Source organism: Natator depressus, chromosome 6 (assembly GCF_965152275.1).
Source record: "Natator depressus isolate rNatDep1 chromosome 6, rNatDep2.hap1, whole genome shotgun sequence".
Classification (NCBI taxonomy): Eukaryota; Metazoa; Chordata; order Testudines; family Cheloniidae; genus Natator; species Natator depressus.
The window spans coordinates 13100208-13234896 of record NC_134239.1 but is presented as its reverse complement, the minus strand read 5'-3'; the positions used below and the strand labels follow the sequence as shown (position 1 = coordinate 13234896).

The window sequence follows — 134689 nt, the reverse complement described above, 5'->3', positions numbered from 1 at the left end:
TTAACAAACACTACTTGTCCTCTTCACTTAAGGATTCAATATAAATGCCTTCATTAGTCAACTTCTGGACTGAAGTCTTTGCTTCTTCCAGACTTACAAGAGAGAGAATGGCGATAGTCTTCTCTGAACATAGTAGTAAAAGTAAATCACCGGCCTCATGACTTAGATCCATCCCATCTTGGTAGATACTTTCCAAAGCCAGTTATAATGGCTGGAGTAATTTTAAGACGACAGCCAAGGATCGCTCATGAGAAAGCCAGAGGGTTTTCCCAGGTTGGACTAATTTGAACTTCAGTCCCAGTGTATCTTCTATATTTTCCAAGATATTCAGTCTTTTTGGACTCTTGATGAAAAAAGAATATAATGAAGACATTAAATTTATAGCTTTTTAAATGCCTTTTGAAGAGTCTGCAGCTCGTACTAGCGCTAGTTGGAGAAGATGGCCTCTGCAGTGTGTATAGGAGAGACGAGGGTTACACTTTTCTCTGAGCAAAGCTTGTGCTCCACCATGTCTTCCAGAGAAGTTTGCAGCTCCATCAAATGCACAAGCAGCCATCTGTTTGGGGTCCAATTGACAAGCATTTAACTCTACTAAGATGTGGGTTGTCACCGATGCAGCCAATCTGTCTTCTATAACTTGACCATCTAGAAATGCATCGACTGGCCTACCACTGACATCAAGATAACGTACACAATGCCTTAGTACTTGATGACCATTTGCATTGGTGCATTCATCAGCCATGTATGCAAATTTTTTTGATTGTGGTGAGAGAGTTCTTCACTTTTTCAACCGTTGACTCTTTCACTGTTGCACCACATGCATCTAGCCAGTCTGTTGAGTTTCTTGCAGAAAGATAGTGAGCATTTGCTGGTCTTGTTTGGAACCAGTGTTCAACTTCAGGATGAACAAGTGACAATGCCCTGAACATTGGCCTCCAGTTTGCAGTGTGTGGTATCTCCTGCTTAAATAGAAAGTACGATGCCACGGCCATGTTTGTTCGCATGAACTGTGTTGTGTAACAGCCCAATTAACACTCACCGGTGTTGTCCTTGGTCAGTGGAGACTCAGAGTTCAGAGGTGCCTTCACATGAGTTCACCTCCCAGGTGTGGGGCAAGAAGGCACCTTGCTTGTTCCTCCAGCTACTCACTGTTCGCTCTGGCCACTGTTGTTCGTTGTGCCACCGTTCACTCCATCGCTCTGTTGCCAGTGGCCCTGCGCCGTCACCTTCTGCTGCCACCTGCCACTGTGACCTCTGCGACTCAGTCTCTTGGAGGTTCCAACCAGCTCTCAGTGATTTCAGCTGAGCTCTCAGTGAGGGAACCTTGCGGCTAGTGCAGACTGGGCCGTCTCTTCCACAGAAACACTGTCCCACAGCAGCTCTAAGCACTTAGACCTGATTATCAGGGATGTCAGCTGTAGCGGTCACTTAACACAACAACAGACTCTCTATGGAGCATAATCAGCTCTGTCTTTAAACAGTGGAGAGGGGCAGGTCAAATCGTACTTGTGACTCAGGCAGACCATCAAGCAAAACACCTGCCCCCTCCCTCTCTCGTGATGCCCTCAGTCGGCACAGGGTAAGTACAGTTCTACTGCCCTTTACTCATACAATAAGAACAACAACATTTCTTTACCCCCTCCCCTCCCCCCGCATTCAAGTGATTTGTAACCCAACCCCAGCCAAAATCTATCACTTGGGCAACACAGCTCTATTTGCTGGATACCTAGGTAGATTAGGTGTGAATGTAAATGCAATCTGATCCTGAAGCCTTTCCCCCCAGCTCATCACTATCTGTCAGGGAGAGCTCATTTAGACTTTGCTTATAAATCATAATTTTACTGAAATTTACCTAACCAATGCTAACATATTGTAACATGATTAGCTAACCAATTATATCCCACCACCTTAATTAGTTTACACCCAGAAAAATTAATTATACAGCAGACAGAAACAATCACAGAACCAGACAGAGATCATGCAAATAAACAATAGCAAAGTGGGAACTATAATGACAAAACAAAACAGAAGTGAGGATTTTACAACTACATCTATAAAGACATAGTCATCTATAAAGTCATCTATAAAGACTGAGTCATCTATCTGCCATTCTGACCAGGAAAGCCGAGAAGTGTGCTGCTTGCCAGGAGCTAGGATCCGCGATGTGGCGGAGATACTGCCAAGACTCATCAAGCCCTCGGATCGCTACCCATTCCTGCTTCTCCACGGGGGCACCCATGATACTGCCAAGAATGATCTTGAGTGGATCACTGCAGACCACTTGGCTCTGGGAAGAAGGATAAAGGAGTTTGAGGTGCAAGTGGTAGTCTTGTCCATCCTCCCTGTGGAAGGAAAAGGCCCGGGTAGAGACCGTCAAATCGTGGAAGTCAACGAATGGCTACACAGGTGGTGTCAGAGAGAAGGCTTTGGATTCTTTGACCATGGGATGGTGTTCCAAGAAGGAGGAGTGCTAGCCAGAGACGGGCTCCACCTAATGAAGAGAGGGAAGAGCATCTTCGCAAGCAGGCTGGCTAACCTAGTGAGAAGGACTTTAAACTAGGTTCACTGCGGGAAGGAGACCAAAACCCTGAAAGGTAAGTGGGGAAGTGGGATAGCAGGAGGAAGCACGAGCAGGAGAGTGCAAGAGGGGAGGACTCCTGCCTCATACTGAGTAAGCAGGACGGTCAGCAAGTTATCTTAAGTGCCTATAAACAAATGCAAGAAGCCTGGGAAACAAGCAGGGAGAACTGGAAGTCCTGGCACAGTCAAGGAATTTTGATGTGGTTGGAATAACAGAGACTTGGTGGGATAACTCACATGACTGGAGTACTGTCATGGATGGATAGAAACTGTTCAGGAAGGACAGGCAGGGCAGAAAAGGTGGGGGAGTTGCATTGTATGTAAGAGAGCAGTATGACTGCTCAGAGCTCCAGTATGAAACTGCAGAAAAACCTGAGCGTCTCTGGTTAAGTTTAGAAGTGTGAGCAACAAGGGTGATGTCGTGGTGGGAGTCTGCTATAGACCACCAGACCAGGGGGATGAGGTGGACGAGGCTTTCTTCCAGCAACAAACAGAAGTTACTAGATTGCAGGCCCTGGTTCTCATGGGGGACTTCAATCACCCCGATATCTGCTGGGAGAGCAATACAGCTGTGCACAGACAATCCAGGAAGTTTTTGGAAAGTGTAGGGAACAATTTCTTGGTGCAAGTGCTGGAGGAACCAACTGGGGCAGAGCTCTTCTTGACCTGCTGCTCACAAACAGGGAAGAATTAGTAGGGGAAGCAAAAGTGGATGGGAACCTGGGAGGCAGTGACCATGAGATGGTCGAATTCAGGATCCTGACACAAGGAAGAAAGGAGAGAAGCAGAATACAGACCCTGGACTTCAGAAAGGCAGACTTTGACTCCCTCAGGGAACTGATGGGCAGGATCCCCTGGAAGAATAACATGAAGGGGAAAGGAGTCCAGGAGAGCTGGCTGTATTTTAAAGAATCCTTATTGAGGTTACAGGGACAAACCATCCCGATGTGTAGAAAGACTAGTAAATATGGCAGGCGACCAGCTTGGCTTAAAAGTGAAGTCCTTGCTGATCTTAAACACAAAAAAGAAGCTTACAAGAAGTGGAAGATTGGTCAAATGACCAGGGAGGAGTATAAAAATATTGCTCGGGCATGCAGGAGTGAAATCAGGAAGGCCAAATCACACTTGGAGTTGCAGCTAGCAAGGGATGTTAAGAGAAACATGAAGGGTTTCTTCGGGTATGTTAGCAACAAGAAGAAAGTCAAGGAAAGTGTGGGCCCCTTACTGAATGAGGGAGGCAACCTAGTGACAGAGGAGGTGGAAAAAGCTAATGTACTCAATGTTTTTTTTGCCTCTGTCTTCACGAACAAGGTCAGCTACCAGATTTCTGCACTGGGCAGCACAGCATGGGGTGGAGATGACCAGCCTTCTGTGGAGAAAGAAGTGGTTCGGGACTATTTAGAAAAGCTGGACGAGCACAAGTCCATGGGGCCAGATGCGCTGCATCCGAGGGTGCTAAAGTAGTTGGCGGATGTGATTGCAGAGCCATTGGCCATTATCTTTGAAAACTCATGGCGATCGGGGGAGGTCCCAGATTATTGGAATAAGGCTAATGTAGTGCCCATCTTTAAAAAAGGGAAGGAGGAGTATCCAGGGAACTACAGGCCAGTCAGCCTCACCTCAGTCCCTGGAAAAATCATGGAGCAGGTCCTCAAGGAATCAATTCTGAAGCACTTAGAGGAGAGGAAAGTGATCAGGAACAGTCAGCATGGATTCAACAAGGGCAAGTCATGCCTGACTAACCTAATTGTCTTCTATGACAACATAACTGGCTCTGTGGATGAGGGGAAAGCAGTGGACGTGTTGTTCCTTGACTTGAGCAAAGCTTTTGACACGGTCTCCCACAGTATTCTTACCAGCAAGTTAAAGAAGTATGGGCTGGATGAATGGACTATAAGGTGGTGTGACAAAGCTCTGTCCTTGCCTCCGTGGGTCCCACATTTCCTGGTGGATTTCGCTAGCCTCAGAGGATCACTGTGATCCTCCACGTAACCCTTCTCTCTCTAGAGACAAGGGTCACAGTCTACTGAGCCATTTTCATCATAAGCCAGCGAAGCAGGTGAGGAGAAGTTATCCTTCCTTGCACAGTCTCTGTTGTCTCCCAGTCTCAGTGATTAATCAGGGGGAAAAGGTGGGCGGGGCGGAGCCCGGGCCCACCAGGGACCCTAATAGTATCAGCTATTGTAGCTGACCTTTTAGAAACATGACATGTACAATTCCTTGGGCTACTTCCCTCACAGCAGCCCTCACTTCCTCAAGCTCCGCTTCACCCTTACCTCAGGGCCTCCTTCCTTGTGCGTGATATGGTGTGTACTACTCAGTCTCTCCAACAGCGCAACTTCCTCCCACAGCTCCGGACATTCACACCCACCTGACTGACTGGGAGGCTTTTAACTAGTTTCAGCCAGCCCCTGATTGGCTTCAGGTGTCCCAATCAACCTAGCATTCTCCCTGCCTTCTGGAAAGCTCTTAATTGGCCCCAGGTGTCTTAACTGACCTGGAGCAGCTGCCATTTCACTTATCCTAGTACCAGGGATTTGTTTAGGCTGGAGCTAATATATCTATCTCCCACTACTTTTCTATAGCCATCTGGCCTTGCCCTGTCAGAGTGGATAGAAAGCTGACTAGATCATTGGGCTCAACGGGTAGTGATCAATGGCTCCATGTCTAGTTGGCAGCCAGTATCAAGCAGGGTGCCCCAAGGGTTGGTCCTGGGACCGGTTTTGTTCAATATCTTCATTAACAATCTGGAGGATGGCGTGGATTACACTCTCAGCAAGTTTGCAGATTACACTACACTGGGGGGAGTGGTAAATATGCTGGAAGGTAGGGATAGGATACAGAAGGACCTAGACAAATTAAAGGATTGGGCCAAAAGAAATCTGATGAGGTTCAGCAAGGACAAGTGCAGAGACCTGCACTTAGGATGGAAGAATCCCATGCACTGCTACAGAATAGGGACCAAGTGGCTAAGCAGCAGTTCTGCAGAAAAGGACCTAGGGGTTACAGTGGACAAGAAGCTGGATATGAGTCAACAGTGTGCCCTTGTTGCCAAGAAGGCTAACAGCATTTTGGGCTTTATAAGTAGGAGCATTGCCAGCATATCGAGGGATGTGATCATTTCCCTCTATTTGACATTGGTGAGGCCTCATTTGGAGTACTGTGTCCAGTTTTGGGCCCCACACTACAAGAAGGATGTGGAAAAATTGGAAAGAGTCCAGAAGAGGGAAACAAAAATGATTAGGAAAGGCTGTGGGAACTGGGCTCATTTAGTCTGCAAAAGAGAAGAATGAGAGGGGATTTGATAGCTGTTTTCAACTACCTGAAAGGGGGTTCCAAAGAGGATGGATCTAGACTGTTCTCAGTGGTAGCAGATGACAGAACAAGGAGTAATGGTCTCAAGTTTCAGTGGGGGAGGTTTAGGTTGGATATTAGGAAAAATTTTTTCACTAGGAGGGTGGTGAAGCACTGGAATGGGTTACTAGGGAGGTGGTAGAATCTCCTTCCTTTGAGGTTTTTAAGGTCAGGCTTGACAAAGCCCTGACGGGGATGATTTAGTTGGGGATTGGTCCTGCTTTGAGGAGGGGGTTGGACTAGATGACCTCCTGAGGTCCCTTCCAACCCTGATATTCTATGATTCTGTTTTAAGGGTTTATTGATAAGTGAGTTCTTACCAAACAGAAAACTATCAAACTTAATTTCCTTTTACATCTTCTAGGATCTTCCCTTTATCTGGAGATGATAGATCGGATCACCTTGCTAACAGCCCCAGATTGCCTTATTTCAATATGACTGGTTTGAAATGTGTGAGGACGTGACCGTACGCTTCCCAGCTTATGGCTGCTCCCACTGCTTAGCCAAAGGCCTTATCTTAAGAACAGGACCTCAGACTGGCACAGTGAGAGAAGGCCCTTATACAGGCAGACAGTGATTTTGATTCTTTCTTTTATACCTCTATAACTAGCTAAATGATAAACATATACCTACATTCTTAAAGTATAGGCCTTTACAGACAGGCCTGAATATCTATATCCTAACATGGGGCACATGACTTATGAGAAGAGGCTGAGAGAACTGGAAAAATTTGGATTTCCTATGAGCAAGGAGACACTGAAATCTATCTCCCCAGCCGCTAGGAGGAAGGCTGGCCACCAGAACCCTGCTGCTGAATCACTCAACGCCATCTCAGACTTTGGTTAACTATAGCTTGGGGTGCTCTAGATTATTGCTATTTTTCATGTGTGCTTCATATTCAATAAAAAGAAGGATTTTTGGGTGAAAGCACTCTTGTATATACCAATCATTTATCAGATGGAGGAGCTGTGTCCCCCACTGATATTTTCTGACACTGCCTGGAAAACTAGAGACTAGTTACCATAGCTTTGGGTTCAGATAACTCTGGGCAATGGTACTGACCACTGTGGGCAGTTTAACTTTATCACAGTGTAACCCTTCTGCCAGGTGGAGTCGGCAGCAACCAGGGCCGGGTTCAATATCTAGGGGTTCCTTTTCAACAATACAGCACAGAACTGGTACAAGCCGCCACCCAGTGACCTGGGAAAATTACATACCACCCCTGGTGCCTCTAGGAGGCAATACTTCTCCTCTCACAAGCACAGAGTTAGAGTGTAGAAAAGAAACTTAATGAAGGGAGGGAAGCAACCCAACATTATTTAGGAAAAATGCCGCAAGCAGGATTCATAAACATAAAACCGTGAGCAAAACACCCACCCCAGAGTGCGTGGAGTAGTGTCTTCTGCCTCATGCTCTGGAATTCTACAAACTAAAGTTCCTTTATTGTGCCCCTCTCTGCTCCCTCACCAGACCCCACTCACAGTGATTGTTCAATGAGGACCCAGAGGTGTATCTGTGTGAGCCCACCACCCAGACCTCTGCTATCTGAGCACTTGCCCTGGCTGGCCGCCTTGCCAGCTGCCATTCCCTCCACTCGCCATCCCGCCAAGCCGCTCGCTGCTCCACTGGCCGCCCCGCCAGCTGCCATTCCCTCCACTGGCTGTCTCACCAGCTGCCATTCCCTCCACTGGCCACCCCACCAGCTGGCATTCCCTCCACTCGCCGCCCCGCCCAGCCGCTCGCTGCTCCACTGGCCATCCTGCCAGCTACCATTCCCTCCACTGGCTGTCTCGCCAGCTGCCATTCCCTCCACTGGCCACCCCACCAGCTGGCATTCCCTCCACTCGCCGCCCCGCCCAGCCGCTCGCTGCTCCACTGGCCACCCAGCCCTGCCACTCGCTGCTCCACTGGCCGCCCCGCCAGCTGCCATTCCCTCCACTGGCCGCCCCGCCAGCCGCTCGCTGCTCCACTGGCCACCCTGCCAGCTACCATTCCCTCCACTGGCCACCCCGGCAGCCGCTCGCTGCTCCACTGGTCACCTCGCCAGCTGCCGTTCCCTCCACTGGCCACCCCACCAGCTGTCGATCCGCTGGCCACCCTTGCTGGCCAGCCCACCCGTCTGTCACCTTCTGCTCCCACCTCTCTGCTGTGACCTCTGCAATATTTTGAGGTTTTACCCAGCTCCTAGCGATGGTCATCTCTTAGTGGGAGAACTGCCTTGCTGACGCAGGCTGGACAGAAATGCTGTCCCACAACAAGTGATTCCAGCTCTAGTGATCACTTTACAAAACAAAAAGCTCGTGAAGCCTTAATTAGCTCCATCTTTGGGAGGGGCAGGTTAAACCATGCCTGGGGCTCTGAGATAGAGCCCACACCTCCTGGCAGGGACATCTGTCCCCACCCTTTCTTACCTTTACAGGGGTCTGGCGTTGGAGCCCTGGCTTAGCAAGTTAATTTCAGTTGAAGATGACTCGCTCAGTCAGGACAGGCTAAGCACAGTTCTGCTTCCCTTTACTCATACAACAAAGATAACACTGATAACATTTCACTACCCCTGCATTCAGTACTTACATGATTTGTAACCCAACATCAGCCAGAGCTGACCACTTTGGCAGCACAGCTCTGTCTGCTGGATACTGGTCCTGAAGCCTTTCCCCTTCCCAGCTAGCTGTCAGGGGAGAGCTCATTCAGACCCTGCTTACATTAGAATCGTAGGACTGGAAGGGACCTCAAGAGGTCATCTAATTCCGCCCCCCGCACTCATGCCAGGACTATGTATCATTTAGACCATCCTTGACAGGTGTTTATCTAACCTGCTTTTAAAAATCTCCAATGACAGAGATCCACAACCTCCCTAGGCAATTTATTCCAGTGCTAAACTACCCTGACAAGTAGGTAGTTTTTCCTAATATCCAACCTAAACCACCCTTGTTTTAATGTAAGCCCATTACTTCTTGTCCTATCCTCAGAAGTTAACAAGAACAATTTACCTCCCTCTCCCTAAATGTTTCTTCATTTTATTGTTCCCGGTCAGTAGGAGGAGCAGCGCATACTATTTATTCTATTTATTGCATTTTAATAGGGAATGCACTTTGCATTACCTGAACTAGCCACTGGGTGTCAGGGTAGCACCACAAGAAAGACCAGGATCTCAGAAAAATGCTTTCCTGATTTTACTCCCTCTTCACGCTGAGCTGTGTGTACAATTTGCTGCAATAGGGACGAATAGATAATGAGCTGAGACTGTGGATAAGAAAGGGGCATGAGGGAATGTCAAATTCATGACTTTTGTAACCGAATTCTGCCCTGAAGCCAATTCTGCTCTGAAACCAAATTCTGCCCTGAAGCTCAAACATCACCCCAACTCTCAGTGTGACTTTATTAAATGTTTCTCAAATTTATCTAGTCATTTTACATTAAACCTGGAGCTTAAGCCTCCACCCTCGAAGGCCCTGGTCCCCTCCAATACAATGCTAGAGTGCTTGCTGAATCAGTACTCCAAACCCCAAGCTCTAGGGCCAAAGGCACGCCTAATCCTAGACCCTGGGTCCCCCAAGATCAAGGTCACTCCCAATCTAGTGTCATGACCATCCTTACCTGAGATCTAGTGCTAGAGTCATCCACAACTCCGTACAACAACCCAGCAACCCCCTCAAAACCCAATGCATGAATGGTTCATTAAAGCACAATCAGCGCTCCTCGTTCCCAGATCAAATGCTACCCAATCCCCTGCTCTAAACTTTTCACCCCAGTCTAAAGCAATGAGTTTCTCTCCCCCATGAGATCCCAGGCCTGAGCTCCTAATCAAGTTCCCAGCCAGGGAAAGAACAGGGTTTTAGGTGGGGGAAAGGTAATCCCTTAAGATGCACAGCAACCAGGGGCTGAATGGGGAGGAGAAAATTGAACTTAGAGCAGAGAACTGTGCATTCCCCTCACAAACTATTCAGCCTCACCACAGCCTCAGACCCCAGCATTCCATTCCCACCCCTGCTCAGCTGTCACTCTCTGGCTGCTATGGAATCTCCACCCCACTCCTGGGACAGCTCCACCCTTCACAACTGCCATCCCCAACTGCCATGGAACCGAGTCTCTCTACCATTCCATGGCTGCTCATGTCATAGCTCCATGCAGCTGTCGTCCCCAATGGTACAAGGCCCAGCAGGACTCCAACCCAGGCCTACAAAGCTACCAGGCAGTGGACACCTCCACACTGCCACCCAACAGCTGCTGTAATCAACTTCACCACCCATTGAGGACACAGACCCCAGGAAGCCCCATCTCAAGGAGTCCGACAGGCTGCAGCCTCCTGGCTCTTGACCCTGCTCTATATAAACCCAAGGGTTGTTCCACGCAGTGTCCAGGCAACAGCGGGGATCTTCTGTAGCTGCCATGACCATTCCTGCTTTCGGCTCCTGAAATCTTCGCTTCAACCTCGGCTTGATTTCGACCTCACCTCCTGACCTTGACTCAGAAACCAGACTCAGACTCTGATCCTTTGTATTAACCCCAGCCTGGAACTTAACTATTAATTTCTCCGCTATTCTTGACCTCAGGTTTGACCCTGTTCCGACCTTTGGTCCTGACTGTCCTTGTAAGGATCTTGACAGTTTGTCTGGACCAACCTAGCCCATGACAAAGGTCTATCCTGGGGGAGCATGGAGGCAGCATGGCACTCCCTTTCTGGCATACTCCAGAGAGTACTGAAGACTCCTTAATGGGTTGACTACTCCCAGAAAGCAGTTTCCATGCTGCAAGCCCAAGTATCACAGGTCGCAACAGAGAACCAAGCTCTGTGCAGGCAATCCACCCAGCTCCATGATGAAAATGTGGCAGTGTGTGGCCAACTGGCACAGCTTGCTGCAGATAACCAGATGCTACACAGGAAGTATGGCTGTGGGACAAGAACACTACACTCCAGGCATGTGCTGTGGCTACGTGCCTGGACCCAGGACCCCAGCCTCCCTCCCAGAATATTTTAACGGTGAAGATCAAAAATTCAGGGGGTTTATTAGCCAGTGCTGCCTGCTGTTTCTGCTCCACCCCTGGTCCTACCCCACTGACCAAGCAACTTATTAGCCTTCTGATGGGAGATGTGCTGGACTGAGCCTCACCCCTGTTCAAATGAGCAAGCCCTACTCTGCTTGATGGGGATGCGTTCCTCATGCATTTTCTGCCATATTTGATGATCCCCATCATGCCCACTTGGTGGAGGCAGCCCTGTGCAAACCCCAGGAGGGGCAGGGATTGGTCTTCTCCTATACAGGTCTCTTTCAGCAACTAGTCTTCAACACTGAGTGGAACAAAGCAACCCAGCTCTACCAGTTCTGGTGGGGACTATGCAAGGAGATTAAGGATGAGCTAGCTCATGTGGAGGTTTCAATCAACCTAGATGCCTTATGAGGAAATGAAAGGAGCTGGGCTGTCACCCCCCCGGCATCCCTTTTACTTGTCTCTGACCTAGACCCCAAACCCATGCAACTGGATAACACCTGCTGCCATGTGACCTCTGAGGAAAAGAGAGTGCTGTCACCAACACAGGCTGTGTTTCTACTGTGAAGGATCTGGCCACACTCTTGTCAACAGCCCATCGCAAGCTCTAGCATGACTTAGTTTGGGAAATGACCATGCTCAGGCCCAGTAGAAGGGGCTGACCTGGGCAAGCCCTGAGATAATGCCCTCCTACTCCTCACCAAGGCACGCCCCAGACACAGTGAACATTTCCCGCGCCTCAAAGTCCAGGTCTGCCTCCATGTTCCACGGGAGCATTACTGAATTCCCCCACGGTGGGCACTGATGGATTCTGGTGCAGCAGACAACTTCACAGATGCCAATACAGTCCAAGCTTTGGATAGTCTGGTACAACAAAACATGGTCCCCAACCTAGTGGAAACTATAGATGGTTCACTCCTGTCAATGAGGCCAGTGACACAGAAGACAGTTCCTCTGGAAGTTGCCATTTGGGACCATTGGGAAACTCTTCAGTTTGGGATGATTCACTTGCCACACTTTCCCATAATCCTTGGTATTTTGTGGCAGGCAGCTCATGATCTGCACATCCTTCAGTGTGAACGCCAGGTTAGCTCCTGCTCCAAGTTCTGCCAGCAAGTCTGCCTACATGCACCACCTAACAAACCCCAGAACCAAGACACTACACACCAGGCCCTGGACATGGGAAAGATGAGACCAGAGTAGACTTTGACACTGTCCCCAAGTACAGTGAGTCTGACATCTTCGAGAAGAAGAATGCTGACACCCTACCATCACACTGACATTATGACTGCCAAGGTGCCATTTGGCTGTATTTACACAATGATGGAACCTGAGCTGACAGCCCTGTGTTCCTATCTCCAGGAGAACCTGGCCAAGGGTTTCATCCAGCCATCTTCCTCTCTGGGTAGGGCTCTGATTCTTTTTGTCAAAAAGAAGGATGGAACCTTGCGCCTATATGTGGATTACTGGGCCCTCAATCAGGCAACAATCAGGAATTGGTACCCCCTTCCACTTATCCTGGAACTACTGGACTGTGTACGAATGGACCAGGTTCACAAAACTTGACCTGTGGGGAGCTTACAACCTGGTTTGGATTCTAACTGGGGATGAGTGGAAGACAGCTTTTTGAACCCAGTATAGCCACTACAATTACCTGGCAATGCCTTTTGTCCTCACAAACGTCCCTGCAATGTTCTAGCACTTTGTGAATGAGGTCTTCCCTGACATCCTAGACCAGGGATCGGCAACCTTTGGCACGTGGCCCATCAGGGAAATCCACTGGTGGGCCGGGATGGTTTGTTTACCTGCAGCGTCTGCAGGTTTGGCCGATCGCAGCTCCCAATGGCCGTGGTTCACCATTCCAGGCCAATGGGGGCTGCAGGAAGTGGTGTGGGCCGAGGGATGTGCTGACCACTGCTTCCTGCAGCCCCCATTAGTCTGGAATGGTGAACCACGGCCAGTGGGAGCTGCAATCGGCCGAACCTGCAGATACTGCAGGTAAACAAACTGGCCCAGCCCACCAGCAGATTTCTCTGACGGGTCGTGTGCCAAAGGTTGCCGATCCCTGTCATAGACCAATACATTGTAGTCTATCTAGATGATATCCTCATCTTTTCCGAGGATCCCAAGCAACACACCTAGCACATCTGGTTGGTCTTGGAATAGCTCAGCCAACATAGCCTATATGCAAAGCTGAGAAAAGTGCAGCTTCAACCAGTTTTCCATGAAGTTCCTGGGCTACATTCTGTCCTCTGAGGGACTCCAAATGAACCCCTAGAAGATGGAGGCGGAACAGACCTGGGTACGCCACCCACCCCCAAACATCAAGCAGCTACAATGCTTTCTTGGGTTTGCTAACTTTTATAGGCAATTCATCTGTATGTTTTCAGGCCAAATTGTCCCACTGACAGCACTTTTTTGCAAAAATACCACCTTCACCTGGTCTCGGGAGGTACAATGAGCATCTGAACAACTCAAGATGATCTTTACCAGTACAGGTTTCAGAGTTGCAGCTGTGTTAGTCTGTATCCGCAAAAAGATGCATCCGATGAAGTGAGCTGTAGCTCACGAAAGCTTATGATCAAATAAATTTGTTAGTCTCTAAGGTGCCACAAGTCCTCCTTTTCTCTTTACCAGTACCTCTGGGCACCAGTACCAAGGTGCTGATCCAGAGGAAGCTACACTGGGCCTTACTCTTTACATACTTCAGTTGCACCATCATGTAACAATTGGGGGCCCAGAACAAAATCACTAATGCCTTGTCCCAAGAAGAGGAATATCTCACCAGCCAAGGCACCCCTCTCCTCTTCCCCAAGCTGAGCCCCACACATTCTTAAACCCTGGAACTTCCTGGATGCTGTGATTCCCCAAGATGTCATGTCACTGATCCACTCAGCTGCAGGGAAGAAGCCCCCTCCCAAGGAACTTGAGGCAGCAAACCATGGGCAACACCAGGTCCAGGATGTCAAGGGCCACTTGTATGTTCTGCTGGGACCCACTCAGTTAGAGGCACTATGGTTGTCACATGATTCACTGTTAGCCGTCATCTGGGTCACCTCAAGACCTTCCATTTGGCCAACTACTCCTTCTGGTGGCCCCAAATGAACATGACCCACTCATATGTTGATTCTTGTCAGAGATGCCACACCAAGATGCCACACTCAAAACTGCTCAGTGCCCTAATGTCTTCTGAAACCTCATCCAGACTGTTATGCTGCCTGATATGGGACACATCTAAGAGCACCAATCTCAGGTCAGACTGCCAGAAAACAGAGCATGTACCCAAAACTGGTGGTATACTCTACCATAAGATTTCACCAAGCCAGTAACAAATGTGTGCTTCCAAAATACTGCACTAGTTATGCAGTCACAGACAGTCCCCTTCAGGCCCTTTAGCCCTTCATGCACCACCCAGACAAACCAGATTTCTGTGATAAATTATTATTAAAACAAGAAATTACATATATTAGGTTCTTCCAGTTCCAAAGAACCAGACATTCACCCCAGATCAATATGTACTTCTGGATCTCACCCCAAAACATGCTAGTCATTAATCCTTTAGTAAACTAAACTAAAGTTTTATTATTATAAGAGAGAAGAAAGTTATTAAATGAATCATATCAGGTGATCTCACATTACAGGTGATCTCAGAATTTGTGGATCAGGGTAATAGCAGTGCTGTTAAATCTGCTAGCTTGCAGTAAGTTTCTCTTGATCACCCAAAAGACTGGGGGTCCTCAGTTCACTGTTCAAATCTTCCCTTTGTTAGAAATCATAGTCCAGAGTTGTGGAGCAATAAAGAGGTTAGGGGATGATCTCACCATTTATATCCTCAGCCCATGTGCATGAAAAGTTCCTGTCTCAAACATGGAGTCAAGGATCCCAACATCAATGTGCCCTGCTGAGTCACTGAGCCTCCATTATCCATATGCTCTTTGGTGTGTTCTCAGGAGGCGTCCATTGGAAGAGTTGATTCACCTTAATGGCCCATCAGCCATGGCTGGCTGGTCTTGATGTAAATCTGTCTTGTGGGTGTTACCCACGAACACAACATGTTTGAGATACAAACACACAGCAAAGATTTATAACTTCATGTACAATGATAATACATACATATAAACAGAATAACATTGTTCAACAGATTACAACTTTTCCAATGTTACCTTACAAGGCATACTTCCTATGAGATTTATCACAACGTGCAACAGTGTTGATACATCATGTTTGCAACAGTGTTGATACATCAGTGGTGATACCTTAGTGCAGGGATTGGCAACATTTGGCACGCGGCCCATCAGGGAAATCCGCTGGCAGGCCAGAATGGTTTGTTTACCTGCAGCGTCCACAGGTTCAGCCGATCGCAGCTCCCAATAGCCACGGTTCGCCATTCCAGGCCAATGGGGGCTGCAGGAAGCAGCGGCCAGCACATCCCTCGGCCCATGCCGCAGCATGGTCATCTTTCTTTTTCCACAGTGTCGTACAGACCCTGGGAAGCCTTTAAAGTCAAGCTCCCTGTATCTAATGGACATATTGTAGTCCTTACCATGATTGACCAATTGCCAAAAATGGCCACTTCATTCCCATTGCACACCCGTAGAAGAAACGGCCCAGCTCCTGGTGACTCAGGTCATCCATCTCCATGGACTCATGGAGCAAGTCACAGCTGATTGGGGTCCACAGTTTTTGTCATGATTTTGGAGCAAAACCCTATGTTAACTCCGGGTTCATGCTTATATATCCATCGCCTATCACCCATAAACTGATGGTCAGTCCAAGCCAGGAAATCTAGGCAAAAAGAAAAGGAGTACTAGTGGCACCTTAGAGACTAACCAATTTATTTGAGCATAAGCTTTCGTGAGCTACAGCTCACTCACGAAAGCTTATGCTCAAATAAATTGGTTAGTCTCTAAGGTGCCACTAGTACTCCTTTTCTTTTTGCGAATACAGACTAACACGGCTGCTACTCTGAAATCTAGGCAGTATGTGTTCTATGCAAACTGTGGCTTCCACCCCCATCTCCCCCTGCCATACATGTCACCTTCGCCAATCCTGTGGCTGCCGACTGGGTATGCCAGATCAACCAGGTCCAAGAAGAAATGAGGGCATATCTGAACAGGACCAAGGAAGATTACAAGCCATACATTGATACACTGGGAAGGCCTGGCATTCCCCAGCAGGGAAAAAGTGTGGCTCCCAGCCCAACACCTCCACAAACACAGGCCATGTCATAAACTGGATTACTGATACCTTGAGCCATAGATAATCAAACCAGTGATCCTGCGGCTTCAATTACGAAGATCCCTCAAAATACACTCAATGTTCCATGAATCCTTGCTAAAACCCTACGTGGACAACCCCTTCACACACCAGGCCCAACTACCACCCCCTCCAGCGTGGATCCAAGGAGTATGAGAGCCACAAGATGTTGGACTCGAAAAATCAAACACAGGTACCACTGGGGTACCTTGTAAATTAGGAGGGCTATGGCCCAGAGGAGCGATTCTGTGAACCAGTGTCTCAAGTCCATTCCCCTAACTTCATGGCAGGTTTCTACGCAGCCCATCTGAACAAAGCCAGGCTGGCAGAGGGCACCCCTTGAAGGTGGGGGGAGGTGTAAATGTAAGGCCCAGATGTGACACTCTGTACCTCAGAATAGCATCCTGGCACCCCCATATTCATATGTTTTGTAAAAAGTACGCCATGAGAGGTATCATTTAAAAAGTCTTGATCTGTTGAACATTACTGTCCTGTTGGATTGTCTGTACTATCATTGTATGTGAAGTTATGAAGTATTGCTATATGTTTGTTACTGAAATATGTGGTAAGTGGGAAATGCCCACAGCCAGACTTTCAGTGGCAACAAAGGAGAAACTAACATTGACAAGACTATCGAGGAGTCATTGTGACACCTTAGAGACGAACAAATTTATTTGGACATAACCTTTTGTGGGCTAAAACCCACGTCATCAGATGCATCTGATGACGTGGGTTATAGCCCATGAAAGCTTATGCCCAAATAAATTTGTTAGTCTTTAAGGTGCCACAAGGACTCCTCATTGTTTTTGCTGATACAGACTAACACAGCTACCCCTCTGAAAACTGACAAGACTGATTTACATCAGTACCCACCAGACATGTCTTGATCAAGAAGAATCCACTCTCCCAGAGACTCCTCCAAGAGGACACATACACAATGGGCGCTACCTAACCCCTACGTCACAGCAAGGATCTTTCTAGCAGAGAGAAAGTATAAATGAGGGTCAATGACATCACCACTTGGACTCTCTCCTCTCCCATCTCTACATCTGGAAGATCATTTGGAAAACAAAGACTTTGAACTGGAGAGATTGGTCCCAGGCTGAGAGGGAAATTCAGCCTGTGTATTAAGAACTGTAAACTGCCTGGAACATCCAGTGGGGTGAGAAAAGCTGTTTGATTCAAATTTTGCTTAGTCTGTTAAAGTTAGAATTTACACTGTGATTCTATTTTTATTTCTTATGTAACCAATTTTGACCTCTGCGCCTAACACTTATACTCATATAAAATCTATCTTTCTGTAGTTAATAAACTTATTTTAATGTTTTATCCTTACCAGTGAGTTTGTCTAAAGTGCTTGGGGAATCTGCTCAGGTCCACACCTCCTTGAGGCTCCCAACTATCTATTGGTCTATGCAGAGCCTTCCCCAGAGGAAACACAACTTGGGGAAGGGGCGGATTTACTTTATAGTCCTGCTTTTCTCAAAGAATCCCATTTCTAGGTTTCAGCTCCCTAGTAGGAGACTGATGGAATGGCCCAGCTCTTCATTTCTTCTGGTCCCAAAAGAGAGCATTAGAGGCTAGCAACATGAGACACAACCCCTGGTCTTGCACCCACCCAGTCCCTGGCTGCTGAATTTTGACCCTTTCCGGCTGTTTCTGATTGAGCAGGAAAGCACTGACTCTCCTCAAAATAAATCAACCACAATATTTAATTTAACTAAGAAAATATATAAGACAAGTTAACCCAGGGGGCCTGGGTAGAAAACGAAGAGTCAGAAGCCTCCACCTCTTAAATCCAAGGGGAGGTGGCTGGGAGTGAGATTCATGCAATAGCAGGGCTTGATTTGAGCTACTACCATTCCAAACCATTTTGCCTCATTCCTTGCCCTGACCTTCCTGCCAAAGGTACCAAATTTGAAACAGCAGTGCTGAACTTCTGCCTAGTGACCTCAGTTTCAGGAAGTTGCATACAGCACGGGATCATCAGATGTGCTGAAAGACCCAAAGACGCTAGATGGCAGGATAATTGGGCCTGCCCTATTTTGCACCCCAGTTCTGAAGGGAGTAGAGGACCATGTGCAATTCCTACTAGAGGACAAATCCAAGCAACAGTGCTTTGTACGAATATGAAAAAAGGCCTGTGGGGCTACTTCGAATACATCTATTTCTGAATCATCTTTGAGTCTTGATATGTCCCTTTAACTTCAAGCCAGGTCACAGCAGTGCCAAATGCAATCAGTCATTTAGTCATTGTCTTCTTAGTGAGAAGGATGACAAGGGAACTGATGTGAAAATAAGCAAAAAGCTAGGCTATGGCCTTTAGAAGAGTCCTAATGGAATCTGCCACAGAAGGCCCTTTTAAACAGCAGGTAGGAGAAGACAACCCTCATTGGTTTTAAAGGCATGGAGAGAATGGCAGGATGATGACTGTCTCATTAAGGCACAGTTTAGCCATATATTGTCCATATGAAGTGAGATCACCTTTTGGCATCTCTGAAAGCCCTTAATGCCTGTCTCCAAAACACTATCATGTAGACTTTCTTCCTACAGAGATTGAGTTTTCTTGGCAGGCATAGGCTCCGCCTCTCAGCTTTGATGAATACATGGTCACTACAGTTTGAACGTCAGGAGTTTGAAAGACCTTCCTGATTAAGCAATGGGCCTAGACCCCCACCAGGCCAGAGAGGCCCGGAGACAGTCCATCACCTGGATGTGATATGAAAGTCCACATTCAACTGGGATCTCAGGGTCCGCTGAAGTGTTCTTACATGGACATGTACCATGGGCACTACAATATTGTTGCAGCCACAAAACTCAATATTTGTTGCATGGTTCAAGTGACACCAGCCCTTGCATGTGATTGGAATAACAGAGACTTGGTGGGATAACTCACATGACTGGAGTACCGTCATGGATGGATAGAAACTGTTCAGGAAGGACAGGCAGGGCAGAAAAGGTGGGGGAGTTGCATTGTATGTAAGAGAGCAGTATGATTGCTCAGAGCTCCGATAGGAAACTGAAGAAAAACCTGAGAGTCTCTGGATTAAGTTTAGAAGTGTGAGCAACAAGGGTGATGTTGTGGTGGGAGTCTGCTATAGACCACCAGACCAGGGGGATGAGGTGGACGAGGCTTTCTTCCAGCAACTAACGGAAGTTACTAGATCGCAGGCCCTGGTTCTCATGGAGGAACCAACTAGGGGCAGAGCTCTTCTTGACCTGCTGCTCACAAACAGGGAAGAATTAGTAGGGGAAGCAAAAGTGGATGGGAACCGGGGAGGCAGTGACCATGAGATGGTCGAGTTCAGGATCCTGACACAAGGAAGAAAGGAGAGCAGCAGAATACGGACCCTGGACTTCAGAAAAGCAGACTAACTCCTTCAGGGAACTGATGGGCAGGTTCCCCTGGGAGAATAACATGAAGGGGAAGGAAAGGAGTCCAGGGGAGCTGGCTGTATTTTAAAGAATCCTTATTGAGGTTGCAGGAACAAACCATCCTGATGTGTAGAAAGACTAGTAAATATGGCAGGCGACCAGCTTGGCTTAACAGTGAAATCCTTGCTGACCTTAAACACAAAAAAGAAGCTTACAAGAAGTGGAAGATTGGACAAATGACCAGGGAGGACTATAAAAATATTGCTCAGGCATGCAGGAGTGAAATCAGGAAGGCCAAATCACACTTGGAGTTGCAGCTAGCAAGAGATGTTAAGAGTAATGTGGAAGTATAACATTGTATAAGTATAACGTTGTATAAGGGGACATGCTGGATACATTGTATATGAGAGGGCATGCCAGAACATGTTACAAAGTATCTGAGGGAGCACACGTAGGGACAGTTAGCTTTTGAATGGAGAAGCAATTAAGATAGAGCCAGCACGTCTAAGAAGCAGGCATCAGAATGGAAGGTGTGAAGGGCAATTAGTTAAGTTAACTGGAAGCTGTTAAAGGAGATTGTTAAGGGTGGCAGGTAATTGAAGATACGTGACTGGTCTCAGGGATCTCGAAGGGTGGTGACTAAAATCTTTTTCTTCTTTTGTCTGTAACTTCTCTGTAACTTGTTCTCCAGCAAGCTGTATAAATTAAGAGACACAAGCCCCACTCGGGGGGCTCACTTCTAAATGTATTAGCAGAGCAGCTTTGCTAATAAAACAGAGTGGTCTGATAAATTGTGAGTCTGAGTCAAACTCTGACAATTTGGAGGTTCCACCGAGATGGCAAGCGGCTTCACTGAGGCTGTGTGATCCCTGACTGCCTTGCAGGACGATCGTGGCAGCCGGCGCCTGGACGCTTAGTCCAAGCGATCCTCCACAAGACAGAAAGGTACACAGCAGCAGCGCAGTCTATGCCGTTGAACTTGTTGGTTCCCACTCTGTTCGGGTAGGGGTCTTTGGATCCAGCTTCTGGAATCAGATGTCTCAGGTAATTATTATTTTTGTGCTTTAACCGGTTTGAGGACTGTCTTGTCTTTGTGTCTATCCATCTTCCCCGTGGTGTGTGTGTGAATCTGGGAGCCATCTCTGTCCGGAGACTGGCTGACCAAGGGGTCCCCGTCCCCACGGTCTGAATAAGTGGAATCTGCACAGCTGCAGCCGCACCACGCCTTGGGTATAACCCCTGGTGTGAAAGCAAGGGCAGTTGAGGCAGTAGCCTGTGGGCTCCTTTCTGTGTGTTGCACCGGGTACCGCTCTGCTGAGCCCGAATTTCCTTCTTGTGTGAGTGCTGTGTGAAGTCCTCCTGGATGGGTAATCAGAAGTCTAAGGTAGAACAGTTCCCTAAGGGAACTCCAGCTTATTTTATGTATTTTAGGAGGGGTCCGGACTCTTGTAGGTTTCTTGAAAAATGGTCCAAATTAGCTCTAGAGAACCCCAAATTACAGTGGCCACTGTTAGGTTCTTGGGACAAGGATCGAGTGGACGCTTTAAAAAGCAAACTCGTCCTCCCAAAAACCAAATTGGAGAGAGGAGAAGTAGACTGCTTCATGCAGTGGTGGGAAGAGGCAAATCGTAGATGGACTGAGTCAAAACTCACCTCTCTTAAAAATTCTATCAAAAAACTAACAGTTCAATTGGATGCAGTCTCTCCCACCACTAGTCCGAGCGCTCCCCTTTGCCCAGTCCTGTGCAATGATCCGGATCAAACCCGACCCCCACCATACTCCTGCGCAAATAAGAAAGCAGAAAAGGAAAAATCTTCAGTGACTACAGATAATGAAAGTGAAGAAGATACCCTCATTGGCCTCGCAGCTCTGCAAAATATTATGAAGAAGAAATCCAAAGCAGACTGCAAAGATTCTCTTGACATCTCTTCTTGGAAAAGAGAACCTGATAGGAGGTTAATGAGAGACTCTGATCAAACTGTTGTGGCACCCTTATGAGTCCTTAAGATGGGAGAAAGTGAGTCCATATGGGATTATAAGCCCTGGCCTCTTACGGAACTTTTATCTATAGTTAAAAGTTTTCCCAAACCACAGGAAAACTCTGTCAAATTTGCTGAGGAGTTTCTGTTAATCTGTGAAACCTATGAACCCTCTGAGACAGATCTCCTCCAACTGTGTAAATTGTTAGCTCCTGCCAGTTATTATGAAAAATGGTTGGCTGCCGCAGCGTGGCCAGCTGAGGCACGCCACTCAACCATAAAAAGTACTGGCCCAGATTTGGCATACAGAGACCGGTGTATGGCTCTTTGGAAGCGCCTGCATCAAGCCATTCCCAAAGTGTGGTCTCCTAAAACAAACTGGACAGCAATACGTTGCTGTAAGCAAGGGCAAGGAGAAAGCCCAGGCGACTATAGGTCCCGGCTAACTGATATTTTCCTACAACATTCAGGAATACAAGAGCCCGATGTAAATGGGCAGGGGGCCTTGGCACATGCATTTGTTGATGGTCTTCTCCCTGCCACAGGCAGCATGTTAAAACGAATAAGTGTGGGATGGGAGACTGAAACCATGGGCAAATTGCTGGCAGTGGAAGAGCATTGCCACCGCACTTTAAAAGGAAAGGAGGAACAGTCCTCCCAAAAGTTAATGGCTCTGCAGATACAGCATTATTCAGGACTAAGCAAACCACACCGGGGACAGGGACGGGGTTGCGGAAGGGGGCGGGGGGCTGGATTAACTGGGGTTTGTAACTACTGTAAACAGCCTGGACACTGGAAAAAAGAAAGTGTCCAAGACGACCTAATAATTGTATGGGAAATCAAGTGAACCCCCCGCTGGTTCCTCCAGCTGATCCCCAACCCTATTTTTCACCCCAACGATGACGGGATGCTGGGGAACCTCACAAAGTTTTAGCTCCCTTATTACCTTTGTCCCCTACTGGAGAATGTGTCCTGACTGTAAATGATCTCTCTCTCCCTTTCCTTGTTGATACTGGAGCTTCTCTTTCTACAATCCGCACCACTGACTTGCCTAAGGTTCCCCGATCTGGAAAATCTGTGTCTGCTGTTGGCATTACAGGGATCCCTACCTCTTTTCCCCTCTCAAAACCTTTGTCTGTTCAGGTCGGTCCCCTCTCTGAGGAGCATGCATTCTTCCTCTCTGATTCCACCCCTGCAAACCTTCTGGGACGGGACTTGCTATGCAAACTTGGCTGTTCTATTTACTGCTCCCCAGATGGTGTCTATCTGCAAATCCCTCAGTCTTCCTTATGTGATTCTGTAGCCTCCCTGCTGTCTGAAACTTCCTTCTCCACTCCGGTCCCTTGCTGTCCCTTAACTCCGTCCCTAGAGCACCTAATCTCTCAGGTTCCTTCCTCCCTATGGCCATCTCACCCATCTGAAGTGGGCCGATTAAATACTGACCCAGTTCGGATTACTGTAGACAATTCCAAACCTCTGCCTCGCCTGTCTCAGTATCCTTTGAATCCTGAGGCAGAGGCTGGGATTGCTCCAGTTATATCTGCATTAAAAGAAGAAGGAATTATTGTCCCTTGTTCCAGCCCCTGTAACACCCCTATCCTCCCAGTTCAAAAGGCTGATGGCAAATCGTGGCGATTTGTTCAAGACCTTCGAGCTATTAACCGTATTGTCATACCTTCTTTTCCAGTGGTTCCTAACTCTGCTACAATACTAGCGTCTATTCCTCCAAATGCAACCCACTTTACTGTTGTAGATTTGTGCTCTGCTTTCTTCTCTGTCCCAGTTCACTCTGAATCCCAGTATCTCTTTGCTTTCTCCTACAAGGGTCAGCAATATACATGGACTACCCTTCCCCAGGGGTATACAGAGAGTCCATCCTGTTCTTCTCAAGCCCTAGCCAGGGATCTCGCTGATCTGGTTTTCCCATCAGGATCCACACTGATCCAATATGACTTACTCCTGTGCTCCCCCTCTCTGTCTGCCTCAGAAACTGATTCACTAACACTTCTCACAGCTTTAGCGAACAAGGGTCATAAGGCTTCTCGCACAAAATTGCAGCTCTGCCAAACCTCTGTCACATACCTAGGCTTCCTTCTCTCCCAGGGCTCCCGTACACTCTCTCCAGCCCGGGTACAAGCCATCCTTAGCTTTCCCCAGCCTTGCTCTCCACACCAGGTCAGAAAATTCTTAGGCATGACAGGGTTCTGTAGGCAATGGATTCCCCAATATGCTTCTCTGGCTAAACCACTCCAAGAACTCACTCGATCCTCTGTACCTAACCCCATGCCATGGCCACTTGAAGCAAATGCTGCTTTCATCTCCCTTAAGCAGAATTTAGCCTCTGCCCCTGCCTTAGGGTTACCTATGACAAGCCTTTTACCCTTTTCTGTCACAAACAAACAATCTGCTTGTGCCTTCGGGGTTCTTACTCAGGAGCACGGTGACAGAAATCGCCCGGTGGCTTATTTTTCTGCAACCTTGGACCCTGTAGCCCAGGGTTTACCCCTTGCCTACGCGCTGTAGCTGCTGCGGCGCGCCTGGTCGAGATGTCTGAGTCCCTTGTCCTCCACTCTCCTCTCACTCTCATGGTTCCCCATTCTGTGGAAACTCTCCTTCTGCAATGCAACACTGCTCACCTCTCCTCTGCTTGCCTCACTAGGTATGAACTTTTGCTGCTTTCAGCCTCACATATCACTATTAAGCGCTGCTCCCGGTTAAACCCTGCTACCCTCCTTCCTTTACCTAGTGATGGTGAACCCCATGACTGCCTTGCAACTGTCTCCGCTATCACTGTCCCACGCCCCGACCTTTCAGATGTACCTCTCCCTAACTCTGACCTGGTATTATTCACTGATGGGTCCTGTTATGACCTGAAATGACCAAGGCCACCTTCTTGCAGGGTACGCTGTGGTCTCTCTCTCTGAGACCATAGAAGCTGCGCCCTTACCCTCTGTGACCTCTGCCCAGGTGGCTGAACTGATTGCTCTAACCCGTGCCTGCTTTCTAGCCGAGGGGCTCTCTGCCACTATTTTTACTGATTCTCGGTATGCCTTTGGGGTTGTGCATGACTTTGGCACCCTCTGGCAGGCTCGAGCTTTTCTTACCTCTACTGGTACCCCTATCAAGAATGGCCCCTACATTGCCGCCCTCCTGTATGCAGTTTTACTACCGTCTGCCTTGGCAATTGTTAAGTGTACTGGCCACTCAGCGGCAGACACCGAGGTGGCAAAAGGTAATGCACTTGCTGGTGCTGCTGCAAAACATGCCGCCACTATAAAACCTTCACCAGAAGCGTTTCTTGGTCCCCTCTCTGTCTCTGTAACGCCACCATCCCTGTCTCATCTTGCTCAGCTCCAGGATTCTGCCCCAGAAACAGAGAAAGACTCCTGGAGTGCTTTGGGTTGCTCTTTGCATTCTGATTCCCTTTGGCGATCGCCCACCGGTACCTTTGTAGCCCCCCTCTCACTCTACCCGTCTCTAGCCGCCCTGCTACATGGTTTTTCACATGTCGGCAAGGAGGGGATGGTCTCTGCTATGTGTAAGGCGGGGTGGTGGGCTCCCCATTTCAGCTCCTTTGCAACCCGCCACTGTGCCGCTTGTGTTACTTGTCAAAGCCACAATGTAGGCAAATCTGTAAAAGTAACACAAGGGTTCCGGGGTTTGCCTCAAGCACCTTTCCTACACTGGCAACTTGATTTTGTACAAATGCCAAAGTGTCAGAAATATGAATTCATTTTAGTTATAATATGTCTGTTTTCGGGTTGGATTGAAGCCTTTCCCTGTCGCAAAGCTGATTCATTGTCCATTGCAAAATGTCTGTTAAACCACATTATCCCTACCAAGGGAATTCCTGCCACTTTGTCTAGTGACCAGGGAACACATTTTACTGGAAAAATTGTTCAACATCTAAACCAGGTATTACATGTCACCCACCTGTTGCACTGCCCTTACCATCCACAGAGTGCAGGGGCAGTTGAAAGGTGAAATGGTGTGCTTAAAAATAAGCTGGTAAAAATCTGTAGTTCCATAGGGTTAAACTGGCCAGCTGCTTTACCACTGGCCCTTATGGAAATTCGGTCATCCCCATCCCAGAGACACAAATTGAGTCCATTTGAAATCATCATGGGATGCCCTATGCGAACAATGGCTACTATTACCCCAGCCCCAGACCTAAACCTAACTCACAGCACGCTCCTCCAGTACTGCAAAGGGTTAATGCAAGCTGTGAGCTCCTTCCATTCACAGGTGCGAGCAGCTTGGCCGACGGAACCCACCTCTGCTGCCTGTCACACTCTTGAGCCTGGTGATTGGGTCTACCTGCGGCACCACCTTCGGAAGCACGCCTTAGAACCCCGGTGGAAGGGTCCATACCAAGTACTGCTCACCACCCAGACAGCAGTGAAATTATCCGGCATCGCTGCATGGATCCACGCCTCACAGTGTAAGCCAGCGCCTCCTCAAGGGGACCAAGCACCTCTGCAAGACCACGCAGAACCAGCTTCAACCCCAGAAGATAAAGAGGAACAGCCTGCAATACCTTACAATCTGCGCTCCCGTAAGGGTTGCCAGAAGCAGAGGGTAAGCAGACAGCAGGACCCAACAAACAAGAAGCAGTAGTGAGCCTAGCGCCTGCTGCCTGGTGGACGTAAAACCGTGACTGCGGTTCCCTCGAAAGGGGTTGTCGGAACCAGAAAGTGTCCTGCTTCCAACATGTGTCCTTTGAGAAGCTTAATCCTCAGCTACTGTGTCCTGAGGGTCTGGGGAATCCAGAGTGACAGTGACAATTCTTTCATCCAACAACAGGTGCAGATAGCCCAGATCCTGAATATTTCTAATTGCTGGGTCTGCAGCCACATCCCAGCTCACTCACAAGCTAGTATCCCCACCATGGCAATCCCTTTGAATTCCTCAGAGCTTGCTGGAGAACCCTATCCACTTAAAAGGACATGGAAGGAAAATGACACTTGGGGGCTGGGAAAAACATATGTTCCTAAACTTATAAGTGTGGTGAAAGGAAAGGGCCACTGGTGCTGGGTGTGTAATGGGACAGGGCTGAATCTAGGGAGGAGCAGCTGTCTCCAATACATCGTGTCCCATGGTGTATGGGACTATTCAAACAAGGTTGGAGAATGGCGAACCGGGTATGGAAAGATAAACTTCCTCTCAACCTGGGATCAAACCAAAGATTCAATCTCCTGCTCCCCCTACAGCCTCCCTGAGAAAAACAGCACCATCTACAAATGTCATGTGAATGCTACCTCTTCTCCCAGTGAAAATCATCCCGTGCCCTTTGGGGGATACTATTCCTCCTTTGTAAATTCTTACATGTCAAAGGGTTGCAGTCAACCCTTCCCAGCTTTAATGGGACATCATTGGGTTTGTGGGGAAAATGCTTACACTGTGTTACCAGCAAATTGGTCAGGTATCTGTTATCCTGCTCAGCTTTTCCCACAATTCCGGGTGCTTCAATCCCTCCCACGAAATCGCCTCCGTAATTTCAGGTGAAAAAGGAGGGACTTGCCAGATGCTAAATGGTATGTGGATAACATAAGCCCCCTAACTTGGGAAGAAGCTGTTGGCATTTCTTTAGTCCCAGTACGGGGGGTAATCCACCATGCAAAAAGGCTTTTAAGGTTATAAGCGGTGGTTGAGATCATGGCCAATGAAACAGGAGAGAGCTTAAAAGCTCTAGCCAAAGAAGCAGGAGCGGTCCGACAAGTGGCCCTCCAAAACCGTCGGGCATTAGATATAATACTGGCAGCCAAAGGAGGGACCTGTGCTCTAATTGGAACAGAATGCTGTGTATACATACCTGATAATACTAATGAGGTAATAAATCATGCTAGCCATCTGGAGCAAATTGCATACCTTCCCCACGAAGAACCAAGTTCCTTGTGGAAATGGAAAAGTAACTTACTCAATTTCTCTAGTCTGGGAAACTGGTTGTTTCAAGGAATCCTGACTATCCTATTTGGAATTCTAATAATCTTTGTGTGTTTTCAATTGATTTCTTGTTGTATCCAAAACTGCACAAGACACACCATCCATCAGGTTACCCCTAACCAGAGTGCTAATCTAATGTTGTTAAATGTCACCAGTGAAAGTAATGAAAAAGAACGATTGATGTATGGAATCCAGTAGGTCATTGGTCATGGGCGTAGCCTTGACCAAAAGGGGGGATTGTGGAAGTATAACATTGTATAAGTATAATGTTGTATAAGGGGACATGCTGGATACATTGTATATGAGAGGGCATGCCAAAACATGTTACAAAGTATCTGAGGGAGCACACGTAGGGACAGTTAGCCTTTGAATGGAGAAGCAATTAAGATAGAGCCAGCACGTCTAAGAAGCAGGCATCAGAATGGAAGGTGTGAAGGGCAATTAGTTAAGTTAACTGGAAGCTGTTAAAGGAGATTGTTAAGGGTGGCAGGTAATTGAAGATACGTGACTGGTCTCAGGGATCTCGAAGGGTGGCGACTAAAATCTTTTTCTTCTTTTGTCTGTAACTTCTCTGTAACTTGTTCTCCAAAAAACTGTATAAATTAAGAGACACAAGCCCCACTCGGGGGGCTCACTTCTAAATGTATTAGCAGAGCAGCTTTGCTAATAAAACAGAGTGGTCTGATAAATTGTGAGTCTGAGTCAAACTTTGACAGTAACAAGAAGGGTTTCTTCAGGTATGTTAGCAACAAGAAGGTCAAGGAAAGTGTGGGCTCCTTACTGAATGAGGGAGGCAACCTAGTAACAGACGAGGTGGAAAAAGCTAATGTACTTAATGCTTTTTTTGTCTCTGTCTTCACGAACCGTACTGGGCAGCACAGCATGGGGAGGTGACCAGCCCTCTGTGGAGAAAGAAGTGGTTCAGGACTATTTAGAAAAGCTGGATGAGCACAAGTCCATGGGGCTGGATGCGCTGCATCCGAGAGTCCTAAAGGAGTTGTTTTGTTCAATATCTTCATTAATGTTCTGGAGGATGGCGTGGACTGCACCCTCAGCAAGTTTGCCGATGACACTAAACTGGTAGTGTACACTGGAGGGTAGGGATAGGATACAGAGGGACCTAGACAAATTAGAGGATTGGGCCAAAAGAAATCTGATGAGGTTCAACAAGGAGAAGTGCAGAGTCCTGCACTTAGGACGGAAGAATCCCATGCACCGCTACAGACTAGGGACCGAATGGCTAGGCAGCAGTTCTGCAGAAAAGGACCTAGTGGACGAGAAGCTGGATATGAGTGAACAGTGTGCCCTTGTTGCCAAGAAGGCTAATGGCGTTTTGGGATGTATAAGTAGGGGCATTGCCAGCAGATCGAGGGACATGATCGTTTCCCTCTATTCAACATTGGTGAGGCCTCATCTGGAGTAATGTGTCAAGGTTTGGGCCCCACAGTATAAGAAGGATGTGGAAAAATTGGGAAGCGTCCAGCGGAGGGCAAGAAAAATGATTAGGGGACTGGAACACATGACTTATGAGGAGAGGCTGAGGGAACTGGGATTGTTTAATCTGCAGCAGAGAAGAATGAGGGGGGATTTGATAGCTGCTTTCAACTACCTGAAAGGGGGCTCCAAAGAGGATTGATCTAGACTGTTCTCAGTGGTGGCACATGACAGAACAAGGAGTAATGGTCTCAAGTTTCAGTGGGGGAGGTTTAGGTTGGAAATTAGGAAAAACTTTTTCATTAGGAGGGTGGTGAAGCACTGGAATGTGTTACCTAGGGAGGTGGTGGAATCTCCTTCCTTTGAGGTTTTTAAGGTCAGGCTTGACAAAGCCCTGGCTGGGATGATTTTGTTGGTGATTGGTCCTTCTTTGAGCAGGGGGTTGGACTAGAGGACCTCCTGAGGTCCCTTCCAACCCTGATATTCTATGATATCCTCTCCCCTAGGCTGCTACTGCCTTTGATTCTGTCCTGGGGTGGGAAGGTTTTGGGTAGGTTCCTGTTGGGGATGAGTTGGTACCCCAGGGTTTGTGTTAAACTATCTAGTGTCTCTAACAGTGGTTTTATCTTTTGATTCTTTCCAGAATGGTGACCTTGACCAGCCAATTGTCTAAACAGAAGAACACACGCATTCCCCCTCTGCGCAGACAGGCTACAACTACTCAAGCATTCATGTCAACACATTAGGTGCTAACAAACACCAGACATGAAATTGGTTGTGTTGTTTTCCTACCATGAATCTGGAGAAACATCCATTGGCTGAGAAGTATCCCTGTGTGTAAGTAAGGCCCTGTTTATACTAGGGATATTTTCTAAAAATGTCCCTATTGGGTCTAACTGACGTTAGAAATTTTGGGAGCTGTAGTGTAGATCAGATGCTGCAGGCATTTATAAACACCATGTTATGAAACCATAGGTAGGTTTAATTGACATTCAAAACAGTGTAAAAGGTGACACACAAAGCTCTTTGGAATGTTTCTAACTCATACATTAGCCTGTCTTAAAGTCCTAATACATTAAAAACAAGGCAAAAAGAAGTTTAGTCTGTCTTTTATTCTTCCTTGAAGTTTGCCTTTTGATACCCCCTTTTGCCCTCAGCAGCTCAAGCAACTTGGTTTACTGCAGAATAAAGACATCACAGATCCTATGGACATGTGAATTACTGAGCTGCAATTTGAATCTTTTTTCCACCCCCAATCTGCTGAGAGGCAGCATTGTAACAGCTTTAAGCAGGACAATGTAGCTGTGTGTTAAGTAGAAAGTGTGTTCCTAGATCTTATCTAGGTAGGGGAAATTGATCGGCAGAGCTAGTCCAGTATAGTTTAGCTATTCTGGAATAACATCCCTTTGTAGACACTCTATTCTCAAATGAGTGATTTTATTCTGGAATAATTACTCTGCAACCAGAACAGAGTAATTATTCTAGAAGTCACTTATTTCGGTATAGAGAGTATTCGCATGGGGGAGTTATTCCAGAACAGCTATAGCAGAATATTATTTTAAAATAGCTGTACTGGTCAATTTTCCCCACAAACCTTTAGAGAAAGACATGTTATTTGTATCTGCTTGGAAAACAGCAGTGATGCCAGAGATAACTGTAACTTAAGTGCTTCTCACTTAAGATTTTCCTTGAGAGGGAGAAAATTTTTGAATTTCAAAATGTGTGACAGGAAGGATTTTGTTAAAAAAATGAGGACAGAAGTGGATCTTTATGGACCACGAGTCTCAAACTGAAAACATAAACAAACTAAGAAAAAACTTTGCAGATTACTTATAAAAATGCCAGTGATCCATCCTCTAAATTAGGGCTCCCAACATTGCTGACATAAATGGAGCCAGAAAACTGCCCTGGCACAGACAGAGCCAGAGCTTCTGCAAGGTCCTGATCATCTAACAGAAGGTAACTGCTTGTAAGTAGTGGGATGGTTTCCAGGATGACTATCTTAAAGTCTTTTGGCCCGATACAGATTTGGGTCCTCAGATGTACTTTTTGATATTTAGGGATCACAAGAAATAAAGCCCCTTCCCTCTTTCATACAATGGCATGGCCTCGAGCGCTCTCTTTTCCAGGAGGGACTGGATTTTATGCAGCAGCTCTTCATAATAAGACGGTACCCCAGAGCATTCTCAAGGGCAGGAAGCTGGAGGGTTTTTGAAAACCTGACAAAGTAGCTTCACCAAACAATGCTCAGGACATAAGAACAACCATACTGGGTCAGACCAGTGGTCCAGCTAGCCCAGTATCATGTCAGGTGCTTCAGGGAGAATGAACAGAACAGGATCTATGCATCCAAAGTGACCAGAGACCTTTGGGAATAAAAGGCTATCAACTCTGCTACCACCAAACAAAGATCCTGCCAGGCTATTGAAAGTGGTTAGCTGGCTAAATGCTCTGGAATTCTTCAAATTCCCTTTGGTTTTTGATGTCTGTAGAAAGGGGATGCTGTACCTTACAAATTCTGCTTCTGAGGTTAGGCACCCTGCATAGAGGGGTACTGCACACCCTTGAAACCAAATGTGGAAGTAAAAACTGGCTTACAAAGAGGAGCCTCCCCTTTCTGACCCCCATGGAGCGGGGCGTGGGGGCCCTCAGGAGCCGTACACAAACCTAAGAAGCTGCAGGGTGGCCTGCCTCTCCTTTGACTTTTGTAAAGTGACCTCCACTTGTTCCCCAAAAAAGTTCTCTCCTGTGTAGGGTAGGTTCTCATGATTTTTCTGGATCTCGTGGTGGAAGCCAGAGGCCTGGAGCCAAGCAGATTGATGAGTGGCCACTCCAGAGGCAGCAGCTCTTGCTATTGTATTGCCTGTATCAAATGTTGCTCAGACCTGATGCCAAGTCAGGTCCATGCCCTCATTTTGAAACTCCTGGTGTTGATCCTGGAGAAGGGACTTAGCCAGGGTAGAAGCCTTTTTCCAAAGCTCAACTTGCTCTTTGGCCATGTTTATCTGGTAATTCATAATACAAAGAGTTGTGGCTGCAGAATGGTACATGCTTTATCCAAATGGATCCAAGCATCAAAGTGCAGGGTTCTGAGTCATGGCACCATGCATTTGATCAATCGTCTCTCTAACCATCACTGCCCCAACTACCATGTGCTCATGTGGGAGCTGAGAGTTGTAACCAACAGTGTCCTCAAAGAGTAAGTATTTTCTCTCACTGTTTGAGACAGGGGCTGCAGTGTGAGATGTCTGTCACACTCTCTTCACCAGCTTGTCCAAGATAGCGGGCAAGGGCATGGCAACAATGTTGGTGGGAGGCTTGTGATCCAGGTACCTATCAGTGATGCTCCTTGTAGATTCCTGCAGCAGAATCAAATCAAAATCAGCTAGTTTAGCCAGATTTTTCAAAAACTGGGGGAACGTCAGATTTTTCTAATGCAAAATAACTGTCCTGCTGTTTCTCTGCACTAGAGAAGTACTTAATATCAGATGAATCATCTATTGCAGATGTGTCACAGCAACAGCCACCAACCCCCAGAATGTCACCTGGCTTCCAGTCAGTTGACTGAGCATGCTACACTGATGAGGAAGTTGGGATAGTTGACACTGCCTTAAAGGATGTTGATAATGATTGCACTGGAGGCACTAGCATCTAACCCAATGCTTCATGTGATGAGTGAGCTGGCTTTTGGGGTGCAGAAGTCAAATTTGGTCCAAAAAGTGTCCCAAGCACACTGGAGTTCAACAAAGAGTCTGAAGACAAAGGATGGTTCTCAATGCAGCCTTAGCAATTAACCGAAGGTCCGAGAGCATACGCTGCCATTGAGACTCTTTGGATTGGTCTTCCTGTCCTGAACCTACACGGAAGGAAGACAGTGGAGACTTTGGCACAAAGCTGCCTGGAGTTGGGTCTTCAGCAGAAATAGGTCTGAAGGCTGCTAACTGTCTCTTGTGCTCACCTAACACCGCTTCAAGGGAAGTGATGCCTTGTCACACAACCCAGAGCTTGGTTCCATTTACTGCAAGAGCTGAGACCTGGAAAGCGTTGAGGTTGTGCTGAGGTCTGAGCCTTGAAAGATATTGCCAAGGGGCACTTCCATGGAGCTGCCATGCTGGGCCTAGTTGGAAGCCAAGTCTGTGCCAGTGTAACCCACACACCTCCTGGGAGTGGTGTTCTGTCCCATCTAATGGCACTGAGACCACTTAGAGAGAGAGATTAATGAGTTTGCTCTACAGCCTTAGATAACAGTCAGTTGGCATTTAGCTCCAGAGGTCCCAGGTTCGATCCCGCCCATCAATGACTGGGGTCTGTCGGTGCTACATCAGCATGGGTAGTATTGCTGACACACAGTGCTAGTGCTCAGTGGCAGAGGCCAGCTCAAGCCTGTGCTTGGTGGGTTTCCCCTTCATGGCCCCATTAGCCAGCTTCTGAGGAGAGTCTCTCTCTGAGAGCAGCTGTTGGAGGGCTTGAAGGTTCTCTCTGTGGAGCTGGCTGCCCAAGGGCACCATTGTGCAAGTGTTGTGCCCCATGCCCTGGGCCAGGCCACAGCAGTTGTGCTCATTTGTCACCAAGATATTCCCGTCGCACAGGCACTGCCAGGGGAAGCTGCCTCCCCCGCCCACATGAACCCTGTGCCCAGGACGATACCAGGTGGGAGGCCCCGGGGACTGCAGCCAAAGGAGGTTAGACACGCTCTGGGAGTTACCACTGCCCCCAGGGGTCAGACCTTGAGCAAGGATGACCTCAGGAGGAGCATTTCCCAGCAGCCTTCGGAGCAGCTTCCCGGTTAATTTCTCCTACGCACCGACTCCCACCCTTTGAATTCTTAGACTACAACTCCCACAATGCCCTACCTTGGAGCCAGGGTGCATGCGCGAGCGGGAGCGGAAGTGGACAAACGTTCAGCAAGCCGCGCCCCCCTGCGCCGGCCGCCATTTTGTAACCGACTTTCACCCGCCGCCCGACAAGGCTTTTTTTTTTTTTTCTTAAAGGAGAAGCGACAGCCAAAAAAACTCCTCCCCCGCTCCGGCACCGCGAGTGGCGGGGACGGTGCGGGAGCCAGAGAGGGAGGGTCTCGGGGGCAACCGGCTCCCTCGCGGCCTCTCCCACGGACCAGGGACTCGGGGGGACCAGAGGGGCCCAGGCTGCGGCGGGGGCGGTAGGAACCACGATCGTAACAGCAGAGACTGGGCGAAGCGATTACGCCTGCGCGGTGCGCGCGCGCCCACCCTCCCCCGAGCCGCGCGCGACAGGGGCTCCCGGGCAGAGTGGGTGAAAAGGTCACCGAGTTGGGCGCGAGACGCGACTGTTAATCGGCTGGGGGGAGGGGCGCGCGCCACGGTTGGGCACACCGACAGCGCGCGCGTTCCCGGGGAGCTGTGCTCGCCGATTGGTAAAGGGAGCGGCGCGCGGACTAAGCTAGGTGAGGCTGCTGATTGGCCGGCTCTGGAGAGGGGTGTGGCGTGCCCCAGCCCTTGCTGCTTGATTGGTGGGTGGAGGGGAAAGGGTGGAGTCTTGTTTCCAGCCTGAAGCCGACGGTGCCTCCTAATTGGCTGCAGTTGAGCGGGCGCGGCTGCGTAGGGTGGGGAGGGGCGGTGCGCCGTCGGGGAGGAGCAAGGAGGAGCAACCGCCGCGGCCCCCTCCGCTCGCCGCCCCGATGCCGGGGGGGACTGAGCTGCCGGGGGGCGCAGCGGAGCAGGTGGAGACCCAGGGGCCACCCTCCGCTGCGGTCGGCCGCCGACGCGCCCCCGCCCCCGCCCCCGAGCAGGGGGAGGAGTCTGGGGGCAGCCGAGTGCTGAGGGGAGGCCGAGAGCGGAGCCGGGCCGCCGCCGGGGAGGCTGTGGGGGGAGCCGCCGCCGCCGCCGCTTCCCGCCGCAGGAAGGCTGAGTACCCCCGCCGCCGGAGGAGCAGCCCCGGCGCCCGCCCGCCCGAGCTGCCGCCGGCAGCTGCCGCCCCGCAGGGAGCCGGGGGCAAGAAGGGGACCTCGCGCCCCGTGTGAGTACCGGGCCCGGAGGAGAAACCGGGACATCGTCTCCCTCTCACACTGACGCGGGTGTGGGGGTGGGAAGACTTTGGACCGTCACACACACACACTCGGGCGGGGGGGGAAGGCGGGGCTCTGGGTCTCCCCGTCTCTCTCTCACACATACTGGGGGGGGGCGGCTGTGGGTCTCCCCTTCACTCTCGCGCACACACTGGGGGAGACGGGGAGACTGCTCTTTAGCCTTCTCATAATTTACTTGTACTTCACTTTTCTGTGTTCATGTGCACTCACAGTACAAGAGGGTCTTCTTGGAAGAGTGCAGCCTTTTCCATTCTTCGAAAACTGCATTGCTAGTCAAAGGCATTGAATGAAGATGGTGATAATTTGGCAGATACTTGAGTAGTGCTGGGGAGGAGGGGTACGCTGGCTTGAAAGATGCATGAAGACTCTTGGGCCTTGTCTTTGTGAGAAAATTGCACTGGTTGAGGTTTCAGTTCATGCCTTGGATAGAAGTGTATGACTTTTTCATGTAGACCAGCCTTTATAGCTGTAAGAGTTCTCTTGTTAGGATGGATTTCAAAAAGCATTTTTGTATCACCCTAAGAAAGCCATAGATGTTATTCAGTGGGGGAGGGATGCCATGGAGCTTTATTTGAAAGTGGTTAAAAACCAGCATTTCAAGATAAGGGAACTTTTTTTTTTTCTAGGAACTGCCCACACAGTTTGGAAATTGAGCTCACCTTCCAATTTAATGGGGTTAAATGTTAGTTTGTGTAATATGGCAGCAGAAATCTGTCACTTATATTTACTTTTAATTTCTTTCAGATGTGTGCATAAAGTAGCTGGTAAAGGTAAGATCTGAATGCCTCCTTCATTCTGATTTGTTCCTTATGATTAACCTGTGGCGTCAGAGAAAGGGAGACTTTTCCTAAGGCAGCCTTCCATCTGATGCATCTTCCATTTTAAAATAACATTTCTTGTTTGTTTGGTGTTTAATATTGCAATTAATTGAGTTCCATTCAAGATTGGGGTCCCATTTTGGTAGGCTCCATATAAACATAGTCCTGGACCTGAAGAGCTACAAGGCCCTGGTTCTCAACAGTCTTTGTGAACATCATATTACAGGATCAGGCCCTAGTGCGACACATGAAAGGGAGATGGATGCATTCCAATATATATATTTGTATATGCATATGTATTTGCCTTCTATTGTAAATGTTGTCATCTAGCCTCATCTGCCTCTCCATGGATGACAGTAGGTTTCTTCTAGGTTCTGCAGCAGTAATGACTGAGGAGAGATTTGGAGGAGAAGGTAGTGGCCTAGTGGATCAAATCATGGAGAGCATTCAGTGTGTAAGGGGCAGCATGGGAGGAGTAGAAACATTATGTGCAACAAGCTGACAAATGGATACACAGGGCTGACAGTGGTGAGGCAGGGGTATGATAGAGGCTTACTCCTTCTTCCTCTTGAAGCAGTTTATAAAACAAAGTATTGTGTAGTGTTTGGCAGGCTGAAATGGACAGAGCCTCACAGAATGGAAAATCTCCCAGCAAACTCAGACTGCAGAGACTGTATACATGCACAAACAGCTCAGTTTTCTCTGCTGCAGCGTTCATTTGACTAGAGATGCCCCAAGGTTCTTTGGGCACGAATGCCTACAAATCAAAATTAAACTGATGTGCTGCAACTTTCTATTGGCAGTAGTCTGTGTTGCCATTTGTAGACAGACAAATAAATAGCCAAGGAGGAAAAGGAAGGATTGTAAGATGCAATGTTTTTAACAAGCAATTTGAGCCTTAGATCCCAGGCGTATGGTGAGACCTTAAGAAGGGAGAAACCAGGGGCCTCTTCAGAGTTCAGTCCAGCTGGGTGTTAAAATAAGTCACTCTTCTACCTACCATGCAGTAAATTAATTCTGTGCTGATTTGCAGTGTGTTCTTATGAATTCATTTAGCGTATACACCACTAATACATGTTCACATTTTACTATGTAAAGAACATAATTAGTGATGTGCTTTGAGTTAGTGCCTTCTAGGTCAGAGTTAAGGTTGCTGGAATGTGTAACGGGAATATCATTGCTGTTTTCTGAATGTATGAAGCATAATTGAACATTTATGTAAATTATTTTATCTAGTCACTCCCAATCTATTAAATGTTTAGGCTTTTTTAAGTGATCATGCTGCTAAGTTGGCCTAAAGATTCCACTTTTTTTCAGTTCCTTAAAACTTTCTGAAACTTTTCCATGTTTCAGATAGAAATTTCCCAAGTTTAGTCTCTTTCTAAAGTTTATGTTTTTAAACTTCGTGCGATGAATGCTTTAGCTGCCCTGGAATGTGAAAACGGGGGGAAAATTCTCCATATTGAAATTCTTGTGTTTTTTCTTTATGAACCAGCCCTAAAGCCAAAATGGATAGCTCTATTTCCATGCCAAATTTCAAGCTAACTGAAGAGCTGTGCCTAGCTTTGTTTGATAGGAAAACTTGCTTTGAGTTTTTCGCCTCTTAAAATCCTTTTGTAGCTCAAAGCATGCATGAAAGTAACTATGTTCAGTGATTGAACAGCACCTAGCATAATGGGTTTCTACTGCAGGGCTGGGACCCCAGACCCTATGATAGTACAAATATTATACACTTGCATGTTTCTACTGAGTGAACCTGGGAGTACATGGAAATGTCCAGTCAGCTATATTACTGTGCATTGACAGGGATGCTTGGGGCTGGGGAAATTACCATAGTCTATTTCACCTTAGCTTTATAGTATAGGAAGATGCCAGCATCCTTCTCAGCCACACAGTGTGCAGGAGAGAGGCTCCCACCTAAGATGTGTTGACTAGAATATTTAGGTGACATCTATTCAAATAGTATCAGATTGTGTAACTTACATGGTGTAGTGGCAGTTTTTGCTAGCCAGCAGACCTCTGAAGTCCTGGAGAGCGAAGCTGTTGCATGTTTAAAGATTTAAATCAATAAATGCTAACATTAAGTTTATATGTGGAATTTAACTGTGCGTCCTTATGTACTTGCATTATGGTGGTATTTAATTATCACATACTATTAAATACAATACTGTATATAGCTTTTTTTTATTTAGATCAGTTGTTTTCTACCATTTTTCATTTGCGGACCCCTAAAAAATTTCAAATAGAGGTGCAGACCCCTTTGGAAATCTTAGACATAGTCTGTATCCCCAGGGGTCTGCGGGCCACAGGTTGAAAACTGCTGATTTAGATAAATGTGTACAGCATCTTGTAATGACTGCTTGTCTGCCATACACAGACAAACAGTTCATGAAAATCACTTAGTTGAAAAGTACATAGTAAACCATATGTATACAACAAGCATCTTAGGTATTCAACTGAGCAGAAGTGTAAATTTTCTGCAGTGTATAGGTCATCAAAATGTGTAGCTCAAAAAGCTCTTTATATTTGGAATTGTACTTAGAGGTGCAAGCATCTGTGCTGCAGCTTGCCAAGAAAATGTATAGTTAATGGGTTCAGACAGAATTATTATTATTATTTAATATGTTTCTATCAATAGTGCCTCCAGACCAACCAAGATAAGGGCCTCATTTGTGCTAGGCATTGCACAAACATAGAGGAGTAGCTAACTGCTATCTTGCAGAGTTTACAAAGGGTGGGAGAAGGGATATCACACGCCAGCAGGGTGAACCATGGGATGGCAGAATTATTAAAATAAAACAAGTGAACTTACACTATCAATAAAAAACATAAGGAATTGCTGTGCCAGTAAAACTAGTATTGGGTAAAAGAATAAAAAACGTTAGTGTAATGTGTATCTATGGGCTCATTTACTTCAGTGCGTAGGCACAAAGGTCTGCCTATGTGCACTTGATAGCAAGATTGTGAAGGTTAAGGTTGAAGAAGGTGTGTATTGTATTTCATGATTGATATCAGTCACACATACAAAACTAGCACATAAGAAGGCAGTTAAAGTTACAAAGTCAGCCTTAATTGTTGTATTTCCTGGCTTGTGTGCTTTATCATGCAACTGTAATAGAATCCTAATATATTTTATGGGATGATAGTATTTTCAGATGTTCTTTCACAAGTACTACTTTAGTTTTATTAACTGTTTTTTTCAGTATAATTAGTAAGTCCTTTTTATATAGCTGTTAAATCCTGTCAGTTTTCATAAACCTAATATCCATAAAGTTCTAGACAAACTGTGTACTATAGTTCATGTGCAGTTTCACACGGGTTTAGATATTCTTCTCATGAAAAAATGTTAAAACTGCAGTTCTAACTAAAATGCTACTGGGTTGTAGATTTAATGGTTAAATTTTGATTCTTGCTTTTCCATAATCTCTGAATTGAAAATTGACCTCATACATTGAACCTGTCAGTCATGCAGGTAGTGACCTCTTTAAAGCTACAAAGTAGCTTTCTTTCTAAACCCTGTCTCACCATTGATCTGGCATGAGTAATTGATATATTTTCAGCTAAAATTTTACCTCTAGTTTCTGCCAGAAGCTGAATGTTTTGGAAAGTTTAAGTAAAAGCCTTTCACCAGTAAGAATCATAGAATCATAGAATATCAGGGTTGCAAGGGACCTCAGGAGGTCATCTAGTCCAACCCCCTGCTCAAAGCAGGACCAATCCCCAATCAAATCATCCCAGCCAGGGCTTTGTCAAGCCTGACCTTAAAAACTTCCAAGGAAGGAGATTCTACCACCTCCCTAGGTAACGCATTCCAGTGTTTCACCACCCTCCTAGTGAAAAAGTTTTTCCTAATATCCAACCTAAACCTCCCCCACTGCAACTTGAGACCATTACTCCTTGTCCTGTCCACTTCTACCACTGAGAATAGTCTAGAACCATCCTCTCTGGAACCACCTCTCAGGTAGCTATCAAATCCCCCCTCATTCTTCTCTTCCGTAGACTAAACATTCCCAGTTCCCTCAGCCTCTCCTCATAAGTCATGTGTTCCAGACCCCTAATCATTTTTGTTGCCCTTCGCTGGACTCTCTCCAATTTATCCACATCCTTCTTGTAGTGTGGGGCCCAAAACTGGACACAGTACTCCAGATGAGGCCTCACCAGTGTCGAATAGAGGGGAACGATCACGTCCCTCGATCTGCTCTCTATGCCCCTACTTATACATCCCAAAATGCCATTGGCCTTCTTGGCAACAAGGGCACACTGCTGACTCATATCCAGCTTCTCGTCCACTGTCACCCCTGGGTCCTTTTCTGCAGAACTGCTGCCTAACCATTCGGTCCCTAGTCTGTAACGGTGCATTGGGTTCTTCCGTCCTAAGTGCAGGACCCTGCACTTATCCTTATTGAACCTCATCAGGTTTCTTTTGGCCCAAGCCTCCAATTTGTCTAGGTCCCTCTGTATCCTATCCCTGCCCTCCAGCGTATCTACTACTCCTCCCAGTTTAGTATCATCCGCAAATTTGCTGAGAGTGCAATCCACACCATCCTCCAGATCATTTATGAAGATATTGAACAAAACCGCCCCAGGACCGACCCCTGGGGCACTCCACTTGACACCGGCTGCCAACTAGACATGGAGCCATTGATCACTACCCGTTGAGCCCGACAATCTAGCCAACTTTCTACCCACCTTATAGTGCATTCATCCAGCCCATACTTCTTTAACTTGCTGACAAGAATACTGTGGGAGACCGTGTCAAAAGCTTTGCTAAAGTCAAGAAACAATACATCCACTGCTTTCCCTTCATCCACAGAATCAGTAATCTCATCATAGAAGGCGATTAGATTAGTCAGGCATGACCTACCCTTGGTGAATCCATGCTGACTGTTCCTGATCACTTTCCTCTCGTGTAAGTGCTTCAGGATTGATTCCTTGAGGACCTGCTCCATGATTTTTCCGGGACTGAGGTGAGGCTGACTGGCCTGTAGTTCCCAGGATCCTCCTTCTTCCCTTTTTTAAAGATTGGCACTACATTAGCCTTTTTCCAGTCATCTGGGACTTCCCCCGTTCGCCACGAGTTTTCAAAGATAATGGCCAAGGGCTCTGCAATCACATCTGCCAATTCCTTTAGCACTCTCGGATGCAACTCGTCCGGCCCCATGGACTTGTGCACGTCCAGCTTTTCTAAATAGTCCCTAACCACCTCTTTCTCCACAGAGGGCTGGCCATCTACTCCCCATGTTGTGATGCCCAGCGCAGCAGTCTGGGAGCTGACCTTGTTCGTGAAGACAGAGGCAAAAAAAGCATTGAGTACATTAACTTTTTCCACCTCCTCTGTCACGAGGTTGCCTCCCTCATTCAGTAAGGGGCCCACACTTTCCTTGGCTTTCTTCTTGTTGCCAACATACCTGAAGAAACCCTTCTTGTTACTCTTGACATCTCTTGCTAGCTGCAGCTCCAGGTGCGATTTGGCCCTCCTGATTTCATTCCTACATGCCCGAGCAATATTTTTATACTCATCCCTGGTCATATGTCCAACCTTCCACTTCTTGTAAGCTTCTTTTTTATGTTTAAGATCCGCTAGGATTTCACCGTTAAGCCAAGCTGGTCGCCTGCCATATTTACTATTCTTTCGACTCATCAGGATGGTTTGTCCCTGTAACCTCAACAGGGATTCCTTGAAATACAGCCAGCTCTCCTGGACTCCTTTCCCCTTCATGTTAGTCCCACAGGGGATCCTACCCATCTGTTCCCTGAGGGAGTCGAAGTCTGCTTTCCTGAAGTCCAGGGTCCATATCCTGGTGCTTACCTTTCTTCCCTGTGTCAGGATCCTGAACTCGACCAACTCATGGTCACTGCCCCCCAGATTCCCATCCACTTTTGCTTCCCCCACTAATTCTTCCCAGTTTGTGAGCAGCAGGTCAAGAAAAGCTCCCCCCCAGTTGGCTCCTCTAGCACTTGCACCAGGAAATTGTCCCCTACGCTTTCCAAAAACTTCCTGGATTGTCTATGCACCACTGTATTGCTCTCCCAGCAGATATCAGGAAAATTAAAGTCACCCATGAGAACCAGGGCGTGCGATCTAGTAGCTTCTGCGAGTTGCTGGAAGAAAGTTCTGAAAGGTGTTCGTTTTGTTTTTTTTAAGTCCTTTTCTTATCCTAAAAGAGAGATTCTTCTGTGTGGGCTAATTTGGGTGGGGGAGGGAGATAGCAGCTGAACTTTAAAACTTGATGTGTAAATAAGGCCTTAAATGAGCAGGAAGTGCTTTGCTAAGTTTGGGGGGAAAAGACATGAATATCTGAAACTTCAAGACGAAGTGCTTGTAGTGGAAATGTGTGACGATGGTAACTTCGCATTTAATGATTGATTCTCTGCATTTGTATGTAGCCTAAGGTCTCAGTTACTGGTTCACAAAATACATATGCTTTGCCTTCAGTCATTAGTGCTTGTAAACTGTACAAGAAGCCTACTTTTCTTTTTGCCTTTGGAAAAAGAAACTAGCATTTATGCAATATTAAGTTTGGAAGATCAGACACTTGAGTCACAAAATCCCCAAAGTTAATGTTGCTCTGCCAGTGTTATCACAACCACATTCAATGTTTGTACAGTTTTCTATTCTTTCCCTTATTCATTGCACCACCGCCCCCGCAAAGATAGCATTCTTAAGGTATACCATGAAATATATAAGATGTTTAATATGACAGTTAACTTTTCCAGAGTGTGACTTGAGTGCCCTGATATTGCAACTTTAATTTCGCATTGTTACTTTTTTGCATTTAATACAGAAATTACTTTGTGTACAGATACTTCCTAATTGTATTACTACAGTACACAGTACTACAACTTGCTACATCTGTTTTTCTAAAGTTGCACAGAGAAGACTTATTCTGTTTGAGAAATAGAGTGGGGCTACAAAAGACAGTATTATAATGCTAGAAACAAGAGGGAATAGTTAAAGGTGACCTGTAGGATATTTTTAAAAACTGGGTTTGTCCTTTTTTACTTATGATCAAGGCTGTGTGTCTGTCACAGATTCCGTGACTTCTGCAGGGTGTTGGTGTGTGGGGTGGCATTTACCTCGGGCAGGGGCGGGCCTTCTGGGCTCCCACCAGCATGTCCCTGCAGCTCCTATTAATGAAATTAATAGGCAGCAGGTTTAAAACAAACAAAAGGAAGTATTTTTCACACATTGCACAGTCAACCTGTGGAACTCCTTGCCAGAGGATGTTGTGAAGTTCAAGGCTATAACAGGGTTCAAAAAAGAACAAGATAAGTTCATGGAGGATAGGTTCATCAATGGCTATTAGCCAGGATGGACAGGGATGGTGTCCTTAGTGTCTGTTTGCCAGAAGCCGGGAATGGACAACAGGGGATGGATCACTTGATGATTACCTGTTCTGTTCGTTCCCTCTGGGGCACCTAGCATTGACCCCTGTCGGAAGACAGGATACTGGGATAGATGGACCTTTGGTCTGACCCAGTATGGCCGTTCTTATGTTTTAGGGACCAGGGGCTTAGCATGCTAACTGTGCCCACAGGCGCCACTCCCATTGGCTGCGGTTCCTGGCCAATGGGAGCTGCAGAGCCAGTGCATGTGGCGGGAGCAGCATGCAGCGCTCTCTGGTCCCTCTGCCTAGGAGCTGCAGGGACATGCTGGTTGGAGCTGGGTAGGGAGCCTGCCAGCCCCACCAACCCTCCCCCCCGACCCTAGCGCCAGTGGGGGTCCCAGGCCACACGCTGCTGCCTGGCACCCACGCCTCCCCCCAGCACTAGCAGGGGGTCCCAGGTCACATGCCTCCATTCTTCCCCCCCCCCCCCCCCCCCGTGCCAGCAGTGGTTGGGGAGCCGGGCCTGGGCCATCACCTGCGGTGCCCCCGGTGCCAAATATCAAGTCTGGTCTCTGTGTTTTGCTGGAGGCTCTCAGATATATATTATATGCTTATGTCTTAGTTGGAGTGGTGAGTATAGTGCTAGGGGGGTGGGGACCTAGGCCTAGAATTAAGGTGTTAATGAGATTCTTGTTTACTACCACTGAAGAATGGCAAATCTTATTACAAATGTATCTTTTCTCCCAAGTGTTCATTACATATTGGAGTTAAAGGGATGATAAATTTTAAAACAACCTGACTAAAAATCCCTTCCTATCTCAGTTCTCCTGTGGTGTCATAGTTCTCTAGTTACTATGGTCTGTCAGTGTGGACAAGATCTAAATTTCTAACTGAAAAAACAAGACAAAGTCTTCTTGGGAAACCTTTTGAGTCTTTGTACATTACAAAAAGAAGAAAAAAGGGGCTTCAGACCACTTTATTTCCTTTGCAGGTCACCTTTATGGTTGAGTATGTAATTTAACTCTGCATTTTCTATATCTTTGTGTTTAACTCTGCAGCCTTCACATTGCATTAATGCAATGGTTCTCAATCTATTTATCATTCTGGGTCACATATGCAGCTCACTATGTTTTATGTGGGTCCCATCCACACAATATATATACTACCTTTATGGCCCTGAGGATGTCACATGGGCTATAGCTGTATGCAGATTGGGCTGCAAGGGGCCCACAGGCTGAGAACCACTGCATTAATGGGATTTCCTTGGATTTTTCAGTCAAAAATGAAAAAGGACACGTGAAGTACATGTATGGACATTGTATGAGGATTTGACCTGTTAGAGGTGGGGTGTAGTAATTTTTGTTCTCAGAAGGGGGTTGCGGTTGCAATGAAGCTTAAGGACCACTGGAATATTCAGATGCTTATAACTTACTTACAAATGATGGCTGGTCTCATTAGGAGTTAGTCATCACAGATTTGAAAACTGAAATTTAAACTGAGTTAAGCTGAAAAAGTGTATTGGACTTGAATAACTCCAGTAGCCAGACTCATTCTTGAATTTCCCTAAAATACACTTTATGTTGCATCCAAAAAAGTAAAGTTTCTAAAGTGTTTGACACACTTGCAAACCAGAGGAAATAGGGGCTTACACTAGACTCATTTTCAGCCTCATTTCCTAGCTGTGCCACAGCAGTACAGTGAAATCGTATTTAATGCAACTACATAGTCAGGTGATTGTACTAATTAAAAGTCTAAACGTACATCCCAGAAAGCTAACTTATGTTAATATGTTTTTGTCTTCAGATTAATATCTCACTTGAAACTCTAAAGCACAAGTGAGTCATTTTTCATTTACACTTAATTGTCCATGGTTAATTTCTGATTGTCTACTGTGTATGCATAGAATGTCACTTTCAAACACTCATAATATAAAGATGAAATTTTCAAAATTTAACAAAGGTCCTGCCCCTCACTTAAAAACCAAGTTTAGTTGGTTTGGGTTTTTTGTACCTGGGGAGGTGGGAAACAAATAGGTAAATGGCATATTTGTTATACTGTTGCAACTTTAAAAAAAAAAAAAAGAAAGAAAAATGGATTTTTGCAACAAAACCACCTTTGGGCTGAGGTGGAGCATAAAATGCTCCTATCCTAAATAGGAGTCATAAATAAAAGTTCATGAACATCTGAAAATGGGTCTAGAATGGGAAGACCTGCAAACTTTATATAGCTTCCACTGGCAGTGAAATCAGCAATTCAAGATTAAAAAATAACACTGTTGTAAAAAGTAAATATAGCAAATTAAACAATTGCCATTTTAGTTCTTACAGTGATAGTGGTTGAAAGGGTCCCCAAACTGCTGCTGAAAAGGTACCATGCCACACTGAGGGAAAGGAGCAACTTAAAACTCACTTTCTTCGTTCCTTTTTCTTCCCCGTCTGCCTGTTTCTTTAACCCCTCCCCCTTCCACTGACTCTTGTCATCCTTCTGTTTAATGGGAGGATTGGAATTTTTGTTTTTAATTGATGGAATCTCAACTGTGCACTCTTGGGAGCTGGTGCATGGGGATGACACCATCAAAATAGCCCACCAAGCTAAGCAGAAAGTGACTTCGCATGTTTGTCCTCAGCCAGTTCTAATGTGCAAATATCCCTTGAATCAGTCACTTGTAAAATACTGTTTTAGACTCTTCCCTCATCACATGATTCATTGAACCTGCTTATTGTCACTGGCTAACAGCAGCTGAAAAGTTTTAGCAATGATACATTTCTGGTGCACTTTGGAAGTCAAGCTAAAGCTTCAGTTGCAGATTCCACAGGAGACTGTGACTCTTAACAATGGAGCAAGTTACATTGGCTTTTCAGAAGACAAATGTAATAAAGGTTTTGACCCATTTTTGGTCTTTATGATGAATTATGTGTTTTTCCTGTCCAGTATCTGATACCTCTCCAGAATTTCACTTTCCTTTTCCTCAATGTTCTGGTGCATTCACTTCAAGGAGCACTTGTCTATGGAGAGTCTTTCTCTTCTGTTGGGACTCTTTGGTCAGTCAGCATGCTAAAATACAGATGCACTATGGTACTCTTACATAACTCATTTGGTTGAAGAGATCAAGAAAGTAGATAGACCAAGCTCCTGGAAAACTCCTCTTAAGGAAAAAGCTGGTATCGGACAATGGTATGCTACTGATGGATAAGAGAGTGTACTAAACTTGTGGAAATTTCACTGTTGCCTTCCAGTGAATTGTCATGAGAGCTGTGGGAATTAGATTTTTTTTTTTTTTTTTTGCCATGCTGCAGAAAGCTGAAGTTCAGAAGGAAAAAGTTGTCTCAAGCAGTAACAGAGTAGAGGGCTGCCAGAAGTACATCAGCATTTAACCCTTTTGATATCTGGCTGCTTCAGCTATCCTTACATACATTTAAAATAAACTGAATAACTCTATGATCTGGGGTTTGAAGGAGAGGACTTCCTGATCTCTGTGGAAAAATGCCCCAAAATCAGAACTTGCACAGTGAAGAAAACTGTTTACCTTGTGCATCTAGAGTTGGGACTCATGATGCCCAGCAGATGTTGTATTGAGTATGGAGGGTTATTTGAGCGCATTCAGTTGAGAGAAGTGAAACACTGAATGTCCAGAGCTCTGTCCGCTTTGTTAGCGTGGCATGGAACAATAAAAATTTCATAACAAATCTGTGCAGCTAACTGCCTTATTTTCAGTGGATGGCATTTTCTTTGCTTGTAGTAATATTTAAAACAGTTTAATGGTTATTGTGATGGAAGTGGAGCTACTCAGTAAATTACAAATGCAGTATGTTGACCTGATTATTGGGATGTTTACTATGTGAATGTATTTGTAATAGGGGACTGTAAGGGTAAACAAGTGGAAAGGGAGGAATGGCTCAAGATGAAAGCTGCTTCTCAGCAAACACATAAGAGATAATGCCAGGATAGGGAAAGACCTGGAAACCAAAAAAACTGAGACAGAATTTAAACAAGGGACTCTGTCAGGAGACAAGGATAGGTGTTTGGGGTAGTTGTCCAGGAGAACCAAAGTAAGGCACCTGTGGAGGTGTCTGAAGAAGGTCACCATGTGCCCAGGTCAGCATCAGGAGATGGGAAGCCTTTGGGTAAGACTGAACACGAGTATAGACTGTTTGTTTTAAAAAAAATTTCTCTAAATGCTTTGTTCCTACTGTTAAAATAAACAACCCTTTGGTTTAAAAAGGCTGTTTGGTCACTATACACAAATGGTCATAGACTCCGGAAGGGAAGAACCATGGGTGCTAAACTCACTCAGACCTGCCTGGTAAGCATGGTTGATACACAGAATGCTGTTGCCCAGGGCCCAGTCCAGGGGTAGGTGAATCTCAAAGCAGAGAAGGAGTACCAGGCAGAGTTGTAATATATCTGCAGCACCTCCAGAGAAAGGGTAATAGCTTCCTCTAACACATTGGGTTATGTGAGCTAGACGAGAATATGACAGTGGAAGAAGGTGCTGCTTTTTCCTTTAAAGGATTCTCAGATCTATAGACACTGATTGCAGAGTTGTAATTGTTAGGGACACATGAATACTGAATTGAAAGGCTGGCTTCTTCAAAAGAACCACTCTTTTCCTCTACAGAAATGGCTAAGCACTGTGAGGAGAAAACGCTTAATCCTACTTGGTTCATTGGGATCTCTTCTTTAGGACTGATGAATTGCAGTGAACATCTGTTCTGAGTTCATCTATTAGTAAGGCTGAATGTTTGTTGCAGCTGCACCTTGCATGACACAACTGTGACTTTTACACACATGGCTCTGTATGTATCCAGGATAGTGAATTCTGGGGTTTGTAATGATTTTAAACTAATAGATGTACATTAGTTCACAACAGCTTTTAATGTAAAACAGAATATTTGACTTATCATAATTTCCCAGTATTCATCAAATATTTGTGTTTTGGCTGTACAGAAGCCAGCTTAACATGCAAAGAACAATGAATTTGCTAGACAAAGTGATACCAAAGCAGAGGACCGTATGGAAATGAGAAATCAGGAAATGGCTTATTAAACATTTTTTTATTTTGAACAAGTGCCATGAAATTGCCACGTGTTGTTTTGAGTGTACTTTATACATGGTAACTGAGGCCTGTTTCAACTTGATTCACTGGATTAAAGCTTAAAATATTAGCTTTTGCTAGCCTGCCAGCCAAATAAATATGTAGGACTTACGTCCAATCTACAATGTGGTTAAACATTTTTCAAGCAGCAGAACAAGGGTTAACATTTATATAGAAGTGGCACTTGATATGGAATAATTTGAGATTCCCCTAAAGTATTCAAATGAAGGGACTGTTTGGTAACTCCACCAAAATGAGAGCGTTTTGAATTGAGACAGAGGTAAAGCAGAATCGGGCTAGAGATCTTAACATAAACTGGGCAGCAGAGAAATGGGGTAGGTCTGAAATTATAGCTTGCTCAATATATGTAAAACCATAGATAAATCTTTTTCACTGTTTCACAGTAAACTTGCAATACTTCATACAGGTCTAAGCCCCAGTCATTGATTACTTATTCTAACCATTGGCGGCGGGGCTTGAAAAATCCGCTTGCCAGAGATCAAGGGAAATTTTGCCTGGTCAGGGGTGGAAGTGTTAAGCCACAGTTTCTGCAGAATCCAAGTCTTCATCCTTTTAGGAAAAAAATGTATTTCTCAACCTTATGTCTGGGTGGCTAGGTGGGGACTTTTGAATATGACTCTCTGTGGGGCTGTATCCTAAGGATGCAGAGGGAACTATTGTGTTGCTGCTTAAACTTTAACCAGCAGCAGAGTGAAATTACCAACACTTGTCTGTTTCACAGTTGCTATTCCCTACTTCTGGACAGCAGTGAAACTGTCAAGAATCAGGTCAGTTTCACAGTACTGCTGTTGTCAAGAAAGCTTTCTGAGTAGCAGTAGAGGCAAGCATTTGAGCTATTAACTGTGGAGGACTCCAAAAAAGAGACTGAGAAATAAATACAGTAGAGAAGTACTCCTACAAACCTCCTCTACAACAAGGAGGCGGCCCTGGAATAGGAGAAATCAGTAAGTGCCTTTTTCGAATATCTGGAGAGGAGTAGAGCTTCAAGTTTTATCAGACCGCTCTTAGCCAGAGGCTGATATAACAGATAATACCTCACATAGGGACTCCAGAGACAGCATCCTGGTAGAAATCCCAGCTGGTGCTTATGGAACACAGGTTTCTCACAGGAGACCTGACTCTCTTGAATTATTGGACCAATCTGTTGCAGTGCAGAAGAACACGAATATATTGAAGATCCATGATGGTTGGGTGGGGGGACAATGATATAATAGTTGGTTCACTTTGCCCATCAGACTTCCTTAATTCTGGGACTCTGAATTAAGATATCAGAACGGTGCTTTTGATGGTTTTCACGCCCACATGCATATGGGCTGCTGTTTTCCTATTAGAATTCAGCCCTCATATCAAGAGAGGCTGACTGTCGGGGAGAGATGCACTTAATAACTGTCAAGTATTGGGGGGTAGCCATGTTAGTCTGTATCCACAAAAACAACGAGTTCAGTGGCATTTTAAAGACTAACAGATTTATTTGGGTATAAGCTTTCGTGGGTAAAAAACCCACTTCTTCAGGTGCATGGCGTGAAAATTACAGATGCAGGCATTATTATACTGACACATGAAGAGAAGAGAGTTACCTCACAAGTGGAGAACCAGTGTTGACAGGGCCAGTTCGATCAGGTATCCTGTCTCGGCCTATCGTTACAAAATTAGGACTGCCTCTTCTGCAGGTCCAAATGGAAAACACTTTTAGGTATTTACAGTTGGGCAACTAAATTACTTACTTAGCTAGGTTATTTACTTGCTTTTCCAGACTTTCGTAGAAAAGACAGTACATACAAATCAGCTAAAATGGACAAGTAAAAAGGAAAGGATGGATGCTCAATTTGGATTGCAGGTCTCTTGGAGAGCTGCACTTTGTTCTAAAACAGTAATACAATACCTGAGCATAGCCAGCAGTTCGTTTCTTCTGCACATCAGGATTCACTAATTGTGAAGAAGCACATGGCTTCAGTAGGGCTAATCTGATGGCAAGTGGGAAATGCTCCCACAACTGTTCTACCAGTTTTATTGACTTCCCAAACATTTACATCTGGGGATCAATCTGAAATGCATCAGCCCAAAAGGAACAACTTGTAGTAGTTATAAAGGAGTGAAAATGCAGGTTAAGAATGTGAGGGCTTGTTAAAATTGTTACAGGTGATTTTGTTGTTGCTTGCTCTTGCATAGAAACCAGCAAGTCTCAGCTCAGATTCTTCGATGTTTGCAGTGTGTAAATTTCAGTTTAAACAGCAGGGTTTGGGGATTCTATGAACAAGATTTTCAATGTGGGCCAAACTTTTGCAGGTCTTTCATAAAACTTGCTTACTGAAATCTGTTGTTTTAGTGGTTTATAATAAATTATAGAGTGATGGTTGAGGACAAAGGGCAACAAAGATGATCACGGGCATGGAATGGCTTCCATACGAGAAACTAAAAAGACTAAGGCTGTTTGGCTTAGAAAAGATACAACTAAGGGGGCATATGATAGCGGTTTCTAACATCACGAATGGTTTTGAAAAAGTAAATAGAGGGGTTTTGTTTACCCTTTTCCTCAATACAAAAACCACAGGCCACCCAGTGAAATTAATAGGCAGCGATTTTAATACAAACAGGAGGAGGTACTTTTCATACAATGCACAGTTACACCGTGGAACTCATTACCAGGGGATGCTGTAGTGGCCAAAAAGTATAACTGGGTTAAAAAAAGAACTAGATAAGTTCATGGAGGATAGGCCCATCAATAGGTATTAGCCAAGATGGTCAGGTACCCCAACCTTATTCTTTGCATGACCCTAAACCTCTGACTGACAGAAGCTGGGAGTGGAAGATCGGTGGATCTCTCCAAAATTTCCCTGTTCTGTACACTCACCTTGAAGCTCTGGTACTGTCAGAGACAGGATACTGGGCTAGATGGATGATTTTTCTGACCCAGTGTGGCAGGTTTTGTGTTAAGTCTTTTCCATGTGAGCCTTAGCTTGAGAAACTTAATTTTTAAAAACATCAGATTATTTTGTTTTCTTTAGTCTGAGTTAGAGATCAGGATGGCTTCCAGAGAAAATACATGGGTAGAAAAGTTTGAGTAGCAGCTGTGTTAGTCTGTATCCACAAAAAGAAAAGGAGTACTTGTGGCACCTTAGAGACTAACACATTTATTTCAGCATAAGCTTTCGTGAGCTACAACTCACTTCATCGGATGCATATAGTGGAAAAAGCAAACAAACAAAAAACAAAAGCTTATGCTCAACTAAATTTGGTAGTCTCTAAGGTGCCACAAGTACTCCTTTTCTTTTTATGGGTAGAAAAGTGTGATAAGACTCTGTTTATATGCTGTGCAAAGAGTTCTTCTCTGTGAGGTGAAGGATCTGGCCTGTAGCCTATCTGTATCACTTTGCAGTGTTATAGTCCAGATCCTCAGCCCTCCACCCACTTACTGAACATAGAGGGACATCTCCATTATAGAATAAGCAACAAACTGGTGGAGATATGGCCAGCAAAGTGTAGAGATGAGTTTGTGTTCATTGTTAACCTAGGAATTGCTTTGTGTGTTTCCTTCATAGATCCCAAAGAAGAGAGGGAGGAGGAAGAGGTTTCCACCATCCTCACCCACGGGTCTCCCGTCAGTACAGCCAGGCCCGGCCGAGGCTGGCGCAGCAGCAGGACAGCTGCTGCTGCTCGCCAACGTGACACAGAAAATTCACGCAGCTCCAGGTCCAAGACTGGATCCCTGCAGCTCATCTGCAAGTCAGAACCAAACACTGATCAGCTTGAGTATGGTATGTAGCAATTAGGGGAGTGGGAAATATTGGGATTAAAGTGTGAACAATGCCAGCAGGACAGTTTGAGTCTGATAAGTTAAGTGTGGGAGACTGGTGCCAAAACACAAGCAATGTGTTAGAGACCACTGGCAAAAAGCATGGTGCCTTGCTATCCTGAGCATATTCTCATAAACTGCAGCACATCCTAGTGCTGAACATTGGCAGAAATACTTCCAGACGGATATGCACATTGCAGTCTGGTCTGTGTCCCTTGTGAAGTGATTAAAAACCTAATGGCTTTTCTTTTCAGAGATCACGGAAGAGCATCAGTCTCCAACTGGAATCAGGTAGGATGCTCTGGTTTGGGCCTTTTTCTTTTTGGTTAAGGCTATGGGAAAAGATGTGGTAACTTTGGAACCATTCAAAGTGATAACTCTTCAATCTAAAGGATCCTGAGCTTGCTGTGGAAGGACCTGTTCAGTTTCCATTTTCATTCAATTTTGCATCTTTCCTCACTTCCCTGGATTGGTGGTGACATCTTTATAAAGTGGAGCAGTGGTTTTCAAGCTTTTTTCTGGCAACAAGGTTGAAGAAAATTATTGATCCCTGTGACCCAACAGAGCTGGGGATGAGGGGTTTGGGGTGTGGGAGGTGCTCAGGGCTAGGGCAGGGGGTTGGGTTGCAGGAGGAGGTCAGGACTCCGGGTTGGGGCCAGGGATGAGGCGTTTGGGTTGCAGGAGGGGGCTCGGTTTGGGGAGGGTCAGGGCTGGGGCAGGGGGGTGGAGTCTGGGCTGGGGGTGCAGGCTCTGGAGTGGGGCCAGGGATGAGGGGTTTGGGGTGCAGGAAGGGGCTCTGGGTTGGGGGTTCAGGGCTGGGGCACGGGGTTGGAGTGCGGGGTTACCTCGGGCAGCTCCCAGTCAGTGGCACAGTGGGGGTGCTAAGGCAGGCTTTCTGCCTATCCTGGCTCTGCAGACCACACTGTGCCCTGGAAGTGGCCAGCAGCAGGTCCGGCTCCTACGTGGAGGTGCGCAAGCAGCTCTGCTCAGGTCTCGCCCGCAGACACTCTCTCCCCCACCCCCTCCCAAACTCTGAGCCAGCGCTCGGGGCAGGGGCAGCATGCAGAGCCCCGTGGTCCCCCCACCTAGGAGCCAGACCTGCTGCTGGCTACTTCCGGGGCGCAGCACAGTGTGAGAACAGGTAGGGACTAGCCTGCCTTTGCCTGTCAGCACCACCCACAGGACTTTTAACGGCCCGGTCGGTGGTGCTGACCAGAGCCGCCGTGACCCAGTGCCTTACATTCCATGATCCAGTACTGGGTCGCAACCCGCAGTTTTAAAACCACTGACGTAGAGGACGAGGTGATGGTGTGGGGATATAAATAATACAGTGTGGATTTTATCCAGGCTTATTACATAGCAATGGGGCTCCTTCTTCAATAGATCCTATAATCAGGTTGCTTGGTGGCCCATTGTTGCTAGAGCCTAGTAAATCTTGAAAAGGTAAAGCAGGGTCGTGTTCCCATCAGGCTGTTAATCAGAGTCTGATGTGCTGTACCTAGAGGGTCTATTTTGAAGCTGTCTCTGATGCATACTGTCACAGTGCAGGGCAACTGCATCTCTAGTTCCCCTCCATGGTCCACAAAGGGCACGCACTCTCAGGCTTCTGGCTCCCCATATGTCATCTCTCCTGCAGGACACCCATATTGCTTTCCCTCCCAACTCTGGGGTATTCCCCGGCTGCACAGCTCCCTGACTACACTGAATTTCCCCCAAAGGCAGACTGCCTTAGCAGGCCGCTTTGGCTTTCTCTTCACAGGTTGTAAGCAATGTCACTGCCACAATTAAGTTACTACATTGCTCTTTCTAAGCAGCCACATATATTCTTCAGTTAAAAGCATTCCCTAGAACATGAAAACAATAGGAGAACCTACATGCATGCTAACAAGCTTGCCAGAGATTCCCCAACCCCAGAAGGGCTCTGGCAGTTCTTCAGACCACACCAGGATTTTTTTTTCCCCGGTGGTTACAAATTCATAACCACATTGACTCAGAACAAGGACTCCCATGAATCTAAGAGTCATTCTCTTATCCACTTTGGGCCTTTTAATCTGTCCTCACATAAGTGGTCAGCAGACAAAAGGTCTTCTCTCCCTCAGTGCATGAGTTCAGTGCATCTCCAGAGGAGTTTACAGTTGCACACACCTCCCCCTAGGGACTTCCTGGGAAACCCACTTTAAAAAATTCACATTATTTCAGATAGTCCTTTGAAGCTCAGAACCCCTCCCAGAGCTTACATTAGTCATCCCGCCCCCCATTCCCCACCCCCCCGCAGAGACATTCCATAATAATACAGGTGTATTTTCAACACGGAGAACTCCTAAGATACTTAAACCTAATTCAGTAAGGTTCAACTTAATTCCATAAGGTTTGGCCAGGATATAGGAGGAAATTGTCGTGTCACATGTCCCCTTCCTTATTCTGTATAGTCTGTTCATTTTCCCTAAACAGTCTTGGCTGAAGGATATCGTCCCCTATTCCAGGGAGTGTCATGCAATGACTTATTTCATATATAAGCAGTTCTACTGCCTCTTCTTTTGCCTTCTCCATCATAGCAGTGATGAAGAGGAGGAGATGCTGATCAGTGAAGAAGAGATTCCCTTCAAAGATGACCCAAGAGACGAAACCTACAAACCCCATTTAGAAAGGTATGCTGGATTATATACGTGCATAGTTTGCAAGACCAGAAAGGACCATTATGATCATCTACTCTGACCTCCTGCAGAAAACAGGCCAAAGAACCTCACCACATAGTATCTACGTCAAGTCTAGAACTTTATTCGAGCTATAGCATATATTTTGAAAGAAAGATGGTTCTCTTTTAGTCCAGATTGATGAGTCTCCACTGCTTCGAGCTAACGGGACAGTTATCTTATCGAACAGCTCAGGTGACTTGGGTTTGAGTGCCGCTGTCTACCAGCTTGTCCCTGAACCTTGGTTTGAGATATCCCTGTCTCTGCAGGGAGGTGTATGTAACATTTGTATAGGAGTCCAAAGTTGCCTATTGAACTCCCTCCCCTCATCATCCTTAATTAAAAGCATAGGTCAGGGGGAGGCACTAGGTATGGTTACTACAATTCATATGAAAACTTAACACCATCAATTTGGGCTTGAATAGGGACTGGGAGTGGCTGGCTCACTGCAAAAGCAATTTTCCCTCTCTTGGTATTGACACCTCCTCATCAATTATTGGGAGTGGACTACATCCACCCTGGCTAATAAATTGGCCTTCAACATTGATTCTCCACTTGTAAGGTAACTCTTCATGTGCCAATATATATTTATGCCTGTATCTGTAATTTTCATTCCATGCATCTGAAGAAGTGTTTTTTTTTTTACCCACGAAAGCTTATGCCCAAATAAATCTTAGTCTTTAGGTGCCACTGGACTCCTCATTGTTTTTACTAAAGTTGTGCAGTTTCCAGGGATTGCTCAGGTGGGGCGAGAGGGAGAGCAGTGGTGTTGCAATGTAAATGCAGAGGGCACTAAGACAGATGGAGGATTTCTGCTGAGTACTAGAGTGTATCATATTTGTATCTTTGCAGGGATGCTCCAAAGCCAAGGAGGAAAGCGGGCAAGGGGAAGGAAGAAAAAGAGAAACAGAAGGAGATTAAAGTGGAGGTGGAGGTGAAAGAAGAAAGTGAGTTTCGGGGAGATGAGGAGCCACCCAGGAAGTGAGTAAAAGATTCCAGGAACAGCTATTCCTGCATGTATGTTTTTGCCTAGGCATTCTGGCCAGTGTCTTATGCTTCCCCTCAAAGTTTGTGGGAGGCAGGAGTGGTTCTTTCCCCTTCACCTGAAAAGTGATTGAAATCAGTAGGGTGAAAGGATCAAAATTCCTTACCATGGTTGGGGAATCACCCCTTCTAAGATCCTGTCTCTGCTGGGCAAGGAGACATTAAAGAACACTATTTCAGTATGGTTCAAGCTAAATTGGCTGGCCACGCCATGTTACAAGACAGTCTGGATGAGGCAGCATAGTATGAAAAGTGGCTTATTGTTTTTTTAAGTTGTGTGGTTTTTAAACACATTTCTATTGGCCCCATCTTTGCTGGTCATCTAAACTATGTTAGAAGCCATTATAGATGGAGCAGTTATTCAGTGGCTCCTTAGCTCATTTTTAAGCCCAATGCAGAAGAGACTGCCTAAAGAAACTAGTCTGGAAGAGTCAGATCTATTTCTGTAACGTGCATCCAGGAAGACATGAGTATTGTTTACACACTGCTATGGGAGAGGTGCCCCTCTTTCATATCTGAGGCAGGCATGCTTGGATGTGGGAAAGCAGAGAACATAAGAATGACCGTACTGGGTAAGACCAGTGGTCCATCTAGCCCAATATCCTGTCTTCCAACAGTGGCCAATGCCAGGTGCTTTAAAGGGAATGAACAGAACAGGGCAATCATCAGGTGATCCATCCTCTGTCATCCAATCCCAGCAGTTGGCAGTCAGAGGCTATGGGGGACAGAGCATGCGGTTGTATCCCTGACCATTGTGGCTAATAGCCACTGATGGACCTATCCTCCATGAATTTATCTAATTCTTTTTTTAATCCAGTTATACTTTTGGCCTTCACAACATCCCCGGCAATGAGTTCCACCTGTTAACACTGTGTTATGTGAAATACTTCCTTTTGTTTGTTTTAAACCTGCTGTCTATGAATTTCATTAGGTGATTCCTGTGAAGGGGTAAATATTTCCTTATTAACTTTCTCCACACCATGGTTTCACAGACCTCTGTCATAGCTGAATAGTCCCAGTCTTTTTAAATCTTCTTCATATGGAAGCTGTTCCATACCCTTAATCATTTTTGTTGCTTTTCTCTGTACATTTTCCATTTCTAATGTATCTTTTTAAGTTGGGGCAACCAGAACTGCACGCAGTATTCATGGCCTAAATTTTTTAGGGATCCGCAAATGAAAAAAGATTGAAAACCACTGCCCTAGATGAACAAATAGTTTGTATCAAGCTAGGGTATAAATCTCCTTTGCACTAGTCAGCTGCACACCAGCTGGCTGTATGGACCCTGCTGCAGTGCACTAACAGTTCTAGTGCACTTTGATTGACTCCATTTTCAAAGTGGGGTAAATCAGAATGCACTAGGGAACTTTTAGTACATGGCACCTGGGTCTCCATGGCCAGTTAGTGCTCAGAAGGCTGGTATATTGTAGATTTACACCCCTGCTTGCCATGCACTGTTTGTCTAGACTTTTCCAAATTGTCTTGAGGGAAATAAAATTTTGCAACAAGCAGGCAGGATCCTGTTGTTTAAAAAAAGTAAACATAAAAGTAACTTGCAAGCACTCTGTGTGGAACGTCAAAAGCTTCAAGAATTGTTTTCCTTGCCCTGTGGCTTCTTGAGCTAAACATTAAGAAGCTCTTCTCTTTAGCAACTGAGTGAAATCAGCTGGGATGCATCTAGGGCTGTGGTTTGCAACCTTTTTTTTTCCTTGAATTTGCAGACCCCTAAAAAATTTTGAATGGAAGTGCCAACCCCTTTAGAAATTGACATAGTCTGCAGACCCCCAGGGGTCCGCAGACCACAGGTTGAAAACCACTGATCTAGGTTCAGGGGTTTCCAAACTGGAGTGCATGTGCCACTGGAGGTACGCGAGCTTAGTGTTCCATCAGTTCACTTCCCAACAATTTAAGAAGGTGGTGCATGAACCAATAAATTTGGGATCCGCTGGTCTAAGTCAAGGCCTCACTCTAGCACAGGGGTAGGCAACCTATGTCACACGTGCCAAAAGTGGCACACAAGCTGATTTTCAGTGGCACTCACACTGCCCCGGTCCTGGTCACCAGTCCGGGGGGCTCTGCATTTTAATGTAATCTTAAATGAAGCTTCTTAAACATTTTAAAAACTTTATTTACTTTACATACAACAATCGTTTTGTTATATATTATAGACTTACAGAAAGAGACCTTCTAAAAACATTAAAATGTATTACTGGCACGCGAAACCTTAAATTAGAGTGAATAAATGAAGACTCGGCCCACTACTTCTGAAAGGACGCCGACCCCTGCTCTAGCATGACATAATCTCGAGAGAACCTCTAGATGGGAGAGGGAGAAGAGCAGGTCTCCCTCTGCTGGACTACACTGCCAAAAAATCAGCTGTATGTGGAGTTGAGTCCCCAGCTGTGGTATCTGTTAAGCTGTGGTTGATTATATTTCTGCAACTCTAATATTGAAGTACAGTAGTCCTCAGAAAAGTAACTCTTCTAAACCCTGGCTTTGTGGGGCTCCCTGATATCTTCAGTGACTCCAGATCAAATATGCTCAGTTTGAGGAATTAAAATTATGCCATTCCTGTGAGCTCATTTTGAGATCTAACAGTCCCTGTGGGTTCTTACTAGCTCACATATCGCCAACAATAAAAATTCAGCAAACACAATGTTATTAACAATTCTGCTTTGTGAGCCAGGAAAGAATCCATCTCTCTGCTATAAATGTGCTTGTGCTGCAGTGTTAACAGAAGTAACAAGTTACTTTAGGCAGGTCTGTTGCATAAGGTGGTGCCGTTTTTATACAATTGTTCTTCAGAGCAGAACCACACTTAAAGCTTTTTGTGTCTGGATGTGTGTTGGTGTCACGGAGTCACCGGGTCAATGCCCCTGGAACTACTCCGTATGTAGCCAGTCGGGACTCTGGGGGAGCATGCCTCCTCTCTCTGAACATACTGTCTCCAGAGCAAGAAGCTTGCACAGCTTTGACCTTCCTAGGTCTGACCTTGGAGCATTCAGCATCCCCTTGCACACCGTGCGCTTCCCGCAGCGAGTCCGCACAGGCAGGGCTCCTGGGGAAGCCAGAGGGCCCTGCACCTCAACTCCGCAGTCAGACGTGACTCTCAGCCAGCCGGTAAAACAGAAGGTTTATCAGTCAACAAGAACACAACATAGAATAGATTTTGCTATGACGGAAATCAGTGACTTTCAGGCAAGTCCGTCTTGGGAATCCTGGGCCAGATGCCCTAAATTCCCCCTCTTCCAGTCCCCCTATGCAGACTTCCAGTGACCTGACCTCCCGACAACCCCCTTGTTGCTCCTCCTCCTTCTCTTTGTCACCTGGTTGCATCCCCGCTCCTGGGTCGCAGATTACATAGGTGCAAACAGCTGGGCAGCCTCACCTGCCCTGAGGGCCTCAGTAAAAATCACACACCCAATTCCCACCACGGCAGTATCGGTGCAGTAAACAGGGAAACTAAGGTACACACAGTATTAGTATAGGACAGTAAGACTCACGTACAACATAACAAGGTGAATAAAACCCCACTTCGTCACAGTTGGACAATCATGTGAGCTACAGTGTTCAATTCTTGAGTGCTCGATTATTGTAAACTAGAGAGTGCTGAGAGAAAAGCAACAAAACACCATTAGAGTTGAAAAGATTCTTACGACATACATCATATCAATCCTTTAATATATCTTTTTAACAAAAGAGCTGTCTTACTCCAAATCTTCTTGTGTCCAAGTCACACCTGATTGCTTTTCTGAGACAAGGTTTTTGCTATTTTTTACGACTGTTAGCTGTGCGGAGCAGATAGCAATGGAGAGTGAGCTGGCTTCTGTAGATTAGCTTGGCTATTAACATTCTCTGAGAGCAGAAGCTCTTGTGCTTATATACCAGGCAAAAGGGACCTTACTTAACTTTCAGATCCCAACTTGTTTTCTGGACAGTTAAAAACACCTCCTATAAACTGAGCAAACTTGATAGTGTCATTGAGAAGCTTGATGGTTCCAGGTACTGTCACATCAGAGAATCCTGAATCAGAGCAACCTCTTCTGTTAGGTCATCTAAGCCATACCCTTCATCACTGTCAGTGCAGGCTCCGATTTCGTTGGTTCTCTGTGGTGCCTGTGTGTTAACAGCTTTTATTTCTTTTTCACTACACAGAAATGTTTTGTGACTACTCATATATGTTTTAAAGATTCTCTGTGAGCTCTTTGGTACAGGCACAGTCTTTTGTATGTGTTTGTACGGTATCTAGCATCTTGATGGCCTCTGAGGGCTACACAACAAATAATTGATCTATATGACATGAATACTTGGCTGCAAGGAAAAACAGATGAAAAAGCACAATTTCCTGAGGACCTTTTTTGATCTTTCAACCCTTCATTCTGCTTGAGATCCAGAGCAGTGGGTATAGAAGCTAGCTACACAGACTGAACATAGCTGGATTGGTGGGTTTGGCACCCTCTGGTGGCATAAGAATACAAAAACCAAAGTTCTTGTTAATAGTTCTTATGGAGGGAACATCCCTGTGTGAGTGGGACATTCCCACTGGAAGAAAAACCCCTATCACTTGGAGATCCTCTAGTGTAGCGTGCTGGGGGCTGAAACATGTCTTAAAGTTTGGATAGATGCTGGTTATCTGAGGTCATATACGCTATATGACCCTGATCCAAAGGCTGTGGAGGTAAGTGCAAAGACTCTCATTGACTTCTGTGGGCTTTAGATCAGGCCTGTGGAAGCTATTCCCTGCTCCCCCCCCCCCCCCCCGACTGAGACTTCCTGAGGCTTTGAAATGGTGTATTTCTTCCATGACACAGAGCAGTGCTCTGGATTGCTCATGTGGAGAAGGCTTCCCTATTCCATCTCAGGTGTGCCTTGCAAAGGAGAATAATTTTGAATCCTATCTCTGTAATCCTGTCACAGGAGGGGAAGGAGGAGAAAAGATGACAAGAGCCCACGGCTGCCTAAAAGAAGGTGAGTGTGACTTACCTTTTCTCCACCTTCCTTACTATAGATTTTAGTCCTTTCCATTTCTTGTGTGGAGAACCCCCTCAGAACCAGCTATTTTCATACATGTTTTTATTGGGCATAGTTTAGAAATAATTGTAGCTCACTCTAAAACCACCATGATGGATTCTTGCAGTCAGGTCATTTTGAGTTGGTCGGTGGCATGGCAGAAGCCAATGATAAGGCTACAGGTGTTCTGTCACTGTCATCTCTTGGGTGATGAGCACGTGGCTAAAACCCATGAGCAGTCCTAGGGGTGGAGAGCTACAGGGGAGAGCACAAGTTGAAATGTGCTGACTCACAAGATGGTTGATCCGGAGACCATGTCACTTCCACATTTTTGGTGAGCTGCAATGGCTTTCTTGTTTAATCTAGTACTGCATCTACTTCACATTTTCCAACTAACCTCCCTGTGCATTACTCTCCCATGTACTTCTTAGGAAGAAGCCTCCAATACAGTATGTACGGTGTGAGATGGAAGGCTGCGGCACAGTCCTCGCCCACCCTCGCTATTTGCAGGTCAGTCAGGCTCTTCCACTCGTTTGGATCTGGGGTCAAGGAGCTGCCACTCTTTCATCTTTCACTGCAGTGTTCCTTTTTAATGTAGTTTGCTAAGGGAGGCACTGGTTTAGGAGGTGGTGCACTGCACTGGGACTCAGGAGTTTTGGGTTCTGTTCCTAGCTCTGGCAGAGGCCCATTGGGTGACCTTGGGCAAGTCACTTTCCCTCCCCGTGCCTCAGTTTCCCTATCTGTAAAATGGGGATAATATGCTGACCTCTTTTTGTAAAGTGCTTTGAGCTCTACTGATGAAAAGCACTATAGAAGAGCTAGGTGTTGTTATTAGCCAGTAACAAGTAATGAAGCTAAGCACAGCCCAGTTGTAACTGTACCATATGTGCCTCTTCTCCTGTATTTCTGCTTTTCATCAGACCTCAGAGCCTGGTATAATTGCATCCTGTTAGCTCTCCTGCAATGCACAAGGAGGTAGATTGTAGCCCTTACGGTCTGTCATGTTGCTTAACTTACCTTGTAACCTGGGATCTGATTTTCAGCAGTTCCTTTAGTCAGACAGGGAGAGGGTTTGTAACTTTTTCGTCATCTTTCCTAGCATCACATCAAATACCAGCATCTGCTGAAGAAGAAATATGTGTGTCCCCATCCCTCTTGTGGACGGCTTTTCCGGCTCCAGAAGCAGCTGCTACGGCATGCCAAACACCACACAGGTACTGGGAAAGGTGGGGAGACTTGAATCCAACCCATCATCCCATGGATGGATGGAGAGGGGAAAACACTCACCTCTCCTGAGGTGAGGAAGAGTCTAACCTAGGGAGCGCATGTGGCTGGCGGTTATTCCCTTCCTGCTGGGACTGCTGTCGAATTGCTTGTGCACACCCATTAGACAGTGCAAGTAGGTGGAAATAAGCCTCTGCGTTTGTACTGTAGCAGTATTTTATTGGCATATAGGTTGCTTTTTTGCAACAGTGTCATCCTGTTTTCTCCACATTTAAGATGCTCTTTTCAAGCTTCACCTTGTCAAGCATGTGGGATTGGTCAGGACTCCCATTCAAGCCCATCAGCTCTACCTGAGATGCTTCCTCCTTCATTAGTCCTGGTGGGATCAGACAGTTCTTAACACTCAAATTGCTGCCTCGCTTTCAGGTAGCTTCACCCAAGAACCTTCAAAATTAAAAGTGGGGTCATAGGGCAACTTTCAGATGAGTGGACTTTCAACCCAAGCATGTGGTTCTGATCCAGATGCAAGTATTAAGATGAGATGTGTGTGCTGCTTTACAGATCAAAGAGATTATATCTGTGAATACTGTGCCCGGGCATTTAAGAGTTCCCACAACTTGGCTGTGCACCGGATGATCCACACAGGCGAGAAGCCTTTACAGTGAGTACTCCTGCATTGTCTTGCCTTTTGAAATATGCCTCTTCCTCCTTCAACTGGCCACATTTCCCTGGCCACAGCTGACTCTGCCTCATGTGCCTGTCTGTGATTCTGCTTCATATCATAGAATCATATACCTGCATTCTCTGTTGCACCTCCTTGTGTGTCCCGTTCCCATATTGACCTTTCTCTTTTTTTCTCCCACTCGCCAGGTGTGAGATCTGCGGCTTCACCTGCCGGCAGAAGGCCTCTCTGAACTGGCACATGAAAAAGCATGATGCAGACTCTTTCTACCAGTTCTCCTGCAACATTTGTGGCAAGAAGTTTGAGAAGAAGGACAGCGTGGTGGCACATAAGGCCAAGAGCCACCCAGAGGTGCTTATTGCTGAAGCACTAGCCGCCAATGCAGGCGCCCTAATCACCAGCACCGACATCCTGGGCACTAGTCCAGAGTCCATTGCCCCACCCACCGATGGCCAGGGCCTTCCCCTCCTCCCTGACCCCCTGGGAAGCACTGCCCCTGGCGAGTGCCTACTGCTGAACCCCGACGGGATGCCAAAGGCGTACTGCAGTGGGGCTGAGCGCATGAGCCTGATGGCCGATGGCAAGATCTTCGTTGGTGGCGGTAGCAGCGGGAGCACGGAAGGGCTGGTCATGAACACAGAGATTCTGGGAGCCACCACAGAGGTTCTGATTGAAGATTCTGACTCTACCGGACCTTAGCAGGCAGGGAGCACGTGGTTGTTGGGACAGCTCGGACTTTGTATTTAAAAGAAAAAATGGAGAAACTTATTAAAAAAAAGAGAGAAGTTAAACAAATTTAAAATACTAGTAAATAAGAGAAGGGCCTGCTCCTCTCCAGTGTGGATCACAGCACCCCCCTCTTCCTGACCCCTTCTCTGTCCTACTGTCCCTTTTCAGAAAGGGGATGCCACAGTTACTGGAGCGAGACAGAGCAAAGGAATTCTCCGAGTGAAGGGAAGCAGCCAGAGGCCCTCACTCACCCCAAACCCAGGCGCCTTCCCTGCTCCTCAACAAATCCCTGTTTGCAAACTTGAAGGAGTTTGGGCTCTGGACCAGCTTCTCGTTCTTAGGACTCCCTCTGCCCAACTTCTATGCATTGCTGCATTCTGATCCTTGCAGTCTTGTCTTCTTCCTCCTGGGTCTGGGAGTTTGGCTTGGCACTTTAGGGCCCCTCAGCAGGGTGAGCTGTAAAACAGCACCTGTCCCCGCCTCTCACACCCTTCTCCTCTGTCACTGATGGGAAGTAGAGGGCACGCCCTGGCGCTCAGATGGTGCTCGCTTGCTGAAATGCTGGGGCTTGGCTCTGTACGAGAGCCCTGTGTTGGAGAGGCAGTGAGAAGTCTCCAATTGGTGACAGTCATTTGCACTTTGAACATGTTTCGTTTTTGTGTGGTGGTAACGAAAGTCCTTATTTATTGATCAGAGGGTCTGGTATTTTTAATTACATTTTTGGGGTGGATTGGGCTATTCCAGAGTGGGCTCCTTTACATCAGTGGAACTCATAGGGGTAAGCCATGCTGGAGCAGCAGCTGTAGGGCTGATCCCCACCACAAAGATAATCAGGGTGAAGAAAGCACTAGGGAAGCTGAGTAGCTGTTTGTAAACAGGTCAGTGTGATAGACCCCATGGGAGGAACTCCATTTGTATTGTGGAGTTTTGGAGCAGTTGTTTGCTTTGGGGTGGGGTAGGCGGTGAGGAATGACTAGCTTAGTTTAGGGCTCTGAACTGCAGAAACAACTTATATAGTGGTGTGTCTCCCTCCCCAGTTTATTCCAAGCTCCTTGCATTAACCCTTTTTTCTCACTGATTCATCTTCACTCCCTGCCTTTGGAAGAATTAGCGCTGTTAGCCAAGGAACTTGTTCCAGTCTTTTGACAGATGTGTAACTAAGTGGTGCAGGATATCATATTCTGCATCCAATTCTGCCTCTCCTTTCCTGAAAGAGATACAGCTATGGGGGGAAGAAACTGGGCTTAGTTATCTTGCACTTGATTTGAATAGAGGCAGACTGACTGACATCTGGTTGCGGGAATGGCAACTTGTCTCCCTGCATGGACACCCCTGGGGACAGAGCATGAGGTGTGTTCCCTCTACACATGCTCCTTGCAAGGCCAGCTTTCGCAAATGTTCTTTGTTTCTATGAGACATGGTGGTGTGGTTTTGCCCAAGAGCGAGAGATGGGAACGCATAGCCTTGTAATTAAGACAGCTGTTGTCCCTCAGAAAGGTTTAGGACATAATGTATCTTAAGTATTGAGCGCAGATCTTTGCTCTGTCCATTGTCAAACTTTGTGCAGTGACCCAGTGACCTTACAGTTGTTTGCTTTTTGGAAAAAGCAAGGAATCTGTTTGGTCGTGTCAACGTGGTTTGGAAGGAAGTTACAATACCCTGTTTAAACACCAAGCCAGTAAAACTTGTTTGTTGTAGAGCTGGTTGGAAAATGGAGTTTTTCTGCAGAAAATTTTGACGAACTAGAAGAATTTCATTTGCATTGGAGATTTACCACAGAACGTTTTGATTTTGTCTGAAAACTGGAAACAGGCTGACCGCTGAAATCTTTTGGAAAAATCACAGCAAACTGTCTTGTTTCTGGTCAGGTCGACCCACATATGTCAAACATATTGTGAAACAATTCACTTCAGTTTGGGTCAGTTCAACATTAAACTGTGTTTACCTGAGCTGCTGCAGGTCACCCTATGGGCTCGGTTCCCTGGTCAGACTAAATCTCCCTTGATGCACCATGTTCTTCCCTCTTTCTGATTGATTGGTTGTGTGTGTCATCTAGTGACATGGTTGTGGTGCATCATGGGAGATGTAGTCCAGCTGAGAACATAAGTTGTTAAGAATGGAATGGGGGCTTAAGGCGTCAGACCTACAACTTGCAGCAGCCCAGGAAGATGTGCTTTAATGTTGAAATGAGACCAAACTAACTTTCATTTGGGATGTTGGAATGTCTCATTTCAGTTATAAACATCAAAACAGTTTTAACATTTCCAAATTGAAGATTTTGGCTTTTGAGCAGGAAGCTGAAATTTTCTGCAGAAAATTGAACTAAATAATTTGCTCAAAACCAGTTTTGATGGAGAGCTTTCAACTTGCCCTAGATATGTGGTTTTGCTGGCCAGCACGGCTGTGGCCAATTCCTGACACCTGTGTTCAAAACTCTTCTAGTCTAGGTCCTGACTTTGCATGATTAAAAGCTGTTGTGGTGCAGGTTAGCTTTGGCTAGCTGGTCAGCCAGCCAGATCCTGCTACAGACCAGTTCTGCAGGAACTCTGTGGAAACCCTCCATCACTTGGTTTGAAGTCTGGTGTAGACCGGGCCTTCCAGGGAACACTAAAAGGAGAACTTAACCTTATCAATTTCCTTTTATTTCTAAGGATGGCACTAAAATGCTGTGTTGGGTGGAAATCTCACTCTGGGGTGGTGCAATAGCTAGACAGCGTGCTGTGGAGACTGCCCCATGACTTACCTACAGAATGATGCAGCCCAGTCACCTAGCATGGGAAATAAGAATGTGGGCTGCTCAACTTCTCCAGTAGAGGGAAAGTTTCTCACATTTCCAGCAGGCAGCAATGAGTGGGTAATTCACCTCTGAAGTCCTTCCTATCCCTGTCACTTCCTTGCTGTCATCCCACACACTCTCCTGGTTTTAGCCTTTCTCCCTCCCTCCCCCCTTTGGTCTCATCCAATTGTTTCTGTCCTTAAACACAGCCTTCTAACCTCCAGGGCAGGAGAGACCTGTGTAACTTCCAGCCCCGGGTTTAAAAAAGGAAAACTGACACTCAATGCCTTCCTGCCTCTTCTCCCCCTCCGTGTCTCTCCCACCACTCGCATGCAGTTTGCTTCAATAAATTATTGTAGTAGTTTGCAATAAACATTTTTGTATTTTTTCCCCCATGTATTTATTTTTTTCTCCGGCGGTGGGAGCACGTTGGGGAGCTGGGCTTAGGGTGCTTCTTTCCCCTTTCACGTAAGCTGGTTTGTGGTGACTGACTTAACATCACTCCCCACCCTTTCCTTTTAGTGTTCAGTGTGGGCGCTCATGTAAGCTGCACTCTCCGCAATTGGAGTTGCCTCTTCCGCGCAAGCTTAACCTTGATAGCGGGACACGGAATTGCGCAGAGGGGCTTTTGCTTTGTGCATGGGGCGTCAGCTGCCCGCTGTCACTCTGCTGCCACTCCATCTGGCATTGATGCTTCCTGAAAGCTGGCTGGGCATTCTTCAGCTCCTGGGACAGGAGGGGAGGCAGGGGACACAACCTGGGTTAGCATGAAACCTGCCAATGGGGAGGGGGGTTAAACTTGATACTGCTTAGCAGCACTACCTGCAGTAGCCACCAGGTGGCAACACAGCTGTTGCATTGGCACACCCCTCTAGTGTGGGGGGGGGGGGGAAAGCTGGGGAGAGGAGATGCATAAGCTGACAAACCTTTGATTGCTATAAGTCTTGTCCCACAGCAATCTCCACAGGGAGAGGGGGAGCCCAGGTAGCTACCTGAACCCAACTTGGGGAAAGGGTAATGTAAAATGTAATAATAAAGGGATACTCTGCTTTTCAACTCATTTTCTCTTAATCTGGGTAAGACATAACCAAAATAAATGTATAAAGGAAAACACAATAAAAGTTTTGTCTTGGTGCATGCAGCTTGTCTGCAGTGGTTGTAGTGGATTATCCTGGGATCACAGGGGAAGGGCATGGTTATGTATAAGCAGTGTGGGAGCTATTAGTTTTCAGTTACATTTGAGCAGGGTAAATATCCAATTCAATTCCCAGAGGACTGCAGATAAGCAGGGATGTGGGTGGTAAGGATGGATGGCACTAGTACCATGCCTGCTGGATGGGGCTTTCTCCCTTTGCATCAGGGGTTTGCATCATGGTCAAAAGTCTGGAAATCGGGTTGAGCTGTCTGCTGTTTGGTGACATGAGTGTGCAGGGGCTGTCTTCTGCCTGGAAGGACACAGTCACCACTAAAAGCATTGGGGCCCTTTGAATCTCAGGAGAGAGACAAGCTTTCCAAGTGCATATCTGGGTGCAAATAAACTCCTGCAGGTGTGCAGAAACAGAGCTGCACATGCTGTCCTGGATTTGCGAGCCCTTAGCTGAGGGCTCTGGGCCTGAGCTCCCACAATGTGAGTGGTGCTCTCTCCAGTCTCAGCTCAAGGGGAGGGAAGCAGCCCATGGTGACAGAAAACATCCATTGCCTCTGCAATGACGGGCTCAGGAGAAGAACCTAGTGGGGAGCGCTGGCCAAGATTGTAAAACCAGCCTAAAAGGGATGGCTTGGTTTTTCAAAACTGCTGAGCAGCCACTAGCTCCTGTGGACTGCCATGGAAAGTTATAAGGTGCTCAGCATTTTGGAATATCAAGTCACTTATTTAGATACCTATATTTGCAAATCTTGGCCCCTGTGTAATGGTTGTGGTCTCTGGCTGTTGATCAGACCACCTTTGCTGGACAAGAAAATTCAAGTGTGGATGCAGCATGCACGCTTATTTTCTCTTATATTCATTTATCTGGCTGTGATTTGTCATTGCTTAACATTAGCTAGTGAAATGACTACAGGTCTGGGAAGAGGGTTATGGGCACTAGACCTGGCTCAGCGTGATAAAAAAGAGTGAGAACTTCCCAGACAGAACCAGGAGGATGCAGGAAATAACAGATCGTATCAGGCTTTGTCTCACATCTCAGTGGGGGATTATCAGGAAACCCATTTGGCAACTGTATACAACAGGGGTAGTCAATACCACCGTGGGCCAACTCCCAATCGCCAGATGCTTTTGAACAGACTCCAGAATCTTTTTATTTACTTTTTTATTCTTTTCTCTGGAGTTTGGACCTTGACTTTACCTTGACCAAGAAATTTGGACCTTGACAAAAAATAGACTACCCCTCATACAAGTTGTGAGGGACGGATGTAGCTGCAGATGAGTGGACTAGAGCTGTAGGGAGACGGGCTGTGGGGGAGGAAGGGTGGAGTGAGTGGGAGACTGATTCTGGGCCAGACAACTTGAAGGTGCATGGAGGAGGGACATGGTAAGAGACGAAAAATCTGCCTTTGTCGATCTCCAAGGCAGATGTGTTCGGTCTCTCCCCAGGCCTCAGAGACAGAAGGGGGGGTGGGGAAGAGAGGCGCGTGAGTGGCTAATGCTCTCTAGAGCTGGAATGTGTGAGCTGAGCAAGGGATTTTTCTGGCTTGGCCGTGGCACAAACAGCCCTGTATGAGCTCTGTGGCTTAGCTGCCATCTGCATCTGGGACAGCCAGCTTTGGCCGAGCAACCCCCTGTGACCCTCCAACACCACAACCTCTGCAGCCACGCCATCCTCCTGGCTGGAAAGATCCGCTCCAATGTGGCCAGCCTCCTGGAGTCCTACGTGAGTCTCTTCCTCTTAGGCCGATCCCTCAGCTGCTCAAACTGCGACATCTCGCCTGGCAGCTGCGCACGGTGGCACCTTGCTCTGGCTCCAACACGGTCTTTAAAAGCAAAGGGAGTGGCTCTAGTTTGCACCCAACCCCCAGGCAGGGAGGTCATCTTCCCATACTGGATACGGATGCATGTTGGGTACAGGTTTATAATGAGCTGGGGGGCGGGGTATTCAGTCAATCAGCTCAGCCAGTGGATGGAATTTGCCAGGTGAGCAAAAGGGTCCTTGTGCAGCCTCATAGAGGTAGGGTGTAGACTGAATTCCTCCTGTGCTTTTCCACTCTCCTTGTTGGTAGGGAGATGAGTAATCAATGTCTCTTCCACCTGTTGCAGAGAATCCGGGCTCTTCTCCTTTGTCCTACTGCACCTCTAGTGCAGGTTCTGTTCTTTTCTATCACCCCTGAAGCAGAAACACAGCCACCTCTAAGGTAGAACGTGACTGATGCTTAAAAGCAGGCATCACGCACACCCTTCTGGGGACTGAACTAGCGAGATAAAGGTTGCTACGGCCTCATCACCACCCTCTGGATCAGGGAGAGAGGACATGTCACATGTTTCCCTTGTGCAGAAGTTGAAGCGGTCTCCAATTGACCCCTCAGTGGGAGGGAATGTACATCTGTGGGCGGTGTGGGAATTCAGGCAGGGTATGGGTTAAAGTTCCTGCCCTTCACCCCAAAATGCAGTGGGAGGTTTGGTGGGGGGGAGGCGAAGGACCTTGGGTTTTTCTCAACAGATGCTAGAGCTTGGTGGGGGGAAGGTGGATGCTAATATTCAAGGTGCCTCAGGCATGGCATCACCTTGTGGGCGCTGCTAGAGAAAGAAACAGTGCTGATGGCTCATGGAATCTGAGTCGGTCCTGAATCCGCTTTCCACCAGCACATTGGTGATCTGGGCTGGCACTATCACAGGAGCACGGGGTGCCAAGCTCTGGAAAAGCCCTGGTGTAAATTTCCCTAATCCTCACACCTTCCTTGAATGCTCCTGACTTTTCATCAGAGAGCTTTCCAGCAGGGATTTTATAGCCAGTTCTAGAGGGCAACTCCTGCAGAGCTCCTGCAATTTTGCTTTTCCATTGGTTTGGTGCTTGCTTAGGAGAGGAGTGACCCCCAAATTCATAGATTACACTGGAAGGGACCATTGTGATCATTTAGTCAGACTCCTGCAAAACACAGGCCAGAGGACTGCCCTGAAATCATTCCTGGAGCAGAGCTTTGAGACAAATATCCCATCTTGATTTAAAAACTGTCGGTGATGGAGAATCCACCACAACTCTTGATAAATTGTTCCAGTGGTTAATTACTCTCATCAGTAAAAATGTACTCCTTATTTCCAGCCTGAATTTGTCTAGCTTCAACTTGCAGCCATTGTTAGACCTTTCTCTGCTAGATTTAAGAGCCCATTATTTAGTATTTGTTCCCCATGTGGGTACTTAGACTGTGATCAAGTCACCCCTTAATCTTCTTTTTGTTAAGCTAAATAGATCTTGCTCCTGGAGTCTTGCTCCTTGCTCACTGTAAGGCAGGTTTTCCAATCCCTTAATCATTCTCTTGGCTCTTCTTTAATCCCTCTCCAATTTATCAACATCCTTCTTGAATTGTGGGCTCTGGAACCAGACGTGGTATTCCAGCAATGATTGTACCAGTGTCAAATACAGAGGTAAAATAACCCATCTCCTTGAGAGTCCATTTGTACATCCCAGGATTGCATTACTTCTTGTGGACACAGCATCGCCCTGGGAGCTTCTATTCAGTTGATTATCCAGCACCACTCCACACATTTTTTTCAGAGGCCTCTATCCTGTACGTATGGCCAGTACTGCCATGGGCAGCATCTAGGGGCTGGCTACTGTTTTCGCTGACAATAGGCCTTGAAACAAGGACTTCCAGAGCTAAACCTGTGACCTGCTACATCTTCAGCTAAAGAACCAGCCTGGGTAGGTGGAGACTGTAGCAGACCCATCTCCTCTGTGGATCAGAGACAGAGGGACACACAACACTGGCCAGTGGCTACCTCCTAGCTGTCCCAGCTAAGGGCTGACTAAAGCAAACCCAGAACAGCAGAAGCTAGGCCAAGGGCAGGCTATTCTGTCCCTTCTGCTGGGTTCACTAGCAACAATTTTGCAAACTCTTGTCTCCTCCTTGCTCAGTTCTCCATTATTCAGACAATGTGGAGCAGCCAAGGCCCAGGGCGGTGATGGTAGCAAGCTGGTTCATGATAAAAATTCCTCTTCGTTCCCTGGCCCTACTGTGGTCTGCCTTGGTGTACGAGTGATTGGTGACTGTGCCATTGCCCAGGGTACAATTTGGACTGCTGGACAATTGTTTCCCCTCAATACTCCAGCCTGGGGTGCCTTTTACACTGTCTTGATGTGAGAGCCGCCACTCCTGGTCTGTTCACACACAGCCTTTAGCATACAAAATCACCCCCAGCTGTATTACATGATTGCTCTGGCCAGCCACTCATGAATTACATACAGGGTAACACCAGCCAATTCCTAGTGGCAGACCTTTCACCAGAAATGTACATCTTGTACAGCCCAACACCCACTGGATGATACAAGCTCATAGAAAGGTTGTAATTTCATCAAAGGACAATGATATGCACAGACCCTGCTATCTCAAGTGGATGTTCCCAAACACTTCAATCCAAACAACAATGGTTTAGATAAAACAAGTTTATTAACTAAAGAAAGAGAGAGATTTTCAGTGATTACAAGTAATGAGGCATAGAATTCAGAATTGGTTACAAAGAAAATAAAAACATAACACCAGCTAATACCTAACAAGTTGAGTGAACTTAAAAACAAAAGATTTTTCTCAGTATATGCTTACAGCAGTCTGGTTTGGCTGAAAAGCCTCCCAGCCAGGACTCTTCCCCCAGTTCAAAGATGTTTCCTTTGTCTTTCAAGCTTTGTAGCTGTCCTGAGTAGAGATGGGGGGGGGAGAGAGGTGATTTGTGTTGTGTGTCCTCTCCATTCTTATACCCGTCTCCCCTCTTGGAGGATTACCTCTAACTGGGGTTCAGGCAACAGGCAGTCTGTTTACATGGAAGCTCCCAGTTGTCCTATTGTCAATATGTAAAGTATGCTTACACCCTTCTTCCTGCCACAGAATGGCCATTTAACTAGGTGACTGTCCAATTGATTATGCTGACATGTGGCCGGGGTGCCAGTGTGTCTTTGTCGCTGTAGAACTGGTTTGGGCCTGCCTTTCTAACTCTGGAACATATCACAGCAATGTTACACAGTAGAATCTTATAACTTTACATACAATGTTCCCACACATTTTACCTGGACAATAATGTTCAGCAGATTATGATTTTAAATACCATCTCACAAGGCATACTTTGTACAAAATTTATCATGGTCTTGTTAAAAGGGTGAACGTGGGGTACAGTCTGTCTCAGTGACACTGGGATTTCTCTTCTCCCTGGCATGAATTCTGGTTATCAGGAAAGGAGCGAGTGGTTGGCGTGGTGAGGACAAGTGAGTGGGTTTGGCTGCGGGGGCTGGTGAGGTGGAGTGGGTGGTTCTGGGCTGATGGTGTGGGGAAAAGGGGAGCTGATGAGGTGGAGAAGGGAGGGAAGTGGGTGGGACTAATAGGGGAGAGTGGAGGGCTGATCTTTCTGTTACTGAACCTCCCCCCTCAGGTGGAGAGGCAGGAGCTAGACAGGACCATCAGCCTGGACTCGGTAGAGGGTGTGCCAGGTCCGGCCATGGAGCAAGGGAGCGAGCTGACGGTGGCTGCGTGGTTGGGCGCCAACCTGCAGGCCTACCGGGCATTCCAGACATTGCTGGGTGAGGTCCTGGAAGAGCAGAAGTTTCACCTGACCCCGCTGGACACGGACTTCCACGCCTCCATCTAGTCCATCCTGCTGCAGGTGGCGGCCCTGGCCTACCAGCTGGAGGAGCTACTGGCGCTGCTGGGTCACGGCAGGCCAGCCTGGGAGGCAGCTGGCCCCAGGCCATCGCAGCTTGTTTGAGATGAAGCTGCGGGGGCTGAAGGTGCTGCAGGAGCTGGCTCACTGGACTGTGCGGTCCGTGCGAGACCTGCGCCAGGTTGCCAAGCACAGCCAGGGCTCTGGCACTGCCCATGGGAACCAGTCCCAGAAGGAATGAGGCCGTCTGCCTCCCTGCCACTGGGGTAGATGTGGCCTCCCCATCCCCCCTCCCTTCAGCAAGCCAAGAGCTGGTTTGGCGGGGGGGAGGGGTACCCTGCCACCCAAGGGCCAAGTCTAGACTCTGGCATCCTGCTCAGCCTCCTCGACAGCGTGGCCAGCTGGGCCATAGGCGGAACCTATTCCCAAACCATCTCTGCTGGCTCTGCAAGCCAGCTGGCTCTTCGTGGGGGGTGGGGGGGGCAGGCACCAAGTGGGCACTGGCCAGTGCCAAAGGGCTAATGAGCTGCTGTGGCAAGAGGCAGGATGGCCGGGTGGGGGTGGGGGAGCTCAAATCCCTGATGTGCCTGCTCTGTCCATTCCCCCCTCCTCTTCAGATGGGAAGGTGGGATGGCTCTGGCTCTGGGGTGGCTCAGCACAGGGTGGGGGGTGGGGAAGGGTATGTGTGTGGAGAGAGGGGGACAGGAGGTGTCTCCTGACTCCCACTTCTCAGCTTAGAAGCCGCTGGCCCCATTTGCTCACTGTGGGGAGGGAGCTGTGAAGTGGCTGGAGCCTGGAGCAGCTCCTGAGGGGTGGGGGCAGGGGCTGCCCTGCTGGGAAGAGGAGGTAGGGCTGCTGCAGGGATCCCCCTCTTCCCTCTCCCACTGAGCTGCCTCCCTCTCAGGGATATCCCTACACCCCCCACAGGGGTGTTCCCCCCCCCCCTCCGAATTTCCCCAACACCCCCCACAGTTTTGAGAACTAGTTACATGCAGTGATTGTTTGGAAATTTGAATTAAAATTGAAACATTAATACACACTTTTTAAAAGCATAGAACGTGTATCATAAAATATGTGTATCTGAAAAAGTATAATAGATTTGAAAAGTATGAACATAGACTAGCTTCTTTATACAGCTCTTGTTTTTTATGACCATGTCAGAGCATTCATTTCGGTGATGTTGGCCAACCTAATAATTTCAAATTATGATTTATAAGCAAAGTCTAAATGAGTTCTCCCTGACAGATAGTGATGAGTTGGGGGCTGGGGGGAAAGGCTTCAGGACCAGATTGCATTTACATTCACACCTAATCTACCTAGGTATCCAGCAAATAGAGCTGTGTTGCCCAAGTGATAGATTTTGGCTGGGGTTGGGTTACAAATCACTTGAATGCGGGGGGAGGGGAGGGGTAAAGAAATGTTGTTCTTATTGTATGAGTAAGGGGCAGTAGAACTGTACTTACCCTGTGCCGACTGAGGGCATCACGAGAGAGGGAGGGGGCAGGTGTTTTGCTTGATGGTCTGCCTGAGTCACAAGTACGATTTGACCTGCCCCTCTCCACTGTTTAAAGACAGAGCTGATTATGCTCCATGGATAGTCGGTTGTTGTGTTAAGTGACCGCTACAGCTGAAATCCCTGATAATCAGGTCTAAGTGCTTAGAGCTGCTGTGGGACAGTGTTTCTGTGGAAGAGACGGCCCAGTCTGCACTAGCCGCAAGGTTCCCTCACTGAGAGCTCAGCTGAAATCACTGAGAGCTGGTTGGAACCTCGAGAGACCAACTCGCAGAGGTCACAGTGGCAGGTGGCAGCAGAAGGTGACGGCGCAGGGCCACTGGCAACAGAGCGATGGAGTGAACGGTGGCACAACGAACAACAGTGGCCAGAGCGAACAGTGAGCAGCTGGAGGAACGAGCAAGGTGCCTTCTTGCCCCACACCTGGGAGGTGAACTGATGTGAAAGCACCTCTGAACTCTGAGTCTCCACTGACCAAGGACAACACCGGTGAGTGTTAATGAGGCTGTTACACAACACAGTTCATGCGAACAAACGTGGCCATGGCATCATACTTTCTATTTAAGCAGGAGATACCACACACTGCAAACTGGAGGCCAATGTTCAGGGCATTGTCACTTGTTCATCCTGAAGTTGAACACTGGTTCCAAACAAGACCAGCAAATGCTCACTATCTTTCTGCAAGAAACTCAACAGACTGGCTAGACGCATGTGGTGCAACAGTGAAAGAGTCAACGGTTGAAAAAGTGAAGAACTCTCTCACCACAATCAAAAAATTTGCATACATGGCTGATGAATGCACCAATGCAAATGGTCATCAAGTACTAAGGCATTGTGTACGTTATCTTGATGTCAGTGGTAGGCCAGTCGATGCATTTCTAGATGGTCAAGTTATAGAAGACAGATTGGCTGCATCGGTGACAACCCACATCTTAGAAGAGTTAAATGCTTGTCAGTTGGACCCCAAACAGATGGCTGCTTGTGCATTTGATAGAGCTCCAAACTTCTCTGGAAGACATGGTGGAGCACAAGCTTTGCTCAGAGAAAAGTGTAACCCTCGTCTCTCCTATACACACTGCAGAGGCCATCTTCTCCAACTAGCGCTAGTCTGAGCTGCAGACTCTTCAAAAGGCATTTAAAAAGCCATAAATTTAATGTCTTCATTATATTCTTTTTTCAGCAAGAGTCCAAAAAGACTGAATATCTTGGAAAATATAGAAGATACACTGGGACTGAAGTTCAAATTAGTCCAACCTGGGAAAACCTTCTGGCTTTCTCATGAGCGATCATTGGCTGTCGTGTTAAAATTACTCCAGCCATTATAACTGGCTTTGGAAAGTATCTACCAAGATGGGATGGATCTAAGTCATGAGACCGGTGATTTACTTTTACTACTATGTTCAGAGAAGACTATCGCCATTCTCTCTCTTGTAAGTCTGGAAGAAGCCAAGACTTCAGTCCAGAAGTTGACTAATGAAGGCATTTATATTGAATCCTTAAGTGAAGAGGACAAGAAGTGTTTGTTAAGACAACTGAAAAAGTACACAAACTTGATTCTTAAAAATCTACAACAGCGACTTCTAGATTCTACTCAACCTCTGCGTAGCTTTTACAGATCCCTGCCCTATAAAACACCGACAGTTGAGTGGAGTGAGGCACTACCAGCAATGGGGCTGCCGTGTGCTCAGGACAGAATAGAGACTTTGAACACAGAGTGGAATATCATACGACGAACGAATGAAGATTCGACTTCAACTTTTTTGTCATCACTAGCGGCTCAACCCAATCTTCGTGCTATGTTTCCTGGGCTGAAAGAAGTAGGAATTCATCTCTTGCTACTCCCAGTCACGACAGCTACAGTTGAGTGTTCTTTTTCATCATTGAATACGATTTTGTGTTTTGAAAGAAATCGCCTTCTGCCTGATCATGTGAATGAATTAATGAGCATGTCAATTGAATGGGGAGGGATAGCTCAGTGGTTTGAGCATTGGCTTGCTAAACCCAGGGTTGTGAGTTCAATCCTTGAGGGGGCCATTTAGGGTTCTGGGGCAAAAATTGGGGATTTGTCCTGCTTTGAGCAGGGGGTTGGACTAGATGATCTCCTGAGGTCCCTTCCAACCCTGATATTCTATGAAGGAATGGAAGTACCGGACACACGAGAAGCCACCAAAGATGAATGCATTGCATTCAAGAAGTTCAAATAAGAGTTGTGCAAAATTATAACAAGAAACCAAGAAGGATGTAGACGTCGTGCTTCATAGAAGGCTTGAGTAGCCAGCTTTAATTTGTGTGATGATGATTTTAAAATCTAATAAAATGGTCATGAAACATTTTTCAGTTTTTACTATGGTGCCATACAGCCCCCCTTCACCCTCACGGTCTCACCCCTCATCAGCTCTGACCCCCCCACCCCATTTCAATTCCTGGGGGAAAACACAGCTTGCCCCGCAGCTGATTCCAGCCATGGGCTCAGGCTGAGCCCTCGCACTGGGGAGGCAGGCATGAGAGGGAGACACAGCTCAGAGCAGATCAGATGTAGGTGGGAGTGGAGTGAAATCTCTGCTGGGGGGCGGGGGCGGGAAGCAATGTCTTCCAGGGCAGTGAGAGGGAGATGGGGGGCTTCTCTGAGACAGAGGGAGAAGGGTAGAAGGCTGGGGAGGAACCTGGAGCTGTTGCAGGGAGTTCTATCCACCTCCCACATGGTTTGAGGCCAGCTGAGGCCATAACCGAGTACCCACCTAGCACCATGTGTCCCCTGCCCTGAGATTACAGTTGCTCTATTTGATGGTCTTGCTACTGGGGGCTGAGCTCTTAAGGGAAGAAGGCCAGACAAGCTTCTTCATCTCACTGCCCCCCCGACCATGGAAGTTGGGGTCTCCTCTCCCGCCCCTCCCAGCCTTGGCTGCATTTAATCCAGTGTATTGGCACTTGGAGAGCTACCAGGAAGTAACGGCTCCTGCTTAAGGGGGAGACGGGGGCCCAAGACTGGTGGCGCTCCTGAGCTGGGGGCCATGTGCGGCTGCAGCAGATACTCCATGAAACCCACTAGGGCCTGTGCTGTTGCTGTTGGTTTGACATGATGCCCAGATGCTATGGTGATGGACAGCAGGATAAAACCCAGAGGTGGATGCTTCAAGGGTGTGAAAGTCAAGTGAGCAGCTGACCCATTCTGCCTGACGTAGGGCAGGTGGCTGAAGATGCTATAGGAGCTGGCTCGCTGAACCGTGAGAACTGTCTGGCTAGGACCTTAAGCCCTTTCCAGACCCTGATCCCCATTTTCCAGGTGAGAAAACTGAGGCATGGCATTGGGCAAGGTCACACAAGAAGTTTGCATCAGCCACAGGAGGGGAGCTGAGATCTGCCCACCTGTCCTGCCCCTTAACCATGTGACCCACAAAACTGGACTGATTGATCTGGCTGCTTTGGGGTCAGACACTCCCACCTGGAAGCTGTGAACAGGGAGGAGCAACTGCCAGGAGAGCCCTGCTGTGTCTGTTTTGGGCAGCCCTCAGGGTCCCAAAGTGGGTGTAGCCCTCAGTAAATTCCATTGAGGCTCCCAGGAAGACTGTTCTCAGCCTATACCCCTCCCCCACCCTACCCCCACACACACCCTCCTGCATCTGCTCTGGAGACGGGGCAAGAGCAGCCTCCCAATGTGTAGAGAAGGCTTGAAAAGCATGTTCTGTTTTGTTTGCCCTGGTTTTCCTGACTGCCTCCTTGAAGGGATGGTGAACAGTGGTAGGATCTGGCATGAAAGATCCAGATTAAGCATGAAGAGAAATGATTTTTATCCAGACTGTGGGTTGTTGTTTTAAGCATGCATTTAACTCAAGTGCTTTGCAAACAGGTGGGAGAGAAGAGCTCTGTTAAAAATAAATCAACTGAGAGCTGAAAATCCAGATCTGCGCCTTCCTTCCAGCTATCGTGCCCAACCAGGTACACCACTTTGATCCTGATATTTGGAACGTAAAACTCAAGCAGAAAAATAAACTTTGCATTTGTTTCTTTATATGGAAAAACAGCCCTTTCAGGCCTTTAAATCTATGTAGCTAACAAAGGGTTTTCTCTAGTTTTCATCCCTTACAATGTGCTACCTATGTGTTTTTCTACAAAGAAGTAAAAGAGACCATACCACCTTGCCACACATTCACTCGCCCACTCTCCTCCTCCTCTCACCTTTAACCACTATCCTTCTACCATGGCTGGGTTTGTACTATGTGGTTGAACTGTTCTATGAAATATTTTGACACATGTGAGATGGTCTAGATCTGACTGGTTTTTGGCTTTTTGCTTTTGAAAAATTAGAAGGAATAATTTAATCTGTGACTGGCGATATTTTAATACTGACCCATGAAACTTGGCGCTCTGTAATTTTACAATCTCACTTCACAATCTCTGCTTCTCGTAGAGGGGATCTTGGAGTGATTTGTTTTGGCCTGTAGAATGTTTTCTTATTTTTTCCTGAATGTAACAAACAGATGCAGAAAGAAATTGAACCTAAATGGCATATCATGATTTTGCTTTTTCACTCCCCAAAACATTGCTTTACCAATTTTTGTTAGAGACAGAGTACTTTTTTGTTTTTGGGGGGGTTTGTTTAGTTTTTGTGGACACATACAATATTTTGGACTTAGCAGGAGTTGAAATGTTTAGTGTAGTTTGGGGAGATCATTGCTGTCAGCTGTTTCATACTGAGGAAATAAGACATGGAATGTACCAAACAAAACTTTTGGTGGCTTGGGGAAAGGAAGGTGTGGAAAATACAGGTGGGCGGGGTCTTAATACCTCCCCTGGACCGCAGTGCTGGGCCTGCCTTAGCCCACCATGTCCCCTGTATACACATGGGAATGCAGAATAGTCAGCCCAGAACAGTGGTTCCTAAAATTTTCCACCCTGCGCCATATTCACAGGGATACACTCCCCCAGGATCACTGCCCTGGTGGGTGGTGGGGAAAAGATGAATATTTCTGCAGTGCAACCTCTCAAAACACTTTACAAATACAAGGAGTGAATCTGCCTCACTGCCCTGCCCAAGTATCACCCCATGGTTAACGGGGAAAACTGAGACACAGAGGTTAGCGGTCAAGGGGCTGCTGAGCAACTCAGAGCTGGGACCAGAAGGAAACTCCTGCTTCCCAGCTCTCAGCACTAACCATTAGCCTGTGCAGCCTCCTGGAAAGGGTTTGGCAGGGGGCCAGGACCTGTGCTGCCTGCTTGTGGTTGGGGCCTCTGTCAGACCCTCCCTTAGCACAGGGGGCAGTAATGTAAAGGGATACATCCATATGTGTGCAGCATTTATTTGGTTAGCAAAAAACCAACCATGCATGACCCAAGGACGGGTTTGAGAGAGAGAGACAGAGACACACACACACTCTACTTTGTCCGGGAAGAGGTATAAGGGTGGGTGTATGGCAATGTAATTGGCTTTGAGCTGTCCCCCCCTCCTCCCCTACAAATTACACCACAGCATCCATTTGTCCCTGCTGCCCACTCACAAGAAAAAACAACCAAACATAAAAGGAAGAGAGAGAACTATAATGAAAGCCCTGAAACTGTTTGGTGGGGTGAGCCTGGAACATTAACCATTAGAGTGCTGCAGTTTGGCCTCCTCAGGCTTGCTAACTTGCTCCCCAACCCATTCCCACCAGGGCCCATGTCTCCCAACGTCCCCTGCTGCAAACTCCCCCCTTCCCGTTTCCCCACCAAGCCCCCATAGCTGGTTGCCACCTACCCCAAGCTGATGGCTCTTCTGTTACTGGCCGCTCATATCCCCCCACCTCCCTGCCTCGCCATTACCTCCTCCAGTTATCAGCAAGCAACTGAAAATCCTTCTGTTCCCCACCACCTCCCCCTCCCCCACAAAATGCAACCTCCATCACAGCCCCTAACCCCCTCCTCTCCCTAGCACTGTCCCAATCTTCCTGTAAACTGCTGACAAGTAACCCTGATCCCCGACCCCGACCATCCCACAATCTCCCCCCAGCTGCCAAATCCGCCCAGTTTTCCTCCATCTGGAACCTCAGCATTGCTATAAGGGTCTGCAGGCTCGGGTCTGCAGGCTCAGCCCTGCCCCACAGCAGAGGCTTGTGGGCAGCTGTTGGGCAGAATGGCAGCCCCAAGAGAGATGGTGTAGTTCTGAGCTGGGGTGAAGGTCTCTGGCCAGGCTCAGAATCCCCTAGAGGCTGTTCTGGGCTGGTGGGGGTGGGCGGGATCCCCACATGGCCAATGCTCACTGGTTTCATTATGCTATTTAGTACATTTATCAAGGCCCAGCTCCTGGAGGCCCAAGAGTCCCCGAGATTCTCAGCTTTCGTTTTTTAATAACATTTCCAGCCCTGCAGGTGGCAGGGAGGTGCTCAGAACTGTGACCCCGCAACGCTGGCAACCCCCAGGAAGACAAAAGAAAAACAAATCCCTCAAAACATTATTTTAATCAATCTCATGATTTTTGAACCTGGGGGCTTGGCAATCCTGGGATCCATATGTGGCCCCTTCCCCTTTAAGAGGTAGATTTTCTCACTGGCAGACACCTACTTTCCTTTGTCCCTGTTGGTGGGTGGAATGGTGCCCCCCTTCCAGTAAACATAGGAATTTCCTTCCAGTTGACAGGGGGATCCTAGGGCTGTTCTAGACAGATGGGGCTTCTCTTAAAGATGCCGCTACTGTCCCTGGGTGCATCAGAGAGCTGTCTGAGCGCAGCCTGCAACACTAATGCATTCATGTGATTAAAAGCTACTGCTCCCCCAGCCTTGCCACGCCCCGTACCCCTCACCCAGGAGGTGTGAGCCATTCACAACTCACCCCAGGGAGAGTCCTTGGCCCAGTTCCCAGGCTCTCAGGCTGAGCCAGTCCCAAGAGACATTGTGGTGGATCCATAGCTCCCTTGCTCTTCTGCTAGATGGCTGGGGGGCTGTACCTCCTGGTACCCCCTGCTCTTGTACCTCCGGGTGCCATAGACAGCCACCGCAATAGCTGCCGCCAGGACAAGCGTCACGGCCACTGAGATGCCAGCCACAGCGCCCCCCGTGGGCCCCACGCTGGACTGAGCCTGGAAGAGCTGGGCCATCTCCCTTTCATCGGTGACATTGGCTAGCCGCCAGCGTCCACTGCCCTGCAGCTTCACCCAGGCCTGGCTGCCCTCTCCCAGAACCAGGATGGTCTCGGCCACGCTGACATTGGGGGACGGCCGGCGGAGGAAGGGTGGGAGCTTGATGGGAGCCAGCTTCTGGGCAAAGAGGCTCCCAGCCTGAAGGCAGTAGAGGATCTGGCAGCCGTCACTCAGATAGGCTTTGTGCTGGCTGTACCCCTGGGGGCACTTCATGGGGTAGGCAGTGTCAGAATCCTGGTAGAAGAAATCCTGAAGGAGCCCAGGGCTCTGTCCCTTCAGAGGTCCAGCCAAGGGGTTGCCGGCCTGGCAGCTGAAAAAGCCACCGAAGGGCAGGCCGAAGCGGGCGCCCATCTCGTAGTCGTCGCTCACGCACACCTTCAGCCCACCGAAGAGCGAGAGCGGGTAGAAGTAGGATGGGCAGGCATGGGCCCCGGTGAGTGGATTCTCCTCCCCGGCGCTGTACAGCCCCCCGAAGAGGAAGCCAGAGTCCTGGGGCACAGGGCCGGTGGCGGCACACCAGTAGGCTGTGAAGCGCACCGTGGTGGAGTAGTAGCGGACGCCGCACTCCTTATGGCAGCAGGAGAAGAAGAGCCAGCAGGAGTGGCACTGCTCGTGGCACTCAGCTTGGGGCTTACTGGCCGTGCGCTCCTCGCTGTGCAGCGCGATGGGTGTGAAGCCTTCTGGGCAGGAGAAGCCCCCCGTCAGTGGGTTCTGGGTGCTATATGGCTGGCACATCTCCTCCCCGTCCAGGCCCGACACCCCGCGGCATTCTTGGAAGACACCCCCGAAGGTGAAGTTGGTGCTGGCCCCCAGGCACGAGCCATCATCCACGTTGGCCTGGAAGTTGAAGTTGCTGGCGTCGGCCTTGACACAGCCTGGGTGGGTGTTGATGGCGTAATAAAGATGAATGGCCCTGTCCACCACAGCTGTCACCCTCTTGGCTGTGGGTGCCGGCAGCTCCGGCAGGGCTTCCGGGCTGATGAAGAAGGGCAGGGGCAGGCCGGCCCTACCGATGGCCACTAGGTGGTTGGGGATCCCCTCCTGCCACTTCTGGAGCGTGATGCCCGGGTAGAAGGGCATGCTGCCCCGGCTCTCGATGCGCGAGTCCACCGTGTTTTCTAGATAGCTCTTGGTCAGCTCATCCTGGACCTGCGCAGCGGCACCGATCCCCACGTTGACCTTGCCGAAAAAGGTGGCGGAGGCTGAGGCGGTGATGCTCGCCTTCTCGGCTACCTTGTCCTGCAGGAAGGTCAGTTTGACCTGGTCCTCCTGGATCAGGCTGGCTCCGGCCTCCAGCCTGGTCAGGACGTGGGTGCCATAGTTCAGCACCAGCAGCTCAGCGAGGTACGTGGCCGCCTGGCTGTGGTTGTTCTCCAGCTGGTTGCCGATGGCCAGGAGCTGGTGCCGGAAGCTGGGGTGGAGGGTGAAGGCCGGCTGGGCCTTCACCGAGTAGATGTGGTGCCGCACTTGCACCCGGGTGGTGACCGTCTGGTCATAGACATTGTGGGTCTTGGTCTCCTGGCACCCAGAAGAGAACTTTCCATTGAGGATGCCCAGGAAGGAGGCCTCAGCATTGATGGAGTGGGCAAAAGCGTCGGTGTAGGAGAGCCAGTCCTCGATCAGCTCGGCATTCACCTCCACCCTGCTCTCCCGGAGCGGCACCACTTCCACCTCATCCGGCAGCAGGTACTCGCCATCCTCCGTGGTGCGGCATTGCGAATAGTTGAGGCTCATCACTCGCCCCACCTCCATGTTGCGCAGGTTGTCCCAGCCCCCGCCTGGCAGCACCTCCAGCACACTTACGTTCAGGGCCCTCTTGCAAGCTTGGAAGCCGTCCTCCAAGGCGTCCACCCCAGCTGCCATCAGCAGAGCCCAGAGCCAAGGCACCATGGCTGCGCCGTCCTGTAGCCGAGCTTCCTTCAGTGGGACGCGGCCCCTGCTCCTCTTGTGTTCTCTCCCGGCTCCTCTCTCTCCCAAAAGCTGGCTTGACTCTTTCCCCAGTGGAGGTTCCTTTTCCAGGAAGTCTCTGATTTTTAAATGTGCACCAAAAAAAAGGAACTGTTAGACTGTCCAATGTCCTTCGTGGAGGCAAGGCCTCTGGGCGTGCCCAGAGCTAAGTCACCAGAGTAATCATCTGACTTACCGTCCCCACAAAAGAGGAAGAGAAACCTACCCCTGAAAAGTTCCCCAGCGAAAACACAACAATCTCTGCATCCCCAGCCCACACACTCCCCTGCCCATCCACACTCATCAGCCCTGCCACAGATGCTTTCAGAAAGTTCCCCGCAGCACCATCCCCTGGAGAGCAGATGAAAATAGACTGGTGTCAGCCCTTGGAATTTCCCGCCCCCATCATAGGCCAGTCAGAACCTGCCTGTGGCTGGGACACAGAGAAAAGGGGATTCCCTGGCTGCTGCAAACTCAGCCTGCATTGGCTTTTCCAGCTGAGAAATTTCCCTAGGCTGAGGAGGCCCCATGCCAGAGCAAAACTGAAAGAGTTGCACAGTGTGGAGCAGCCACGCCTGGAGCAGGAAGACCTAGAGCTGTGGGGCTGGGAAGCAGAGGGTGGGGAGGCATCTGGCAGCCCTTTGCTGATCTCAGCTGAGGGGGATGGGGAGGCTCCTGTAGGGCTGCAGGGGGCAGGAGGAAGATGGGAAAGTGGTGTGATGTTGCAGGCTCAGTTGTCCACTGCCTTGCTCTGACCCTACCCACTAGGGCAGTGCCCCAGATCTCTGCCCACCTTGAGCACAGTGCGCCCTGGGCTCTGCCTGTGGAGGGGTTAAGCCCCAAAGGCGAAGTGCCTGCGCCCTAAGGGACGTGGATAGCTAGCAAAATTCTACCCTTCTCCTGCGCTGAGCATGGGTAAAAGAGGAGCCCTGGGGAGCAGACCTCCTGCTCAGTAATGTCTCCCATGGCTGTCCAGAATGGGGCCCAGGCCACACACCCTTTCCTTGCTCCCCTCCTCCTCACAGCTGCCTCTTTCTAGCAGACAATCAAGGCCTGGCCCAGAGGTCGTGGGCTGTGCCTTAGTGTGAAAGAGCAGCTGGGTTTCCTTGCACATGGCTGCATGGGGCCGCAGGCGAGAGGCCCTGGGTCCGGGGCCAGAGAGGGAGAAAGCGGTGCAAACAATTGCTGGGGAGGTGAGCACTGAGGGGCAGACTGGTGCACGAGCCTGGCCCTAGGACAGCCATTGCCGGGGAATTTCCTGGCCTTGCTGATCTACTCCACAGCTCTAACAGTGCCCCTCAATTCTGATCCGCAGCCCCCTGCTATCCCAGCCCTGGCCTCTCCACACACACAGCTCTAACGGTGCCCCTCAATCCCAACCCACAGCTCCCTGCTAGCCCAGCCTTTGGCTTCCCTTCCCCAGCTCTGCTGGTGCCCCTCAATAGTCCAGTGAGAGAGCCCTAAAATAATCAATATGGTAACTCCTGTGTTGGCTTCCAACCTGCTGTTTTCAGTAAAGTCTCAAGCTAAAAACACAGTGTATTTTCCGCAGCGACCTGTGATTGGAACAGACATGGGGTCACATCCTGCAAATCTCCCCCATCTCCAGTCCTGGGGGCTGGAGGTGGCTTAGCAGAGACACCAGAGGGTGGTATGTTAGGGGGCTTATTCCTTCACCCTTTCACTTTCCTGGTTCTTCTCACATGAACAGAGAGCAACAATACCCAAAGTCCAAAGGTGCAAACAATTCAATGTTTATTGGGGTGAACTTCCAGCAAGCAATGATTCCAATTTCCTTCCTTAGTGTCCCCATTCCCAGCTCTGACACCACAGAGCCTTACCTGTGGTCCTCTTCCCATTCCCACCACCTTAGCAAAACATTATTCCAATTCCCCCCCTTACTTCCTGATTGACTGCAGACTATATAGTAAAACTTTGAGTTCTGCTTAGCTATACCTTAACCAATCATTTTACTGAAATTTAACTAACCAATCCTAACATATTGTAACATGATTATCTAACCAATTATATCCCACCACCTTAATTGGTTTACACCCAACAAAATTAATTATACAGCAGACAGAAACAATCACAGAACCAGACAGAGATTATACAGACAAACAATAGAGAAATGAAAAGAAGGAGGAGAACTTGTGGCACCTTAAAGACTAACAAATTTATTTGAGCATAAGCTTTCGTGGGCTAAAGAAGTGGGGACTACAGTGGTAGAACAACAATGAAATAAGGATTTCACACCTTAGCTATCGTTAAGTAAGTTCTTGCCAGCAGGATGCTGTCAAACTAAGTTTTCTTTAAATCTTCTAGGCTCTCCCCTTTCTCTGAAGGTGATAAATCGAATCACCTTTCTAACAGCCCCAGATTGCCTTATTTCCATGTGACTAGTTTGAAATGTGAGGATGTGACCATAAATTTCCCAGCTTATGGCTGCCCCTGCTGCTTAGCCAAAGGCCTTAGTTTAAGAACAGGGCCTCAGACTGTCACAGTGAGAAAAGGTCCTTACACAGGCAGACAGTGATTTTAATTCTTGTTTTGTACCTCTATAACTAGCTAAGTGATAAGAATACATCTAAATTCTTAAAGTATAGGCCTTTATAGACAGGCCTGAATATCTATATCCTAACATGGTAGCGTAGCCTTGTTCTTACACTTTGTCACCACTGGTCTGGCTCCTGCTGCCTATAGAGTCTCATTGGCTGGAACTGAAAAAAGTCGAGGAAAGATGGTGAGTGCAGCACCGAGTCACGAGGGGGAAAAGTCCTTCTGAGAGCCTCGTGTCAGCAACATCCTCTGCAGGCTGAGTGGCTTTGTGGATAAGATGTGGCCCAGCTGTGGTACAAGAATTGTCCAAACTCTGATGAGCAACTATGGTGTGTCTGAGCCACATCGCTGGAGCCGACCCTGCTCAGCTTTGGTTAAAAGACATTTGAAGGTGAAAGGGGGTTTAACTGGAGATTTATGTGTGCGCATGCATAGGTGTGAAGCGGGGGGATCTAAAATGAAGCTTTCAACAGAAAAGTAAAACTCGGGACCAGATCCTCAGCTGGTGTAATTCAACATAGTTCCACTGCAGCTCAGCTGCAATGAATCCAACAGACTTCACTGATTGACTCCAGCTGGGACCTGGCCCATGGACTCCAATGGAGCTATGGCCGATTGACACCAGCTGGAGATCTCTTTTATGACTGTGCAATTGCTCCCCCAGAACAACTACAGTTTTGTTTTAGGGTGGCAGGTGAAAGCATCCCAGTGCAGCCAGAGCCTGAATGTGGCCGAGGGTCAGTCAGGGTGGGAAGGTGGCATCATTAACTCAGATCTGCTCTAAGGCTTACCCCACAGGAAATTGTTCACCCTCCCTCCTGTCCGATGGCCTCACTCATTCTCTCCAGCACAGCCCCTGACCTTCTTGCTACATTTCAAGGGCTTCCCATGGCCCACTGAACAACCAGGCTATTGTCTGTGATGCAGCTGGATGAAAACAATCTCCCCTGGCTTTGATTCAGAGACATGTGCGTGTGTGAATTGCTGGTCTGCAAAGAGGGTGGTCCCCAGAGCAGAGAGCACATCAGCCACCCGCCATGGCTTTTCTGCACAGTCTAGATCATAGACCTCTCGCCTTCAGTGAGGAAGGATGGAGTGGGGAGGGTTGGTGAGGAGCTCCCCACAAAGCCACTTATGCAGCTGTGAAAGGTGCTCCCTGCTTTGGCTGCTGTTGTCAGATGGTGTGCATGTGTGCTCTCTCCGTATGCTGTACCAACCCCACAGAGAGCGGGCTTAGCAGTCCTCGGTAGTACTACCCAGAAAAACCACAGACTCCGTTCGGTGGCGAAGGCACTTGGCCGGGTTTATTGCCGATGAAGCGCGCTACATGTATGCCCCGTACAATGGACTCAGCTCAGTCAGCAGCGGGACTGTCTGCTGCCCCCTAAGCCAGACAAAGGTGCCCCCCTATGATTTCTCTTTTATACATTGAGACAAACAAATTATGTATTACACTCCTGGCATGTTACCAACCCTATCCAGTGCCTGGTACTTCTTGGGAGTGCCTGTATTTTAGTAATGCTCACCGTGCCTTTGCCCAGTTCATGTTACGGACAGCAAACTTGTAAGCAAGAGTCTGCTTGATGACAGGGCCTGACTTTTGCTCATAGCCTGGCTTTTGCTGACTTTGGTTCAGATCTCAGGTCTTGCACCAGGCCCAGTGCTCCAGGCTCTCTCTCTCTACTACAGCTGGAGGGTGTGGGATTTCCTTGGGAGGCCCTGGTGTGACCCCCATGATCCCTTGTGGACCAAAGAGACTTGGAACCTGTGTTATTGGGCACTGTGCCTTTAAGGACTGAGCTTCTCAGACAGAAAACCTGGGCAGGGTGCTGGGAAGCTTTTCTTACACAGCCAGCTGGAACGGGACACAGCGGGAAGCAGAGCTCTGGCAAGCCCCTTAAGCACTGAGGCCCAGATCCTCAAAGGTATTTAGGTGCTTAACTCCCACTGATTTCAGCAGGAGTTAGGGGCCTAAATTCCATTGAGGATCTGCACCTAAGTGTTCACTGAACACCACAGAACTGGCCCCTGAGCCTTCCCAGGGTCTCCCAGCACCCATTGCTCCTGGTCCAGCCCTCAGGTTCTCCCAGCAGTGGGCAGGGCTAGGTTATTTAATCAAGGTTCCTAGTCCCTTTGCGGTGGTGGTTGAGTTAGTTCCATTTCCTGATCTGACAGTTTCCCCTTTCCCAGGATGAGTGGGGGCCTCCGCATACCTATCAGAGCCCAGGGGAACATCCTAACCCCACTTTTCACCCCCTAGGCTGCTCCCCATCTTTGTCAGAGCTCCAGGGGTGTACTGTCTCTACACACAAATCCCATTGCTCTAGGGCTTCCCCATCTCAGTGGGAGCCTTTGTCCAGGTTTCACCCTGCTCCCCAGTTCACTGAGTTATTTATACTGTTTGTTATCACATTGTCAATTGTGAGTGCTGGGGTTGCACGTAGTGGCTTGTGAAGGTCACTCACTTGTTCTTGGGCCGTACACACTGGTGTCTGTTGTCACACATCACCGGTGTGGTGCTCTGATCTGTTCAATGATGGTAACAGTCAGCTGCGTGTGTGTGTTCCCTCTGTGTGCTGCCCCGGCTCTGCAGATAGCTGACACAGCAGACCCTGAGAGAACCCCCAATTATCACAGACTCTGATAAGGCATGAAGGCACCCGGCCAGGTGTATTGTCAGACAAAGCACAGTAATAGTTTCCCGCAGACTCTACAGGGCACATAGGTGCTGACTCTGTGGGTGCGCTGCACCCACCGGCAGCTCCCCGCCCCACCCCTCCCCAGCTCACCTCCGCCTCCTCCCCTGAGTGCGGCTTCCCCGCTTCTCCTCCCAGCACTTGCCGCCGCGAAACGGTGTAACAAGCTGTGGGAGGGAGGGGGAGGAGCAGGAACGTGGCATGCTCAGGGGAGGAGGCGGGGCCGGGGCGGGGATTTGGGGAAGGAGTCCAATAGGGGCAGGGAAGGGGCGGAGTTGGGGTGGAGATTTGGGGAAGGGGTTGGAATGGGGGCAGGGAAGGGGTGGAGTCGGGGCAGGGCCAGGGGCAGGGGGCGTGAGCACCCACTGGCGCCAGGAGAAGTTGGCGCCTATGACAGGACATACTACGAATATGTGCCCCCTGACAATGGACCGGCTCAGTCAGTGGCAGAATTCTCCATTGCCCCCTAGGCCAGACAAAGACAACCCTTCAGGGGTACGCTTTTATACACAGGTACAAACAAGTTACACATCACTCCCGACGTATAGAGGTGCAACCCCTCTACATGTTAGGGTGCCGCCTCTCACCTTGTACATGTTGGTTCAAACGAAACAACTCAATCCATCATATTACCCTCCTGCCCCTGTCTTTAGGATGGGTCAGCATGTTCCTTGTTATCTATGTGGAATGTGCTAGTTGCGGAATGTTCTGATACCATCCTGGCACATGTATATATTACTAGTGCTTAGTACCTTTTAGGTATGTGTATATTTGCAACATCAGCCGCCTTCTTGCCAGATTCTGTGAGCAGGGCCTGCCTCTGGCTCACAGCTTAACTTTGCTTTATGTTAGCAAAGTCGTGACCATTATTTTAGTTCAGGCCTTAGGTCTCATACCAGGCCTCTGATACAAGAGTTTGTGTTTCAGGGCCTCATCTTACCACAACTGGTATGTTATTGTAGGGTTTTTCGTGAGCACGGGGGCTGTAGACACTGGTTTGTTAGATAGGAGTACTGGGGCCCTGCGCACTGGTATGTTATTGCAGGATCTCTCTTTGGTGCTGGGGCTGAAAACGCTGGTTTGTTTTTTGTTGGCTGTCTCTGTTTAGCACTGGGGCTGTAAACACTGATTTGTTATTGTAGGGTCTCTCTCTTTGGCACTGGGGCTGAAAACACTGGGGGGTGGTGGGGGGGGGGGTTGGGTTGCTGGAACCAATTTTTTTAGACCAGAGAGCATTGAAACATCTGTTTTGAAAGAGGGATCAGATCAAAAAGGCGGAATCACAGCCAGTGAGCAGATCTGGGGATCTAGGGTAGGCCACACAGACTGAGCCACCCATCCTTAACTCTATGCCTGAGGGGACCTCTACGCGCTGGTTCTGGGTCTGTGCAGCCTGCTCACAAGTAGTCATCTCTCTCCATCAGCTGGATCACCAGGTCTGTAATTTTCCCAGTCCCCCTTCTCCTTCCTGCTGTATTGCCCCTCATTTCTCTCTGATCTGAACCCCAGCCCCACTGGCCCTTATACACTCTGGCTTATTGCCCTCCATCATGCACAGCACTGGGGCTGTTCTCTCCAGAGTGGTGAGGGCTCAGCAACCACATAGCCAGATCAGCCCCACGACCCCAGCCAAGCCAGGTGTTGTGGGATCACAGGGAGCCTGGCACATGCTTCCACTAGTGCCAGTTGCACAGGGGATGATCCTGCATCCTGCACCCTTTGCCATCTTGCTGTCCATGGAGCTCAGGAGGGAATGCACTTGCAGCTGCTGTAGTTGGGTGCAGTGAAGTCCCTCCACATCCCAGCTGATTGCTTCATTGCATGGAGTCCCCTTCAAACCCTATGTCCTATGGTGGTGGCTGCGGCATAGGACATATCTCAGGCTTCTGCTGCCAGTGAAGCTCCTGATCCCATCCACTTAGAATCATAGAATTTCAGGGTTGGAAGGGACCTCAGGAGGTCATCTAGTCCAACCCCCTGCTCAAAGCAGGACCAATCCCCAACTAAATCATCCCAGCCAGGGCTTTGTCAAGCCTAACCTTAAAAACTTCTCAGGAAGGAGATTCCACCACCTCCCTAGATAACGCATTCCAGTGTTTCACCACCCTCCTAGTGAAAAAGTTTTTCCTAATATCCAACCTAAACCTCCCCCACTGCAACTTGAGACCATTACTCCTTGTTCTGTCATCTGCTACCACTGAGAACAGTCTAGATCCATCCTCTTTGGAACCCCCTTTCAGGTAGTTGAAAGCAGCTATCAAATCCCCCCTCATTCTTCTCTTCCGCAGACTAAACAATCCCAGTTCCCTCAGCCTCTCCTCATAAGTCATATGTTCCAGTCCCCGAATCATTTTTGTTGCCCTCCGCTGGACGTTTTCCAATTTTTCCACATCCTTCTTCTAGTGTGGGGCCCAAAACTGGACACAGTACTCCAAATGAGGCCTCACCAATGTCGAATAGAGGGGAACGATCACGTCCCTCGATCTCCTGGCAATGCCCCTACTTATACATCCCAAAATGCCATTGGCCTTCTTGGCAACAAGGGCACACTGTTGACTCATATCCAGCTTCTCATCCACTAGGTCCTTTTCTGCAGAACTGCTGCCTAGCCATTCGGTCCCTAGTCTGTAGCGGTGCATGGGATTCTTCTGTCCTAAGTGCAGGACCCTGCACTTGTCCTTGTTGAACCTCATCAGATTTCTTTTGGCCCAATCCTCTAATTTGTCTATGTCCTTCTGTATCCTATCCCTACCCTCCAGCGTATCTACCTCTCCTCCCAGTTTAGAGTCATCTGCAAACTTGCTGAGGGTGCAATCCACACCATCCTCCAGATCATTTATGAAGATATTGAACAAAACCGGCCCCAGGACCGACTCTTGCGGCACTCCACTTGATACCGGCTGCCAACTAGACATGGAGCCATTGATCACTATCCGTTGAGCCCGACAATGTAGCCAACTTTCTATCCACCTTATAGTCCATCCATCCAGCCCATACTTCTTTAACTTGCTGGCAAGAATACTGTGGGAGACAGTGTCAAAAGCTTTGCTAAAGTCAAGGAACAACACGTCCACTGCTTTCCCCTCATCCACAGAGCCAGTTATCTCGTCATAGAAGGCAATTAGATTAGTCAGGCATGACTTGCCCTTGTTGAATCCATGCTGACTGTTCCTGATCACTTTCCTCTCCTCTAAGTGCTTCAGAATTGATTCCTTGAGGACCTGCTCCATGATTTTTCCAGGGACTGAGGTGAGGCTGACTGGCCTGTAGTTCCCAGGATCCTCCTTCTTCCCTTTTTTAAAGATGGGCACAACATTAGCCTTTTTCCAGTCATCCGGGACTTCCCCCAATCGCCATGAGTTTTCAAAGATAATGGCCAATGGCTCTGCAATCACAGCCGCCAACTCCTTTAGCACTCTTGGATGCAGCACATCCGGCCCCAGGACTTGTGCTCCTCCAGCTTTTCTAAATAGTCCCAAAACACTTCTTTCTCCACAGAGGGCTGGTCACCTCTTCCCCATGCTGTGCTGCCCAGTGCAGTAGTCTGGGAGCTGACCTGGTTTGTGAAGACCGAGGCAAAAAAAGCATTGAGTACATTAGCTTTTTTCACCTCCTCTGTCACTAGGTTGCCTCCCTCATTCAGTAAGGGGCCCACACTTTCCTTGACTTTCTTCTTGTTGCTAACATACCTGAAGAAACCCTTCTTGTTACTCTTAACATCTCTTGCTAGCTGCAACTCCAGGTGTGATTTGGCCTTCCTGATTTCACTCCTGCATGCCTGAGCAATATTTTTATACTCTTCCCTGGTCGTTTGTCCAATCTTCCACTTCTTGTAAGCTTCTTTTTTGTGTTTAAGATCAGCAAGGATTTCACTGTTAAGCCAAGCTGGTCGCCTGCCATATTTACTAGTCTTTCTACACATCGGGATGGTTTGTCCCTGTAACCTCAATAAGGATTCTTTAAAATACAGCCAGCTCTCCTGGACTCCTTTCCCCTTCATGTTATTCTCCCAGGGGATCCTGCCCATCAGTTCCCTGAGGGAGTCAGACTGCTTTTCTGAAGTCCAGGGTCCGTATTCTGCTGCTCTCCTTTCTTCCTTGTGTCAGGATCCTGAACTCGACCATCTCATGGTCACTGCCTCCCAGGTTCCCATCCACTTTTGCTTCCCCTACTAATTCTTCCCGGTTTGTGAGCAGCAGGTCAAGAAGAGCTCTGCCCCTAGTTGGTTCCTCCAGCACTTGCACCAGGAAACTGTCCCCTACACTTTCCAAAAACTTCCTGGATTGTCTGTGCACCGCTGTACTGTTCTCCCAGCAGATATCTGGGTGATTGAAGTGTCCCATGAGAACCAGGGCCTGCGATCTAGTAACTTCCATGAGTTGCCGGAAAAAAGCCTCGTCCACCTCATCCCCCTGGTCTGGTGGTCTATAGCAGACTCCCACCACAACATCACCCTTGTTGCTCAAACTTCTAAACTTAATCCAGAGACACTCAGGTTTTTCTTCAGTTTCCTACCGGAGCTCTGAGCAATCATACTGCTCCCTTACATACAGTGCAACTCCCCGACCTTTTCTGCCCTGCCTGTCCTTCCTGAACAGTTTCTATCCATCCATGACAGTACTTCAGTCATGTGAGTTATCCCACCAAGTCTCTGTTATTCCAATCACATCATAATTCCTTGACTGTGCCAGGACTTCCAGTTCTCCCTGCTTGTTTCCCAGGCTTCTTGCATTTGTGTATAGGCACTTGAGATAACTTGCTGATCATCCCTCTTTCTCAGTATGAGGCAGGAGCCCTCCCCTCTTGCGCGCTCCTGCTCGTGCTTCCTCCCGGTATCCCACTTCCCCACTAACCTCAGGGCTTTGGTCTCCTTCCCCCGGCTGAACCTAGTTTAAAGTCCTCCTCACTAGGTTAGCCAGCCTGCTTGCAAAGATGCTCTTCCCTCTCTTCATTAGGTGGAGCCCGTCTCTGCCTAGCACTCCTCCTTCTTGGAACACCATCCCATGGTCAAAGAATCCAAAGTCCTTCTCTCCGACACCACCTGCGTAGCCATTTGTTGACTTCCATGATTCGACGGTCTCTACCCAGGCCTTTTCCTTCCACGGGGAGGATGGACGAGAAGACCACTTGCACCTCAAACTCCTTTATTCTTCTTCCCAGAGCCACGTAGTCTGCAGTGATCCGCTCAAGGTCATTCTTGGCAGTATCACTGGTGCCCACGTGGAGAAGCAGGAAGGGGTAGCGATCCGAGGGCTTGATGAGTCTCGGCAGTCTCTCTGTCACATCGCGAATCCTAGCTCCTGGCAAGCAGCAGACTTCTCGGTTTTCCCGGTCGGGGCGGTAGATCAATGACTCAGTCCCCCTGAGGAGGGAGTCCCCGACCACCACCACCCACCTCCTTCTCTTGGGAGCAGTGGTCATGGAACCCCCAACCCTAGGACAGTGCATCTCATGCCTTCCAGTCGGCAGAGTCTCCTTCTGTTCCCTTCCCTCAGATGTATCATCTAGTCCACTGTCTGCATTAGTACCTGTGGAGAGAACATGAAAATGGTTACTTACCTGTATCTGTGTTGCTGGTACATGGACACTCCCCTTTCTTCTTCTGGAGGTCACATGCTGCCAAATTTCCCCAGGTCTTTTCCTCCAATTCCTCCTGAGGTCTTCCAGCCTCTTGTCACTTTCTCCCATTAAATTGACTCACTGCTGAGGAAAGACAGTTTAGTCACATGGTTTCTGGGAAGGGGTAGAGTAGGTTGGGACTGAAGGTATATTGGCAGAGAAGTGTGTGTATGCTGAGCCCAGGGCTGAGATAGCAGAGGGATGCGGGTTGGGATTAAGGGGCATCTGCAGAACTTTCTGAATGGGGAGCTCAAAGCTGGAATAGCCTGGGGGCTACAGGGCAGAACTGTGGGTCATCAACAGAGCTGTGAGGGGTTCCAGCCAGCTGACATAGCTGTGAGAGTTGTGAAATAGGATTGATGTGCACTGAAATAGCTGACCTGAAGCTGGGTACGTTTGCAGGGGTCAGATTGGGAAAAACAAGGTGGTGATTGTTATGGTGATATGTTATGTTATGTTATGGTGATTGTTAGGCATATACACAGAGAAGTTAGATAAAGAACATAAGACTCTTGTTGGAACGTTGCAAGGTAACACACCTTTATTTCTTAGAATTCAGAGCAATAACCCACCAGAGCCCCAAACCAGAGAGAAACAAACCAGGCTGCTCCTTTAAAGGGCATGGCTCACCCCACCTTCTTGGAGGCTGTCTGTCTGCAGACTGACTACTACAGACACAGATCACACTTTTCCCTAGAGTCCCCTGCCCTGGAAGCAGGACCAGGAAAGACCCATGAAATTTGAAGTGGCAGCTTGTAATTTTTAGTTTTCAAGGGACTACAGCAGTGCCTCTTCCAGTGCGCTCTGCCCCTGTGAGTTGCCAGAATGAGATGCTGCTCACAGCAGATAGCAGCACTGTGTGTATCTCTGAGCTCTGCTGGGCTCCTTCAGGTTGGCTCCCCCTCGGTGGGGCTTGGATAGGGGGATTGTCTCTGCTGGGCTCCTTGAGGTTGGCTACTTGTTTGAGGGGAAATAATATATGGTGGCATCTCCCAAACATGACATCCTGGTGGCACCAAAATCACTTCACAACACAATGAAATAGTTACCAATATTGGCATTTAAATGACCATTGCTGGGCATCTGAGCTAACTAGGGTGGATGGGGCTGTTCACATCTCTCCGAATTGTTGCCTCGGGCTCTCTGCATCCATTACACACAGGTCACCTTCTTGAGGGCGTTTTTTAACCCCTACAATCATAACAGCTAGTAGGAACTGATGGGAGGGGGAGTGTTGGGATGTGGGGGGCTGGATTGGTGAGGGGTTGGGTAGGGAGGGGGATTTGGGGGGTGGGTGGGGGAGTGGCTGGGATGTGCGGTGAGGGGCAGTGGGGGTGGGGTTCGGGGAGAAGGGGCTGGGATATGGGGGAGGGGCAGGTGAGAAGCAGGGATGGGGTATGTGGGGGCAGTGGGAGGGCTGGGATGTGGGGGGCTGGATTGGTGAGGGGTTGGGTAGGGAGGGGGATTTGGGGGGTGGGTGGGGGAGTGGCTGGGATGTGCGGTGAGGGGCAGTGGGGGTGGGGTTCGGGGAGAAGGGGCTGGGATATGGGGGAGGGGCAGGTGAGAAGCAGGGATGGGGTATGTGGGGGCAGTGGGAGGGCTGGGATGTGGGGGCTGGATTGGTGAGGGGTTGGGTAGGGAGGGGGATTTGGGGGGTGGGTGGGGGAGTGGCTGGGATGTGCGGTGAGGGGCAGTGGGGGTGGGGTTCGGGGAGAAGGGGCTGGGATATGGGGGAGGGGCAGGTGAGAAGCAGGGATGGGGTATGTGGGGGCAGTGGGAGGGCTGGGATGTGGGGGGCTGGATTGGTGAGGGGTTGGGTAGGGAGGGGGATTTGGGGGGTGGGTGGGGGAGTGGCTGGGATGTGCGGTGAGGGGCAGTGGGGGTGGGGTTCGGGGAGAAGGGGCTGGGATATGGGGGAGGGGCAGGTGAGAAGCAGGGATGGGGTATGTGGGGGCAGTGGGAGGGCTGGGATGTGGGGGGCTGGATTGGTGAGGGGTTGGGTAGGGAGGGGGATTTGGGGGGTGGGTGGGGGAGTGGCTGGGATGTGCGGTGAGGGGCAGTGGGGGTGGGGTTCGGGGAGAAGGGGCTGGGATATGGGGGAGGGGCAGGTGAGAAGCAGGGATGGGGTATGTGGGGGCAGTGGGAGGGCTGGGATGTGGGGGGCTGGATTGGTGAGGGGTTGGGTAGGGAGGGGGATTTGGGGGGTGGGTGGGGGAGTGGCTGGGATGTGCGGTGAGGGGCAGTGGGGGTGGGGTTCGGGGAGAAGGGGCTGGGATATGGGGGAGGGGCAGGTGAGAAGCAGGGATGGGGTATGTGGGGGCAGTGGGAGGGCTGGGATGTGGGGGGCTGGATTGGTGAGGGGTTGGGTAGGGAGGGGGATTTGGGGGGTGGGTGGGGGAGTGGCTGGGATGTGCCGTGAGGGGCAGTGGGGGTGGGGTTCGGGGAGAAGGGGCTGGGATATGGGGGAGGGGCAGGTGAGAAGCAGGGATGGGGTATGTGGGGGCAGTGGGAGGGCTGGGATGTGGGGGGCTGGATTGGTGAGGGGTTGGGTAGGGAGGGGGATTTGGGGGGTGGGTGGGGGAGTGGCTGGGATGTGCGGTGAGGGGCAGTGGGGGTGGGGTTCGGGGAGAAGGGGCTGGGATATGGGGGAGGGGCAGGTGAGAAGCAGGGATGGGGTATGTGGGGGCAGTGGGAGGGCTGGGATGTGGGGGGCTGGATTGGTGAGGGGTTGGGTAGGGAGGGGGATTTGGGGGGTGGGTGGGGGAGTGGCTGGGATGTGCGGTGAGGGGCAGTGGGGGTGGGGTTCGGGGAGAAGGGGCTGGGATATGGGGGAGGGGCAGGTGAGAAGCAGGGATGGGGTATGTGGGGGCAGTGGGAGGGCTGGGATGTGGGGGGCTGGATTGGTGAGGGGTTGGGTAGGGAGGGGGATTTGGGGGGTGGGTGGGGGAGTGGCTGGGATGTGCGGTGAGGGGCAGTGGGGGTGGGGTTCGGGGGGGGCTGGCTGAGATATAGGGGGTGGGGGGAAGTGGGGGAGGCGGGACAGACTGTGCCCCGCCCCCTCCCGTGACGCGGGGGGAGGAAGCGGAAAGTTTCGGTTTGAGACGGATGGAGCGGGGTGGGGCGCGGGCTGCCTGAGCGGGACTCGGCTGGCTGGGAACGAGACACCCCCCGACCCGTGCGAGGCGAGCGGTGGGGCTGAGAGGAGCGGTGGGGGCGGGAGTTGGGGGAGGAGGGAGTGGTGGGGACGGGAGTTGGGGGAGGGGAGAGTTGGGGGGAGGAGAGGGGGGCGGGAGTTGGGGGAGGGGGGAGCGGGGGGGGCGGGAGTTGGGGGGGGAGGAGGGAGTGGTGGGGACGGGAGTTGGGGGAGGGGAGAGTTGGGGGGAGGAGAGGGGGGAGCGGTGGGGGCGGGAGTTGGGGGAGGGTGGGAGTTGGGGCGTGAAGGGGGGGCGGGAGTTGGGGGAGGGGAGAGTTGGGGGAGGAGAGGGGGCGGGAGTTGGGGGAGCGGAGGGGGGCAGGAGTTGAGGGAGGAGGGAGCCGTGGGGGCGGGAGTTGGGGGAGGGTGGGAGTTGGGGTGTGAAGGGGGGGCGGGAGTTGGGGGGAGGAGGGAGTGGTGGGGGCGGGAGTTGGGGGAGGAGAGGGGGCGGGAGTTGGGGGGAGGAGGGAGTGGTGGGGGGGGAGAGTTGGGGGAGGAGAGGGGGGCAGGAGTTGGGGGAGGAGAGGGGGCGGGAGTTGGAGGAGGGAGCGGTGGGGGCGGGAGTTGGGGGAGGGTGGGAGTTGGGGTGTGAAGGGGGGGTGGGAGTTGGGGGGAGGAGGGAGTGGTGGGGGCGGGAGTTGGGGGAGGAGAGGGGGCGGGAGTTGGGGGGAGGAGGGAGTGGTGGGGGGGGAGTTGGGGGAGGAGAGGGGGGCAGGAGTTGGGGGAGGGGGGAGGAGAGGGGGGGTGGGAGTTGGGGAGCGAGGAGGGGCGGGGGAATGTCTATATAGTTTGACAGCTTGTTATGCAAACAGCATGGTGTGGCCAGTGATGCCAAGTAGCCTGTCCCTGTGTGTCAGGGGGCTGTAGAGGTTCCAGGGAAATTTTCTTTCACCAGACAAAAGACATCATATGTGGTTTGACTCACAGCTCTGACTAGGTAATTGAATATCCTCTGGCCCCAGAGCTTTGGTGAGGGTGTCGGCCAACAATACCCCCGCTCCTAGGCCTGCAGAGTCCTCCCCATGCAAGCTCCGCAGGTTTGGGCATGACACGGGAGCCAGGCAGAGCAGGCAAGTGGCATGTAGGAAGAGACACTATTCTGCATCCTTCCCCAGCACCTGATGGGGATGTCTCTGCTGGCCTCTGAGCAGCAGATCACACAAATGCCTGCTCCAGTTAGCCACTGAACGCCCCTCCCCTACCCCCTGGGATGCTGGAGAGACCAGTCATCTCCTAAGGGAACCAATCTGCCAGGTTGCATGGTACACTCGGGATGCACAACGCAGAGGCACTGGGCCTCTAGATCCCTGCAGAGCTGGAGACAGCCATAGGCTTCTGGGGCCACAGGCACTGACTTTTCAAACTGCTGGGGGGTCTTCAACCCCCGGCTCTGCCCTGGGCCCCACCCCCACTCCACCCCTTCCCCTAAGGCTCCATCCCCACCCAACCTCTTCCCGCCCAGTTCCACCCCTTCCCCCGAGCGCACCACGTCCTCACTCCTCCCCCCACCCTGCCTCAGCCTCCCTGCATGCCGCAAAACAGCTGATTGCAGCTGGCAGGAGGCGTGGAGCGGGAGTGGGAGTGGGGAGGCGCTGATCCTTGGGGCCCGCCGGTGGGTGGAAGGCACTGGAGGTGGGGGACGGTGTTAGAACATTGTGCAACTTTAAACGAGCATGTTCTCTAGTAGAACAATGACATAATAATGAAACAGCTTTAACCAGACAACTTTAAGTGAGGAGTTACTGTAATATATTTTATGGAGCCAACTGATGTTGGTGAAACAGACAAGCTTCTGAGCTTACACACAGCTCTTCAAGTCTTTTTAATTTATATATTTTTTTCTTTAAATAAACTTTGCAAGCCTCCTCAGCTCCCCTGCCCCTTCTCTACCTATCATCTGTCCTTTCAGATCAACTTTAAATACAAACTGATTTGGTAGCAATATTGCCAACCGCAAACATTCAGACAGCGTGTCAGGCCCCCAAATCATAGATTGGTTTAAAAATCATGACATTAAAAATCCCTCCCAGTTTTTTTTTTTATTTGTCTTCTGAGGGGTGTAAGCCTTTGGGGTTTACATTTTCACGCTTTCAACACCAAATAGCAAAAGAGTAGTGGTAATAGTGTGAGGTAGCAACACAACAGAAAGACACCTTGTTGTTAACATACCCTGTGCTCTCCTTTATAGTGTGCCTTCTCACTTGGCTGTCTCCAGACACTGAAAACTGTCTTTTACATGTTCTCAGTTACATCTTCTTTGAGTCAATATGGGACCCAAGAAGCAAGTTGATGGGAAAAAGCTCTCCCAGAATGGAAAATCGGGCAGAGATGGAAATATCCTGAAATATGTTACGGTATATTAATATTGGCTTATTCTGAGCAGGGCTACCCCATGACAACCTCCAGTAACCATACAACAAGAAGAGGGATTGGTATACCAGCCACCCTTCCTAAAATATGCACACACAGAATGCAGGAAATGCTACACTGGAGCACACTAGTGGTCCATGTAGCCCAGTATCCTCTTTCCAATACTGGTCTATACTGGATCCTTCAGTAGGAGGTGTAACTCTCCCCCTCCACCCGTAAGACACTTGTCATAGTCCTAACCACCTGCACCTGTGCTATTCCATTTTTCTTCTCAACTGTACATAAGCACTGTTAAGTAAGTTGCAAAAGAAGAAATGAGTTTGTGCCTTTATAAATGATAAAGAAAGCCTGAAGGGTTTTTCCCAAGTTTTTTTTCTGTTTTATTTTATATTATAAATTCAGATCCAGTTTATGTTGGAAAACTTTGTGGTGACTAGAAAACTAGAGAAAGTAGAACATCATAAGAGCCAGGAGAATGAAAGAAAAGTAATTAATACAAAGGGGTTCTAAAAATTCCTTCCTTTATTGTTGTCAATTCTTAACTTAAATAACTGACTTTTTGGATAAAGGAAGCCTTGTTTTTTCACCTAAGATATGAGCAATTGAAATACACATGCTGTAAGAGTCCCAATATTTCTTCCAGGAAAGACTGAACTTTACGTTTTTTATTTTTCTAATCAGGCTGCCCTTGTGACTCCTAAGGAAGCAAAACAGAAGTCCATTTTTCTAAATTTACTCTACAGGTCATCATTAAACCTGAGTTCTTAAAGGTGGTTCTCAAACTGGCATTCTTGGATGCCAGATTTATTTTCCACTGCAGTGAGGCAGTCCCAGCAGCACAGGGAATGAGCAGTTGAATGCTGGAGTCTTTCCATGCTCAGTGCTAGCTTTTCAACAACCTTGGATGTTACTCTATTTCTGCTTATTCTTTTTGTCCCTTTCCCTGCCTCAGCATGTTCTGTGGCTCCCCCACTCCATATATCTCACAGTACTTCTCACGCAAGAATCTACGTCTATAGCCATGTTTGAGGATTCCTTGAGCCCGGGCTGGCTTAGACTCAAAACCAGTAGTGCCCAAACTTTTCCAGTTGCGCCCCCACTTACCAGTAATGGAATCTGTCTGTGCGCACCCCCCTCCCTTACTGCACAGTTGGCTCAACAGAGGAGCTTGGGCTGAAGGCAGAACTGGGGATGGGGGTTGAGAGGGAATGAGGGCTGGGCGGGGGGGCAGGGGCAGAGCTGGGATGGGTGGCACTCTCTTCCTTGCCCCACCCCTCCCCCTGAGTAGGGTCTGGGCCATGCCCGGCCCCACTGTGCCTCCCCAAACGTTCCTCTGTGCCCCCTAGGGAGGGTGCATCCCACAGTTTGGGGACCACTGCTCAAAACAAAGCTTAGCAGTAGTGTGGGCAAGGCTTGAAAAGGGATATAAATGTGTATATATATACACGCACTCCCCCAGTGCTGCCTGTCAAAAGATGGAAAAACTTAACAGTTCCCCATTTATCCCCAGTTTCTCTTACTAGGTTCAAATGCTGCCATTATCCAAGTCCTTGTTATTTTTAAAAGTCCTGTCACAGTGACACATGAGGATCTGATGGTTCCTTCTCCCAGCTGCTCCTAGGTGGCGGTGGGTTGAGGAACCTGTAGCTCCATGTGGCTGGGCAGAGGGCTGTTTGATCAACAATTTTGGGATGGAGTTTTGGGCAGTAGTGGGATGGAGTCCTTACCAGGTGTCCCCACAGAAAGGTGCTATTTCAGTTATTTTTGTTCTGTTTTGTTTAGTGCAATGAGAAGAATAAGCAAAACTCTCCCTTGAAAAACCCACCTCCCAAAAGGAAGAGATCTGTGAACAGCACACCTCCTCTGGGTGACACCAGTAAGAGACAGACAAGAGAGAGCCTCTTAATCAGTCAGAAATCCACTGAAGAGGAGCAAGAATTCACCGTCAACTTGGGTGATGGTGGCAAGGAGCATGTGGTGAAAGGCAGAACCCATGACAGCATCTACAAAGCCCTGACGGCGCTACCAGACGTCTGTGCTCGGATGAAAAAAGAGAAGGGCAAGGAGATGCATCTATTGGGGAATAAAGGGATTGAGGGGTATGTTAACTTGGGGATGCCTCTCAAGTACATTCCTGAGAATTCCCACTTTGAAATGAAATTTTACAAAGCGAAGTCGAATCAGAAAATAGGATACCGACAGTATGAGAGCAAGGGAAAGAAATGCATAACATTTTATGTCTCCTCTCTTGGCAGTAGATGGGAGAACAATGCTCGATACAGAATTCTTTGGTGCCAGCAGCTTGCTAAAGACCAGAGCAAGTTGTGTGTCTTTGCCCCAGAAGGGGAGACCATCAAGGATGCCTTGTGCAAAGATGGCCGGTTTTATTCTTGCCTGGAGAAAAAAGAGTGGCAGTTGGTGGAGAATAAGAAGTACAGACCTAGTGATTACTGTGTCGATAATCTAGCCAACAGGTCGTTTGGGGTGGTGGTTAAAACTAAGCCCCTGCCTAGGAAGGTTGATTGTTCAAGGAATGAACAATCCTGCATGGCCTCCGAGGAGGGGCAGGGGAAGACTTACCATTACTTTAAACGTACTATCCTGGCCCTGTATTCTGACTTGAAGAAACAAAGTGCAGTGATTGACAAGCTCTTCGCAGAAGCCTTTGCAGAAGCCTTGAAGCAAGGGAAATCGAACAGTGCTGTGTTCAAACTGTACAGGGAGAACTTTGGGAAGGAGACTAAGAACTCCACTCTTATTAAGGTGCACAAATGCCTTGGTGTTCTCAGTGACTCTGTGGGGTTTATAGAGTGGGCCAACAATGGAAATGATGGCTCTGCCACTTGCTTTGTCTTGCATGGTAAGTATGTACTTACCTGTCATCATGTGGTAGGGCATATTGTTGGTGAAGGAGTGGAGGAGAAGGACTGGGCGTTGATAATCAGTCAGTCTGCCCGTGTGACTTTCTCTTATGAAGATAAATACCCAAAGGAAAACAGCTGGTTTTCACTAGCTCCTTGGTTTGAAATATCTGACAAGCATCTTGATTTTGCTGTCCTGAAACTGGAAGGAGATGGAAGCTTGTTCCCAGCAGGTCTAGTGCAATTTTCTTACCCATTGCCATTTAATGGTCTAATCTATATAATTGGCCACCCGGATGGGCAAGCGAAATCTGCAGATGGCTGTACTGTGGTCCCTGTATTTGAGCGGAAACGGGAGTGCCATTGTCGTATCCAGCGTGGCCAGAAGGAGGTGTGCAACAATGTCAAATGTGGCCCAGAGGACAGGCAGTGCATCCACATGTTCACCCAAAGAAGTTTCCAGCATGTGATCAACAATCCCAATGTAGTCACCTATGACACCAGCTTCTTCTTCGGGTCTTCCGGCTCACCGGTGTTCAATGCAGATGGCCAGCTGGTGGCCATGCACACCGCTGGTTATAATTATAAAAAGAATAAGCAGCTGCACAGCATCGTTGAGTTTGGCTTTTCCATGGTGGCCATCCTTGCAGCAATTAAAAAGAATTATAAAACCTGGTATGACTCTGAGCTCCGCTCCCTTTGGGAAGGTGCTGGATCTTGTCCTGGTGAGCATGAGGATTTCACCAGTGCTTACACCAATGACATAGAAATGGAAACCTTGGAATAAAATCTCCATCTTCGAGAGCCTCCCCAATGCACACAGTGCATTTCACCCTTCATATTGATCTCCATTCTTTGAAGTCTCCATTGTTCCTGACATGAACTTTCTTTGGTTGGTGATTTCCTACCAACTGCAGTCTAGTTATACCCCTTTCTGCTTTCATTATTCTTATTGAAATGCCTGGTGACAAACCTTGAAATAACTTTTTATTTTTAATGAAGGGTGGTTAGTATGATGGGGTCAGTACCTTGCGTGTGGGATTCTTTCATAAGAAATGCATAGTCTTTGGACTTTTAAAGGCTGAGCTAGAGGGAGGAGTGGTTCTACAAATAATTATCAACGATTCTTAAAATATAATGGTTATAAACATAAACATAATTAATAAAGACAAATAATATAAATATGTAATAAAATATTATACAGTTTTTTTTAAAATGCAAAAGCTGCTTTAATACCACATTAAATTAGCACTGTTTGAAAATGGTCAAAGGATTCCACAACATTAACTTGTCCCCCTGCCCCTTGTGCAATATGTGTATTTTGTTATGCATTGAACATATAAAGATTACATTAAATAGTGGCCACAGAGGGTCTGCTTCGTTTTGAAGTTAATGGGAATGAGCCTTTGAAGAAAAGAGGAAAAGAAAATACTACATATATGCAGTTTGGCAGAGATAACACTGTTGTAGAAGCCTTCATTTTTTGCCTTGTCTGACTGATTTTTAGCTTCATTATTGCATTAATGTGGCCTTTTGCATTTAGTTTCCTAGTTCTCTCTCTCTCATTAAAAAGTGGAGCTGGGTGGAAGCGAGAGAAACACTTCTACTGAAACCATTGGGGGGAGTTGTAAGTTCTGCACAGTTGCCACTATTAATTGCACTCTGCTTGAAATATGCAAGTGATCTGGTACCCTTGAAATACCAGCCAGAAGATCTGGGTTCAATTCCCAGCAATGCTATATACTTCTAAAGTGGCCTTGGGCATGTCACTTCATCTCTCTATGCCTCAGTTCCTGTTGCTAAAACTGGATTCTTTGTCCCACCCTTTGTCTGTCTTGTCATTTTAGACTGTAAGCTCTTTGGGGCCTGCGGGGTCTGTCTTTTACTATGTGTATGTAGAAATTCTGGCCTGTGGGACCTCAGTCCTGGTTGGGGCCTCTAGGCACCACAGTAATAACTTAATAGAAGGATAGTCATAGTAATAGTTAAATTGTAACAACCGTAACTTAAAACTTCTATAGCTATGCATCACTTTGATTGTAACCTATAAAGCCCTAAATGGTATGGGACCAAGTTACCCAAGGGATTGCCACTGCCGCAGCTGAGGTTGATAGATTGACTCTGGCTTGAGCTCCTCTCCCTACTCAGTTTAAAAGGTTTCCATGAAGGCGCCTCAGTTTTGAGAATTCAGTCCTCCATTTGCTCCATCAGAGCTTGGGCTTGTTAATTGTTTTGGTCTTGCTGCAAAGTCTGTCTCTTTATATGGGTGTTAGGGATGGAGGGTTCGTGGATTAGAGATTCAGTGGGCTTGGATCTGGAGTGATGGATATAAATTTTTATAAGTATTTAGCTTCACCCTTTAAGTAAAGCCAACTACATGCATGGAAAATTAAAAGTACCTAGAATCTGAGAGAGATGCTGGGAAAAATGCATAATATTGACATGAATCCCTTGAAATTAAGTGAATCTTTCTACTGTGCCTGCTTCTCAGAGCTAACAGTCACATATTAGCATGCACTAAAGTTCACACTTATGACATGTATGTGCAACCCATCTCTAAATTTGCCAACTCTGAGTCAATAGCACTTCATGCTGTGCTTGCTGGAGTACAGTGTCCCATTCTGGATGCCACACTTTAATAAAAATGTGATAAATTGAGGTCCAGAGGGGAGCAACAGAAATGATAAAAGGTTTAGAAAACCTTACCTACGAGGAAAGGTTTAAAAAAAAAAAAGGGTAGGTGTGTTTAATCTTGAGAAAAGAACACTGCGAGGAGACCTGGTAACAGTCTTCAACGGTGCTAAGGGCTGTTATAAAGAGGATGGTGACGAATTGTTCTCCAGGTCCATTGAAGGTAGAACAAAAAGTAATGGGCTTAATCTTCAGCAAGGGCAATTGAGGTTTGACATTAAGGAAAACTTTCGAACTATAAGGATAGTTAAGTTCTGGACTAGGTTACCAAGGGAGGTTGTGGAATCTGTCATTGCAGGTTTTTAAGAACAGGTTGGACAAACACCTGTCAGGGATGGTCTAGGTTTACTTGTCCTGCCTCGGCGCAGGGGACTGCGCTTAATGATCTCTCAAGATTCTTTCTAGCCTTACATTTCTATGAGTCATAGATGTGAAGGCCACAAGGTCTGAATGTTGCATATTGATCAGACATGGTACAAATGATCAGTACAGGACCAACTAATACTCTGGCCTGTGCTATGCAGGAGATCTGACCAGATTATCATAATGGTCCCTTCTGCCTTAACATCTATGAGTCACTTAATTGTTTTTTTCAGATTTAGTCATGGATATTCATTTCAACAAGGGCTATTTATGTGCTAAGAATCAAGCCTATATGCTTTTTTGTATAGTTAGTCTAGATATCTTTTTTTCCAGTGAGGGAAAAGACCCCTTTACCTTCATATGACTAGAACAACAAGGGTTTTTTCCTTAAACTTTCTCTCATCACTCTCTTTTGAGCAGAATGAGGAAATCTGAGACTTTTTGGTAACTTATGAGCAAGTAAAAACAGGGTTGTAATGTTATCTCCTTAACTATAACAAGTTGTGACTGGCAAATGCTAAATGGAATGGCGTGTTCATTTTAAGTGGTTGCAGAGGTACCATCTTAGCATTTATCAGATCTCAGATTCTAAAGAGAGCCAGTTTAGGCTGATACTTAAACATGATTATCCATGTGCAGCTGGTAGTAGTGTGGGTGAGTCTCTAAATTCTGAGCCCATTGACTGCCCTTGAGATAGGGGGCTCTCTGCTGGCAGAGGTGCTGTTTTCTGGAAGAAATATGAAAACAAGACCCCAATCAGTTGCACGAGCCTTGGTAAATTGTTCCAATGGCTAATTACCCTCACTTTAAAATCGGTGACTTAGTTCCCATTTGAATTTGTTTAGCTTCAACTTCCGGCCAATGGATCTTGCGAAATGTTTGTCTATTAGATCAAAGAGCTCATTATCAAATACTTGTTCCTTGTGCCATGTACTTATAGACTGTGATCAAATCACCGCTTAACCTTCTCTGTGTTAAGCTAAATACACTGAGCTCCTTGAATCTCAGTGTAAGGCATGTTTTCTAATCCTGATGGCTCTAGTCCAGCGAAGGGCAACAAAAATGATTAGGGGTCTGGAACACATGACTTATGAGGAGAGGCTGAGGGAACTGGGATTGTTTAGTCTGCAGAAGAGAAGAATGAGGGGGGATTTGATAGCTGCTTTCAACTACCTGAGAGGTGGTTCCAGAGAGGATGGTTCTAGACTATTCTCAGTGGTAGAAGAAGACAGGACAAGGAGTAATAGTCTCAAGTTGCAGTGGGGGAGGTTTAGGTTGGATATTAGGAAAAACTTTTTCACTAGGAGGGTGGTGAAACACTGGAATGCGTTACCTAGGGAGGTGGTAGAATCTCCTTCCTTAGAAGTTTTTAAGGTCAGGCTTGACAAAGCCATGGCTGGGATGATTTGATTGGGGATTGGTCCTGCTTTGAGCAGGGGGTTGGACTAGATGACCTCCTGAGGTCCCTTCCAACCCTGATATTCTATGATTCTCTAAACCCTCTTGCATTAGAAATAGCTGCCTCAGTGGTGGGCAAATGATTCCTATGTACATGACTTGTAAAGCACTTTGGGACCTTTTAGGAGGAAAGATGTCTATTAACACAGGCCATTATGATTTTATAGGCTAAAGTCTGAACCCCTGCTCAGAGAATATCTTTAATAAGAATAATCTATAGTGTTCTGGAGTCTTCCACCTCCTTTTTCTGCTGTAGTGCTCAGGGATCTTGGGAAGTAAAGAGTTTCCAAGTAAAAGGACTTGTTTTCTCTTTTGTTTCTTAGTGTATTATTTGGCTATTGGTTTTTAGGTTTCAATCTTTATTGAAATATGCCATGTGCTGCTTGATCAGTTCTCAGAAGGGACTGTACTTTTGGTTAACTGTATTAGCACTAGTTCAGTCTGAGTCTGCTCAAGCATCTAGAAACCTCTATCAGGGGAAGGCCGTGTTAGTCTGTATCCAAAAAAACAACAAGGAGTCCAGTGTCGGACTTCTTGTTGTTTTTGTAGAAACCTCTAGTTCCCCATGAGCATGCTCAGAGGCATCGCATAGGCAGTAGAATAACCAATATGATAGCAATAGTCACTTCCGTACTAGCATTACTTTATCATTAGCATAATTATCCCCATACAAGCAATTTGATACCCACAGGAACATTTAGTGACTGTATATAAAATCCTGTTGTATCCATCCATCTCTTTGCTTCAAGGCATAAGATGAGCATTGATAGCAAGGCAAGAATGAATTTCCCCCATTTGGTGCACAATTGAGCAGGTGTATTATGGGAACTTTTCACCTTCCTTTGAAGCATGCAGGGTTGGCCATTGCTGAAGAGGGCATTTTGGACCAGATAGACCAGCACTATGAGTTTGATATGGGGTCTGTTCCTTATTGCAGTTGTACTCCCTTAACCTGAGCTAGGATTATGTTATATGTAGGGCCCTTCATTTTCAGTTTTTATTTGATTTTTTTCCCCCAGGAATTTATCAGTGTTTATTACTACAACAAGGACAGGTGAAAATCAGTGCAAAAATTACTAATTTTTCTGGGTAAATATCAGGTTTATTTTGGTGGATGGAAAGCCAGGGGGAAAAGCATGCAGTAGATTGATGAACAGAATTCAAAGCATTAATGTGATTTACTGCAGAACTAAAACTGAACTCAAAACACCAGGCCACCTCTGAGTTTAAGAAAACAATATTTCTCCAATCCCCAAATAAAACTTTTCATGTGAATTAACAGTTTATTGATGTAGACTTGGAACTATTAGCCTATAAATATTTACATTTATTATTTGGGCCACACCATTTGCAGCGTATACACTCAGTTTCATCCTTTTCTCCTGTTCTTGTTATTTTAAAAACTTTTGAACGCTTCCTTATGTTCTGAAACATATTCTGATACAGATTTTTGTTTTCTTCCCATTTTAGTGTCAAATCTTTAAACCATTATCTAACAGCTTGAAATGTATATGTGAGATTCATCAGTATGTTCAGATGCGCACGAACTTCAGAGCTTTTGTGCATGCCTGTTTGTTGGTGTGTATCTTCCACACTAATACATAGCATTACTTCAACAGGAAGCTTTGCATATACACACAGACTAATTTATTATCCTAATATGTATATCTCATGCAATGTATTGTATTTTCATAATAAAATTTATTTTTTAATATATTTGAATGATACAAAAGTAGGGTGAAAATCAGGAAAAAACTGAATAATACTTTTTGTAAAACCTGGGACGTTTTCGGTAAAAATAGTTTTAAACTGAAAACGAAGGGGCTTAGTTATATGTAGATGGATTTCCTAAATAACTAACAGATCGGTATTTTGTGTGCCTAGTGAAGTTTGCTCTGGCTCTCAAACAAGGAGCTGCATGAAGTGAGAACCAGGACATCAAGCTCTCTACAGAGGATGACACACCTATGACTAAAATTAGCTTTAAATTGGGCTCAGAAATGACACATTTCTATTAAAGAGACAGTCAGGTTAAGCTTGTCTTAGAACTTGGGCTTGAAGTGAGGAAGGATAGGGGAGTTTCACTCATTTTGTCTTTAATTTCAGTGTGCTCAGTGCTGTAAGGTGGTAGAATCCTCTTTCTTAGATGCCTGGCTGGTGTGTCTTGCCCATGCTCAGGGTCTAACTGATCACCAGACTTGGGGTTGGGAAGGAATTTTTCCCCAGGTCAAATTGGCAGGAGCTTTGGGGTTTTGGGGTATTTTTGCCTTCCTCTGCAGTGTGGGATGTGGGTCACCTGCTGGGATCATCTGGCAATAGCTCAACTAATCAATTCCCTGTCATTGCAGGGGCCTGGGCATTGGTGGTACCTAGGTCTCTTCTGTTTTCTGCCTGTGGCACAAAACCGCTTTAGTCTCCCGAGTGACTGAAATGCTTTGATCAGGCTAAAGTCATTGTGCTTCATATAAGGGTATCTGGGTAAAATCTAATGGCCTGTGATATACAAGAGGTTAGACTAAATAATCTAATGACCTTCTGCCTTTATACTCTGAAATCAGTGAAATTTTTAAAACAAACATTGTCCCCTTTGCAATCCAAACATCGCAGCCTTGGGCTGAGGCATGAGAATTAAATGAAATTGACTAAACTATTTTCATTTCTTAAATTGAAAAAGTGCTAACAATATATCAAGGTCAGAAGTAAATACTAGCACAACCTTATAAAGCTTTAAAAATCAATCTGAGAAAGGAAAGTTGTGTGTTTAAATATTTTTGAACCTGACCGTGTCCCTCCAAAATATAAACTGAAAAAAAATTCAACTTTGGAGAAAATAAACTGGAAATTTTTTCTTGTTTTTTTTTGTGTTGATGCCCATGTACTACATATGCGTATATATACTGTTGTGTGAACCAAATACCAGCATTTGTACTTCTGTATCCTGCCAATTTAAATACATTTTTTTAAAAATGTCATACTCATGTCTTTATTATATTGACTATTCTTTACATGAAGGGGAGAAAATAAACAATCCCCGTTGTATTTTACAATGGTTTCTGGGTTGGAGAAGGGAAGTGGGCAGAAGCAATCTTTAATGCTGAGAGACAGTGCAGTCCAGTGCATAGGACACTGGGAGGCAGGAAACATGGGTTCTGTTCCTTGGCTTTGCTACTGGCCTAGCTGTGAGGTGAGTCACTTCCCTCTCTGTGCCCCTTTCCCCTCCCACCTTCTGTCTTACCTATTTAGGGTGTAAGCTTTTTGGGTAGGCACTTTCTTTCATTATGTATGCCCTAGACCTTCCCCTCCATCTGTCAAGGCAAGCTCTGAAGTTAACAAGGGGCCTTTGATGGTATGTACTTTTTACTGGAGAGGGTTCTTCTAGCCCACTGCATCCAAACAGAGCCATGGATGCAAGTGGAACCCACAACTTTTAGGACACTGGTAAAAAAATCCAGGAGATGCAGAACAGCAGTAAAGGGCAATATTAAAGCAATGAGATGAGAGAGAAGTCTTGCAAAGTTTAATTCCCAAATCGGATAGGTCCATTCACTTCCTGCAGGGGACTGCGCTTTTGCTCTCTAATGCTTACCTCGTGTCCTAACTCATGTCTACACTATGAAATTAGGTCGAATTTATAGAAGTTGTTCTTTTAGAAATCGTTTTTATATATTCGAGTGTGTGTGTCCCCACAGAAAATGCTCTAAGTGCATTAACTCGGCGGAGTGCTTCCACAGTACCGAGGCTAGAGTCGACTTCTGGAGCGTTGCACTGTGGGTAGCTATCCCACAGTTCCCGCAGTCTCCGCTGCCCATTGGAATTCTGGGTTGAGATCCCAATGCCAGATGGGGCTAAAACATTGTCGCGGGTGGTTCTGGGTACATGTCGTCAGGCCCCCCTTCCTTCCCTGCCTCCGTGAAAGCAAGGACAGACAATTGTTTCGCGCCTTTTTTCTTGAGTTACCTGTGCAGACGCCATACCACGGCAAGCATGGAGCCCACTCAGGTAACCGTCACCGTATGTCTCCTGGGTGCTGGCAGACGTGGTACTGCATTGCTACACAGCAGCAGCAACCCCTTGCCTTGTGGCAGCAGACGGTACAATAGGACTGGTAGCCGTCATCGTCATGTCCAAGGTGCTCCTGGCCACGTTGGCCAGGAGCGCCTGGGCAGACATGGGTGCGGGGACTACATTAGAAGTGACTTGACCAGGTCATTCTCTTTAGTCCTGCAGTCAGTCCTATTGAACTATCTTATGGTGAACAGGCAGGCGATACGGATTGCTAGCAGTCCTATTGTACCATCTTCTGCCGGGCAGGCAAGAGATGAGGATGGCTAGCAGTCCTATTGTACCATCTTCTGCTGGGCAGCCATGAGATGTGGATGGCATGCAATCCTTCTGCACCGTCTGCTGCCAGCCAAAGATGTAAAAGATAGATGGAGTGGATCAAAACAAGAAATAGACCAGATCTGGTTTGTACTCATTTGCTTCCCCCCCCCCCGCCCTGTCTAGGGGACTCATTCCTCTGGGTCACACTGCAGTCACTCACAGAGAAGGTGCAGCGAGGTAAATCTAGCCATGTATCAATCAGAGGCCAGACCAACCTGCTTGTTCCAATAAGAACAATTACTTAGGTGCACCATTTCTTACTGGAACCCTCCGTGAAGTCCATGAAATACTCCTTGATGTAAAGCCACCCCCTTTGTTGATTTTAATTCCCTGTAAGCCAACCCTGTAAGCCATGTCGACAGTCGCCCCTCCCTCCGTCAGAGCAACGGCAGACAATCGTTCCGCGCCTTTTTTCTGTGCGGACGCCATACCAAGGCAAGCATGGAGGCTGCTCAGCTCACTTTGGCAATTAGGAGCACATTAAACACCACACGCATTATCCAGCAGTATATGCAGCACCAGAACCTGGCAGAGCGATACCGGGTGAGGAGGCGACATCAGCGCGGTCACGTGAGTGATCAGGACATGGACACAGACTTCTCTCAAAGCACGGGCCCTGCCAATGCATGCATCATGGTGCTAATGGGGCAGGTTCATGCTGTGGAACGCCGATTCTGGGCTCGGGAAACAAGCACAGACTGGTGGGACCGCATAGTGTTGCAGGTCTGGGACGATTCCCAGTGGCTGCGAAACTTTCACATGCGTAAGGGCACTTTCATGAAACTTTGTGGCTTGCTTTCCCCTGCCCCGAAGCGCATGAATACCAAGATGAGAGCAGCCCTCATAGTTGAGAAGCGAGTGGCGATAGCCCTGTGGAAGCTTGCAACGCCAGACAGCTACCGGTCAGTCGGGAATCAGTTTGGAGTGGGCAAATCTACTGTGGGGGCTGCTGTGATGCAAGTAGCCCATGCAATCAAAGATCTGCTGATATCAAGGGTAGTGACCCTGGGAAATGTGCAGGTCATAGTGGATGGCTTTGCTGCAATGGGATTCCCTAACTGTGGTGGGGCCATAGACGGAACCCATATCCCTATCTTGGCACCGGAGCACCAAGCCGGCGAGTACATAAACCTCAAGGGGTACTTTTCAATAGTGCTGCAAGCTCTGCTGGATCACAAGGGACGTTTCACCAACATCAACGTGGGATGGCCGGGAAAGGTACATGACGCTCGCACCTTCAGGAACTCTGGTCTGTTTCAAAAGCTGCAGGAAGGGACTTTATTCCCAGACCAGAAAATAACTGTTGGGGATGTTGAAATGCCAATAGTTATCCTTGGGGACCCAGCCTACCCCTTAATGCCCTGGCTCATGAAGCCACACACAGGCACCCTGGACAGAAGTCAGCAGCTGTTCAACTACAGGCTCAGCAAGTGTAGAATGGGGGTAGAATGTGCATTTGGACGTTTAAAGGCGCGCTGGCGCAGTTTACTGACTCGCTTAGACCTCAGCGAAACCAATATTCCCACTGTTATTACTGCTTACTGTGTGCTCCACAATATCTGTGAGAGTAAGGGGGAGACGTTTATGGTGGGGTGGGAGGTTGAGGCAAATCGTCTGGCTGCTGGTTACGCGCAGCCAGACACCAGAGCGGTTAGAAGAGCACAGGAGGGGGTGGTGCGCATCAGAGAAGCTTTGAAAACCAGTTTCATGACTGTCCAGGCTACGGTGTGAAAGTTCTGTTTGTTTCTTCTTGATGAAACCCCCCACCCCTTGGTTCACTCTACTTCCCTGTAAGCTAACCACCCTCCCCTCCTCCCTTCGATCACTGCTTGCAGAGGCAATAAAGTCATTGTTGCTTCACATTCATGCATTCTTTATTCATTCATCACACAAATAGGGGGATGACTACCAAGGTAGCCCAGGAGGGGTGGTGGAGGAGAGAAGCACCAGGAGGGGTGGTGGAGGAGGGAAGGACAAGGCCACACAGCACTTTAAAAGTTTACAACTTTAAAATTTATTGAATGCCAGCCTTCTGTGTTTTGGGCAATCCTCTGTGGTGCCCTCCTCCCCAAGTTCCATAGCCTCCTCACCCAGACGTTCTTGGGCGTCTGGGTGAGGAGGCTATGGAACTTGGGGAGGAGGGCGGTTGGTTACACAGGGGCTGTAGTGGCAGTCTGTGCTCCAGCTGCCTTTGCTGCAGCTCAGCCATACACTGGAGCATATTGGTTTGATCCTCCCGCAGCCTCAGCATTGAATCCTGCCTCCTCTCATCACACTGCCGCCACATTTGAGCTTCAGCCCTGTCTTCAGCCCATCACCTCTCCTCCCGGTCATTTTGTGCTTTCCTGCACTCTGACATTATTTGCCTCCACACATTCATCTGTGCTCTGTCAGTGTGGGAGGACAGCATGAGCTCAGAGAACATTTCATCGCGAGTGTGTTTTTCTTTTTCTTTCTAATCTTCGCTAGCCTCTGGGAAGGGAAATATCCTGTGATCATTGAAACACATGCAGCTGGTGGAGGAAAAAAAAAAGGGACAGCAGTATTTAAAAAGACACATTTTATAAAACAATGGCTACACTCTTTCAGGGTAAACCTTGCTGTTAACATTACATACATAGCACATGTGCTTTCATTACAAGGTCTCATTTTGCCTCCCCCCACCCCATGGCTACCCCCTCAATCCTCCCCCCTTCCCGTGGCTAACAGTGGGGAACATTTCTGTTCAGCCACAGGCAAACAGCCCAGCAGGAACGGGCACCTCTGCATGTCCCCTTAAGAAAAGCACCCTATTTCAACCAGGTGACCATGAATGATATCTCACTCTCCTGAGGATAACACAGAGAGATAAAGAACGGATGTTGTTTGAACGCCAGCAAACATACACTGCAATGCTTTGATGTACAATGATTCCTGAGTACGTGCTACTGGCCTGGAGTGGTAAAGTGTCCTACCATGAAAGATGCAATAATGCTGCCCTCCCCAGAAACCTTTTGCAAAGGCTTTGGGAGTACATCCAGGAGAGCCACAAATGCCAGGGCAAATTAATCCTTTCACATGCTTGCTTTTAAACCATGTATAGTATTTTAAAAGGTACACTCACCGGAGGTCCCTTCTCCGCCTGGCGGGTCCGGGAGGCAGCCTTGGGTGGGTTCGGGGGGTACTGGCTCCAGGTCCAGGGTGAGAAACAGTTCCTGGCTGTCGGGAAAACCGGTTTCTCCGCTTGCTTGCTGTGAGCTATCTACAACCTCATCATCATCATCATCCCCAAAACCTGCTTCTGTGTTGCCTCCATCTCCATTGAAGGAGTCAAACAACATGGCTGGGGTAGTGGTGGCTGAACCCCCTAAAATGGCATGCAGCTCATCATAGAAGCGGCATGTTTGGGGCTCTGACCCGGAGCGGCCGTTCACCTCTCTGGTTTTCTGGTGGGCTTGCCTCAGCTCCTTAAGTTTCATGCGGCACTGCTTCGGGTCCCTGTTATGGCCTCTGTCCTTCATGCCCTGGGAGATTTTGACAAATGTTTTGGCATTTCGAAAACTGGAACGGAGTTCTGATAGCACGGATTCCTCTCCCCATACAGCGATCAGATCCCATACCTCCCGTTCAGTCCATGCTGGAGCTCTTTTGCAATTCTGGGACTCCATCATGGTCACCTCTGCTGATGAGCTCTGCATGGTCACCTGCAGCTTGCCACGCTGGCCAAACAGGAAATGAGATTCAAAAGTTCGCGGTTCTTTTCCTGTCTACCTGGCCAGTGCATCTGAGTTGAGAGTGCTGTCCAGAGCGGTCACAATGGAGCACTCTGGGATAGCTCCTGGAGGCCAATACCGTCGAATTGTGTCCACAGTACCCCAAATTCGACCCGGCAAGGCTGATTTAAGCACTAATCCACTTGTCAGGGTGGAGTACGGAAATCGATTTTAAGAGCCCTTTAAGTCGAAATAAAGGGCTTCATCGTGTGGACGGGTGCAGGTTTACATCGATTTAACGCTGCTAAATTCGACCTAAAGTCCTAGTGTAGACCAGGGCCTAGTAACTAATTCTTCTGGTCATGGAACAACAAATTCATCAACGTTGTTAGAGATAACAAAGGGATACAGGCAAATTCCCCTCCCAGGTGAGTCCAAAGAGAGCTGCTTTTGCCCCTTCCCCTGTGTTCTCTTCACCTTTATTGTGCATTGTTCAGATTGCATGGAGCTCCAGCCACCTTTCAGTGGCCCTGTCTTTCAGCATCATCATCCTCAGTAGGTGGCTGCGTGACTAGGTGATTTGCTTATCTCTAGAGCTGGTTGGAGACTGTAGCTGTCTTGTCCTTGTTGGAGCAGAGCTGGGCAAAATTTTTCAGATGAATAGTTTATTTGCCAAAATATATAGTTTCAGCCTTAGTCCCTTTGGTGCTGTTCTGTAAAGATAGCCAGCTGAACCCCCAGAATCTGATTGCACCTTTCCACCATCCCATCAGAAGGAGACCCCTTTGGACCCAGCAGGGCTGACTGCAGTGTTGGCTGTATCTCAGGATAACCCATTGCCAAGAAAGCTCCAGTTCTCATTCACATGGGAATGCTTAAAGACCTGATGTGAAAGGGGGAAAGGAAATTAAGTCACAGGACAATGCAACAAATGCAGTGAGTGTTACTGCCACTTACTGGTACAGACAGGGTGAGGCAAGTGGTTATTGCTAATTTTCGTGCCCTTGTAACATTTGTCACCACTATGCTGTACATACGGAGCAAGGACAGAGTTCAGGGAGGCAGTGGAGATAGAACAATGCTCCTCATGCCCTAAAAACTGAGCTTACCCACTCACCTGGACTAAAGGAGAACCTCGAGCAGTACAGGGCATATGACAAGTACAGTACTTCTGATTCCCTCCATTAGAGGGCACTAATAACACATTCACACTGCCCAGTTCATTATAACACCATGGGAGAAAGTAGCAATTTTTTAAAATGATTTCAAATCAAGAAGTTCATAAACATGTAATTTTAGGTGGGGCTTTAAAATTAGTCACTGGGAAATTATTGGGAAGGGGCTGAGGTGGAGAGGAGCAGAAATTGAGTCTCTGCTGCTTTAGAGTGGTGTCATACACATCTGCACAGAGTGAGTGTTAAAATGTCACCAAATCAGCATGGGAACATTATGTACTCACTGTAGAGCTCTAGGACAGAGGCCGTTGTCTTCTGGCATGTGGCTTCTGATGGCACACTGATGGTTTCTCATATGTGTATATAGAGACTGCACATATTACATTGTATTAAGCATGGGACTAGATTGTAACAGTAAGACTAAAAGCCTTTATGTATGTGGAACCTTTATACAAGTTACATTGAAACTACTGTATTTCCTGTATGTGATAGCTATTCTATGTAGTCTGTCTTATTTTTGCACTGCTTTATTTATATGATTCTTTAAATGTAATTCTATTGCATTTTACTATGTTCTGTGTATTCTTTCTTGCTTTATTAAATACATTGTAACCACTTATTTCCTTTAAATAAATAATTCTTTTGTTTTCAAAGAATTATTGCTTGTGTGTCCATCCTTGAGCGGGAGGTTGTATCCGTGTCCTTTCAGGGGTTAGCAAGATTAGCTTGCTCTGGGGAGCCCTCTGAAGGTCAGACACAAGCCCCTTGGTAACACCCTGGCAATTCCTTTAGGGTGGACCACAATCTTGTTACCCTTTTAAATTAGACACATTTGTAGGTAACATAAGTTGCATCTAAATTTTAGGGTAACAAAGTAGTCACTCTGTCATGGCAGCATCAACCAGAGACATCAAGTGCATCAAGCCACTATCAAGATAATTAAGAGGGCAGTCCATAACCAGCTGGCATATGGTTTGTTCTTAAGCTCCAGGTAGGTAGGATGGCAAGCTTGTAGTAGTTGGGAATGTCTGCTTATGAGGTGTGGCTCTTTTTAAAAACCCAGAAGAGGAAGGGGCCCTGCCCCAAGGGGGGTCATGTGGAAGAGAAGCCGAGAAGGGGTGCCAGTAAGTCCCTGTAAAATAAAGTTCTTGTTTACATTGAAACCTGAGTGGTCTTCAAGTTATTGGGATATCACCAAGCTCAAGAAGCCCCCATGGTAAAGATGTGCGTTAAACCACTGTGTCCACAATGTATGCTGGTGTAATGCAGAAGAATTTCGGGCCATGTGGTTCTGAGAGTGAGGGAATCGCCCTACGGAGACTGGTAGAAAATTACAGGGGGCAGCTGAAGGGGAAGATATGTGAGTGGGGATCAAAGAGCACAGGGATGTTAAGGGAGTTAAAAAGAGTGAGAGCTGGAGTAAAATATAAAAAGTGACTCTAACTGGCCCATTTCCAGGTTGGCCTCTGCCACCCCTCCCCTTAGGGCTTCAGCCCTGAGCAGGGCCGGCTCTAGGATTTTTGCTGCCCTAAGCAAAAAAATTTTTGGCAGCCCCTGCTTTCTTTTCGTGCCCCCCACCTCCCACCCCTTCCCCAAATCCCCGGCCCCGCGTCCTCCCTGGGCGTGCCGGATTCCCCCCCATTGCTTTCTATGGCTCCCCCCCCACAACCCCCCACCCTAGCTCACCTCCGCTCCGCCCGCCTGCTCCCCTGAACACGCCGCCACTCCGCTTCCCCCTCCCTCTCAGGCGAGGGAGAGGCAGCGCGTTCAGGGGAGCAGGCGGAGCAGAGGTGAGCGAGGGTGGGGGGGGAAATGCGGAAGTGCAGGAAGTAACGGGGGGGTAGAGGACCCTCTCCCTGCCCCAGCTCACCTCCGCTCCACCACCGCCGCCTCCCCCGAGCACGCCGCCCCTCGGCTTCTCCACCCTCTCGCCCAGGCTTGCTGCGCCAAACAGCTGTTTCGCGTGCGGCAAGCCTGGGAGGGACGGGGAGAAGCGGAGCGGCGGCAGCGCGCTCAGGGGGAGCAGGCGGAGGTGGAGCGGAGGCGAGCTGGGGCGGCGGGGGCACATTCCTGGGGCGGCATAGCCGGCGCCAGAATGCCACCCCTAGAAATGTGCCACCCCAAGCACCTGCTTGTTTTGCTGGTGCCTAGAGCCGGCCCTGGCCCCGAGGAGTCACCCCGCCTGCACCTGTGCAGAACGTGGGGAAATCTCCAGCCGCCTTCCCACCTCGTGGGGGCGGGGCCAGGCACATGACGGGGTTGTCATGGTGATCGAGCCCCTCTCCCCACATTGGCTGCGCTCCTTGAAGGAAGCCGAACTACCTCCCTGCCCCGTGCTCTCCCCAACTCAGCAACCGCCGCGAAGCCAGCAGCCAATCAGCTTTCGAGGACGGCCCAATGACGAGGAGGACTCGCCCCATCTTCTTCCCCCCACTCCACGTCCCAGCGGCCAATGAGACGTGAATCCCGCCTCTCCCCCATGGCGGGAACTGTGTGACTGTCCGCTGGCCTCCCGACCTGCGCAGCCGAGACCCGGTGAGAGGCTCGAGCAGCCCCCGGGGGACTGGCCGGGAAGGGGGATAGATGGGGAGAGGATCCCGTGGGGGCAGGTCCTAGATCAGTGGTTCCCAACTAGGGGCGCCGCTTGTTCAGGGAAATGGGGGCTGCGGGAAGCGATGGCCAGCACATCCCTCGGCCCACGCCGCTTCCTGCAGCTCCTATTGGCCTGGAGTGGTGATCCGCAGCCACTGGGAGCCGAGATCGTCCAAACCTGCAGACACAGCAGGTAAACAAACTGGCCCGGCCCGCCAGGGGCTTTCCCTGAACAAGCGGCACCCCTAGTTTGGGAACCACTGTCCTAGATGGAGGCTGTGAGAGGGATGGATCCTGTGGGGACCAGGAGAGAGGGCAGGACCCTGTCGGGGGGGGGTGAGAGGGGGAAGATCCTGTGGGGACTAGGAGAGAGGGCAGGACCCTGTGGGGGGATGGGAGGGCTGAGCAGGGGAGGGCTGTGTGGGGATCAGGAGGGGGAGGCCCCCATGGGGGAATCGGGGGGGGTTGGATCTCATGAGTCGGGGAGGACCTCTCAGGGAGGGTCAAGTGAGTAAATGAACCAAAAATCTCTTTTGCAGAGAAAACAAAGAATCCCTCCCGCCTAGTCAGCTCCTCCTTCCCTTTCCCCGTGGTATCTGCCTGCCCCACCACATTGTTGTGTGGTCAGTACTGAGTGTGACCTGTTGCCCCAGCCAGGTGGGATGATCCATGGGGATTTTCAAAGAGGACAGGTTTCAGAGCGGTAGCCGTGTTTCCAAAAACTTGTGTGCAATGGTGCACTGTTTCCATACTCATTCTGCTGAGTGTCACGGATGTAGGGGTGGTGATGAGGTGGAAGGATGAAGGACAAAGCAGATGGGACGTGAATAGGGATTGTCCGTACTCTCTCTCAGCTGTCTCCTAACACTGAAATCTCTTGACTCCTTAGTTTATTATTCCCGCTCCTGAGCCAGCATGAGAGCCAGGAAGCCACCCATCGGCAGGAGTCCAGCCAGTGCCCCCCAGAAACATACCATCCCATATTACTTTCTGGTAATTCACTCTAAATCAGATTTCCTCATATGAGGTATTATTATTTTATTAGCACTGTGGTAGCACATAGGAGCTCCAATCATGGTCCAGAACCTTACTGTGATAGGTGCTGTCTGCACACATAATGTAAGACAGTTCCTGTCCCAAACCCGTTAGAGCAGTGGTTCTCAAACTTTTCCTGTCATGCCCCCATAATGGAATCTGTCTGTACCCCACTCCACTACTGCAGAGTTGGCTCAGCAGAGGAGCTTGGGCTGAAGGCGGAGCTGGGGGCAGAACTGGGGAAGAGGGAGGAGCTGGGGCTAGCAGTGGAGCTGGCCTGCGGGGCAGAGAGGGAATGAGGGCAGAGCTGGGCTAGCGGTGGAGTGGGGCTGGGTGGCCACACAGCAGGGACCTGGAGAGGAGAGAAGTAGGGGGGGAGCGGGAACTGGGGACAGGAGCAAGTTGAGGCTTGCAGGGCTGCTGTGTGCCTCTCCCCAGCTGGAGCTCCTGCTGCCGGCAGGGGGAAGAAAGGGCCCCTTCCCCCGGAGCTCCTGCGCTGCCTGCCGGCAGGGAGAAAAAAGGGCTCCTTCCCCCGGAGCTCCCGTGCCGCCCGCCAGCAGGGAGAGAGCTGGGGGAGTCCTCTGGCCATGGGAACATTATGTACTCACTGTGGAGCTCGAGGACAAGAGGCTGTTGTGTTCTGGCATATGGCCCCAGCCCCCGGGCAGCCTCCTGCACCCCAAACTTCTCATTCCCAGCCCAACCCCAGAGCCTGCACCCCTAGCCAGAGCCCTCAGCCCCTCCTGCATCCCAACCCTCTGTCCCAGCCCTGAGCCCTCTCCTGCACCATGAACCCCTCATCCCCGGCCCCACCTGGCAGACCTCACCCCTGCACCCCACCCTCTGCCCTACCCTGGGTCACCTCCCACACTCTGAACTCCTCGACCCCACCCCATGTGGCTCTCACATTGAAGGTTTTTTGCCAAAGTAGCCCCCACTTCAAAAATAGTGAAGAGCACTGACGTAGGGCTACAAAAGGGAAACTGCAGCTGTTGTTCATTCACACTGGTTTTTGTTGTTGTTGTTGTCCAGCAAGAGAATGTGCAGGGTTCAAACCCCCTCACGCCAAGCAGGATGAGATCGAACACCGGTGCCAGTCCTCCAGCTCTGAAGGACATTGGCAATATGCCGATGTCTACTGAAAAACCTGGAACCCGAGACCCTGAATCCGATGACAGTGAGAATTCACTATTATAGAAAATTATTAATAGAAAATTCACTATTAACTTAGGTAAAAATGGAGTGGAGTATGTGGTGAAAGGCAAAGCCAATGACAGTATTTACACGGCCCTGATGGCTCTGAAACGTATCCGGACTCACATCGAGAAGCAGCAGGGCAAGGAGACATATCTGCAGGGGAAGAGGCAGATTAAGGGGTTTGTGAAGTTGGGAATGCCCCTCAAGTGCCTTCCTCAGAAGTCCCACTTTGCAATGAAGTTTTATAAAGTGAAGAGAGACCAGAAAGGTGGTGAGCAAGGATACCGCCAGCTCGACAGCACAAGGACTGAATGCGTTGTATTTTATATCACTTCCACTGGAAAGAAAGGGCCTGATGGGGTGCAAATTAAAAAAATAATGTTGTGCCAGGAGCTTACAAAAGTGTGCTGCAAGATATGCGTCTTTGCCCCAAAAGGGGAGACCATCAAGACCGCTCTGAGCAAGGATGGACGGTTTCTGCCCCTCTTGGAGGAAGAGGAGTGGTATCTAGTGGAGAACAGCGAAACATTCCACTATAGTCACTATTTTGTCAATGACTTAGACAATCAGTCATTTGAGGTGCAGGTTGTATCTGAGCGTGCCGTTAAGGCAAGGAATGAGCAGCATGGTGGGGCCACTCGGGAGCGACAGGGGGAAGCATTCTATCAATTTAACCTAGCTGTTCTGGTCCAGTATCCTGAATTAAAGAACCAAAGTGAATTGATCAAAGAGTTCTTTAAGGAGGAGGTTCGAGAGTCAAGCAAACACGTCAAAGCTCTGCTGGAACTGCATAGAAAAAATTTTAGTAAGGAGGCGAAGAACTCCACTCCAGTTCGGGTGCATAGACTCCTTGCTGGACTCAGCAACTCAGTAGGGTATGTAGAATGGGACTACAATGGAAACAGGGGCTGTGCCACTTGCTTTGTATTATGTGATGGGTACATCCTCACCTGTCATCACATGGTGAGCAGTGTAGCAGGACCAGGAGTCGAGGAGCAGCACTGGGCAGAAATTAGTCAGTCTGTCAAGGTTGCCTTCTCTTATGAAAACAAACACCCTAAGGAGGATGATTGGTTCTACATAGAGCCTTGCTTGGAAGTCTCAGACCAGGCTCTTGATTACGCCATCTTGAAATTGAAGGAAAGGAGCTCTACATTCCCAAATGGGTTGGCAAAATATATATCTTCACCACCATGTAGTGGCCTGATTTATATTATTGGCCACCCAGCTGGAAAGGAGAAGTCCACAGATGGCTGTTCTATAGTAACCCCACTTGAGCGGGGGTGGAGATGCATAGAACGCCTCCAGAAAGGGCAGGTGGAAGGCCACAGCAGCACCAGTTGTAGTACCATCCCTGAGAGCAGAACCAGCCAGTGCATCTCCATGTTCACTCCAAGGGGCTTCCAGGAAGTGACTGCCAATCCTAACATAGTCACCTATGACACCAGCTTCTTCTGTGGCTCCTCTGGCTCACCTGTGTTTGATGCGTCTGGATGCCTGATCGCCATGCACACCGCTGGCTACTTGTACAATTACTGTAAACAGGAGCACAGCATTGTTGAGTGGAGCCAGTTGATAAAAGCCATTTTGTCTGATATCAAAAAGAAGAATCCAGAGTGGTATAAGCCTGTGCTCAAAGGCCATCTGAGAGATACTGAGGCTCCCTCTGGCAGCTCTGAGGGCACTGCAGAGGCTCTCCATAATAACCGCGAGGGAGCCCCCAGCGCTGAGACCAATGATGTGGTAATGGAAAGTGACAGCGACTTGGAAAATGAGGCCTTAGTGGCGGATTTAATTCCATCTCCGAGACCCAGGGCCTGAATCCTTGCGATGCTTTTCCAGTGCCATCTCCCAATGGCCTGTTTGTTGGAACAATTTTATCACTGCATTCCATAACCTTTGTCATTCAACTTATTTTTGCTTGGCAGTTCCCATCAAAATTGGCCTGTGGATTTACCCACCCATAAAATCCCCATTCAGCTGATTTGGCTTCACTTAATGTACATGAATGATCACTTACACCTTGGGAGGTGGTGGTGGTGGTAAGAAGAGACCCATACCTTCATGGGTCCTGTTCCATCATTTGGCTATGTAACATGCATCTTCACTGCCAAGAGGTGCAACTAATTAGTGGGTTCTTAAAAAGGATTCTGTAATTAAGCAATCTTTTAAAATACCATGTTCTGTCTCCCACAGGAAGAACCTCCGTCTGAGGCCTTTGTTTCTGGTAATGAAGCAACAGGGTCAGAGTTTCAAATTAGGGAAATTTTAAACCAGAAGTCTAATCCCAAAATGTACAATTTCTTAAATTTTGTCCAAGTCTTATTTTTTAAACTAAGTCATGAAAATAAGTATTATAAAATAAAATTTCTAAAGCCTTAACCCAATTACAGTCTATCAGGGAGGGATTGAACCATACTGCAGGGTTTTTTGTATCATGCTGAGGTTTTCATAGAATCATAGAATATCAGGGTTGGAAGGGACCTCAGGAGGCCATCCAGTCCAACCCCCTGCTCAAAGCAGGACCAATCCCCAACTAAATCATCCCAGCCAGGGCTTTGTCAAGCCTGACCTTAAAAACTTCTAAGGAAGGAGATTCCACCACCTCCCTAGGTAACGCATTCCAGTGTTTCACCACCCTCCTCGTGAAAACGTTTTTCCTAATATCCAACCTAAACCTCCCCCACTGCAACTTGAGACCATTACTCCTTGTTCTGTCATCTTGTACCACTGAGAATAGTCTAGAACCATCCTCTTTGGAACCACCTCTCAGGTAGTTGAAAGCAGCTATCAAATCCCCCCTCATTCTTCTCTTCTGCAGACTAAACAATCCCAGTTCCCTCAGCCTCTCCTCATAAGTCATGTGTTCCAGACCCCTAATCATTTTTGTTGCCCTCCGCTGGACACTCTCCAATTTATCCACATCCTTCTTGTAGTGTGGGGCCCTATCATAAATATAAAGGGAAGGGTAAACCCCTTTAAAATCCCTCCTGGCCAGAGGAAATCTCCTCTCACCTGTAAAGGGTTAAGAAGCTAAAGGTAACCTCGCTGGCACCTGACCAAAATGACCAATGAGGAGACAAGATACTTTCAAAAGCTGGGAGGAGGGAGAGAAACAAAGGGTATGTGTGTCTGTCTATATTTTGTCTTTGCCGGAGATAGACCAGGAGTGAAGCCTTAGAACTTTTAGTAAGTAATCTAGCTAGGTATGTGTTAGATTATGATTTCTTTAAATGGCTGAGAAAAGAATTGTGCTGAATAGAATAACTATTTCTGTCTGTGTATCTTTTTTGTAACTTAAGGTTTTTGCCTAGAGGGGTTCTCTATGTTTTGAATCTAATTACCCTGTAAGGTATTTACCATCCTGATTTTACAGGGGGGATTTCTTATTTCTAATTACTTCTATTTTTATTAAAAGTCTTCTTGTAAGAAAACTGAATGCTTTTTCATTGTTCTCAGATCCAGGGGTTTGGGTCTGTGGTCACCTATGCAAATTGGTGAGGCTTTTTATCCAACATTTCCCAGGAAAGGGAGGGTGCAAGTGTTGGGAGGATTGTTCATTGTTCTTAAGATCCAAGGGTCTGGGTCTGTAGTCACCTAGGCAAATTGGTGTGGCTTTTTACCAAACCTTGTCCAGGAAGTAGGGTGCAAGGTTTTTGGGAAGTATTTTGGGGGGAAAGACGTGTCCAAACAGCTCTTCCCCAGTAACCAGTATTTGTTTGGTGGTGGTAGCGGCCAATCCAAGGACAAAAGGGTGGAATATTTTGTACCTTGGGGAAGTTTTGACCTAAGCTGGTAAAGATAAGCTTAGGAGGTTTTTCATGCAGGTCCCCACATCTGTACCCTAGAGTTCAGAGTGGGGGAGGAACCTTGACAGGCCCAAAACTGGACACAGTACTCCAGATGAGACCTCACCAATGTCGAATAGAGGGGAACAATCACGTCCCTCGATCTGCTGGCTATGCCCCTACTTATACATCCCAAAATGCCATTGGCCTTCTTGGCAACAAGGGCACACTGTTGACTCATATCCAGCTTCTCGTCCACTGTCACCCCTAGGTCCTTTTCCGCAGAACTGCTGCCTAGCCATTCGGTCCCTAGTCTGTAGCGGTGCATTGGATTCTTCCGTCCTAAGTGCAGGACCCTGCACTTATCCTTGTTGAACCTCATCAGATTTCTTTTGGCCCAATCCTCCAATTTCTCTAGGTCCCTCTGTATCCTATCCCTGCCCTCCAGCGTATCTACCACTCCTCCTAGTTTAGTATCATCCGCAAATTTGCTGAGAGTGCAATCCACACCATCCTCCAGATCATTTATGAAGATATTGAACAAAACCGGCCCCAGGACCGACCCTTGGGGCACTCCACTTGATACCGGCTGCCAACTAGACATGGAGCCATTGATCACTACCCGTTGAGCCTGACAATCTAGCCAACTTTTTACTCACCTTATAGTGCATTCATCCAGCCCATACTTCTTTAACTTGCTGGCAAGAATACTGTGGGAGACCGTGTCAAAAGCTTTGCTAAAGTCAAGAAACAATACATCCACTGCTTTCCCTTCATCCACAGAACCAGTAATTTCATCATAGAAGGCAATTAGATTAGTCAGACATGACCTTCCCTTGGTGAATCCATGCTGACTGTTCCTGATCACTTTCATCTCGTGTAAGTGCTTCAGGATTGATTCCTTGAGGACCTGTTCCATGATTTTTCCGGGGACTGAGGTGAGGCTGACTGGCCTGTAGTTCCCAGGATCCTCCTTCTTCCCTTTTTTAAAGATTGGCACTACATTAGCCTTTTTCCAGTCATCCAGGACTTCCCCCGTTCGCCACGAATTTTCAAAGATAATGGCCAATGGCTCTGCAATCACAGCCGCCAATTCCTTTAGCACTCTCGGATGCAACGCATCCGGCCCCATGGACTTGTGCTCGTCCAGCTTTTCTAAATAGTCCCTAACCACCTCTTTCTCCACAGAGGACTGGCCACCTACTCCCCATGCTGTGATGCCCAGCGCAGCAGTCTGGGAGCTGACCTCGTTCGTGAAGACAGAGGCAAAAAAAGCATTGAGCACATTAGCTTTTTCCACATCCTCTGTCACTAGGTTGCCTCCCTCATTCAGTAAGGGGCCCACACTTTCCTTGGCTTTCTTCTTGTTGCCAACATACCTGAAGAAACCCTTCTTGTTACTCTTAACATCTCTTGCTAGCTGCAGCTCCATGTGTGATTTAGCCCTCCTGATTTCATTCCTACATGCCCGAGCAATATTTTTATACTCTTCCCTGGTCATTTGTTCAATCTTCCACTTCTTGTAAGCTTCTTTTTTATGTTTAAGATCCGCAAGGATTTCACTGTTAAGCCAGGGTGGTCGCATGCCATATTTACTATTCTTTCGACACATCGGGATGGTTTGTCCCTGTAACCTCAATAGGGATTCCTTGAAATACAGCCAGCTCTCCTGGACTCCTTTCCCCTTCATGTTATTCTCCCAGGGGATCCTGCCCATCAGTTCCCTGAGGGAGTCGAAGTCTGCTTTCCTGAAGTCCAGGGTCCGTATTCTGCTGCTTACCTTTCTTCCCTGTGTCAGGATCCTGAACTCAACCAACTCCTGGTCGCTGCCTCCCAGATTCCCATCCACTTTTGCTTCCCCTACTAATTCTTCCCGGTTTGTGAGCAGCAGGTCAAGAAAAGCTCCCCCCTAGTTGGCTCCTCCAGCACTTGCACCAGGAAATTGTCCCCTACATTTTCCAAAAACTTCCTGGATTGTCTGTGCACCGCTGTAGTGCTCTCCCAGCAGATATCAGGATGATTAAAGTCACCCATGAGAACCAGGGCGTGCAATCTAGTAGCTTCTGCGAGTTGCCAGAAGAAAGCCTCGTCCACCTCATCCCCCTGGTCCGGTGGTCTATAGCAGACTCCCACCACTACATCACTCTTGTTGCTCACACTTCTAAACTTAATCCAGAGACACTCAGGTTGTTCTGCAGTTTCATACCGGAGCTCTGAGCAGTCATACTGCTCCCTTACATACAGTGCTACTCCCCCACCTTTTCTGCCCTGCCTGTCCTTCCTGAACAGTTTATAAGCATCCACGACAGTACTCCAGTCATGTGAGTTATCCCACCAAGTCTCTGTTATTCCAATCACGTCATAATTCCTTGACATCACCAGGACCTCCAGTTCTCCCTGTTTGTTTCCAAGGCTTTGTGCATTCGTATATAAGCACTTTGTCTACATGAAAAAAGTTGCACCAGTTTAAAGGTGTGAAATTAAACTGATTAGTTCACACAGAGATCTGTGCTAGTTAAACTAAATCACTTTCATTTCACATCTTTATTTTTCTCATGGCCTCAAAACAAGCTGAGTCGTTACAGAACTATTCCATCTGGCAAACAAGTTTTATGGAGAGTAGAAACTTTGTGGGGTGAGAGGAAGCAACTAACAAAACAGCTGCTTTACGTGATGAGAATGAAAAGACCCCAGGACAGCAGCATCAGAACTTTACCCTGACGTGGTTAATTTGTCTCACCAAGATTGAAAGGGGAACTGCAAACCACTTTTAAAACTGTGCGTGTGCTGTCTAATAGCTCCAAGAGGCAAAAAGGTTTGAAAGTTCTTACTTTGTGTGTCTTGATCTCTGCTACCTCTCCTGGAGATTCGTTGTGAGCTCTCGCTCCTTGACTAGAAGGCTGAGGGTGTTGAATCTTCCTTTCTGCAAAGGCTTCCTTTAGCCAAAATGTTAATCAGTCATTGAAGTTAAATAGGTGTAAAACAAAACCCAAAGCTTTAAGCAGTCTGCACTTTTACAGCACTTTTTTTGGAGCAAAACCAAGGATATTAGCCATGCTATTCTAACTAAAATCTGTCCTTGATAATTAGATTTTAGCAAAAAGAAAGGAACTAAACCTGTAATTTCAGTCAAAGTGCTTCATGTCTCTTCCTGTACATTGTGCTGTGCATTGTCCCTGTTAAATTATGTTTCTCCCTCATGGTAGCAGTGTTTTAGTGGTAGGCAAGTGATCCCTATATATACAATATATAGAGCAGTTTGGAAGGGATGAAAGATGCATGTAACTATAGGCTTTATAGCTCTGGCATTTTAACCCTTTCTTCTTCTGCCTGTGGTACTCACTGGTGATGGATCTCAGAAATAAGAGTGTATTTCTACGTTGCTTTCTCTTGTAGTCTATCCTTTGGCTAATCACTTTTCACTTTCCGTCTCTACTGTGAATAAGCACTCGAGAATCAGGCTTGTCAGGAGAGAGGAAGTCACTGCGCTTTTTATTAGCTGAACTAGCCCTTAACTGACTCTGAGTCTGCTCAGGATTCTGGAATCATCTAGTTCACCCTTAGTATGCTCAAAGGCGTAACACACAGGTATTAGCAGCATCACTTCCACACTACCACTGCATTATCATCAGCATAACTAGTAATTTTATTACTAGCATTACAAGCTCACTGGCAATATATAAAATCCAGTTGTCCGAGTCCTTGTGCTTCAGGGCATGAAATGATCACCCATGGTGGGGTCTGAGAAGGAATTTCCCTCTTGTTTGACACTACGCAATTGGCCAGGTGCATTATGGGGGCTTTTTGCCTTCTGCGTAAGCATCTAGCGTTGGCCACAGCAGGACTAGGATTCTGAACTAGATGGACCAATGCTCTGAGTTTTTATAGGAAATCTGTTCCTCTTTGCTGTTTGTTCTTTTTTCCAAAACCCCAAGTGATGGGTTATAGTTGGATTTAATTTTATAGCTAAACATTCAGTGTTTTGTGTGTGTGGCTGAGGAAGAGATTTTTCTGCCTTGTAGACTGGGAGTTGCATGAAATTTGAATTGGTGCAGCAAACTCTACATACAGGGAACGACATGCACACTTATAACTGAAATATTGTCTTTAAACTGGTCCACGGGATGACACATCCTTCTCAGTTTAACCTGACAGATTCCTTTTTATCTTAACACCTGGGGGAAAGGGGGGAGTTTCCTGCTCTTTTTTGTTCTTGCTCCTATGAATTGTTTTAAAGTAAACAGTGCCCTACACTGCTGGCAACCCAGAGGTTGCAGCCTTATGTTACCTCATATGAACCACAAAGTGAAACTGACTCGTCAGTTTCACTGAGCAAGCTGAGACTTAACAGAAAGAGTACATCAAGGTCATAAGTAAATTAGATGAGTGATTTGTTTTTTTTAATCTCTAAAATGAAGTTAGTCACTAGATAAAGGAAATAAAGGCTGTTGAATCTGAAAATGTCTCTTAAAAATTCTTAATGGGATAAAATGTGCTCATACCCTGTGTACTGATGCTCCTGTGCCGATTAGAAACATACTCACTGTGCCATGTAGCTTTACTGTTAAGTGCTTATGTATCCAATAGTTATCCAACCTGTCAATCTTTACATACATTTTAAAAAAAATCTCTCATGTTGATGCGTTCATTGAGGTTTTATTAAGCCAGTAAGAAACCTCTACCATTTAGTATGTGTATTGGGGGCAGGGAGCGGTCAGGAGTGGAGTTCAGCGGGTTGTCAGATGTTGCAGAATCCGAAAAGTCTCCAATGGTATCACCTTGTGCTGTGACCACTACAGTCATAAGCACCCAAGCCAGCTCAGCGCATTGATAAGAAGTCTCCAGAGAAAATCACTGTGCTGTAGGAAGCGGTGTCATTTCAGTAGGTGGCACACTGCTCCTCTGTACTCAGCCAGCCTTGAGAGCAACACCGCTGCAGGGAGATGTAAAACAGAGCCTTGCTTATTCGAGCCTATGGCACTCTAACCCTGGTGCCCCAGGCAAATCCCCCATTGGGTCATAGGTCTGCAAAGCTCTGGGTGAAAAGGTTTTGCCAGTGAAAACATGCTTACCAGCGCTGACTCCTCCCTGTTCCTCGCTGGCTGGAGATCTCATGACTGCACCAAACCCCTTCAGTGACTGGTAATCACACACAGCGCTGTGCTGGGTGTTACTGTGATGGCCAATGCCAGGAGCTCCCTGGCACAAAGACCAGGACACTGATGGGTCTTCCTTATCCATGCAATCCCTCCAAACACGGCTCTGCCTAAGTGTCATGGAGCTGAGTGCCAGCCACTAACTTGCTGCCTTTGTAAATCCCAGCCCATATGCTCAGGACTGTATCGGTTTCATTTGAGGAGTCACTTTAATCTCCATGCAAGAGCCCAATGATGCCATCTCCTGCTGGGTATCCAAGGAAGGGTCTTGTCTGCCAGCCAGCCAGGTCTCTGCTCTCAGCCTCAGGGGCAGCTGTTCTGTCCAGTTAGGGTGACCAGACAGCAAATGTAAAAAATTGGGATAGGGGGTGGGGGGAAATAGGAGCCTATATAAGAAAAGGACCCCAAAATTGGGACTGTCCCGATGGTCACCCTATGTCCAATCACTGTCGCTCCGGGCGCCCTGCCGCTGCACCAAAGGCGTTGGCTCAGCCCTGAGAGAGGTGCTGAGCCATTTGCCAGGAGTGCATGGAGAGATTGTGACCACAAGGGAGAGATCCCAGCTTTGCTCCTGAAGCTTCACGGCACTTGGGCATCAGTCCCAGACTCATTTGTATCCTCTTCAACTTGGGCACTGGACCGGATTCTTTGTGGTGAAACCGAAAATAGACCTGATGGCTCGTCACGAGTGGTCCCCAGTGCTGTGCTAGGGTAGGGCTGCTAACCCTGCGGTCCTGGCCAAACTCCAGTGGGATTAAGCCCCACCCCTGCAGCTTCAGTTCACCATGAGATCCCTTCCTGATTCCTGTGCTAAACACCATGCGTTTGCCACACCCTTCCCCAGAGGTGGCTGCATCTTGGCACTGCAGGAAGCAGCCTCTAACTGTAGGTTATATCAGTCTGGGTCATTCAGGGAATGTAAGATCTTTGCTCTGGGTATTAACCTTTGAACCCCAGCTGGTGTGACCCCTGGGAAAAGTCTGCCATCAAAGGGTTACCTTGCTCCTCCTGAGTCTGAGATAGGTGCTAGTTCTCCTCTCCCTGCTCTGTCCTTGCTCCCGGCCCTGCCTCTGCCTCTTGACTGGTGTTCTGCGGCTTCCCTGCACACAGCTGCAGTGTGCGTAACTGTGCTCAGTCCAGAATGATGGGCCAGGCAGCCAGGAGCTTTTTAGGCTCCCCCTGGCTTCCTCGGCTTCTGCTTATCTGTGGTGAGGTCTCTGGTTCTCTGCCACTTCACTCCACAGTGTCCTAACTACGCCCCAGCTGCCCTTACCTTGCTGATCTCTGCCAGCTGCTCTGCATTCACACCTCTGCCCAATTATTTTTAAATCAGGAACAGAAGAGAAATGAAGGGATTCTTTTTCTAAACAGGTCTGCCCTTTAATTACCTTTTGCCTGGGCCTGGAAAGCCTTAGCAGCGGCGGGCTAAGCACACGCTCCCTGACAGTTTGCTTGCTGGAAGGGCACAGAGGCACCCTTGCTATCTCTGCAGGAAACTGCTTTCTGGTGCCTGGCCCAGCCAGAACAAACCGGGGTTTGACTGTATCCATTGGAAGCTCACAGGTTTGAGGAAGCGAAGGATCCTCAGGATCTCTGCTCGTTACCAACCATTTTCCTTTCCTTCCTCGTTGCTGGTGCTCCAGGCACAGAGGAGTAAATCTAAGGTTGTCTCGTACTAGAACTTTTAACTGAGTTTGTAGCCAGCCGGTTGGCTCTGAGCGTAGTTTGTGCCTGCCCTTCTCTTGGTGAGCTCAATGGCATGGCACATGGTCAGCTTCTTGCAACCAGGGCCTAATACTGTCTTAGCTGCACAGAGGCGAGGGGAGTCTCCCAGCTGTGCCCCTGTCACCGAACCGGCTGAGCTGTCTGTGCAATAGTGTGTCCCAGAATGCTTTGCCTTGCCAGTGCTGCTCCGTGTGCACGTCCTGTGCAAACTCTATCCCCTGGCAAAGAAGGCTGGGAAAATGGCCTAGATTTTCCCCACAATTCAATGGTTCAAAACACAGTGTGGGCGATACCGGTGCACAAATGCGGTTGATGGCAGGGTGTGCCATGGGACAACCCTTGCTGTGCAGTTGCAGCCCGGTTGTGTTGGTAGCCAGGGAAAAGGAGTGCGTCCCAAACAGCTTATAAAAACGGGATGGGGCTTATAAGGCCAAAGCTTGAGTAACTAGTGATTTGGGAGGGGGGGCGCCTTAATCTCAGTGGTGCCTGGAAAGGGAGACTCCCCACAAAGGCCTGGCTTCCAGTGAGTTAGTATCTCCAGCTGACAAACCCACCTCCCTCCCCGCCCCCTGCCAGAAACTGAAGCCCTCAAAATTGCTAATCGCTTCTGAAAACCATGGCTGTAGTGTAGATGGAGGTGGACCAGCCAGTGAGCCTATACAATGGTCACTGGCACAGAACCTCTAGGGTATTTAGGTGCCTAACTCCTCTTGAAACCAGTGGGAGTTAGGATCCTAAATACTTTTGAGGCTCAGGGCCTTTGTCCTCACTCTAAGTCTTCTCATTGCTTCCAGAGGGCTTTGGCTCAGGCCCAGTAGGGGAGACCCGCAGGCTTGAGTGTTAGCAAAGGGCTAGTTCCCCCCTCAGAGCTACAATGCTTGCCTGCCTGCAGACTCAGGACTACCGGGCAGCAGGCTCATGGTTCTAGGAGTTTCCTTACAACCAGAAGAGCTCATAACTGGAAAGTGAAATCCTAAATCCTGCAGCCTAGCTATGAAACTTATCTGGGGGGACCTGGCATGGGAGGAGGGGAGACTGGGGTGGGGGGATCCAGAACCCCTGGTCTGAGCAGGGAGGCAGGCAAGTGCAAAGTGCCTCCAGTAGAGGGGGATAGGTGGGTGGTACCCAAGGAGCTTGTGGGGGAAGGGTGAGATGGAAGGAGCCCCATCCCTGGGGCGTGCAATAAGCTCAGCTGACAGACGCTGTGACGTGTGTGACCCCTTAGAGTAGTCATCCTTGCACACCCCTGTCAGGCTGGGCAGTGCTATTCTCCACTTTGTACAGCGGGAGAACTGAGGCATAGAAAGGCTAAGAGCCAGAGTCTTGGGGAGTTAGGCACTTAGGGCCAGAATTGTAAAGGTATTTCAGTGACTTGCCCAAGGTTGCACAGTCAGTCTGTGCAGAGCAGGGAGCTGAACCAGGCTATTCCGAATCCTGGGCTAGTGCTCTAACCACTGGGACATCCTTCCTCTCCCCTGAGGCACAAACCCCCAGCTAACCCCGTAAAACTCCCTCTTCACCAGCAGTAGGAAGGTAAGTGGCGTTGCCAGGCTCTGGTGCCAGTTTTCCCGTTGCTCAAACCCATGGTCTTGGCATCGCTTGTGCCGTGCGCTCCTTTTCAGCTACCCAAGCTGTTAGCACACACCATCATCCGTATGCATGTGCCTGCCCATTAATTACACACACACGCTGGGCCTGTAACCTTTGGCAGCAGAATGCAGTGCGGAAATATGGCCCTGACCGCCAGCTTTCTCCTGGTGCTAACATAAATTCCCAGGCGCTCAGTTACTGCCACAGTAGTTTACTAGAGACACAAGGTGGGGGAGGTAATATCTTTTATTGGCCCAACTTCTGTAGGTGAAAGAGACTAGCTTTCCAGCTACCCACAGCTCTGCTTTGGGTCTGGGAAGAGCTGTGCGTCACTCGAACGATTATGCTACAGAGCAGAACAAAGCTGGGTGACAGCTGGGTGACAGTGGCAGCTCGTGAATCTGTTCCTGGGCCCTCCAGCCCCGCAGAAACAATTCCACAAATCCATTGTCGTGTGGAAACCCGCCGGATCCATCCACAAGCCCTGGGCAGCTCAGGAGCTCCACAGCAGAGAGATGCAGCTGCTGGGCAGAGGTTCCCAAGCCATGCAGGGGTCCTGCTCCATCCCATACCTCCCCTGCTCCCTACAAATCAGCACTTCCCCACTAAAAATCCCCACTCTAGAAAGGTGCCCGCAGTAGGCTTGTCCCTTCTTAGCCATGCTAAGACCTTTGCTCCCTGTTAAGCCTTACTACTTCCCAACTCCCTCAGCCAATCCCCCCCACACTCCACCTGGCTAGCTCCCTCCGCACCTCAGCTCCCCTCCCATGGTCCCCCACCAGGCCTAACCCATCCCCCACAACTTCCTTATCCAATCCTCCCCACCTGGCATGTCCCATCCCTCTTTAGCTCCCCTGCCCCTTTCCTCCTCCGCTCCCCTCCCCAGGGTCCTCCCTACCTGGCCTGTAGAATCATAGAATATCAGGGTTAGAAGAGACCTCAGGAGGTCATCTAGTCCAACCCCCTGCTCAAAGCAGGACCAATCCCCAACTAA

General features: G+C 48.1%; 4 protein-coding genes and 1 pseudogene across 10 annotated transcripts; 4 read left to right on the top strand and 1 right to left on the bottom strand.

Annotated features, from left to right (window-relative positions):
- The first annotated feature begins 34567 nt into the window (after positions 1-34567).
- ZFP91 (ZFP91 zinc finger protein, atypical E3 ubiquitin ligase) lies at positions 34568-66987 on the top strand. Its single transcript, XM_074954510.1, has 11 exons — positions 34568-34905; positions 35720-35745; positions 51777-51992; positions 52285-52321; positions 54586-54678; positions 55576-55704; positions 60685-60735; positions 61209-61287; positions 61877-61991; positions 62563-62662; positions 62872-66987. The coding sequence occupies exons 1-11, from the start codon at positions 34568-34570 to the stop codon at positions 63380-63382; spliced, it is 1695 nt and encodes a 564-aa protein (XP_074810611.1). The 3' UTR covers positions 63383-66987.
- Positions 66988-68703: 1716 nt separating this feature from the next.
- CNTF (ciliary neurotrophic factor) lies at positions 68704-73388 on the top strand. The gene is given in 4 exon segments (XM_074956634.1): positions 68704-68719; positions 68910-69058; positions 72757-73064; positions 73066-73388. Coding segments are annotated over 4 exon segments (633 nt in total). The 3' UTR covers positions 73226-73388.
- Positions 73389-81157: 7769 nt separating this feature from the next.
- On the bottom strand, positions 81158-83856 carry LOC141989907 (macrophage-expressed gene 1 protein-like; annotated as a pseudogene).
- A 13646-nt stretch (positions 83857-97502) lies between these two features.
- Positions 97503-110299, top strand: FAM111A (FAM111 trypsin like peptidase A). Of its 7 annotated transcripts, none has more exons than XM_074954503.1 (4): positions 97504-97608; positions 98432-98556; positions 99866-99973; positions 101772-110299. In XM_074954503.1, exons 3-4 carry the CDS (start codon positions 99887-99889, stop codon positions 103635-103637), a joined length of 1953 nt encoding a protein of 650 aa, XP_074810604.1. In that variant the 5' UTR covers positions 97504-97608; positions 98432-98556; positions 99866-99886; the 3' UTR covers positions 103638-110299. The 7 variants fall into 7 exon arrangements, with proteins under 7 accessions (XP_074810609.1, XP_074810604.1, XP_074810603.1 ...); XM_074954502.1 differs by having other exon boundaries at positions 99808-99973; XM_074954504.1 differs by having other exon boundaries at positions 97560-97615; positions 99808-99973.
- An 11014-nt stretch (positions 110300-121313) lies between these two features.
- On the top strand, positions 121314-123257 carry LOC141989906 (serine protease FAM111A-like). Its single transcript, XM_074956832.1, is given in 1 exon segment — positions 121314-123257. A coding segment is annotated over 1 exon segment (1944 nt).
- Positions 123258-134689: the final 11432 nt, after the last annotated feature.

Bases quoted from the DNA above. Each gene is read 5' to 3' on its own strand.
- ZFP91 (XM_074954510.1), top strand. From the start codon at position 34,568: ATGCCGGGGGGGACTGAGCTGCCGGGGGGCGCAGCGGAGCAGGTGGAG. The intron at 51,993-52,284 runs GTATGTAGCAAT...TTTTCTTTTCAG, and splicing joins CACTGATCAGCTTGAGTATG to AGATCACGGAAGAGCATCAG. The intron at 61,288-61,876 runs GTCAGTCAGGCT...CATCTTTCCTAG, and splicing joins CCCACCCTCGCTATTTGCAG to CATCACATCAAATACCAGCA.
- FAM111A (XM_074954508.1), top strand. From the start codon at position 99,887: ATGGGACCCAAGAAGCAAGTTGATGGGAAAAAGCTCTCCCAGAATGGA. The intron at 99,974-101,771 runs GTATATTAATAT...TGTTTTGTTTAG, and splicing joins ATATCCTGAAATATGTTACG to TGCAATGAGAAGAATAAGCA.